The sequence below is a fragment of the Lygodium microphyllum genome, chromosome 3, assembly GCF_053477565.2.
Source record: "Lygodium microphyllum isolate KBCC chromosome 3, Lygodium_microphyllum_v1.1.10, whole genome shotgun sequence".
Taxonomy (NCBI): Eukaryota; Viridiplantae; Streptophyta; class Polypodiopsida; order Schizaeales; family Lygodiaceae; genus Lygodium; species Lygodium microphyllum.
Genome location: NC_141137.1, coordinates 14,152,690 through 14,296,868, shown reverse-complemented (window position 1 = coordinate 14,296,868; position 144,179 = coordinate 14,152,690). Strand labels below are relative to the sequence as shown.

Here is a 144,179-nt window from a genome sequence, read left to right as displayed (position 1 = left end):
GAAAAACAAAAGCAAGAAACTTAAATACTTATTATATTGTGTATACGTATCACATGTATACATATTAAAAAATTAGCCTTTGCATATATAGCTGCTCACATTGTTGAGGTAGTACTAATGTGTCATTCTTGTTTTGGTGAAATTTTGTAGAGTCAATGATTACAAAACCACTTGGATGATGTCTGATTGTGCAATACTCACCATTTGTTACCACTTCTTTAAACCATTCACATCCAGTACATATATAAAGAATCGTCTGAAGTCAAGCTTCAGAATATCTTGGATCAAGCCACAATAATCTTCCATGGTACCATTGCATCCTCGAAGTGAGCAAGGACACCACAATCTTGGGTATTTCTCTTTTCATCTATAGTTGAGTTCGAAGATGTTTACCCTCACACCAAAGTGCATTGAATAATGTGCACTAGTAGTAAAAGATAAAAGATCAAACATGTCAATTATTTATATAAAATAAAACTTATAAAAATAAATTAATTGATAGTATGTCTCACCTTTGATAAGCAACCTTGTGCATATTCCCACTCTTCTTGAGATATATTAATTTCCTCCTCTTTTTCCATTCTCTCAATTTCCTCATGTAACCAATCTATATCAATATGACATGGGAGCGCATTTAGATGATCTAAAATGAGACATTATATCCATATCTAGTGCGAAATTCTTGTCTTTCGCTTTTTCTTCTTGCCCTTGCTTCATTATATAGTGTCACCCATTTGCTCATTACATCACTATTGAGCACACAAAAACTATTTAACTTACGAAGTTCTTATTTTGTTAGCACTTTACTCATTACTTTTCCTTGAGGTACTATAGAGGTCATCCTCAAGTCTTCATCATCTTTCCATAGCTGTGGTTGAGAGGGATCCACTTCAGCAAGATATTCAGAAATATAAACAAGGGATGATTGCACTAACCAACCCTCAGCCGTGCTTCCCTCAGGCCGTGCTTTTTGCCTCACAAAATCTTTCAAGGTTTTCATGAAGCGCTCAAGAAAAAACATCCGCCTTACATGAACTGCCCCACAAAGTGCGATCTCATCAATCAAATGTATGAGTAAATGTAATTGAGTAGTCAAAATGGATCGAGGAAAAATTTCCTCCACCAAACAAACCACCTCAACAAATAATACTCGAGCATCTTGCAATGTGTTTGGATCAATTTCCTTCGAGCTCACGTATCTGTCAGGATGTATTTGAGAATTGTTTATTTTTGTGTAGAAATTCAAAGATATATAATGAAAAAATACAATGTATACACACCTCACAAGCTCTCCCATCTTGTAAATGATATCACATACATCTTTGGATACACAATGGGATATGCTAGTAGGAAGTACGAAGTGAATGTAAACAATATTCATAGATCAAATGATTAGTTGAGGAAAAAGTCATCATACCCCAAAGTTTACACACAGTTACTCCACTAATTACTATATTCATGGTTAGAGATACCCTTACTTGAATCATTTGGTGCCAATCGTGGGACTTCAAACCAGATAGTTGCTCCACACCTCTTTTCTTTTTCTTTATGAAGGCTCCCTTGAGACATCTCATACATCCTGTGGGTGTTCGAAAGCTATATATTTGTACATTCACTATTTTTTCCTTGTTCTTTGACAACATCCAAGGTGTATGGGGTAGCTCAATCTTTCCTCTGGGTCCAATGCGTGGCCAGGCTCGTCAATAGGACTAATGTTACGTAAATCCTCCCTTACATTAAAACTGAATCACGAGCCCCTATCAAGTGATCCCATAATGTAGATACAACATTTTTGAATATGTGCATGGGGTCCAAGAGGTGATTGATCTTGAGTTCAGTCCAGTACGGAAGACAAAAAAATATAGAGAACCTAACAAACAAACAATATATTATGTAAACAATTCATCATGCTAAATACTTTAAATTCAATCAAGAGAAATGCACTTCTTACCGACTCATGCCGAGTGGAGGGTGGCTGTCGACATTAATCCATCTCTCCTTCCAATCTCGAATGGTTAGAGATTGTGGAGTCATTCCATTAGTAGGGAGAACATATTTGGGATGGTCAATAGGAAGAAATCGATGATGATTGTCATAGATAACCTTCTTTAAACGTGCCGACCTAGAGGAAACTAGAGAGGGACCGCAAATAGGACATGTATGATATCCTGATGTGGTTAAACCTTAAAAAAAAGTGAATTAATAAAATGCAATTGATTCAAGTCTTGAATTTCAAATATAGAGTTATATGCATGTACTTGAACACTCTCCGTATCCTAGAAAGTCATGCATGGTCCACAACAACATGGCCTTCAATGTGAAATCTCTAGAGGATGCAGATGCACTTGTATCTTGCACCTCAATACCTTCCCATAACATTTCTAACTCTTCAATCAAAAGCTCTAAGTAAATGTCCATGTTTTTTACCTTGTGCTTTCCAGGAATCAGAAGGGACAACATTACATGTCCCTTTTTAATTTCCATGGATGGAGGAATATTATAGTTCACCAATACCACTGGACATACACTGTATGATGTGCTTTTGATGCCAAATGGATTGATTCCATCCATACCTAAACCAAATCTCAAATTTCTTGGCTCTTCTTTGAAAAGGGGTCACAAATTATCTATATGTTGCCATGCCAGTGTGTCTACAGGGATCTTTCATTTTTCATCACTTGAACCATGACTAGCATGCCATGACATGAGCTTTCTAATAGATTTACACTTGAACATAAGTTTTATACATGGAACAATTCGAAAATGTTGCAAAACCTTACGAGACACATCCATTGACTTCATCTCCACTTCGTATCTTGATTCACTACAAACAGGACACTCATGCGAACTCATGAATCCCACGAAATAAGACACAATCATTGACACATGCATGGATCTTGACATAATCGAGGCCTCCCAAAGATGTCAAGTAATGTCTTGTTTGCTCTCTCTTAGTTGGCAATTTGTTTCCTTTTGGAAGCATTTGTGATAATAACCTACATATATTTTTAAAAGTGAGTTAAAAAACCACCAACATATATTTTTGTCTAATTTCAAAATAGAACAATTAATATTATGATTCATAAGCCAAATTGAATTGATACCTACTTCAATAACGCATCCAAACTGACATTACTCCATCCATAAATTGTTTGCAAGTTAAGTATCTCGAGGGACGCACGAAGAACGGAGTATGTACAACCTTCATACAACGGAGTAGATGATGCTACATATAGTGGATCATCTAGCTTGTAGAGTGACCTTCTCCTTGAACCGGTTGCGAAAATAGATGGTGTACCATGTTGTTCAAAATCTCATCCTCTATGACTTGATGGGGCATTTCATGAGGGCTACTATCATGGTCGTCAGTCTCTACTCTTCTTGAAGACTTTGCCTCCTCGCGTCGACGTTTTGCAACCTTTCGACGCCCGGGAGGGAGCATCTGAGAATGTGGCATCGCATCCTGCACAACCACAAAAGGGAGTTTCATATACGTTGATATATAATTCCCATAACATAGACTAGCAATCTTAGTTGTTAAAAAAAACAATGAATACCGGTGATTTTTCTCGGCCCCATTCTGCATATAAGCTGAGGTGTGACATTGCAATTCAACGTGCTTGAAAAATACACCCTCGACAACGATCACACATGCATCTAATTTTTCGTCGTAGCCATGCATCTCGATTATGAAGACGTAATGTTTCATCCTTACTTGAGGATGTGCTCATTGACTCATTAGCATGCACCGCACTAGGTGATGACGACGACATGATTAAACCTAATTCATGACAACATCAAAATATTTGTCATTCATATGTTTACATAAAAACTTAAAGCTAGCGTATTAATTATTCTAAGATCTCAATTTTAAATACACAAAAATCATCATAAATACATTAAAACTTATGATAAGAATTCACTATCAAAACTTATCTTAAAAACAAAAAATTATGATAAAACCTAAATGTGCATCTATATCCGCGTTTACGTATGCGTCTATATTAACGTCTATTTTCGCGTCTATATTCACGTCTATACTCGCGTCTACCTGAACAATAGATGCGCATATACACGCAAAAATAGACACACATGTCAAAATTCAAACCATACTTAAATCATTTCATTTTAAACTGCGCCTTTCCTTTCCTACGTTTTGTGCGGTTCTGAAGCTTGAGTTTAGTCGACATGCAGTCTCTTCATGCCTCACCTAGTCTCTTCATGCCTCACCTCCTCATGACTCACCTCTTCTTTCATTTCAAACACGCAAGAAGGGAAAAAGGAAAGCCAAGGAGAGGAAGAAAGAGAGAACAAGAGAGAGGAGAACAAGAAGAAGCAATAAGCAAGCAAGCAAGCATCAAGGGAGGGTAACTTACCAAGGAGAGGAAGAAGGAGAAGGAAGAAGTGCCACCACTCGCCACACCAAACACCCAAGGTGAGTCTCTCTCTCTCTCTCTCTCTCTCTCTCTCTCTCTCTCTCTCTGTGTTTCTCTCTTTCTCTCTCTGCTCTGTTTCTGTATTTAGGATTTCTGATTCCATTATGTATTGCATTTTGTAAATCATCAATGGCGATCGTCAAGCTAAAATCAGCCGACTGAGCGCGTCTGATAGCGCGTCTACATTTCATGGTAGACGCAGGTATAGACGCGAAAAAATGTTTCCTCTCATTGCGTCTGAGGGTGCGTCTTAGAGCACGTGTGCCGATGCGTGTGCAGGTCAATCTACACGTGATGATACACGCGCGTGCAGATTGACTTGGAATTTGCGTCTGACAGCGCGTCTATATTGCATCTCAGATGCGAATATAGACGCGCTGAACAAAAGGTTGACTTTGGGAGCGCGTCTGAGAGCGTGTCTAACCTACATTTTAGACACCGTTATACACGCGCCAGCTCTCCCAGCTCTGATAAGAAATAATATATTTTTGCAATGATGAATGTGACCAATCCCATGTTTGTGTTTATCAGTTTTCTTGTTTATGAGAAGCATTAGCACTTAAGTTTTATGCTCAATGTCTAAAGAAAGCTCTTTAAAAATGTAGGTAATATATGATTTTTTGTATGCAAACAAATTTTCTTTTTCCTGTGTTTTTTTTGCAGATGTCGTATCCTGGTTCATCTAGCAATGACCTGGATTTGGATCGCATGAATGATACATTGGCCTCGTTTGGCAGGGGGGTCAATGCATTTTTCGGAGGTTTTCCTAGTAGGGAAGACTTCATGGGAGAGATGACCAGAGACCTTGGCCGCTCTCCCACAGCGGACGAGGTATTCAGTGTCATGTCTGGAACGCCTTTGACGTCTTTGCCTGGTACTACTTCCCAAGCTCCAATTGTAGATACTCCACATGCAGGTACTCCATGTGTAGCACCTCTATGTGCATTAGCTGAAGCACAAGCATCTGCAGAAGCATGTGCATCTAGCGAGACAGAGGGTAGTCGACAGAGAGGGAGGAGGGAGAGTCGAGGGGGAGGACGAGGCTTGTGTGGGGGTTGCCTAGGAGGGAGCGAGCGATCACCCTCACCAATAGATCACATAGAGGAGGTTGTACGCCAGTACTATAGAGTTACAGATGCTGGTGGCTGTTGAGAATCAGCAATCACACTCACTAAACAGCCTCTTTGTATGGAGCTTGAGGGTCAAGGATATACAGGCTAACTTATCCCATATGCACAATGGTGCCTACTGCAATTTCCTACTTTCCTATAAAGCATTGTACTTGCTTCCTTTCTTAATGCAATGATAGTACTCTTTTCTTTTCAGTGAAGTGTCAATGTCATTGTCCACATACACAAGATTGTGTTTATGAGTCCAAGTCTCAATCTTGGAACCTAATTCACTTGTGTAACAAACAGTGTCTTTGTCTTCTCCATCATGAGTCCACACTTCTCATTTCATCCCCCATAGCTTCCGGTTTTGCTATGCTCTAGATCCCGCATTTCTCACATGGCATCAGAGCTCTTTTCTTTTCAGTGAAGTGTCAATGTCATTGTCCACATACACAAGATTGTGTTTATGAATCCAAGTCTCAATCTTGGAACCTAATTCACTTGTGTAACAAACAGTGTCTTTGTCTTCTCCATCATGAGTTCACACTTCTCATTTCATCCCCCATAGCTTCCGGTTTTGCCATGCTCTAGATCCCGCATTTCTCACAGTGGCACCTTTCATGATGATGAAGGAAGGGATGTAATGGCGTACATGAGGAGCATCGTGTGTGCGACGTATAAAGATTATTTCATTGCCTTCAAAAATCAGAAAAGTGACTTGTGGCAGGAGGTGTTGAGGGCAGTCCATAGGAGGTACCCAAATCCTAAGGGTCAGTGATTCTTGGATGATTGGGGACGCACAAAAGTGAGGGATATACTTCACAACAAAAGATCCCACCTCATGACATGCGCCAGGGACTCACTGCGGAGGCATGAGGAGGGTTGTGGAGCCTATAGCCAACCACCTATGTGCCACCGCATAGAGTGGAAGAAAGCCAAGAAGAAAGCAGCAAAGAAAGGAGTAAATCATTCACCCAGTGCCAAGTCCACCTAAGAGTCCCAGATCTCCTACATCCTCTTTTTTCGAATGGACACAGGAAGCACAATAGCAGTCGTCAAGGGCGGCTGCTCAATCCCAATCTCTATCTCCATCTAAGCTTCCAAATGTCCAAGAGGTGGGACATGACACCATCCGTAGCTCTCAGACCAAGGATATGCCCGTGCAACCTAAAGTACCAAGATTAGCCCTAGGGACTTGACATCGCAATCCACCAAGATTAGCCAGCCCACTGGACTAGCCGCTACCACTTTCAATCAGGGATCACAGCAGTCACAGGCCTTGGCCATGACAACGACCCTTGCGGAACGTATCCTTAGCAGTTCACCTGAGGGGGAGGTGTCGCAACCAACATCCTTGACAACTTCAGCACTTCCAAGGCACCTAAAGCCTAGGCTTAAGGAGAAACCTCTCAACGATGTGGCCAAGGAGATGGCGCATTTGACCAATCAACCTAGCAAGGCTGTCCAGCAGGGTGCAATTACGTCCCATGAGGACACACCAGAGAAGGGGAAAGCTGAGGCCCAACCAAGCACATCAACAGCTATCGTAGTTCAGGGTCCTGAGTCGTTAAGTTATGCACCTTCACTGACCAAGAAAAAGAGGAGAAATTAGCGAAAACAATAGCAGTTACAGGTGGTTGTGGACCCCAAGAACATTGAGAGCAAGAGCGCTGAGAGCTACGGAATCAAGCATCGAGTTCATCTACCAATGAGCCCATTGATGTCTCTCCTAATACCGGTGAAACCTCAGACACATCTGTGTGATCTGAAAAATCAAAGCAGCCATTACCATCAATGGTTTCTTTCAAAACACTCAATCCACCGACAACAGAACTCGCATTGACCAATCAAGAGTTGATACAATGCTATCACAACAGGGTGACAAATTTATACCAGTCACATCCAAGGAGAACCATAACGCAATAACAAAGCCTCACGAGAAACATGGAAACCCCGAGAGCATAAGAAATCCTAGCATTTACCAATCTTGCTCATCTAGGCCTGAGCCCCCAGCTATGCTAAAGCCTAGGCAAAATCCTAGAGCCTTGCATGAGATAGCAACCGAGCAAGCCCTCGTTGAACATAGAAGTGTCGCAGAATGCTTAACTGAGTTGGATACTAAACTCAAAGTATTCACACGTGTCTACGTCCTTGCGGACATGGGTGCATTCCCAAGAAGCAACTCGGGAAATAACGCATGAGACTCATCTCTGATGAGGAAGCCGATCAACTACGCTTAACTGTGACATTCAATGACGTGCTTTGCCAACCAAATCTCTTAGAGAAAGAGCAACTAAAGCGACAATCAAAGAGTCGAAGTCACTTTGAAAAACGCTGGTTTGAAAACCGTGTTGCAATGGCCGAACTAGGAGCCCAAATTATGACAGTCTCAGAGGAGCGATTGGCCAATCTCAAAGAGACCCAACCTATGTGGCACCAACTTCCTTTCGAGTGCTAACTGCCATTTGGGGTACGGACTTTGCTGAAACTAGCCAAGAGATCTCTATGTCTGATAAGGTTCTCACTGAGGAGGACTTACACGTTGCCAATAGACTTGGACAGGGTTCCATGCTACTGGATGTTGAAAAATATCTATCATTATTGAGTAAGCTGCCATGAGTACTAGATGTGTGTGCCACACTCCAGTACAATCCTGAGTTCTACATTTGGTTTTTATCCTCATGAAGTGACTTGGATTCATAAATATGTACATAAATAAACAATGAATTTTGTGACTTGTATAGATAATATCAACACACACAAGCAATGATAGTCAAGCGCAGGGAGAAGAGTTGGGTTTGACAAGCTGAGCTCCTCAGGTCCTCCTCTCACCACACATTTAGAAGTCACGTGACCATTTCCGCCTCCCAGATGGAGGGCATGCAACCCTCATTACCGCCATAGGAAGCCTTGACTAACATCTCTGATGGTGTAGACAAGGCTTTGACCCTTTCTATGCACCTTTTCCCTTTCCGGTCTATCCTTCTGAGGATGAGCCCTATCCCACTCCATGACAACCTGTCCACGTAACTTGGCATAAGCCAAGATCTGCTAATGGCTGGAAGAAAAACAAACATCAATAGGGGGTTGTCCCTCTACAACAAACACTACATGCCTCACCTCTCCCCTCCTCATCATATGCGCTTGATAACCCATAGTATAATCCCTTCCATGCTAATAGTTTTATCGTGCCTCAAGGCCTAATCCTTGGTTCACATTTTTCAGGTCCCCCTACGGTAGCCCACATGGACCACCCAGTGCAATTGGCTTGCAAGGACACTATTTGCCGTCGGAGAGAGCATGTAGCACAAGCTCCTCTGCTGGAACCCTACGTACCTACCCTTAAAAGGTATGCAAAGAAATGATGCCCCAAGTGACACCGCCCTGGATGTAGGTCAAAAAATCCCCAGCCCAGGGGAATAGAAGCTCAAGGCAGCTCGAGACAAGCAGGAATTTAATGCAGTGTTCAAAAGCATTCTAGAAATTGTTGCGGCCAGGGACTACACCATTCAAGTCCCGGTCGACATCTCCCCCGCCCAGCCTCACAAGAGCCCCTCACCAGTAGAGTCTCAATCGCCCAACCACCCGGACTCGCCTCGCATCATACAAATAGAGTAGCCCCATGTTGTATGAAAGGCTTATCAAATGCTACCTAGCCATGACTTTTTGTCTCTAAATGGTTAAGCGCTGATGGGTTCCCCAATTGTACAAACTTTTTATATCCGCATTTAATATATTTCATGGCTTTAGCAAAAGAAAAAGAAAATCAAGCACAAGTGATAAGTATCTCAGTCAACACCATGGAATTCAAATTATAAGTGATGTCTCCTTGCGTTGTACTGGTTTATTATAGTCGCGGCATGTGCCATACATGTACTCTCATGAAGTGACAAGTGGATGCAGGATGACGCAGGTCTATGTGTGAAAGTGTTCAATACCCAAGACACCCCAAGACCACTAACCCCACAAAGAGCCGCGACAAAGCCACGCTACCAAAAGCGAAAATCACCCTTGCGAGTGCCCACGTCGCATGGCCCAAAGCATGATCTTAACCACTTCCTCTTTTTGGGTTACACTCTACGCCGGGCACTCACGACAGCTGTTACCTCAATTGTATCCACATCGCACGTTCCAAAGAGGGTTGCAATATCTCCAGTGTATCTCCCCATCTCAAGAACTACTTCTCTAACAATGAGGCTAGGGCACAATCATCACTGTAATATCCATTTCGTGAGCCTTCGAATCTTGACATCTCCCAACCCATTGAAAGACTCATAGCCTCAACATATTGTAATGTTTTTACCTAGCAAGTCCAAAAAGAAGAAGAAGAAGAAGAAAACAAAAAAAAAAAGAACAAGAAAAATAAATGAAAATGAAAATGAAAAAGGAAAAAAGAAAAGAAAAGAATGAAAAAATAAGAAGCATCCACGATCATAGCACAGCACCTAGGGTTCCTCAAATTAGGTACGTCCAGTGACCTTGGTCAGCTGGCTCCATCCCTAGTCCCCTAGCCCTTTAACATCACCCACAATTGTTCAGGGCACATCAAGGGTAGGACATACCTAGGGAGCTTGTCTCGCCTACGGTTAGACCTATCACCCTGATCTATTCGCACGATTCCCTCTTGCACTGTACCTTAATACCATTGTAATCAATCATGGTAAGCACCGTAGAATAGCCATGAAAAGTACACTATCCTCATCATGCACGTCCAATAGCTACCATCTACTGAAAGTGTAGTGCCCCTGAGTTCAAATATGATATGTCGTGTAGTCACAATGCAAAGAATGTCTCATACACCTTCACGTGTACTTTTTCTCAACATAGACAACTTTGCTTCACCCACACCTGTTACGAGAAACCAGCCCGCGGTCTTCTAACTAGGTAATATCTAAGTATGCATGAGCACTCACATACTATATGCACCGAAATATATACATAGTTTGGGTCCTCAAGTGCAAGACAATACTCTCAGCTTACTTAGAGTTTGACCTATCTCCCAAACTAATTGAACTACGTCTTGTGCACGATAAAGAAGACTAGCACTACCCCTAGGGAGAGACCACATATGAGAGGTTTTCAATTGCAGGTATTGAAGACTCCAACGGAGAGGTCACTCACTCTTCATCGACACTCACCTCTGAATTCTTATCCTTTATCATCCTGCAAGCCCACCAAAGAATTGTTGCCCACAGAATCCCAGAACACCAACACCTGTGCAAGCCATGAGTGTAATTCCCAACAAAGAACAACCCTATCACCAACTCCAACAACCCTACCACCAGACACCCATGCCAACAATGTGCCCCCCATGACCTTCCTCCGCACCACCATTAATACTCCTTCACGACAACCACAGATGTCCCTTCCACCTACGTCTTCGGTGCATGCCAAAGCCTGCTACCTACGACGGTGAGTGCCATGGGACTATTACTTGTCTAGGAGGGGGGTAGTCACTAGAACAGAAACGAGGCATAGACACGCATGTTAGACGCGCAAAGTCGGGCGTGTCTATCATAGCGTCTATAAGTGCGTGTAAACGTGCGTGTAAATAGACGCGAATTGTGCGTCTATATATCCACGCAAATAGATGCTAATATAGACGCGCCAGCAGACGCACAATTATTTAACCACCTAAAATTGCAATTCACATAATTAAAAAACCAAAGTTAATAATTATTTAACCACCTAAAATTGATTCTTGAGTATGCACATGTGCGCATGATAAAAACCATAGAATTAGGAAAACACATTGAATCAATAAGCAAATTAAGTATGTTACAGTGAATGATCCATCTCATCTTCAATGAGATCAGCCCTTGCTAAACTATCTACTTCTAGGTCTATGTTACCAAGAGGTAACCAAACAAATAATTCTATCCCACTATTAGATGTGTTGCTATATTGCTCAATAACTTCATCAATATCATTGACAATCACATTATTATCTTCTTCTGCGTTTTCTTGAACATCCTCGCGAGGTTCATCTTGTACTATATCACGCATATCATCCATTATGGTGTCATCATGCACATCATCATTAATTGTTGGATTGTCATTTGCTATCTCCATGTCGGTAATATTACCATATATTGGTTTTTTTCAATTTTGATATAGGGATGACATACCACCATCGGTTATTGTTTACCATTGGATGATACACAACGTGTATTTGAAGAACAAAAGTAAAAAACTTAAGTACTTATTATATTGTGTATATATATCACATGTATACATATAAAAAAATTAGCCTTTGCATATATACCTGCTCGCATTGTTGAGGTAGTACTAATGTGTCATTCTTGTTTTGGTGAAATTTTGTAGTGTCAATGATTACAAAACCACTTGGATGACATCTGATTATGCAATGCTCACCATTTGTTACCACTTCTTTAAACCACTTCACATCCAGTACATATATAAAGAATTGTCTGAAGTCAAGCTTCAGAATATCTTGGATCAAGCCACAATAATCTTCCATGGTACCATTGGCATCCTTGAAGTGAGCAAGGACACCACAATCTTGGGTATTTCTCTTTTCATCTATACATTGAGTTCGAAGATGTTTACCCTCACACCAAAGTGCATTGAATAATGTGCACTAGTAGTAAAAGATAAAAGATCAAACTAGACATGCTGGACCCTCACGAGGTGTTCAAATAACTAGACATGCTAGACCCTCACGAGGTGTCTGTAGCAAAATATACTGGGTAGATGAAAGAGCCCTTAAGCTATGGTACACTTACTTGGGTCTTAAAACAAAGATCAGCATTACTCCTACTCTAGACTTGGATAAAAGTGCCAGTGAAGACTCGAGTGTTTTATGGCTCGAGACTCAATCTATGAATGGAAAAACATCACGTCCACATCTAGGTTCTATCCCACCCTTCAAGTTCAAAAAGGGCATGGGGTTTGGAATTCCTAGCTTTTTTAAAGGCAAGCCAAAACCATTGAATAGTTTGATGGAAGGCCCTCCCTTTTTCTATTTTGAAAATGTTGAGAACATTCCCAATTCAGAGTGGGAGACCATCAAACGGCATTTTAATGGCATAGATCTAGAGTTCACAAACTCTAGATATTTTTTAGCATGCTTTAGGCTGAGGTGGTTATGTTTATAACCTTCCAGTAGATGGAAGAAGGTTGATCCTTCCCCCTGCTCCCATGAAAATCTTTGAGGTTCTTCTAAAAACAAAGAAGTATTGCCCCCCATGTGATCCGAGAGAGAAGCTGAATCGTATAAACACATGGGGTGCCCCTAGCACTATATGTGGATTGATCATAAAAATATTTTCTTCCCACAAAGAAAGCAAGATACCTTCTTATCTTCAACATGAGATTGTCGTAGCATGCAAAATATGGAACTTGGTTTGGGTCAGCCCAGGCCAAGCTGCCCCACTTGAACCCCATGAGATTGAGCTGGTGCTTGGATATGATCATGACCACACTTGAAGCTGCTCTACCCTTTCAGATCGGTATAATGCATTGGGCAACTCATTTTAGGTCAATACTATTGCGTACAATCTTTCACCACTAAAAGAATTATATCTGCAAGGTTTAGCAGTTCTGTCCTTATTCTTGAGCCTTGATGGGAAAGAAGTGGCATTGCACAAATTGGGTATAATTTTGAAGGCTGTTGTTATTGTGGAGATCAATGATAAATGTAAAAACATAATAGCCAACTAGTGGAACAAAACCTTACAAACAGGCGGATTGCAAATGGACGATGATGTTAGAGATCTTACTGATGATAAGTTGGCTGAGATTGTGGATGCAGTGGGAAAGATCGACCTCATAATTGGGGGAAGCCCCTACAACAATCTCTCAACAACAATAGAGTAAGCAGGGTAGGCTTTGGTGGCAAAGAATCCTATCTTTTCTTTAAATTTCCCAAGATTCTGAGTAGTTTAAAACATATCATGCAAGCAAGAGGTTACCTGAATATATGACCAAACCTCTTAACAGCTAGTATTTTTTTTAACAGGGCATGATTGGATGTATATATGACATAATTACACCTGGATCATACGATAGGATATGATATACATGTATAGGATCATACGGACATGATATATTTGTATATACGACATGATATACATGTATAGGGCATATACATGCATAGGACATGATATACATTACCAACTTTACTTCTTTCTGAGTATTACAAATATACATCCAATTATTCAAAGCTAATTACATATATGTGATTTCATGCCCTATATACATCCAATCATGCCCTATACAAATGTGATTGGATAGGGCATGATGATTGGATGTATATATAAATCAAAGGTTGACTTGTGCATTTGCAATATGTCACCGCATAGGTCAATTGATTCCCTAAATTGGTGCGCAGATCGGATGATGTACGCTCGGTAGTGAATACCGGAAGGTCCCCAAGAACAATAGAACTCTACTTTTTGCACAAAATTCAATGTAAAAAGCATGAATGACATGAACAAGAGACCAATTGGGTGCAATCTCCCCCCATGCCTTGTGTGAGCACTCCACAAAGCATGTATTTTATGTATTAATCATCTTCAAGCTCAAATAATAGCCCAAATTACAAAATAGCAAGCTTTTAGCTTTTGAGTTTGCTTTAGCACAAAATAGGAATAAAGCTAATGGGCGGTGCCCAAAGAGTCTGGCATGCCCAATACAATGTCCAAGTACAAATAGCATAATTGTGCACCCATGTGCATACAAAATAATAATAAATATCCAACGCCTCAATAAATAGACGCAACAAAATATAGGCGCCATGCCTAAGGTATGCGCCCATCAAAATATAGGTAATAAATCGAATACTCACTATTCTCTGCCACTACTGCTATCTCTACACATCAACTGAAGCATTCACAATTGTTAGTAAAATAATACAATTAAACCGACAAAAGTGAATACCTAGCAGTCTTCAGCTACATAAATAAATCAACTGGTTAGAAATCAATCCTAACCTTAATTTATTACGAGTGCACACTCTAAACTCATAAACGTTATGAATTTAATATGCATTTTGCGGAATCACCCGCTATGGAATCACCCATGTACACACTAAATTAATGAAACGCCCGAAAAGGATAGGCATTCCCATCAACTTCTCGCACAAAGAATCCACTTTGTGTATGAGCCCCGGTCATCAAAGTTTATGGAATCCACCGTAAATCCTCACGGAATCCACCGTGGCATGGAATCCACCATGAAATATGCCTCCTGGCATCATACCCCCGGGGTGGAATAGCAATTGACCTCAATTGCTATTAGCTCAATGTGGAGCTAACAGAGTGGGGAAAGCATTTAAGTCTCTAGCGTGCATCCATTGGGCTTCCTCTACAGGATGGTTCTTAAATTTAACTAGGAATCTAGAATATCTTCGGCCAGTTCTAGTGGTCAGAAAGTCAGTGTCTATGATAGCTTCAGGTTCAAGTATTTCAGTCTCTTCCTCTAACAAAGGTGGGTTTTCATAAACAGGGTGTACAGGTAATTGGCCTCTAAATGGTCGTAATAAACTAATATGAAATGTGTTGTGAATTTTCCAGTGAGGTGGTAATTCTGCCTTGAATGCATTGTCATTAATTTTATGAATGATCCTAAATAGTCCATAGAATCTAGGGGCTAATTTCACAACTGGGTGTCTATCTACACTTTGTAATCTACGTTTTTCTATTCTCAACCAAACATAGTCATCAACTTTGAAATTCATTGCTTGGCTTTTCTTATTGTCTTGTTTGGTATATGATTGCTGGGCTTTGGCAATCATGGCTTTAACTTCATCAAAAATAGTATTATGCATAGTAGCAATATCATCAGCACTCTGAATTCTATTTGACAAAGATGCAACAGGTGTAGATAATCTATAACCATAAATCACTTCAAACGGTGCTTTCTTTGTAGATGTGTGTGGTGTATTGTTATATGCAAACTGTAATAAATGCAAATGTGTATCCCATATCTGTGGTTTAGAAATAGTATAAGCACGTAAAAGATCTAGAATAGTGCTATTAGTGGCTTCTGTTTGTCCATTAGTTTCAGGATGAAATGCAGATGAGAAATCAATTTTTGTGCCTAGGTTAGCAAACAGAGTAATCCAAAAGTTGTTACAAAATCTAGAATCACGATCTGAAATAATAACTTTTGGTAATCCATGGTTAGTAAAAAAAGTTTTCAAAAACAATTGTGATGCCTGTGATGCTGTTAAAGTTTTCTTACATGGAATGAAATATGCTTGTTTACTAAACCTATCTACTACTGTCCAAATCATATCATGGTTAGATGTAGTATTAGGTAAACCAGTAATAAAATCCATAGAAATTTGTTTCCATGGTCTAGATGGAATAGACAAAGGCATAAGTAATCCATACTGTTTACCATGATGTCTCTTAACTCTTTGACAAATCAAACATTTAGAAACAAAGTTAGATACATCAGTGTCCATATGCGGCCAATAAAAATCTTCAGTTAATGTACGTAAAGTAGATATGATACCTCTATGACCTTGATATGGAGGACAATGAATCTCATTCAAAACAAAAGATCTGAATGGAACTGTAACACATAATCTCTTTTCATAAAACATAAATCCATCATTATAAGATAGTGAATCAATAGGAATCAAGTTATTTTGAACTAATTTATTTCAATCAGCATGAAAAGTAATATCATGATGATAAGTATCTTTCATAGCAATCAAAGAATCAAATGATATAACAGAAATATTATGAATGGCAGGTCTTCTACTTAATGCATCAGCCACTACATTTTCTTTACCGGGTTGATATTGAATGATAGGATGAAAACTCTGAATAAAGGATGCCCATTTGATATGTCGGTCAGATATTTGGGGTTGGCTAAGTAAATGTCTAATACTTTGTTGATCGGTCTTAATCATAAATTCGGGAACCCATTAAGTAGTGTTTCCACTGTCTTAAGGCTTGTACGACAGCTAATAATTCTTTGTCATATGTGGAATATTTCAGTTCAGAGGGTTTTAGCTTACAACTAGAATAGGTTATAAGATGATTGTCATGCATAAGTACGGCTCCTATTCCTGATCCACTAGCATCGGTCACTACTAAAAAGAATGGTCTATTAAAATTAGGCAACTATAAGACAGGGGCATGGGTTAATGCATGTTTCAATAAGTCAAAGGATTTCTGTTGATTATCGGACTAATGATAGACAATACCTTTCTTCAGAAGTTTAGTCAATGGTAAAGCAAGTAATGAAAAATTACGCACAAACTTCTTATAGAAACTAGCAAGACCTAGGAATGATCGTAACTCATGCACATTTTTAGGTACATGCCAATTTAATATTGCATCTATTTTCTTAGGGTCAACTTTAATTCCATCAGATGATACTATAAGACCTAAATACTCAATTTCTGTTTTAAAGAATTCACTCTTTTTCGGATTTGCATATAGTTGATTATCTTTTAATAACTGGAAAACCAATGAAAAATGCTCATAATGTTCTTTCTCATTTTGACTAAACTCCAAAATATCATAAAAGAAGACAATAACACAATACTGATATTTCAAAAATATACGGTTCATCATTCTACTAAATGTAGCAGGTGCATTAGTCAATCCGAAAGGCATCACTAAAAATTCATAATGACCAAATTGTGTCCTAAATGCAGTCTTGAATATGTTAGACTTATCTAGTCTCACCTGATGATAACCAGACTTAAGGTCTATTTTACTAAATATGGCAGATCCTTGCAGTTTATCCATAAGGTCATCGACTCTAGGAATTGGATACCTATTCTTTACAGTGATCTTATTTAAAGCTCGATAGTCAATGCACATATGATAGGTATTATTCTTTTTCTTGACTAACAGAACAGGTGCACCAAATGGAGAACTACTAGGTCTAATCAATCCTCTATTTAGTAATTCCTCAACTTGACTTTGAATTTCTTTTTGCTCTATCTGGTTATGCCTATATGGTGCTTAACAAGGTGGTTGTGTACCATGAATCAAATCTATTTTATGGTCTTCTGGACGTGAAGGAGGTAAACCAGGTGGTAGATCTTCAGCAAAACAGTCTTTAAAATGTGCAAGAAATTCTTTATGCCTAGGGTGCATATGATTGTCTTTTACTTGCAGTTCATTCACCCAAATGAGATAAGATTTACTACTTTTGCGTAATGTACGTTTAGCTTGAGTATGCGAAAGCAGTGGTGGAAAAGCATTAGATGCATGCATACCATACAATGTAATATGTTTTCCTTGAAATTTAATATTAATTGAATGTGTGGAATAATCTATATCTAGGTTATGCTGATGACACCAGGGCATACCTAAAATAATGTCACTCGACTGTAATGGAACAACTAGAAAATTTCTTCTTTCAATGTATTGACCAATTTGAATCTCTAAGTCATGCACTTCATGTGTACCATTATACCTAGTGCCTAAGAATGCTGCTTTGATGCGATAATGCATAGGTACAGTCTCTAACTTCAATTCCTTTACTAACTTTGCTGAAATAAAATCATGAGTACTACCGTCATCATGCAAAATAATCTTTTCCTTTCCATGCACTAAACATTTCATAGTCAATAAAGAATGTGGAGTTGACATACCTGGTAAAGTATTCGAAGGAGTAGTAGTGTCGTCCTCATCTTTCATGAAATCAGGCATATATTCATGTTCTTCATCTTCCATTGCTCCAAGGTAGTTGATATGGACAGGTGGCTTCTTAGAATGGCAATTTGCTGCTAGATGTCCAAGCTGGTGGCATTTATAACATACTATAGGCTTGGCTTTGGTTACATTGTTTGCAATGGCAGGAAGTCTAGGTACATTAGGATTTGGCTGTGGAATAGGCTTAGGGTTTTGATTAGTATTGGATGGTAAAGCATGTGGTTTTGCCCAATTTTTACGGAAAGATGATGAAGTGAAACGACCTTGATTAAATCTTCTAAAATTTGAGTTGAATTGTTTAGATCCATAGTTACCATTGGCTTGGAATTGTTGTGGACGTCTATCTCTACCTCGCAGCTTGTCTTCAGTGTCATGAGCTAGTGAAATTGCGTCTTCAAGAGTAACAGGCTTGAACATATTAACTTCAGCGTAGTAATGCCCAAGGAGTCCAGACATATACTTGCGCTTGTGTGTTGCTTCAGGTACGTCTTCAAGCATGCGTAACTGGAGTAGTGCATTCCAAAAACGCTCTGTGTACTGAGGAATAGGCTCACGATCCCGTTGCTAAAGAAGGTCCCATTGCTTTATGGCTTTCTCATGAAATTGTGGAGGAAGGAAATTTTGCATAAACTTCTTCTTGAAATTCTCCCAGGTAGTGGGACAATCTATACTCTTGCATACCACAGTCCACCAAAGAGATGCTCTATCCACTAAATGATTAGTGACACACTTGATTTTATCTTTTTATGCATAGGTTTCCTCATGAAAGTAGTCATCAAACTGACTAATGAATGCAAGAATAGTTTTTCCCTCTCGAGTGCCAAGTACAAATAGCATAATCATGAGCCCATGCGCATACAAAATAATAATAAATATCCAACGCCTCAATAAATAGGCGCGACAAAATATAGGCGCCATGCCTAAGGTATGCGCCCATCAAAATATAGGTAATAAATCGAATACTCGCTATCCTCCAATGCTTTCCTCCGCCACTACTGCTATCTCTACACATCAACTGAAGCATTCACAATCGTTAGTAAAATAATACAATTAAACCGACAAAAGTGAATACCTAGCAGTCTTCAGCTACATAAATAAATCAACTGGTTAGAAATCAATCCTAACCTTAATTTATTACGAGTGCGCACTCTAAACTCATAAACGTTTATTAATTTAATATGCATTTTGCAGAATCACCTGCTATGGAATCACCCATGTACACATTAAATTAATGAAACGCCCGAAAAGGATAGGCGTCCCCATCAACTTCTCGCAAAAAGAATCCACTTTGTGTATGAGCCTCGGTCATCAAAGTTTACGGAATCCACCATAAATCCTCACAGAATCCACCGTGGCATGGAATCCACCATGAAATATGCCTCCTGGCATCAATCATAAATGAATGCATTGATTCCTTAAATTGTTCGTGCGCGTCTGTAAGCGTGTGTAACAGGAATTATCTGCGCATATACATGCGCCATTACATGCACTGACAGACGTGCCACGCAAGTATAGAAAAATTTAAAAAAATTGTGGCTTTCTTTTCAAACCTGTGCTTTCCTGCGTTTTTTGTGCGTTTTCTATAGTTCGAGCTCGACATCACTACTCATGTCTATCTATCACTTCATGAAGACAATGAGGCAAGGAAATAAGAGTAAAAAGAGGATAGGAGGAAAGAAGAGCCAAAGAGTAAAGAACAAGAGTCAAACAGCAAGGAAGAGAACAAGATTGAAGCAACTTACCAAGGGAAGGGAGAAGGAGGACAAGGAGCTTGCAACCTAGCCGCCGCCACCCGTTGAAACAAGCAAAGAAGGTGAGTTCTTCTTCTCTCTCTCATTCTTCTTTGCTTTCTATGTTTGTTTGTCTCTCTCTTCTCTCTCTTCACATACTGGATCTTGTCATCTGTGGAGGTTTTTTAGCTTTGTTTTTTAAGCAAGTTTGAGAAGAAATGGTGCAACTGTGCGTGTCTGTTAGCGTGTCCAGATGACAGTGTAGACACAGCTATAGATGCAAAAATAGACGCGCTGACAGACGCCCATAGAGACGCGCTGACAGATGCTCACAGAGACGCGCTGACAGACGCTCACAGAGACGCAGGTGTAGACGCGCACAGAGACATAGGTATAGATGCTTTATGTAATATGCTTTATCTACACAGGATAATATGATTTTTCTTGTGTAGATGTGGAATCCCTGATCCTCCAGCACCCCATTCAACAAGGAGCAATTCATGGGGGAGATGACCAATTATCTTGGTTACCCTCCCACTGCAGAGGAAGTTTTCAGTGTGATGTCTGGAACACCTATCACATCTTTGCCTACACAGGGATCAGCTAAGGTACATGGATCGGCCGAAGCACATGCATCTTCAAAAGCACGTGTATCGAGTGAGGTAGAGGGTAGTGCACGTCGAGGGAGGAGGGAGAGTGGTGCGGGAGGATGAGGAGGTCGAGGGCTTTGTGGGGGTTGCTAGGTGGTGGCTCTCGATCACCCTCACCGGAAAATGAGAGAGGTGAGCCTCCACAAATGTATTACTCTATCACTGATGTTGGTGGTATCATGCATGACTTTGAGGGGAGGGAAGTGATAGCCTACTTGAGGAGTGTCATGCATGCCACATACAAAGATTGCATGATTCCCTTCAAGCACCAAAAAAATGTTTTGTGGCAAGAGGTGCTGCGGGCAATACATAAAAGGTACCCTAATCCCGAGAATTCACGATTCACAGATGATTGGGGATGGTCAAAGGTGAGAGACGTGCTTCATAACAAGAGGTCTCACCTTATGACACGTGCCAAGGAGTCATTGCGGAGACAAGAGCAAAGGCGCCCTGGATATGCCCAACTACCCAATTGCCACCGCAAGGAGTGGAAAGAGGCCAAGAAGAGAGCAGCGGAGAAAATGATAAGTCGCCAGCATGCAGAGAGGCGACGTATCCAGATGGCAACCATGGGATCGTCGCATTATGGATCGGGTGGCAGGGAGTCATGGGAGACTGAGTTTGTAAGTATTATTTGATTTCTTTTTTTAAATTAAATTTTGTAATTTATTTCACTTCATTATGTAGTGTGTTTTAATACGTTGTATGTTCAAATTGTTTTATAGTATCATATCGTTGGTAGGATGCCTACTCCTAGAGAAGTAGGCTACCATCGAGGTCATAACCGGGCGTCCACTTGGCAGCATTTCTACGAGGAGGGACTCATCACGGAGGAGCAATATAATCGCGCCATGAGGATTCCACCACTAGAAGAGGTATGTTTTATTTTTTACATGAAAAGTATAGATAACTCTAATTTAGTGTTTGTAATAGTATTTATATACCTTAATCCTTTGTGTAGGTGAACCGTGATGCAGTTAAGGATAGCAAAGGGGGGACTAGCAGTAGCAGTGGCGGCAACGGCAGCAGCATAGGCAGCGGTGGTGGTAGCGATGATGATGCCTCTTCTGAGGAGATATAGAGGAGCCCCATGCATGCATGCCTACCCTTGGCTTGTAATTTTCATTTTTGATATGTATTACTTTTAGCTAGTGCTTGCGACCATGATGTCACAAGCACTAGAACTCATAATGTAAAAACGTTTCATCTATATATATGAAATTTCGTGTGCTACATACATTGTTTTGTTTTAGTATCCAATCTTGGAAATAATCTTTATCTATTTTCCCTAAGCATACAATTTGATGTTGATGGGGGAAAAAAAACCAGACAGCCTCTCTGGTTTTTTTTTTCATACCTCTATTTTGCGCATCTATCAGCGCGTCTAAATTACAAGATAAATGCGCATCTATTCTCGTCAAAAACTTTCAGAGTAAACACAGTTTTGGACACGTAGATACACGCTTGTATAGACGCACAATATGAATATGTCCACTTTTTTATAAATATGATTATATATTTACGTAGCTTGTTTATACGCGCGTCTATAGGCGCGTCTAAGTGTGCATGTAACTCTGATCATAAGCGCGCTTTTAGATGCGATTTTGTAGACGCGAAAATAGACGCGTTAATAAACACTCCTGACTTTTTTTTTTACAATTCAAATATTGCATCTACAAGCGTGTCTATGGAGCCTTTTTGTTGTAGTGAACCGTCAGACGAACAAGGTGGAAAATCTAAAGCAAAAGACAAAGACCAAGGCAAAAGTGAAATGGAAGACGAAGGCGCACCAAAGAAAATATGGAAGCACAAGAAGTGCAGACAAGTCCTAAATAAAGAAAAAAGGCACACAAAAAAAGCGCAAGTCAATAGTTTTGTAAAAGAGCGCAAGCGCATCATGATTTAATTTTAAGAGCACCGGGCTCTCACCCATACAATTTGTAAAGGTAGATGGGCGGTAGGAAGGAAGCTAGGAAGATAGAAGGACAATGGGAAAAAGGGCCTAGGCCACGGCTGGCCATGTAAAAAAGGGGATAACGGGATGACTGCCCAAAAGGGATTTAGGGTTTTGTATATAAAGTTGAAAAGTGAATGAGAAGCTCGTTCTTATGTATGGCCAAAAGTGGGTCTTCTCTTCTTCTTCTTTTTATTCTTCTTCTTGCTTGCTTGAGCTTGTGCTTGAGAGAGGGAGTGTAAGAGTGTGAGGGAGTGAGTGTGTGAGGGTGAGGGACTGCGAAGGAGAAGCTTTCCATCTTCTCCTCTCTTCTTCTCTTCTCTTCTATTCTCTTTTCTTTCTCGCGGCTATGGAGCTTGGAGCGTGGAGCTTGCTTGAAGCTTGCACTTGGATCGTGGAGCTAGTGGAGTGTGCCAGAGAGAAGGTAACTCGATCGGCATGGAGGTAAGCTCACTACACTCGTAGATATGGATGGCGCATCGGCTATGTGAGAGGTAGCCATTAGTGCTCGGCTTGGAACCACTACAACAGAAACGAGGCATAGACGCGCATGTTAGACGCGCAAAGTCGAGCGCGTCTATCATAGCATCTATAAGTGCGTGTAAACGTGCATGTAAATAGACACGAATTGTGCATCTATATATCCGCGCAAATAGATGCTAATATAGATGCGCCAGCAGATGCACAATTATTTAACCACCTAAAATTGCAATTCACATAATTAAAAAACCAAAGTTAAAAATTATTTAACCACCTGAAATTGATTCTTGAGCATGCACATGTGTGCATGATAAAAACCATAGAATTAAGAATACACATTGAATCATTGAATTAAAAAAATAGAGTTAATAATTACTCAAAGTACCATTGGCATCCTCGAAGTGAGCAAGGATACCACAATCTTGGGTATTTCTCTTTTCATCTATACGTTGAGTTCGAAGATGTTTACTGTCACACCAAAGTGCATTGAATAATGTGCACTAGTAGTAAAAGATAAAAGATCAAACTAGACATGCTGGACCCTCATGAGGTGTTCAAATAACTAGACATGCTAGACCCTCACGAGGTGTTTGTAGCAAAATATACTGGGTAGATGAAAGAGCCCTTAAGCTATAGTACACTTACTTGGGCCTTAAAACAAAGATCAGCATTACTCCTACTCTAGACTTGGATAAAAGTGCTAGTGAAGACCCGAGTGTTTTATGGCTCGAGACTCAATCTATGAATGAAAAAACATCACGTCCACATCTAGGTTCTATCCCACCCTTCAAGTTCAAAAAGGACATGGGTTTTGGAATTCCTGGCTTTTTTAAAGGCAAGCCAAAACCATTGAATAGTTTGACGGAAGGCCCTCCCTTTTTCTATTTTGAAAATATTGAGAACGTTCCCAATTCAGAGTGGGAGACCATCAAACAACATTTTAATGGCATAGATCTAGAGTTCACAAACTCTAGATATTTTTCAGCATGCTTTAGGCTGAGGTGGTTATGTTTATAACCTTCTAGTAGATGGAAGAAGGTTGATCCTTCCCCCTGCTCCCATGACAATCTTTGAGGTGCTTCCGAAAACAAAGAAGTATTGGCCCCCATGGGATCCGAGAGAGAAGATGAATTGCATAAACACACGAGATGCCCCTAGCACTATATGTGGATTGATCAGAAAAATATTTTCTTCCCACAAAGAAAACAAGATACCTTCTTATCTTCAACATGAGATTGTCCTGGCATGCATAATATGGAACTTGGTTTGGGTCAGCCCAGGCCAAGCTGCCCCACTTGAACCCCATGAGATTGAGCTGGTGCTTGGATATGATTGTGACCACACTTGAGGATGCTCTACCCTTTCAAATCGGTATGATGCATTGCGCAACTCATTTCAGGTCAATACTATTGCGTACAGTCTTTCACCATTGAAAGAATTATATCCGCAAGGTTTAACAGTTCTGTCCTTATTCTCAAGCCTTGGTGGGAAAGAAGCGGCATTGCATAAATTGGGTATAATTTTGAAGGCTGTTGTTATTGTGGAGATCAATGATAAATGTAAAAACATAATAGCCAGCTAGTGGCACAAAACCTTACAAACAGGCTGATTTCAAATGGAGGATGATGTTAGAGATCTTACTGATGATAAGTCGGCTGAGATTGTGGATGCAGTGGGAAAGATTGACCTCATAATTGGGGCAAGCCCCTGCAACAATATCTTAGGAAACAATACAGTAAGCAGGGTAGGCTTGGGTGGGAAAGAATCCTATATTTTCTTTAAATTTCCCAAGATTTTGAGTAGTTTAAAACATATCATGCAAGCAAGAGGTTACCTGAATATGACCAAACCTCTTAACAGCTAGTATTTTTTTGAATAGGGCATGATTGGATGTATATACGACATAATTACACCTCGATCATACGCTAGGACATGATATACATGTATAGGGCATATACATGCATAGGACATGATATACATTACCAACATTACTTCTTTCTGAGTATTACAAATATACATCCAATCATTCAAAGCTAATTACATATATGTGATTTCATGCCCTATATACATCCAATCATGCCCTATACAAATGTGATTGGATAGGGCATGATGATTGGATGTATATATAAATCAAAGGTTGACTTGTGCATTTGCAATATATATATATATATATGTAGAGAGAGAGAGAGAGAGAGAGAACTGATCAATACACTCACATGTCTCATTTAATGTTGTGCACTTAACCTAGCCATGCATGCCAATTCATAGCATGAGTAGATTGATGTAAATCAGTTGGCTTGTGCATATGCAAGCTATTCCAATCATGTCAAGGTGCACTTATATCTCACATATAATTATAGATAAGGTGGACCACATGTAACCAATGTGCACATGTCCTCTTTTCATCATCTTTAGCCAGTGTGTCCACTTGTTGGTGACTAATACCAACAAGCCAACTACAAATCTCTTATCTATAGAGTGTATAAGTAAATTAACTTGGTTAATTTGATGAGTCCAATTTTTCCTTCCATGGACAATGTGGTTGGCTATATTCTACTTCAAGGTTATAGGAACTTGCAGAAGTCAATGGAGCATCCTAAAAATGACGATACTTTAATTACTATATCAAGTCACTTCATGTACATATCTTTGATTGATTGATGGATAATATGCCTTTCTCTATCTCTTTCGTATACACCTTCATTGCATTATCTTTCTCTAGCTAAAAACCATTCGTGCTTTATCCACCTATTGATACGTAAGTGGGATAATATGCAATTGTAAGTGGGATGGTCTAGTAAGTCACTACATATATATGTGCCAATTGACTTGCCAATGTGTTATCTCTTATCCTCAAGCTTTGTTATATATGTCACCACACAGGTCAATTGATTCCCTAAATGCATACACTGATTCCTTAAATTGTTCCTGCATGTCTGTAAGCGTGTGTAACAGAAATTATCTGCGCATATACACGCGCCATTACACACGCTGACAGATGTGCCACGCAAGTATAGAAAAATTTAAAAAAAGTTGTAGCTTTCTTTTCAAACTTGTGCTTTCCTGTGTTTTTGTGTGTTTTCTGCAGTTCGAGCTCGACATCACTACTCGTGTCTATCTATCACTTCATGAAGACAATGAGGCAAGAAAATAAGAGTAAAAAGAGGATAGGAGGAAAGAAGAGCCAAAGAGTAAAGAACAAGAGCCAAACAGCAAGGAAGAGAACAAGATTGAAGCAACTTACCAAGGGAAGGGAGGAGGACAAGGAGCTTGCAACCTAGCCGCCACCACCCTTTGGAACAAGCAAAGAAGGTGAGTTCTTCTTCTCTCTCTCAATCTTGTTTGCTTTCTCTGTTTGTTTATCTCTCTCTTCTCTCTCTTTACATGCTGGATCTTGTCATCTATGGAGGTTTTTTAGCTTTGTTTTTTAAGCAAGTTTGAGAAGAAATGGTGTGACTGTGCACGTCTGTCAGCGTGTCCAGATGACAGTGTAGACGCAACTATAGACGCGAAAATAGACGCATTGTGATAGACGCCCACAGAGACGCGCTGACAGATGCTCAAAGAAACGCAGGTGTAGACATGCACAGAGATGTAGGTATAGACGCTATATGTAATATGTTTTATCTGCACAGGGTAATATGATTTTTCTTGTGTAGATGTGGAATCCTAGATCCTCTAGCACCCCATTCAACAAGGAGCAATTCATGGGGGAGATGACCAATGATATTGGTCGCCCTCCCACTGCAGATGAGGTTTTTAGTGTGATGTCTGGGACACCTATTACATCTTTGCCTACACACGGATCAGCTGAGGTACATGGATCAGCCGAAGCACGTGCATTTGCAGAAGCATGTGTATCGAGTGAGGTAGAGGGTAGTGCACGTCGAGGGAGGAGGGAGAGTTGTGCTGGAGGATGAGGAGGTCAAGGGCTTTGTGGGGGTTGCCTAGGTGGTGGCTCTCGATCACCCTCACCGGAAAATGAGAGAGATGAGCCTCCACAAATATACTACTCTGTCACTGATGTTAGTGGTATCTTGCATGACTTTGAGGGAAGGGAAGTGATAGCCTACTTGAGGAGTGTCGTGCATGCCACATACAAAGATTGCATGATTCCCTTCAAGCACCAAAAAAATGGTTTGTGGCAAGAGGTGATGCGGGCAGTACATAAAAGTTACCCTAATCTCGAGAATTCACGATTCTTAGATGATTGGGGACGGTCAAAGGTTAGAGACGCGCTTCATAACAAGAGGTCTCACCTTATGACACGCGCCAAGGAATCATTGCGGAGACAAGAGCAAGGGCACCCTAGATATGGCCAACTACCCAATTGCCACTGCAAGGAGTGGAAAGAGGCCAAGAAGAGAGCAGCGGAGAAAATGACAAGTCGCCAGCATGCAGGGGCGTGACGTATCCAGATGGCAACCATGGGATTGTCGCATTATGGATCAGGTGGCAGGGAGTCATGGGAGGCTGAGTTTGTAAGTATTACTTGATTTCTTTTTTTAAATTAAATTTTGTAATTTGTTGCACTTCATTATGTAGTGTGTTTTAATACGTTGTATGTTCAAATTGTTTTGTAGTATCATATCGTTGGTAGGATGCCTACTCGTAGAGAGGTAGGCTACCATCGAGGTCATAACCAGGTGTCCACTTGGCAGCATTTCTACGAGGAGGGACTCATCACGGAGGAGCAACATAATCGTGCCATGAGGATTCCACCACCAGAAGATGTATGTTTTAATTTTTACATGAAAACTATAGATAACTGTAATTTATTGTTTGTAATGGTATTTATATACCTTAATCCTTTGTGTAGGTGAACCTTGATGCAGTTGAGGATAGCGAAGGGGGGACTAGCAGTAGCGGTGGTGCCAACGGCAGCGGCACAAGCAGCGGTGGTGGTAGCGATGATGATGCCTCTTCTGAGAAGATATAGAGGAGCCCCATGCATGCATGCCTCCCCTTGGCTTGTAATTTTTATTTTTGATATGTATTACTTTCAGCTAGTGCTTGCGATCATGACGTCACAAGCACTAGAACTCATAATGTAAAAACGTTTCATCTATATATATGAAATTTTGTGTGCTACATACATTGTTTTGTTTTTAGTATCCAATCTTCAAAATAATATTTCTCTGTTTTCCCTAAGCATACAATTTGATGTTGATGGGGGGAAAAACACGTCTATCAGCGCGTCTAAATTGCAGGATAAATGCGTGTCTATTCTCGTCAAAAACTTTCAAAGTAAACACAGTTTTGGATGCGTAGATACACGCTTGTATAGACACACAATATGAATATGTCCACTTTTTTATAAATATGATTATATATTTACGTAGCGCATTTATACGTGCGTCTATAGGCGCGTCTAAGTGTGCGTGTAACTCTGATCATAAGCGTGCTTTTAGACGCGATTTTGTAGACGTGCAAATAGACATGTTAATAAACGCGCCCGACATTTTTTTTCACAATTCAAATATTGCATCTACAAGCGCGTCTATGAACCCTTTTTGTTGTAGTGGACACTTGAAACAATAAGCGGTCTGTGGGTGTTGGCGGTTGAGCGTGAGCTCCCACAACCTCCTCCACACCCAAAGAGAGCCTCTCCTTTATAGGCTCCAAGAGCTAATTCTCTTCTTGGAGAGAAAGACTTGAGTGTGCCAAGATTGGAAATGTTGATCTTCATGCAAGATGTGGATGTTCCAATCCCTAGTGTGTTGTCAATCTCTCTATCTCTCTCTCTTTCTCTCTACATATTCTTTCTTTTCTCTCATCTATTCTTTCTCTGCACCAGCATAATATTCACCATATATCTTTTAAGTATATAAGAAAGTCAAGTGTGTATCTCAGATCTTATAACAAGTGACACAATATGATAGAATAGAAGAATAATAATAATAGTTGTTCGAAGATTGCACTTGATAAAGCTGTAGCACTTTAAACTCATCGGTGTGGATGCTTACAATTGAGATCTCTCGCCCTTATATAGGCCAAAGTTAGGGTTAGGTTCTCTATGAGTAAGGGTTAAGGTTTGCAACCCGCTTTGCATTTTAGGGCTTCCACCACTTTTTGGATGCCCTACCCACTTTGTGGCCTCTTGGCTAGTCCTTCCTTGATACATGATTCTACCCTTAGACTAATTGGACCTAGCTTAGACTATTATAATTACATGTTCATGTGCACAATAGTTGTGCATGTGCAAATACAATTGTAGAAAAGAATTCAACAATTAGTGTCATCTGTCCAAAAAGTAATACAATTATCTAGAAATACATTAAAGCTGCAAAGAGTAATAATTCTCTAAAAAATACATCTAATACTTGGGCTTTGGTTTTGCTTTGATCTTCTTTTGGCTTTTCCTTCTCTACCCACTTTCATACTCCCTCCATGATTGCCACCTTTTTGACAAATTACCACTTTGTTTCATGTATTGAACCCTTGTCCAAGTGACCTAGTGGCAACATAGCAATTGTTTCATAAGAGCATTCATATCCAAACTCTCTAACCATGCTTTGAGGCATAAGGCTACATTTGTGTTACACTTTCCATCTAAGATTACATCATCATCCATCTTAAACCATCCTTCTCTAAACTCTCCTAAAATTATGAAAGTTCTACTTAGCAAGCATAAAATTCATCCATAATAAACTAGTTATGTCAAAGATGAGACCTTGTAATCGATCCCTCTTTCAGCTACCCCCTAAATTGATTAGGGTATTAAAAAGTGACATCTTTTTTTTTCTCTAAAACTTTAACGTCTATTCCAAAGCAACCTCTGCACTGGAATCACAACTTTTCCATGCCATGATTAATAGGCCATCTTTGTATTCTTATTTCTTGGATTTTGGTTTATGGCAAGGGAATATTTTAGGACAATTGTAACCTCATTGTAACTTCACCCCATAAAGGGATTCTCAAAAGCAAGCACCATATGCCTGTTGATGTGCCAACATTACAAGTTTCATAGGTTTGTTTGTTATGATGTTTGGGGAATTTTGGTGTTCTATCCATTTTCACCACAGTGTAGTTCCTTAGAAATCAGTTATATTGCAGTTCAATACCTCCTTCAATTCAGACAAGCATATCGATCGGCATTGTATTGAATAAAGTATGCTCTAGAAACCTTCATATATCCACTAAGCTCTATGATTGAGCTTGTAATAAACTAATGTGCACTTTTGGATTTCTAAAATATCTTTTTTATTTAAATTCATTTAGAGACCAATCATATATCTTCATATATCCACTAAGCTCTATGATCCAACTTGTTATAAACTAATGTGCGCTTTTGGATTCCTAAATTTCTTTTTTTTTTAAATTCATTGAGAGACCAATCGAATAACAACTTCTCCTCTTTCCCATTTCTCTTCAAGAATGTTTCTTTGTTATCATTAAAAGCCTTTCAACATATCCTTCGATGCAAATCAACAAGTGAAAGAAACATTCGTGTTGACTCCCTATACCCTACATATATATGAGAGGGGTGGTTGCTACATTTCAATTCTTGGATGAGACATTGCTATGTTCCTCCTATAATTAGTTAGTTTTATCCAACATAGAAGGCACTCAAAAATGTCCAAGTAGAGAAGATCCATGAGACCACGAGTAATTAGTATGAAACTAAAACAACATAGTCAGATACGCCTTCCTACGTGCTCATATGTGTATTCTTCAACTTCTATCACATGCAAGTAGACTAGGCGAACGGTGAAGTTATATACCGCTAAAGTAGATTGTATCTAGAACTCAGCCGTTACATTAGCAAAAAAGAAAAGGGATAGGGGTTTAAGGGATTAACACGGGGGGGTTGTGGTTTCAGGATGTCCAAGGAAAGGGTTTAAGGGTTAATACACGGGGGGTGTGGTTCCAAGGAAAAGGGGGCTTGAGGATTTATAAAATATAAAAAAGGGACTTAAGGAAAGGGGCTATGTGACTTTTAAAAGCACAGGGGGGGGGTAAAGAGGAGTAATAATAGGACCTCTAAGCCCACTCTTTATTGTGGAAAAAGGGGCTTATGATCCTTTAAACACGAGGGGGGGAGGGGGGTGAGGTTCCAAAAAACATAAGAAGGGGGCCTTGGGGGTTTTTAGGACACGAGAGTAATAATAATGTCTTTGAAAGACACAACAAGGGGGTGAAAGGCCCTTAAGAGGATTAAAACCGGGGGGGGGGGGGGGGGGGGGGGGGGGGCAGGGGGGTCTCCAAGGAAAAGGGGAAAGGGCTTTAGCATGGGGGTGAAAGGGGGCTAAGATGGCCCTTTAGAAGCTTCCCCCCCAGGAAGCTTCTTAAGCTTCCACGTGGGAGCGGGGAGCACAAACGGCGACTCGGCGGCGTTTTGACAGCAGCAGCTGGGGGCGCGGACTGGGACAACAGAGGCCGACTGGCGTATCGGGCGGCTCCTCCTTGGCACAGGCGGCGATTTGCAGGGTCTCCCCTCAACGGCAGCAATGCCTCAATCTCTCTTTCCCTCCACAATACTCCAGCACCTCCTCTCCTCATATTTTTTTATAGGGGGGGGAGAGAATCCCTCCCCTGTTACCTGTCATCATGCATGGCAAGGGAGCCAAGCAAGCTCCAGCGAGGAGCTTGCTAGCTCCTCCATTCCACCTCACGTGCTCCCACTCGACATGCCGCCGTGAAGGCGAAAAATATTTTCTTTTTTTTTTCTTTTAATATATTACATTCTCTCCCCCTTAGAAGAATCAAGATGTCCTCATCTCGAGATAAACTGGGGATATTGATGGTTGAGAGTGCCTTCATCTACCCAGGTGGCATCCTCTTCGGAATAATCTTTCCACTAGACGAGGCATTCTCTTAAGGTTCTAGATCTTAAATGTCTCTCCCTAACATCTAAGATGCTATCCGGCCTTAGTTTAAGGACTCCTTGACTAGGCATTACAATTTGTTGGTCATCAAGTACATGATAAGGGTTGGGTACATATTTTTTCAATAGGCTAATATGGAATACATTGTGAACTTTTAGGTTCTCAGGGAGTTGCAATCTATAAGCATTAGGTCCTAGGCATTTGAGGATTTTGTACGGCCCACAATACCTTGGACTTAGCTTCTTGCATTCTCCTAGGGATAAAGAACTCTTTTTAGGGCGTACACGAATGAAGACCATGTCTCCTTCTTCGAAGACTCTTTCTTGATGTTTCAAATATGCGTATGCCTTTTGTCTATCCTTGGCTGCTTGTATGTCTTGTCTTATTGACTTTATTTGATCATCCATGTCTTGCAACATCTGTCTTGACGCTTCAACTCTTAGGGTTGGATCAGAAAAGTTTAGGGGCCTTCGACAATCATGAACAATGCCTGGAAAGGAGTCATCAGAATGCTCTATTGGTAAGAAGCATTGTAGGCAAATTCAACTAATAGCAAGTATTGAATCCACCTCTTCGGCTCTCGACAGCAGTATGCCCTAAGCATATCCTCGATGATTTGATTTACTCGCTCTGTTTGGCCATCCGTTTGGGGATGGTAAGCGGTGCTAAAACAGAGTTGAGTCCCAATAGCTTCAAAGATAGCTCTCCAGAAGTGTGATGTGAAGAGAGAATCTCGATCATAGGTGTGCAACCTTGGTAAGCATGTCAACCACAACCATAATGGAATTATATCCTCCTTGGACTTGGAATAGGCCCACAACAAATCCATACTGATGAATTCCCATTTCATTTGGGGAATGTCAAGCGGTTGCAGTTTTCCTCGCATCATGACATGTTCGGCTTTGATACGTTGGCAAGACAAACACTCAGTGACATATTTGAGAACGTCACCTTTAAGCCTCTCCCAATGGTAGCTCTTCCTAACTGCATTAAGAGTTTTAGCATAGCCAGGATGTCCTGTGAAAGGAGAATCATGAGCTTCCCATAATATCTTCTGCTTAAGTGACTGGCTTGCTGGTATACACAGCCTTGTTCTGTAGTAGACAAGTCCATTATCAATGGAAAATTCCTGATACTTAGCTTGCAACTTCTGATTCTGCTCCTTGGTAGATATTTCCTTTATCATTGTTTGGTAGGCCAAATCATGGCATGCTTCCTCTCTAGCTAGTTCAAGTATAGGGTTGTTTGGCATAGATACTTTTGTAGCCAGAGATCTGGCCGTTGATGGATTTTGCAAGATTAGGGAATTTAGGAATGCCTTGCGACTGAGTGCATCGGCAACTACATTCTCCTTCCCTGGTCGGTACTTGATTTCAAAATCATATTCCTCCAATACTTCAATCCACCGACGTTGTCTCATGTTGAGCTCGTTCTGGGTAAAAATCCATTTGAGACTCTTATGATCGGTTACTAGAGTAAACTTGTTACCCAACAGGTAGTGTCTCCAAAGCTTTAGAGCATGGATGACAGCTAGTAATTCCAGATCATGCGTGGCATAATTCTTTTCATGACTCTTCAATTTCCTTGAAGAGTATGCTACTAGATGACCTTCCTGCATAAGTACACACCCCAAGGCAAGAATGCTAGCATCAGTTACTACCTCGAACTCCTTATTGAGGTCAGGAAGTTTTAGAATGGGTGTTGATACCAAACTTTGCTTCTATTTGTCGAAGCTATTTTGTTCGAAAGTTGACCATGTAATGGAAGTCTGCTTCTTTAGTAAGTCTGTAAGAGGTGCTGCAATCAAAGCATAGTTTTTGATGAAGACCCTATACCATCCTGTCAATCCAAGAAAGCTACGTATCTCTTTGATGGATACTGGTATTGGCCATTCAAGCACATCTCTGACCTTGGCTGGGTCTACTGATATTCCTTCTGATGATACTATGAATCCTAGATATTCAATCTGACGCTTGAAGAATGCACACTTCTTCATTTTTTCATATAGCTTATGAGATCTCATTGTCTCAAGGACAATCCGAAGTTGAGGTTCATGATCTTCTTCCTGTTTAGAATAGACTAAAGTGTCATCGAAGAAGACAAGTACGAAATCATCAAGATATGGTCTAATGGCAGGTGCATTTGTAAGCCCGAATGACATAACCAGGAACTCAAAGTGCCCATATCTTGTATTGAAGGCCGTCTTTGGAATATCTTCTTCCTTGATCCTTATCTGATAGTAACCTGACTTGAGATCAATCTTGGAGAAGATCTTTGCACCTTGAATATGCATTCCATTGAGAGTGCAACAAACCTTGTGTGGCTATATATCTTGTGCCAAATCTTGTTAATTCTTACCTTGATGATGGACCATGGTTTAACTACTTTGATATTTCATATGTTGTTCTTAGAATTTTTTGTAAAGAAAAACACCATTCCTCAAATTTTGTAGAGAAAAACAAAAAAATGCCATTTCTCCTGAATAGTCATCCATTAGGATGCATTAATGTCTACCACTTTTGAAATGCCTAATTTAAGGAATACAAGTCTAGTTGAGTATCTTCAATTACTTCTTTGCCCTTATATTGAAATACTGAAAAATAAAATTGTTTGGTAACCAAATTGGTACTAAATACAAACACAATGTCCACTTAATGTTAGTACAATGTAAACATTTTATGTTAATATAATGATAAGAAATACAAAGTTAGTACACATATGAAAAATATAAACTAAATGTGCCTTTACTCATAGTTAAGCGTTCTTTCATTGTTTTGAAATAGAAATATTATAAAAGTAGTGATGACATGATAAGGATGAGGACTACGATTCTTAGGATCACCACATTATCAAAGTTGTGACAATATCAATGATGCAAAAGATATTTACATTCATTAATTTAAACATTTTAATGAGAGAGAGAGAGAGAGAGAGAAGTGTTAATGGGTGAGTGTGGGTATATCTATATACATCTATATAGATGTGTGTGTGTGTGTGTGTGTGTGTGTGTGTGTGTGTGTGTGTGCGCGCGCGCGCGTGTGTGTGCACGAAAATGCATGCATGCATGCACATGTGCACAGTCACAACGCACATGCACATACACAAGATGCATGCATGTGTATGCATGCACATGTGCACACACACACACACACACACACACAATTATGTCTCTTAAGGAAGAAACATACCTTATATACCATTTACAAAACACAATATAGATAATAAATACAACATAAACATTTTTAATCAACAACTAATGGGGAAAGTGGATGTCTCCTCTTACACATTTGCACACTAATGTGATTCACTAGTTCCATTAAATGCTCATATGCAATAGTCACATATTTTGGATAACATGTATGTGCATGTTACATCACTATTCAAAAAATGGAAGGTAGTTATTGTGAATGAAGCCAACCTAATATTTAACATCTAAAAATGGAAGGTAGTTAGAGGATGGCGGATTCCCTACCTACCCCCTAATTCCTTACCTACCCTCTAATTCCCGCCAACGGATCTCCCTTCTTTCCTTCAACGCCGCTTTAATTACTGAGCAGAGTGGAGCAGTTGTTGCTGTACCTCAGGAGGGTCCTAATATCAACAATGGCAGGTCGCGGCAGTCCGTGGCTTATAATGTTAGTATCTCTTCTAATATTTATGATCGCAATGAGAGATCATGCTGGCAATAGTCAGGGCGGGCTGCTCCCGTCTGTGCAAACACGCTCCCTGTAATTTTCTATCGCTCCCTACAGCAGGTGTTCTTAAAAATCTTAAGGAAAAGCCTTCATCATTTTTATTTCTCTGATGTCAATGATTTATACGTCGACATCGTTAATGTGCTACCTGCACAATATTGTAAGTCGAGCTAGTGTACTATACTGCGCCTACTCACAGGATGCACCGCTTAATGTTCCAGGATGCGCCGCTTATTCCAGCTGGAGACGGAGTAGGATGCGCCGCTTGTCTCGAGCTTGTTCCACGAGAGGGATCAGTAGTAGGTGTGGAAGTCCTTGGTGGGGTCGAACCAGAGCTGGTAGATCCACTGCTTCCGCCCACCCACCCCGTTGGAGAATACGTTCGTCTGCAGCACGTACAGCTGCCCCGGCCCGACGAGTTTCCCAGGGACTTAATTGAAGTCCAGCTAGCTACCGTCATCATATTGTGCGCCAGGGCTTTAATGAATTGGTGGAATCTCTCTTTCTTGCATCACCGGAATCAAATCAAATGCTGTTAAGAAATCCACTTAATGCGTGACAAGCAAAACCGTCTTGTCCTTCAGAGCTCCCATGTCACAACCATAATAGAGTAGCAATTTTTTGTGTCAATGCTCTCTATTTTTCTTTATTTTCTCTTTTTTTCATTTTGGTCTTGTAAGGAACCCAAGTGAAGTCTTGATGTGGTCTCCAAATTGATTGCCTAGTGTTACATATCCAAAAATGATGGGATTTATGTCAATTAATGAGAGCATAGGAAGCTCCACTAAGTATCTTCATTGTTACTATGCGAGGCACCTTCATTAAAAAATACAATTGTGTTATATGAAAATTTCACATTAATAAGCTCATCAAAATATAAAATGGCCAACTTGATCCCTCTAATGCTTGTCCTATATCTGTCAAGTAGGAGCTCATGGCTTGTTCACAACACCCAGCCCCGTTGACATAGCCCGCCCAGCCCCGTCGACACGTGAGCTACATTAATATTCAGCTCATCACATTAAGCGCTCAGCCCCGTTGACACATTAGCTACATTAATATTCAGCTCGTCAGTACAGCGCCTACATATTTTAGCGGCCAACCTTAATCAACACTCAGCGGCCCCCCTTTGATAGTGAGGGCACTCTCCTATCTTAATTAGCAATGTGATAGATGTCTTTTTTTTATTTACATTCAATTACAAATGCTAATATTTATATAAAGACATGTTGATTTACAGCTTTATATAACAAGGAGTCTCTCAACATTTGCACACCATGCATTTGTTAGAAATTCCATGTCTAAAAGTATGAAAGAGTATATCTTTGTGGAAACATGACACCCACAATTGTTTAGCATAAAATGAGCCCTGAAGCTTCTTTTTCTTATTTATGTTTTTGCTAAACCAAGTCTTATCCATCTTTGGAAAATTTTGATGCAAAGGTATTCTATAAGGGAGTGTGATTGTTACCTAAAGTGTATTTTCACAAGGCATACTTTGCAAGAATAGGTATTCTACGTAGGATTGCCATGCATTTCTCAGTGTGTCCTTATAGGTGACACTGTTCACTTGAAAGGTTGTGATTTACTAGTTTTTACACTAAAATATAAGAACTTATACTTTCATGACTTAGGCTACAAAAATAACACTAAAATAGGTATTACTTGTTTGAGGAGATGTTTAACTATGCTTGGGAAATGATCATTGCTATTAACCATGCTTGGGAAAGGATAACTGCTATGATGGGCCTTATTTATAGCCCTAGGGACACGATCTTCGTATCCTAGCAGGGTTTTAGAATCTCTCCTTTGCTTGTTTTGAGGAGATGTCTAACCATGCTTGGGAAATGATAACTGTTGTGATGGGCCTTATTAGCCCTAGGGACACGATCTTCCTATCCAAGCTGGGTTTTGTTATCTCTTGTTTGCTTTTTATGCTAGGTTTTCTCGAGCATAAGTTTATTATAGTAAGCTCCAAGTATCACTTGTTTGAGGAGATGTTTAACCATACTAGGGAAATAATAAGTGATGTGATGGGTCTTTTTGGCCCTAGCGACACGATCCTCCTTTCCAAGTAGGGTTTTGTAGTCTCTGTCTCTATAGCCTACTCATGTTTGTAGACTCATTGTTAGCCTGAATTCCCCTTTAATTCACATGAACCAAGTGACACCTTCGCACCACTTCATAATGTACATCTAGCTATACTTTACTGGAAGATCTAGTTTATATATGTGCCCATAATAAATATAGAACTTTGAGATAACAATATCAAGTGAACATACTTTTCTTTCACCCTATGAATATGCTTATAAACCATATAGCACTATCGTATCCTTGCACTATCGTATTCTATAAGGGAGTGTGATTGTTACCTAAAGTGTATTTTCACAAGGCATACTTTGCAAGAATAGGTATTCTACATAAACAATAGATTGTACATGCTTATTTCAATGCTTGACATGATAACTCACTTGGGATAAAAGTCTACTTCCCTTCGAGTAATGCTTTTCTTTTTCCCGTTTGATGTGTAACCTTTCCTATGTGCTTATAGTTCTTGAGAATCTTTATTTTTCTTAAGCCTAAATCACATATTCGATGTGCCTTCATATATTTTATTTTTCTTAAGCCTAAATCACATATTCAATGTGCCTTCATATAGATTGATTATTTTTTATTTATGTCTATGTTTCGGGAAGCCATAATGAATAATCTAAGGAGATGTCAGTGCAATTATAAGTGTAGGCATTCAACCCTTGGTTATCAGAATGTTACTAGACTTACTATGCACATAGTCGCAAGGATATGAATGGGATAATACATTTATCAGTTATGGCTCATCAAGAAGGTAGAAATTCTACTAACAATGATGTTCCTATGAGTGAAGATAACCCTCCTATGGATCAACCATCATCTCACTCTTTGCCTAGACGCAGGCATTTGTGGTGTACATGCAGAACATATTGTGGAGGTGGACATATGGTTCCTCACTCAACATATGCAAGACACATGATAATTGAGGAAAGATTTAAGAGTCTCACTACTAATCTTGGTTTACGTGACTCTCAAGGACTACCACAAGATGACATTCCACTAGAGCATAATGCCATGGGAGATGAGGTCCATAATGACCCATCAGATGAGATTGACAATTTAGACGAAAGGGAGGATAATGAGGTGGAACCACAACATGAAGCGTTCGAAATGGATGATGTTGAACCATCTTTATTTGACAAAATCGTTCAAAGAATAATTCAATTGCAAGCACTTTGGGATGAGCATCAAGCTTCAATTGAGTTTCAAGATAAAATGCTTAAAATTCTTTTTGGTGATATGGTCAATTCTAATCCCCCCCAAGCACATATGGACAATATATATATGCCAAGCTTGGCCAAACTACTAGTGCAAATGCCTAACACATGGGATGGAGACTTGAATGGTATCAATATTCCTACTTGTTGGGAGAAACTTGGTATCATGTTCACATGGCTAGGTATGGTTAACTCCCAACGTTACAGGGTATGCCAAGGAAGTGAGAGCTCTATTCGTGCACCATTGCTTTATCAGCCAAGCAAGGAGGATAACTACATTAGAGACAAATTGAATGCTTGTGTAACACCAGAAAAGGAAGAAGGAAGAAGTTAAAGTGTGATTGTTCACAATGTTGTGAAAAGTGTTCCAAGTGTTCTCTACCGAGAAAAGTTATTCTCTCTTTTGACTATGTCTCCATTAGAGAACAATTGCGTCTACTAACTAGAAGTAAAACTCTATGCCATGAATTGTTGGAAATGTGGAGAAATAAAAACAAATGGTTAATACAGGAGAATATACTTTGTGATTCTACAATAAATGAGTTTTGGGATGGTACAAAATGCAAAAGTGTAAATGATTTTTGGAATCCTGAATCATACTTTGAGCTTCCATTGATATGTAATAACATGCATTGCAAACAAGTCTATACAGCTTGGCCTTCAGCCCAAAGGTCACCATTGCTTGATCATTCATGGGATGATATTGAGAGTGCCTACAAGTTTATCTGCAAATCATGTCGAACTCACATACATGGGTACAAAAGGATTTGTAAGGTACACTTTATTATCATGCTCATCTTTTTAATTAATATAAATGAAATTTGATATAGGTTACTAAAATGTGGTGTGTTTTGTGATAAATAGGGTGATCCATGCAATTTCTCCTTGTCATTACATTGGGATGGATTCCAAGCCTCAAAGACAATGCAGAAGAATTGTGGAGTTGTTGAAATCAAAATTCTCAATGTTGGAAAGAGCTCCTTTATTGGAGATATACCGGTTTTATTTATTCCATTCAGTTGCAAAAAAGTTATTGGAAGCTCTAGTAAACTCTTTCACATATTCATGCAGCCATTGATAGATGAATTAGAAAGTCTATTTGTTGATGGATTTGAAGTAGACTTCAATTATCCAGTCACACAAATTGTTGAGCATGAAAATTCTCTTAGTCGAAGATGCATGGCACGTGCTATGCTAATTATGGTAACTGGAGACCATCCAACTCAGTGCAAGATTGGATCTTTCAAAGATGGTGGTCAATCGTTTTGTCGTAGAGACAAAGAAATAGCCACTTTGGAGGGTGAGGTCTCAGGACGTTATTTGTATGATAAAATAGATTCTAGTTGAGATATAGACCAATTAAAAGATCAACCAATGAAATGCTTAGTTCTTTGACTATGGCAGAGTGAGCCCTCACCCAAGCAGAAAGAGAAGAGATTTTGAAAGATGCGGGACTTTCTGGTAGATCATGCTTGTGGAGACTATATGACTCTATGGCTTTGATTTATCCCTGGACCTTGTATATGATTGCATGCATATTTTGGCTCTAAATTTGTTCTCAAAATATATATGTGCTCTAATAAGGACTGTGGATAACAGGATGAAAGTAAAAATTGATGAGACAACACATCGTGTCACTAAAGTGACACCATACTCTATTCGTTATGGTTGCTGGCCAAGATATCCTAGTAAGTATTGTGAGAGCTACAAGGCTGAGGAAAATCAGAAATTCAATGGTGTTTGCCTTATGTACTATGTGAGATTGAAGGTATTCCGAAGGTATTCTATGACCTGGGATTGATTCTAATAGACATTGCTCATGCTTTTTACAACTACACTCGTGACCATGGTTGGTCTAGAGAAAATATAGACACTTTGAGAGAATTGCTTGGTTCATGGAGAGTAAGCTCTGAGGAGCTCGTAGGATCAAACTCGGCTCCTTTGGAACATGTTGCAGGTATAAATATTTTTTATTTTCTTAGTTTCTTCATTTATATAGCAATTATATTTCACTTTAATCGTATATATTTTCTTGCCTTACTAAATGTAGGTTTTGGAGAATTCTTGGATGACATTATTCGACATGGTAGTCATGATGCTTTCTGGTGTTATATTTATGAGCATATGGTGTCAGTATATGTCAATATCAAAACAAATAACAAAGATAATGAGATTTCCTATGCAAACTACCAAAGATGAAGATTCTTTACATGGATATTTATGCATATTACAAAAGACCAACGTGACAGACTTATGCCGTATCAAAGGATGACAAGAGAACTCCACAAAGCTTTACTACCACCTGATGGATACTTAGTGGATTCTAATAGGTACGATGAATGTCTAGAATGGCATGCATCAGGTCTCATGCATGTATCATGTGTGGAGAAAGCAAAAGCAATATGGAGTTTTTTAGAAAAGGCTAATGATTGTGCATGCAAAAGAGTAGCTCTAACAAAGGGAATAACCATAGGAGCAAAGAAGTTAAGACGCAAGCATGCAACTAATGAAGAAAAGAGATATGTTCATCATAGCTTCAACATAGAGGTGGAAACAGTGAGACAGAATATAAAAAGGTTTTTCTAAAGGGAGAAGTTTATAAAGTGGGAGATAAAGTGGTGGTAAGATGCGATGAAGACTCTAGAGTGGACATAGATGTTGGCCATTGGAAAGCATGCATATCATCATTTTTTTCGTTTGAATGCAATGGTGAAGTGAAACTATTTTTTGGAGCTTATTACTACAGACAATGTATTGTGGTTGAAAGTGGCCATGAAAGTCTAGTTGTGGATACCACTATAGGTATGAGTGTCTTACAAAATGGTTTTGTTCCATTTTCATGGGATTGTATTAGACCAATACAATCATTGTTACACAAATTTATTCCACTTCAACATGGAAACAATATCATCGCATATGAGACAAAAGATTTGAGACCAAGGTCACGTTTGATTAAGATAGGTTGCATCGGTTGCATTCCTCCTTGGCTAGAGGAAAATGATGTTGTCTATATGAAGTCTCATCTAGATGCTTTATGTGAGCCAAACGACCTCAAATGTGCCGTTATAAGAGCAATACACTATGAAATGAAGCAAGTAAAAGTGGGATGACTAACTAATGTACACTTGCAAGAAAATATTTGGAAAGTGAGAATAGAGGATCAAGATTGGAAGGATTGGTGGCTATGTGTATCCACGAAAAAGCAATGGCAAGTACTCAAAACAAAAGCAATTGCAATTGACAATAAAATAAAGATTGTACCTACAATGTGGCGTTCGCATGAGCATGAGGCAACAATGTTCTAACGGTATGTTTATTGAAGTCTTTTAATTTGTATTGCTTAATGTAATTTACATTTTCAAACATTATGATGGTATGTTTATTGAAGTCTTTTGTTTTGTATTGCTTAATGTAATTTACATTTTCAAACATGCATTGCAAACACTTTCTTATTGTTACCATGCCTATGTAGGTTTACCATGTTGACTTCTAATCTAGAGATGATGGCTCTTTTGAAAAAAATGATGAGTGAGGATCCCAAACTACTTGTGCTTGTGGATTCAGTTGTGGAAGAAGTGAAAGGTAACTAACTCTAATAACTAAATTTATACCTAATTTTATTACTAATTCATGTGTTCTAATCCAAGTGCTAAGAAATTAAGTGATTTAATTTGATATAGCACTTCTTTTTAAGAAATATAAGTCTCTGATGTTTCTAAACTTTGGTTTATTATGTGTACATAAAGGTAACAAAATCACAAATGATGGTACAAGAGATAATGGAACAATGAAAGCTAAGGAGGTCATTGGCCCTAATGTCTCTTCAAATCACGATACAGGTATATGTCTTTATTTCTACTAAACTTTGAAAATTAAAATTTGTACATGTATTACATCTTGCTTTATTAGGTGATTCATTTTGAGATTAACTAGCTTTAATTAGTCTCTTTGCCTGATTTAAAATGTTCATAGTTATTCATATTTTTAAACTTTGAGTAATTGTGTGTATATATATAAACATAGATACAACAAAAGGTGGAAAAAGAGGTAATGTAAGAAAGGGAGATCAGGAGGTTACTTGCGATAATGTTTCTTCAAGTCAAGATACAGGTACCAACTTTAAGGATCAAAAACGTGTACAAATTTGGTGACCCAAATTGATACAAAATATCTAATTACTTTCTTTTGTGTTATTGAAAATTTTCATAACCTTGTATTATCGTGAGCTTTGGTTAACTCTGTATATATAGGTAAACAAGTTACTAAAGATGACAGAAGAGACAATGCAAGAAAGGAAGACATTGAGATTGCTTGCCTTAACACTTCTTCAAGCCAAGAATCAGGCATTACCAACTTTCTTATGTTGATAATGAGTCATTTTTTGAAATGGTTATACTAACTAATGATATTTGATCACTTGAGTATCAATAGGAGTGATACGCATACCATCATATGATGATATCTATCGGCCACCCATGTTGAAATTTAGAGAAGAGGGTAGACTTTATGGAAAAAAGCTCTTGGCTGAATACTTTGAAAGTCAACACACTGTCATGCTCGAAAATTATCATCGAGTACATAGGTGGTTTGAATCCTGGAACCCAGATGATCTACGTTATAAAAATGCGGATAAAGAGTATATCACAAAAATCATATCAGAGAATCACCATGAGATTTTACTATTGAAGTTTACTGGATGTGAGTACGTATGGAGAGAGAATGACATATATGACTGGTGGAAGGGTACAAAGCAAGATGAAAGAAAGTATTTGAAGAAAAAAGATTTTTTAAAGAAGGTAAGTTGATTGTTACTTTTTTTTATTGGCTTTCCTAATATTTGAGGTGTAGATTCTTAGTTATTGAACTATTAATCTTGTGACATATAGAGAGAATTATCCGCATCTCTTGAAGTGGATGATATAGATAAGCTTCAAAATGTATCAAATGACATAACATCATCAATGGTAAGATGATATGATTTATAAGTTTGATATCATAAGTGTAGGATTGATTCTTTTTCTCCCATACTCATTTAGGTGTGTCTATTGATGGCAGAGTGAACCATATGTTGCTACTATTGATTCTAATCAACTTGATGTATACATTCCTAGAATGGATGATATTGCGAATGAACAAGATTTGGAAAAGGTATCTTATAATCTTATATGTTTATCATTTTTGTACTTGATTCCATATATTTTGGAGACATTTGATGTACACACATGATCTTATTTTGTTGATGTAGCCTCTTGAAAAAAGTAGCTCCTTTGAAGGACAACAATACAAGCAAACCGATTTATCATTGCAGGTAATGCTTTTAAGCTCATATCTAATAACTTTCTTTGAGAATGTCTCTTATACATATACTTATACATTAACTTTCATTTCCCATAGATGAATATGTTCGTGGAGGAAGAAAAGAGCTTTGAAGAATTTCAATGTTATACATTCGATGAGGTTCTTTGCTTTATATTAAATTTAAGATTAACCATATGATTCATGTTCTTAACAGTATCTTATCCTTTACATGCTTAAAATGTAGGATGTTGAAAATGAAGATGAGACACTTGATATGGAAAATTGTGCCAGCTTTTCAAAGTTATTGTCACATGGTTTAGACAAAATAATGTACTCAACTAAACATCAAGAAACTCTGGAACAAAGTATCCATAGTTCAAGCAATGATAAGGTATGTAACTTTTTTTTCTATATAAATGTTTTTAATGTGATTACTAATTTTAGTTTTGAATGACGTAGGCTAATCCAGATGATGACATCAATGAAACATCTCGAAAAAGTCAAAGAAAGAGGAAGGTATTTGATATATGTTTGTGAGAGAACAATAGCGTCATAGTTTACTGAATAACTAAAGATATGATTTATTACATAACTATTTATTTTACGTGTTGACTAGCCAAGTGAGAAGATGAAGGATATTTTGCAACAAAGGAGCATGAAACGAGGTACCAATATCAACAAAAAAGAACCAAATGTGCTAGATGTAAATGTTTATATTTTTGTTTATGTCATACATGAAAAGCATAATCTAATCTTTTTATTTTATTTTAATTAGGAATTTAAAGATCTCCCAAACCAAGGCATTGAGATTAACATTTCAAATGATGCTTAAAGGGTAGCTTTATAGTTTATATGCAAAAGATTAACAGTTCAAATGTGCATAGCTCATATTATCCTAATCAAGTGGTAGGGGGATCTCCAAATACAATTAATTCAAGTTGCATAAAGATGCTTAATGGGAAACTTTCAAACTTGAGGCCTAGTTCAAGCTATAGATGTGCATTTTAGGCTATGTTTATTGTGTGTACATCTATTGACATTTAGTGGAGAGCTAGAAGTGCATCCTTTTATGACAATAAGGTCATCATAAACTAGATTGACATCCACATGTAGCACATAATAAAGCCACATGATTCTTGTAAAATTTCACTTGCACAATTGATTATCTAAGATAGAGGCATAACATTGTGCCAATTATGATTGAGGGGTTTTGAATAGGTCAACAAAAAAATTTCAATATTTCTATTTATAAAATTTTTTGGTGTAATAATTAAAAAATAAAAAACATATGTTAGAAAGACTAGAAAAAAATCAATATAATATTAATTGATATCTCTCTCTTGAAAAGTGAAGCATGAAAATATATGGAATAGGAATGATAAAAAATCTTAGTACGTTTTGTGATTGTAATTTTAAAATCAGGTACGTGTCAATTTATCCAGTCTTCTTAACTAGACAAAGTACGATAAGTATCCCAAGTGGAAAGGCAACTTATGATCTTAGGATTATTTTGCAAGCAAGGAAACTCTTGGCACTTGATTCGACCTACTTTTTCCTTTCCCTTGTACTTATGTGTGTTATTGAGAAGGAGAATATGGTTGGAGATCCACTCAATTATTCCATTTTCAATATGGTCTTTGAAATCATGAGGTAAATTTCTCCCAAGTATAGTCATTTCATTTATGGTGCATAATTTAAAGCCTCTTGCATTTTACCTAAGTATGACCATCATGTTTGTGATTGTGTGTGAGGCTACCAATTACAATTAACATATCTTAATTTGTATATGTAGTGCTTATGGAAATGTAGGCTTGTCAGTTGGGTACAATTGTCAATTGGCTATGTTGCATGTAGAACAACAAAAGGAAACACTATTACAAAACAATTCCCATCAACACTTAGTGTCACAAAGTGCAATTAATTGCAAGGACGTGTCCTACAATTTTTCGAGTAAATGGAGTGACTTTGGTAAGTTACTTGTTACCTAAATGTATATCATGAACCAAGATTAAAGAATTACAAATTGTTTCATCCTACAAACTTTTCACATTAGTTGGTTTTTCATTGATAGAAAACATAAAAACTCCTTACCTTTTGCATTTTGCAGGTAAAATAGTGTTGAGTATGCTTATGCTAATAGGGCGCCATAGAGGCCTACCTAATAGCATGGATTCTGCATTCCATTACATCAATGATTAATACACCATTTCAATTTATTTTCTTAAATTAATTCATCATATGAAAGGAAAATGGTAGCAAAAGTGACTCTAGCATCTATCTCAACATTTTCACATTCCTTCCTTATAGCTCTCCCAAGAGAACATGTATCTCATCTTGGATATTGGCTTCACAAAGGAGTGTGTGAGATTCCTAGTTAATGTATTTGTGCAACTCTCTTCAAAACATCTAGTAAAGATGTTTGGATCCTCTCTCTCTCTCTCTCTCTCTCTCTCTCTCTCTCTCTCTCTCTCTCTCTCTCTCTCTCTCTCAAAGCCCTAAAAATAAAAATGAGCTCTCCTCCCCCTTCCTTAGGATTTTAGACCTCCTCTCCAACACTCCTTGGATGCCTTTTCCTCTTCTTTGCCAGATTTCAACCTTGTTTTCCTTCGATTTAGGCTTGTTGTTACACAAAACCCTGCTATGGTTTTCTTTCTCTTTCCCCTATTTTTCCTACCTAAATGCCTACAAATGCCTATAAATCACAAGCCAATGCTAATGCTAATCAAACCAAATTATTTGAAGCTCAAAAATCCAAAACACTTACTTGCAATGAAGATCAAATGCCCTTTCTTCCTACCTATTTACCTCAAGTACTATTGCTTTTGCTTTTGGGAGACTTTCTTCCTACCTTAAGCATCTCCATAAATTTATTTCACCGTGCTATTACTTTTGGGAGACTTTTGTGGATCAACAATACTTGGACACATTTGGAAAGCATATTTCTAGACAATAGGGATAATAGAGGCATCACATATATTTCTTCCTATTCCATCATTTATGCTACTATAGATTGGGATAAGGATTCTCTATATGGTTGGTATGATACTTCAAACACCTACTCCCGGGCTAGTCCATATCCCAATGTCTTCCAACTTATAGGAATGATTATGCCTTGGATTATGTAGGGCATGATATAGACTACAATATGATGCTTGTGCATTATACTTGGACCATGTTGGTCATTATCAAGGGACCACGGATCATTCACATGCCACCTCCTCAATAGGATGTTGATGCCGTCTAGGAAATACATGCACAAATTTTAGGTAGCTAACACTCATATTTTATTTCAGTGCATTATTGCATTTGGGAGCCATTGGTAGATTGGCTAGTACTTTGATGCTCTTAGGAATTGTATTCTTCAATGAATGATAATAGAGCCTCATGGCAATTCTAGCATAACTAAATACAACAAAAACATTAATACTCTTTAAGGATGAAATTCAATGTTTCCTTTGGTTCTAATCCACAACATCCAACACATTTTACTAACCTGAATGCTAATTCATGTAGTTTCATTTGAGAATAAAACCCCCAATTCATGTAGTGTGATATGAACATAATGTGGTTGGATGCATCTACATCATCAATACTTTCTCATTTCTCATCCTCTTGCTTGATGATTTGCTTCCATTGTTTGTTCTTGTTCTCTTCTACTTGATTGCCTTTCTTCAACATCAGAATCTCTATAGACTTACATATCCTCAATGTGCAAGTGTGTCCGACACTAGCATGTGCCATCACTTTCCATTACACACCTTGCAGTCTTTTCACTCTCACATGGTATACACCTTTCAAGCACGTCACATGATATTGGAAGATACTTTCAAAAACACATCATAGAAGGTTGTTATACATTACAATATCGGTATGCATACACACACAAAAACACACACACACACACAAGGCATTTCATTGCAATACTGTAAAAAACAAACTAATAGTAACTAAAAAGGTTGCGTTTTTTGGTATTTTGCCACTTTGACTTCATTTTTCCTAGGTTTATTTGGGAATATGTGTTGTACAGATATATAATACAACAAAATCTTTGTTCGTGTATGTTAAGTCAAACCACCTAGGACATTATTCCATTATAGCCCCATATATATATATATATATATATGTACATATATATATATACATATATACATAGAGAGAGAGAAAGAGCATGCACAAAGCTGTTACCCTTAGAAGTTAATCTTAATGTTATAAATACAACTATAATATATTTAAATTCTCATGATTAATTTTAGTTTACCAAGCCTTTCTTGTATACCCATCATAGCTACCCATGTGGTCTAGGAATGGGGCCTGAATGAAAGTTAAACATAGAAATAAAATAAATAAAATACTAAATATTAGTAAAGTAAAAATAAGATTGATCTAGTCACCTTAGTCGAGTATGTGGGCTAGGTATGGGGCTAGCAAGTTTGGCTAGGTGTTGTATACCCAAAGCTAGAAATTTTAGTGTTGTATAAGTTGTAGCAAAGGCACATTCACTTTCTACAAGCTCGAGTACTAGCACAAGAGGCACATGCTATGGTTGCACAATAATCTCTTAATCACTTGCCATTTCTAGAACTGACATATGTTGTAAATGTGATTATAAGAAAATAAGCTCGAATGCTTGCATGGGAATGGAGGGGATAATGGTTGGCATGGAGCATTGTGGAATTGTAATATCTTGTGTTTTTTCCATGCATGTGTCTCTTTGGGTGTGAAGGGGGGGACTCGTGGATGAAATTAAAACAAAGGTTGAATAATCTTTACAAAAGCCTTTCCTTTCTCTCGTCAACTGGAGCCACCTCAAATTGCAATTGAAATATATGTTCCTTGTCGTTTTCATTTTTCTTATCCTCATCACCACCGTGATAGTCATCATCACCTTTGTCCTTACCTTCTCGAAACCATCTGTATCAACTTGAATTGAGAAATAGAGAATTGTGATAAATATCATCTTTATCTTATCCTCATTGTACCTTTAATTCCCTATTACATAAAAGTAGGGAATCACATTCTTATAATTCCTTATGTAGGGATTTTCAAAGGAACGTGGGGAATACTCTATATTCCCTATTATAAGATGTAGGGAATGTAGGGACTTTCAAAGGAATGTAGGGAATGCTCTATATTCCCTATTATAAGATGTAGGGAATGCAATTTCCTAGTTATAGATGGGGAATACGTACTTGTCTACATAGGAAATATTGGAGAATTTCCTATATTTCACCAAATTGCCTATGTGGGGAATGATTGAAAGTTCCTTGTGACGTGGCCGGCATCGACTTGAACCACGCTGACCTGGCAGGCTTCCTTCCCAAGAAGCTGGGGCTCCTTTCTGACCTGGCACTTATCCACCTCAACTCTAACTGCTTCTGCGGGAAGGTGCCCTTGTCTCTATCTTATCTTTGAACTTGACCTCAGTAACAACCGCTTTGTCAGGCGCTTCCCGTCCTGTATCCTCTCCTTGCCCGTCCTCCACTACTTGGACATCCGCTTCAATGAGTTTGAAGGTCCCCTTCCCCCTTCCCTATTCAACCACACGACTCTTGATGCCATTTTCACGAATAGCAATCGTTTCATGGGCACTATCCCTGCCACCATAAGTTACTCTGTCGCATCGGTTATTGTCCTTGCCAACAACGACCTCAAAGGATGCTTGCCATCGATGATTGGCAACGGTGGATCTAACCTCAATGAAGTCATCCTACTAAACAACAATCTAACAGGGTGCATCCCTCCCAGTATTGGCATGCTCACTAACCTCACAGTCTTCGACGTCAGCTTTAATCAATTGACAGGTCCTCTCCCAATAACTATTGGTAACATGGCAAGCCTAGAACAACTGAATACAGCACATAACTTGCTCATTGGCCAAATTCCAAGGGAAATATGTTCTTTGCATGATCTACAAAGCTTCAATGCATCCTTCAATCTCTTTATCGAGGAGTCTCCAAGATGTCTCACTCTCAATTGTCTTGGAATTGCTTTCGGTGATGAGTTCAACTGCATCAACAAAGCCAACTCAACTCAAAGATCTCTGACCGATTGCGCATCTGCTCTCAACCATACAAAAGGATGTGATGAGTTTCATTGTGGCCTTGCACCTAGATAACAATTTTATGAGTTATTTCTTGCCCAAAGTTCTTGGTTTCTTTCCCCATTCGCTTTCCCATGTGCTTCCTTGTCTTCTCAATGAAGATGTGCAAAGGACGCCACACCAACACTTCATCATCACCTAGCTCCTCCATTTGCTCCTCTAACTCTACTGACACATACTTAAAAGACCATTTGCTCATCTGAGCATGCCATCACCAAGCTCTCTAATGGTCTCATCAAACTCCTGTTAAAAATTCCCCTCCAATCTATCAACATCCTCCATTACTACAACCACCACTCTTTGCATACCCATCACCTTTCTCACCTAACCTCACCATTGCATCCTCATTCTCCTTCAATGCATCATAGTCACTACTTTATGTTGTGATTATCCATGATTTATTGAAAAATTGGACATTATATTACATGCTTGTTTCATAACTCACCATACTCTACAAATATCACCATTTCATTCATGGTCATATCTCACTTAATGTGATGCTTAAAGAACAGTGGCTGCTTGGACCCCCCCTAAGCATCTTCCTTCCCCATCCTCTATATAAGGGAGGGCATTGCCTCCCCACCCTCCCTCCTCCTTGGCACTCAGGCCGTCTCCAACCACACACACATGCGCGTGCGTGCATGCGCGTGTGTGTGAAAGAGAGATTCGAAGCCTCATGAATTGCCATCTTGCTACCACCCAGCCACAAGAGAGAGAGAGAGAGAGAGAGAGAGAGAGAGTCTCACGGATTGCCGCCTGCCGCCCAATAGCCACCACTAACGCTATGAACTCAATGTTGGGTTGTTGATCGTCAATTGCCACATAATTTGACCCATAGGTAGCTCTCGAGTTGTGGGAGGACATGACCACTTATTATTGATGTGTTGGCCTCACCTCTCTCAATGTCACCACAAATATTGCCCCTTCGGGTCTCAACAATCCTCCACCTATTGCCTAATGAGTCTACCAGCACAGTGCTCTAATTAATCAACTCGTGTCAGCCAAAAATCAAATCGATCCTCATCCTCCACTACTAAAATCTTCTTTGATTACCTTGATCCAACTTAATGTTAATTGTGTTGAGCTAACAAGGCCACCAAGGTCATTATAAGAGGCTAAATTTATGAGTCATGTCCCCCAAGGGGGCTCCACCACCCTACCACCACTGAATGGCATGTTTATGGTATCACAAGTGATTTGGGACCTCTAGGTCCCTTATTGTACTTGAAGAATTGAATCTAGAAATTAAGTTAAAGGATCAATAGGGTCATAATGATCTAAAGAAATTTATAATTGTAAGATATCTAGGCTGCATTTCACGTTAGAATTGCGAATGGATCATTTGAGTTGAAACAAGCCTAATGGTCTAGCAATCCTAAGGGAAGTAGTAATTTAGGGTAATCCATGTCCTTAAAGTACTTTGTATTATCCATTGTTTGAAACACAACCAACCATAAGTCTATAGGCCCTTTTAGGAAAACCACAGAAGGCTCGAGGTAGATGTTTAACTCCAAGTAAGCCAAATTGACTTTATAATCACCACCTTAAGGGTGTACGACCTAGCTTAGACTATTATAATTACATGTTCATGTGCACAATAGTTGTGCATGTGCAAATACAATTGTAGAAAAGAATTCAACAATTAGTGTCATCTGTCCAAGAAGTAACACAATTATCTAAAAATACATTAAAGCTCCAAAGAGTAATAATTCTCTAAAAAATACATCTAATACTTGAGCTTTGGTTTTGCTTTGATCTTCTTTTGGCTTTTCCTTCTCTACCCACTTTCATACTCCCTCCATAATCGCCACCTTTTTGACAAATTACCACTTTGTTTCATGTGTTGAACCCTTGTCCAAGTGACCTAGTGGCAACATAGCAATTGTTTCATAAGAGCATTCATATCCAAACTCTCTAACCATGCTTTGAGGCATAAGGCTACATTTGTGTTACACTTTCCATCTAAGATTACATCATCATCCATCTTAAACCATCCTTCTCTCAACTCTCCTAAAATTATGAAAGTTCTACTTAGCAAGCATAAATTTCATCCATAATAAGCTAGTTATGTCAAAGATCAGACCTTGTAATCGATCCCTCTTTCAGCTACCCCCTAAATTGATCAGGATATTAAAAAGTGACATCTTTTTCTTGCTCTAAAACTTTAACGTCTATTCCAAAGCAACCTCTGCACTGGAATCACAACTTTTCCATGCCATGATTAATAGTCCATCTCTGTATTCTTATTTCTTGTATTTTAGTTCATGGCAAGGGAATATTTTAGGACAGTTGTAACCTCGTTGTAACTTCACCCCATAAAGGGATTCTCAAAAGCAAGCACGATATGCCTGTTGATGTGCCGACATTACAAGTTTCATAGGTTTGTTTGTTATGATGTTTGGGGAATTTTGGTGTTCTATCCATTTTCGCCACAGTGTAGTTCCTTAGAAATCAGTTATATTGCAGTTCAATACCTCCTTCAATTCAGACAAGCATATCGATCGGCATTGTATTGAATAAAGTATGCTCTAGAAACCTTCATATATCCACTAAGCTCTATGATTGAGCTTGTAATAAACTAATGTGCACTTTTGGATTCCTAAAATATCTTTTTTATTTAAATTCATTGAGACCAATCATATAACATCGACTTCATATATCCACTAAGCTCTATGATCCAACTTGTTATAAACTAATGTGCGCTTTTGGATTCCTAAATTTATTTTTCTTTTAAATTCATTGAGAGACCAATCGTATAACAACTTCTCCTCTTTCCCATTTCTCTTCAAGAATGTTTCTTTGTTATCATTGAAATCCTTTGAACATATCCTTCGATGCAAATCAACAAGTGAAAGAAACATTCGTGTTGACTCCCTATACCCTACATATATATGAGAGCGGTGGTTGCTACATTTCAATTCTTGGATGAGGCATTGCTATGTTCCTCCTATAATTAGTTTTATCCGACGTAGAAGGCACTCAAAAATGTCCAAGTAGAGAAGATCCGTGAGACCACGAGTAATTAGTATGAAACTAAAACAACACAGTCAGATACGCCTTCCTACGTGCTCGTATGTGTATTCTTCAGCTTCTATCACATGCGAGTAGACTGGGCGAACGGTGAAGTTATATACCTCTAAAGTAGATTGTATCTAGAACTCGGCCGTTACGTTAGCAAAAAGTGACAGGAAGTCACTGCCCTATATGATCTGTGCAGCGCTCCGATAGTTAGGTCGACCTTAATCTTTAAAGTATGGTTGTCATGATTACAAGTAGATCTGTCACTCTAAAACGATCGCGGAGTTGCCAGAAAGAGTTGATTGCAGAATGTGAAGATCAAAATGCTTGCAATGCAGGTTTGCACTTCGACTCTTTGATTGTCACTTTAGTTGCTCCTTCTCAAAGAGATTTGGTTGGCAAAGCACGTCATTGAATGTCACAGTTAAGCGTAGTTGATCGGCTTCCTCATCAGAGATGAGTCTCATGCGTTCATGCAAGAGCCTGTCATAGTGCTTGTCAAGATGTTCTTACTCTTTCTAGGATAGGGGAAATGGCAAGTATTCCCCGAGTTGCTTCTTGGGGAATGCATCCATGTCCGCAAGGACGTAGACACATGTGAATACTTTGAGTTTAGCATCCAACTCAATTAAGCATTCTGCGACACTTCTATGTTCAACGAGGGCTTGCCCAGTTGCTATCTCATGCAAGGCTCTAGGAGTTTGCCTAGGCTTTAGCATAGCTAGGGGCTCAGGCCTAGATGAGCAAGATTGATCAACGCTAGAATTTCTTATGCTCTCGAGGTTTCCATGTTTCTCCTGAGGCTTTGTTATTGCATCATGGTTCTCCTTGGACGTGACTGGTATAAATTTGTCACCCTGTTGTGATAGGTGCATTGTATCTACTCTTGATTGGTCATTGTGAGTTCTATTGTCGGTGGATTGAGTGTTGAAAGCAACCATTGATGGTAACAGATGCTTTGATTTTTCAGATCACATGGATGTGTCTGAGGTTTCACCGGTATTAGGAGAGACATCAATGGGTTCATTGGTAGATGGACTCGATGCTTGATTCCTTAGCTCTCAACGCTCTTGCTCTCAATGTTCTTGGGGTCCACAACAACCTGTAACTGCTGTTGTTTTCGCTAATTTCTCCTCTTTTTCTTGGTCAGTGAAGGTGCATAACTTAACGACTCAGGACCCTGAACTAGGATAGCCATTGATGTGCTTGGTTGGGCCTCAGCTTTCCCCTTCTCTGGTGTGTCCTCATGGGACGTAATTACACACCGCTGGACAGCCTTGCTAGGTTGATTGGTCAGATGTGCCATCTCCTTGGCCACATCTTTGAGAGGTTTCTCCTCAAGCCTAGGCTTTAGGTGCCTTGGAAGTGCTGAAGTTGTCAAGGATGCTGGTTGCGACACCTCCCCCTCAGGTGAACTACTAAGGATACGTTCCGCAAGGTTCGTTGTCACGGCCAAGGGCTGTGACTGCTGTGATCCCTGATTGGAAGTGGTAGCGGCTAGTCCAGTGGGCTAGCTAATCTTGGTGGATTGCGATGTCAAGTTCCTAGGGCGATCGGAAGCGGTCGTGTTTTTTTTTTTTCCCTTTGAGCATTCATCTGTGTAGATCGAGCATGAGTCGGCAAAGCATAAGTCAATCTAGTCACATTAGGTTGCACAGGCATATCCTTGGTCCGAGAGCTATAGATGGTGTCATGTCCCACCTCTTGGACATTTGGAAGCTTAGATGGAGACAGAGATTGGGATTGAGCAACAGCCGCCCTTGACGACTGCCATTGTGCTTCCTGTGTCCGTTCGAAAAAAGAGGGTGTAGGAGGTCTGGGACTCTTAGATGGACTTGGCACTGGGTGAATGATTTACTCGAGGCTGTTAGACGATTATGCCATCTGCTTTGTTGAGCAATCAGCCTTCTTACAAGCAATGTTGTGCCTCTGTGCTCACTATCCTCTTGGGAAGTCAAAAGCTCCTTGAGCACTAGTGGCCTTTGTGTATCCTCAACGATTACATCTGATATCTACTTGTCAAGCACGCTAGGTTGAGGATCTACCCTCCGATTAGTCCCGTTTGATTTCTTGATTTCGAACGTGAGGGGCTCGGTCAGTCCAATGCTTTTGACTCGAGACTTTGTTTTTCGTTTAGATCTCCTCCTACGCTTCTTTACTCTTGATACGATCTAGCCTTCAGTCGACAAAAGAGGTTTAGCAGGGGGCCAAATCCATCAATTACATGCGTAATACCCTTGAGCACGTAGCAATGCTTTGGATATCCATCGTGGCGTTTTGCTGGCCCTCCATCGATGCCTTCGTCTATAATGCTTGGGCTTATTTTGGGGTCTTCTACAATATTTGTAAGTCCAAAGCCGGTCCTTAGCATTGTCTCTTGAACTTCTTGTTTCAGGCATGGCCTCACTCACTGGTTCTCGTTGTTTGACCTGTGCTTGTATTAACTATTCCAACAAGTCCTTGCTCTCGTTAGTAGGCTTGATTGTTATGTTAGCACCTTCCTTGCCTTTCCCTCGAGGTTCAATGAGGTCACCCTTACTAAAGGTTGTGACTATCCTCACACCCGGTAGTGTCAGGTGTATCCTCTTTGCTACGTAGTCGGCCCTCACACTTGGTCACCCTTTTGAAGGGTCTTCCTAGGAGGGTTTCCTTCTCATAATTAGCACTATTTGGAGGAACATAAAATAGGATAGGTAAGCTTTCAATTTCAATTATCGCAAGGATTTTGCACTTCCCTATGAGTGCGTGTGGGTGTCCCCCAAGGGCTAAGAGTTGCATTACTCGGTGTGAGCTCTGGTTGGCCTAGTAGGGTCCATGATTCATAGGTCAAGATATTAAAATCTTCTCCTTCATCAATCAGAGCATCGATAGTATGCTCTCTTTTCACGATGAGTTTGACCCTAAGATAAGCAGGTGGTACTATGTCTTTGCCTTCGGGGTCTTGGCTTGTAAATTTTAAGCCTTCTAACAAATTCCCTTGAGTCCTTAACTGCACAACCAGATGTGGATTCTCCACTGATGTCTTGGATCGCCTGTGTAGTGCTATTCAAGGTGCATCTATCATTAGGACGGTCATATCTAGTCATTCTTTCTGTTGTAGCTTGATGTTGTTGCTTTCCACTTTGACCAGATGCAATCCGAATGCAATATGTATGTGTTTTTGCAGTGTGGCCTTTTTTCCCTTGTTGGCTAGATTGCCCCATTGAGGTTCTAGGGTCTTTGTTTGTCTCTGTTCAGGTATGGGCTTTTGGTTGCTCTTTTGCAAGTGAGAATCCATGCTCATGTCGAGCCATTACTACACTAGGGTCCAATTCGGAGGACCTGTCACGGTGTGCATTTTCTCTTCAACCTACTTGGGGGAGGTGTGGAGGGGACAAAGCCCCCTTTGCGGGGGTCCAAGGGGGCAGTCTCCCCTGGCCTGCAGGGTTGTTACGGTAAACACCATGCGCAATTTGGAGGACCATTTATAGCCAAATTTTGAACTACTTGCTCTAAATTTAAGCCAAGTGATCGATCTAATGATATGGTTTCGGCTCTCTATGGTCTCTTAGTCAGTTTCAGGGTCTACAAGTTAAAATTTAAAAAAATCCAAATTTGGCCCAACAGGTCCAAATTGCAAGGGCCGAATGCCCGATTCGACCCGTCCAAGAGGTGAGTAGAAAGGGCCCAATGTAACTGGTCCGAATGTCAAATTTGGCCAGTCCTCCGAGGGCCGAGGGTCGAGTCAGGTGGGCCGAGTCAAGTGGTGAATTTGGCCGGGCCGAATGTCAACATGTCCGAGTGGGATTGGGCTGAGTCGGCAAGGCCGAGGCGGCCGAATGGCCGAGCGGTCCAAGGGCCAATTCTGGGACTCGGCCCAGAATTGCGGTCACTCGGATGGGCCAAACGCGACGCGATTTTTGCTGGACTTCAAAGAATTCGTCGTGCCAAGCAATCGAGGGCTTCCTACCTACTGAGCACCTCAAGATCCAACCTACTCATGTAGGGGAAGATGTAGAATTACCCGGGCTAGGCAAATAACTTTTGGATGGCCAGATCGAAGTGGATCCACACGACGAAGCTTTCTCCCTCTCTCCTGCTCTCCTAAAACCCTGCAATGCAAAATGTGGCCTTTCTTGCCACTCCTGGCCCCTTATCACCCTGCCCAAGCCTGCACTCACCTTATCTTGCTCCGTTCACCAACATTTAAGCCAAAATTTCATTTTTTACCATTGTTGTTCATGTTTCAGCCTGTTTTAAAACAACAGAAAACCGTATTGTTTGCTCCAATGTTTTACTCCTATCCTTCCTAAATGCAAGAAAAAATCGTAAGGGAAATACCTACACTACTCCATCATACTTTCCCAAGTCCAAAACAACAAAAAACTACTTACTAAGGATATCGCATACCTCTTCAAACTCCCTCACTTCCTACCTATCTACCTCAAGCACTAGTTCAGGGAAAACCCTACTTCAATGCTAAATTCGAAGCGCGCAAGCATAAGGCTTGAATCCATTGGTCCCAACAACGGAACCAAAATGTGGGAGATCACGCTCAACCGCCAAGACCCATGGACCGCTTATTGTTTCAAGCGTTCCAAGTGGAGCACTAATGGCTACCTTTCACATAGCCAATGCACCATCCATATCTACGAGTGTAGTGAGCTTACATCCATGGAGATCAAGTTACCTTCTCTCTTGCGCACTCCGGTAGCTCCACCATCCAAGTGCAAGCTTCAAGCAAGCTCCATCCTCAAGCTCCACACTCCAAGCTCCATATCCGCGAGCAAGACAAGAGAAGAGAAGAGAAGAGAAGAAGAAAGGGAAGGATGGAGAGCTTGTCCTCCCCGGTCCCTCACCCTCACACACTCATTCCCTCACACTCTCACACTCACTCCCTCTCTCGAGCATAAGCTCACGTAAGTAAGAAGAAGAAGAAGAAGAAGAAGAGGAGACCCACTTTTGGCAACACACAAGAATGAGCTTCTCATTCACTTTTCAACTTTATGAACAAAACCCTAAATCCCTTTTGGGCGGTCATCCCCTTTTTACATGGTGGGTCGTGGCCTAGGCCCTTTTTTTCATTGTCCTTCTATCTTCCTAGCTTCCTTTCTACTGCCCATCTACCTTTACAAATTTCACGAGTGAGAGCCCAGCGCTCTTTAAATTAAATCATGATGCACTTGCCCTCTTTTACAAAAGTATTGACTTGAGCTTTTTCTTGTGCGTATTTTTCCTTTATTTAGGACTTGTCTGCACTTCTTGTGCTTCCATATTTTCTTTGGTGCGCCTTCATCTTCCGTTTCACTTTTGTCTTGGTCTTTGTCTTCTGCTTTATATTTTCCACCGTGTTCATCTGGCAATTAATAGAGGTAAAGGAAGCATCACTTTGCTCATATGCAAAAGGAGGAGAGAAGGTGATTCGAGTCTCATAAAGTGCTACGGGCAGAAGCGGAAGCTCTACTGAAATCAAGCACCAAGAAGAGAGCCCCACACATATTGTGTAGGAGAGAAGAAGATAAATCAAGAAGATCAAAGGATCCAACTTCCAAGTTGTGCAAGTGCTCGCCGGTTATATACTATGTAAGGATCTATGTAAGTTCAAGCTCACTAACCCTCAAGTTGTGCAAGTGCTATGGAAGCTCTGTTGAAATCAAGCTCCAAGAGGAGATCCCTACACATATAGAAGGAGATACTCAAGAAGGATCAAAAGGTGCCAACTTCCAAGTTATGCAAGTGTTAGCCGGTTATATACTATGCAAAGAACCATCACTACAAGATACATACCTTATACCGACGTTTAATGCGACGAAAATATTCATAAAGAAATTTGCCCCCGTCATCGCAAAAACTATCGGTATCGGCAATGCCATAGAATAGTCAATATCATCGTCATTATCAATGTCACTATTTGCGTCGGTATCAGCATCGCAAAATACGACGCAAATAGCGACGCTGATAACGACGCTTTGCGACGCATGTTACGATGCTGATAGCAACACGTGCAGACGCTAATAGCGACGGTAACATGGAATTTTTTTTTTGTGGCAAGGAAACTTGCAAAGTGTACTTAAATCATAACATTGATACATGAAATAAATACATGATTGCATACTGAAAGCAGCTGATACAATCATGGAAAGATACTACTACTATATAGAAAATGGCTACACAAATCACATGACCAAAAAAGAAAAGTATATGAGCTCCAGGGATCCAAGGGCGCAAAGGAGCATCAAACGGACTCTGCAAAAAAAGAAACAACTACACATCAGTCCACCATACAATAATGTATTTTAATTAAACTTAGTAACTACGAACAAGAAAGATGAGTGACTTATAGGGCCGATACGTCCATACAGTCGATGGATCAATGCAGTGAGGCTGTGTCTCTGTGCATATCGAGTCTCTAGGCTGGTGGGATCGCGGTTTGTAATGGAGTGCTATAAAGAAAATAAAATACAACTGTTAGAAACACGATTGTCAATACAAGGGATATTGTAAAAAAATAAGCAAAAAAAACAAAAGAAAAACTTACAAAGTCCTCCAGATATGTCCTGTGGCCACCACTCCCAAGATGATGGACCACTCTAGCCTCCAGTCATGCCCTCGCCGCCTCGCGCTGCTATCTCCAATATCTTGGAGAATCTGTAGCCTCCTCCTTGATTCGGCACTAGTCATCCGCGTCTAGCCACTTGGGCTTTGAGGCCCCACTCTTAAGTGCATTGCGCATGCGTCCGATCGTCTGTGTGACATGTACGCATGCATGCACTCCATCATCCAGCCCGTGGAAAACCCATCTATTGCGGCTCGTACCAAAAACTCCTCATGCAAGGATGCTACTATGTAGTCCTTGCTCCCCTTTGGTATGTTCTTCCAATGATCCAAGACATTGTGCCAAAAAACTTGTTGGCACAACTCTCTCATACAAGCCATCACCCTCATCATTCATGATGATGGCTCTTGTCCTATCATCTACAAGGTATCCATACCCCTCTGGGGTATGCCTAAGATGTGTCCTCTCCCACCTGCAACCATGCTCCTGGGCATATACAGGAGATCCATGTACATCTGGTGTACCTACAGGGGTAGTATCTCTCAGAGTAGCACCCATAGGGATGCCACTTATGGACAGTTGAGAAAAAGTTGGAGTGACTAGAGTAGACGTCCCCCCACAGGTATGACAAATCCTACGGGTAACGTAACTTCAATAGAATGACGAGACGGAGACACTGCATTGGTACCTCCACAACAACCACCTGAGCCACGCTCTCTCGAATCACCACAAGAGCAAGGAATAAGACCTGTATCTCGAGCCAACCATGGGCTCATTGCATTTAGGTCTCTGCAGCATCCCCTTGAGCCACTCCCTCCATCTAACTAAAGTCTGGAGTGTCGACCTCATCTGCTGGAAACTGAAGCGTCAGAGCGCACTGAAGTAGATCTAATAGAACGGCTTGATGGTGTCCAAGACAGCTCCTAGTCCACCATATCTCTGAATTTCGCCATCCAATCTGAAAACATATGCGTGAAGATTTCCTGTAGCTCCTTGTCACTCATCATATAATGGTATGGATGCTTCCTCTCTAAGCGGATCAAAAGTCTTGACATCCATGGGCATCAATGCATCGATCATTGCCTCCATCTCAGGCTCCAAGACTGTAGGTAAGTCTGGAAGACTGCATGTCTCCTTTGGTATTGACGGTATCGATTGGGTACAACCTTCCAAGTGGTGGATTGGCACATGCACTCTATCCATTACATGCCCAAGGAACTCTTCTAACTGGCCGCAAAGGGTGCAGTGCTCCTTGGGACGAGACATCACCTCCCTAGATAGAAAATTTGCCAACCACACCCAATGTTTTTGTATATAGTATTCAATTAGCTTGCGAATACAATGCATATGCATGATTGATATACATTTTTCTTACTGTTTTCTCAAAATCTGAGATTGCTTAATCAATGAACTCAAATTGAAACTCGTCGAAGCGTCGTATGTGTTCTATAGACAATCAACGTTTTCGTCTAATTGCCAGTTTACATTGAGAGCAAGGACATGGGATATGCTGATTAAGATATGCCTCGCGATCTTGAACATCACAACCTTCATCGTTTTCCATTTGGTCTACGTTATGACAAACAATTTGTTTTTATTATCATTCTTTTTTCTTTCTTAAATTGTTTGAGAAGGGATTTCTTCTCTTGTAACTCAACAAAATTAATGTATGTAAAGTCTCCATCCACCCACAAATTAACGTATGTCGGAGTATTTCCTGTCTCGTGGTATTGCACCGGACCTCTCCACCACTCTCTCTTTGTTTTTTATTCATTCATTCTCTTCTCTCCTTTCATCTCTCTCTCTTTTTCTCTTTCTTTATTATGTTGTATGTTTATTCCCTCTTTCTCATTCCTTCTTCCTTTTTCTCTTCCTCTCCCTCTCTTATTTTCTTTAACAAAACATCTCTCTCTCTTTACCACTACCACTATCACTACCACTACAATAAACAAGAAAAGAAGAGAAAACAACAATAACAACAACAACAACTGCTACTACTACCACTACTACCACTACTATCACTACTACCACTACTACTGCTGCTGCTGCTGCTACTGCTACTGATACTACTACTACTACTACTACAAATAAGAAAAGAAGAAAAAACTACTACTACTACTACTACTACAAACAAGAAAACTAAACAACAATAAACAAGAAAAGAAAAAAAAACTACAACAAAAACAACAACAAACAAGAAAACTACTACTACTACTACAAACCACTACCACTACCACTACCACTACCACTACCACTACCACTACCACTACCACTACCACTACAACCACTACAACCACGACTACGACGACTATGACCATGACTACAACTACCACAACAACAACAAACAAGAAAAGAAGAAATTAAACAACAACTACTACTACTATCACTACCATGACCACTACCACTACTACAACTACCACAATAACAACAAACAAGAAAATAAGAAATTAAACAACAACAACTACCACTACCACTGCCACTACCACTACCACTACCACTATCTACCACTACCACTACCACTACCACTACCACTATGACTATGACTATGACTACCACAACAATAACAAATAAGAAAAAAAGAAAAGAAGAAATAAAAAAATAACAACAATAACAAAAACCTCTCCCTCCCTCTCTCTCTCTCTCCCTCCCTCCCTCCCTCTCCCTCTCTTTCTCTATTATGTTTAATGTTTTCTCCCTCACTCTCTCGTTCCTTCTTTCCTTTTCTCTCTTCCTCTCCCTCTCTCGTTTCCTCTCTTTCTCTCTCAATACACATGATTTTTAATAAAAACAAGCAAAAGAAAAGGAGAAAAAACAAAAACAAAGCAAGAGGGAACAATACACTCACCGCAAAGGCCCGAGGATGGATTTGGCGGCTCCTCTTCACCCTTCGTACACTTCCTCCTCTTCTTCGCAAACGGTGGCAGTGGCGATGGCGGTGAGAAGCTTTCCTTCTCCCTCTTTCTCTCGTTCTCTCCCTCTCCCCCTTCCTCTCAAACGCAAGATGGAGTTCGCTCTCTCTTTCTTTCGTTTGTGCAAAATGATGCACTCGGGTTTCGGCCTGCATTTTTTCATCTGAGTACTGTCGCTATTTGCCTCTCTATTTGCATCGCATTGGCAATGCAAATAGCAACACTACTAATTTACATCAGAAACCGCCATCACTATACTCATGTATCCTTGTAGCGTGTGATCTTGTTCCCAAGATCTACAAGTTAAGAATTGGTTTATATGTAACGAAGGAGCTTGCTGCTTGTCAATAATATAATTCCACAAGGAGGGGGACTGGCCTATCTTCCAGCCCCTAATATATTGTCAATCTCTCTATCTCTCTCTCTTTCTCTCTACATCTTTTTTTCTCTCATTTGTTCTCTCTTTGCGCCAACATAATATGCACCATATATCTTTTAAGTATATAAGAAGGTTGAGTGTGTATCTTGAATCTTATAACAGTAGTATTAGAGCATGTCTCTTTGCTTTTCTCAAAGTACAGGTGATCCTTCCAAAAAGAAGGTAAAGATGGCAATTAATGAAGTCCCTACAAGTGAGCAATGGCATGCTCAATTGACAAAGTATCGTAGCTTCTTGGAGATTCCCAATGTACTCAATTGATTGACAGATTAAGGCAAGGGAAGAAGCTACTTATGAAGAACAGGATTCTCCAAAAGATGGTGATACTGGAGGAAATACCATTGCACCAATTGATGGTGAGGGTGCAAAGCATCCGATTGCTGAGAAACTTCATAGAAGAAAGAAGGACTTTCGGGTCAAGAAGAGTAAACAGACCTCTCCTCAAGTGAGGCAGATAAGGAGGAAGTCATCTCACTAAGCAACTAGCTACTCCCCTAATTACTCAAGTTCCTCCTCCTCCTTCTCCTCATCTTCCAGCTCCTACTCTCTTGGTTCTAAGTCTTGTGCAATCCGCAAATGGACAAAGAGGGACCATAAGAGGAGTAAGCTTAAGAAGACTAAGACTTTCAAGTCTGGGGATAAGGACATAAAGTTTGACTCTTAGTCCAGTAAGAGATCCTGCTAAGGCATTAGCCTTTTTCAAACAATTTGAAGTTGCTTTTTCTTATGGTAATTTCTCAGAAAAGTCCAAGCTTAGGCATGTAGGCATGCACTTGAAAGACACCACTAGCAATTAGTGGTTGAATCTCATTTCGGAGGGAAGGAAACCTATGACTTGGAAAAAGTTCAAGAAGAATTTTTATGCTTAGTTATTGTCTCTTGATTTTGAGAATGATATCAAGAAGGAGTGGGATTGGCTAGGCCAGAAAGAGTAGGAGAAGAACACTAGTTATGTGGACAAGTTTTGGTCTACTCTCCTCAAGGTTATTCCTTTCATGGATATCAACGATGAAGAGAAGAAAAGGAAGTTTGAAGCTGGCCTACTCCCTCAGTTACACAAAACCATGAAGGTATATCCACATGAAACCTTATCTTGCATGATGGAGTCTGCCATCATAGCTGAAAGTTTGCATACACCTAGTACATCTCAGAAGTTGGAGATGAGGTCTTATAGAGCTAGATAAGAGCAGCTCTATGATCAACCAAGAGACATGACTAATCGAAGAAGGCCTACCTCGACCCATGACCAATATTCAAAGCTAGAGGGTAACAAGAAGAAGCCCAAGTATCTCTCACCCTCTGAGATACAAAAGTACAAAGAGGAAGAAAGGTGTTTTTATTGTCGTGAGTTAGGGAATATGAAGCCTGATTTTCCCCACAAAATGAAGGAAGAAAATGTGATTAAAGATCGTCCTCCATTATCCTCAAATTCTATTCCGGGTGTGCAAGATAACACTCATTCAAATGAGAAGAAGAGACAAATCTTAAAGGGTTAGGGGACACTCAACAATCAATGAGTTTTGATACTCTTTGATCCACGGTCCACAAATAATTTTGTGTTAGCAGATACTGCTGAAAGGCTACAAATTCCACTGAATTGATTGGGAATACCAATTGGATCAGGTTCGGCATTTGAAGGACTTTCAACCAATTCTACTCCTATCCAGGGAAAGTTGAATCTTAGAATTGGGTATTACCACGGCCAAGAATCTTTTCTACTTGCACCCATTTGTAACGGTGATGTTATCTTAGATATGCATTGGCATTACAATATTAGCCCTCTTCCCAATTTTGTTAACAAGACCCTTACATTTCAATTCAAGGGTCGGAACATAGTATGCATTTCTAATGCTGGAGATTGGCCTATGCCAATAGTTAGTCATGTTAGCATTTCTAGAGAAATGAAGAAATATATTTCTACGTACATGATTTTTATGAGAGAGTCAAAAGAAACTAATGATTCAAGGGCACTTGATGCCCTTAACAAACACACAATACCAACCACTGCTTCTAAGTCTCAGACTTTAAAAGAACCCCTCTCTTTAATTGATCAAGCCTAACATGATTTTGTTAAACAATATGAAGATTGTTTTGGTGATTCACACCCAGGATAAAGACCTCCTAAGCGCCCGGAAGATCACACAATTGATCTTATTCTAGGAATTTCACCACCCTAACCAACCGCCTTACGGAGTAAGTGCAAGTCAACAAGAGGAGATCCTAAAACAAGTAAACAAACTATTGGAAAAAGGGTTAGTTCAACCTACATCTTCTCCATACTGCTCTCCAGTCTTACTTGTTCAAAAGAAAGACGATTCTTTCTGTATATGCATAGAATATAGGTCTTTGAACAAGATCTCAATCAAGAATCATTTTCCTATCCCAAGGGTAGATGATATCTTGGATAAGTTGTAAGGGGCTAGTATCTTTAGCCGCATTGATCTCAAGAGCGGCTATCACCAGATACAAATAGCACCTGAAGATGTTCATAAGATAGATTTTTGTACGACGTTTGGACTTTAAGAGCTCTTAGTCATGCCATTTGGTTTGACTAATGCACCTGCCACATTCAATTGAATGATGGAGAGAATTTTCATACCTCACTCAAAGTTCATATGTGTCTTTTTTTATGACATTCTTATATTTTCACGGTCTGAAAGATGAGCATAGAAAACATCTATCTTCTTTTTTTTCAAGAGCTTTGCAAGCATAGACTACAGGTCAATGCTAAGAAGAGTAAATTTTTCATTTCAGAAATTCATTACTTGGGCCATATTGTTTCTCACAATGTGGTGAGAATGGATCCTGAGAAGATTCGAGCCATTCTTGAATGGCCTATACTTCTGTACATGAAGCTAGAAGTTTCTTGGGCCTATGTTCATACTAAAGGAGGTTCATACAAGGTTTTGCGTATGTTGTATCTCCTCTACATGACCTTACTAAGAAGCGAATGCCTTTTTGTTGGGGATCAAGGCAACTACAAGCCTTTTAAAGAATTGAGTTTCTTGTGACTCAAGAACCAGTTCTCATAGTTCCGGATCTTGAAAAACCTTTTGAAGTTCACTATGATGCTTCTGGGGATTGCATTGAAGCTGTGCTTAACCAAGAGCATCATGTAGTGGCATTTGAGAGCTAATGCCTCAAGGATCATGAGGTACATGCTCCAATATATGAGAAAGAGCTTATGGCAGTGGTGCATCCTCTTCAAGTATGAAAGCGCTATTTACTTGGTGCAGATTCTGTTATTAAAACAGATCACCAAAGTCTAAGATACTTTCTCACTCTGAAGAAGCTCTTCGAGAAACAAATGCGTTAGGCAAATTTCTTATCTATGTTTCACTTTCAAATCCTTCACACATTTGGAACTAAGAATGTGGTAGTAGATGTTCTATCACGATAACCTCGAGTGAATGCAATCACAACTGTTTACTATAACAAGTTCATGGATTTACCCAAAATATATGCAACTGATTCTGACTTCTCAACCATAATCTATTACACCTTACTCGATTCAAGCTCGTTATTTGTATCATCATTAAGAAATTTTTGTAGCATTACCATTGCAACACAAGGTAATGGATGAAGCACATGCATCTCCATATGCTGGACATAGGGGTATTCTACCCACTACTCAAGCATTGGAAACATATTTCTTTTGACCCACTCTTAGAGTTGACATTGAAAGATATGTCCGCGAGTGCAAGATATGCCAAAAAGTAAAGTATGACATTCATAAATCACATGGTCTACTGAAGCCATTACCTATTCCCAATGAGCCTTGGGAAAGTATAGCCATGGACTTTATCATGGAGCTTCCTTGTATACAAGTAGACAATGATGTAATCTGAACTATCATTGATAGATTCAGTAAGCAAGCACACTTTATACTTATGCGAAAGACAATCAAAGCCGATCATATGGCTAAGCTATTCATTGCTCATATTTTCAAGCATCATGGCATGCCTAAGTCCATTATAAGTGATCAAGATCCCTGCATGACCAACCACTTTTGGCAAGCTCTCTTCAAGAACCTTGGGACTCGGTTAAATTTTTCATCCTCTGATAATCCTCAAATGGATGGGGAGAGTGAAAGTGCTAATTCTACTATTCTGGACCTTTTGAAATCCTATGTCTTTGATAATCAAAGAGAATGGAAAAAGTATTTGCATTTAGTAGAGTTTTCATACAATAAAACAATGCACTCTAGTACTGGTAAGGCACCCTTTGAGATCATCTATGGTAAGCCTCATTTACCACCCATTCTTCTTACGAATGATAAGATCTTTGCACTAGATGAGTTTGCTAGAGACATTGATATAGCTTCAACTCAAGTAAAAGCTGCTATCCAAAGGATACAATAGAAGCATAAACGTGAAGCTGATCAGCATCATAGATCTCAAGTTGGGGCAGTATGTTCTTCTTAAGTTTGAGAAGGCTCGCTTGAAGAAGTAGAAAGGTCAAAAGGGTAAAGTGGTTAAGCCTTCCAATCGATATTATGGCCCTTTCAAGATCAAAAATAATATAAATGATGTGACTTTTTTTTTGGATCTACCAAGTCATTGGAACATTCATAATGCTTTCCATATAAGTTTGCTACATCCCTATATTGGAGAACCTCCAATGGAACCAATCAAGGAAGATTTACCTGACATAGAAGAAACAGAAGAGTTCCTTGTACTTGAAAGAATTTTACACCATCGGGGAAATACTCTAAGGTTAGGTAAGGTATTACAGAAGTATCTAGTTAAGTTAAAGAATTATCCCCCATTGGACGCTCAGTTTATGACAAAGAGAAAACTACAAGACTTTCCAAATCTTCTTAAGGACTATGTATCCCCTCTACAATTGAGGTCAACTATTTAGAAGCCAGAGGGATGTCACTAGATTGATTACTTATTACACATCCTCTATTTAGTAAATTTATGTCAATAAACTAATGACTCACTTTTCTTTAAGTGTTGATGATGATCTAGCATGGCCATGAGACCATTTAGAGACCAATATTCCTAGTGCATCACTTAATGGGGTGATCAAAGCACTGTGATGGGGATATTTGGTACATGAAATACAAGTTATGAAGGGAGAAGGAAGTGTCTGCCAAGTGTAAGAGTGTACACAAGAATCAAGGAGTTATACATAAATGAAGATGAATTGAGTTCTAACAAGAGGAAGTGCATTAGCATTGTGCATATGTATTTATATGTGCATCCGAAGGATGCCTGGGAATGTTTACTTGTGTGTAATGAGCATTGCATTCATTTGGGGTCATCCTCCCTTACAAGTCAAGGTTTAAGGTATTTTATCTCTTAATAAATTAAGGAGAGAAGCAATTCTTTCACTAAAAAAAACGAGAGAAGTAATTCTCTCACTAAGAAAGAGGAGATACGTGATCCTCTAGAAGTGAGAAGAGAAGTGATTTTCTCTTTCTAAGGTCTAAGATGACACAAGCTTTTGTGTGGAAGTCAATCTTACGGTTGAGGTCTGAGGAAATCTAATGAACTCTCCTTATCTATGGCTCAAGGTGGTTGCATGGGCCATAAGTTAAAAATAGATTTTAAAAAGCTACTTTTCTTAAAATAGACATGGTGAATCCATTTTTAAAATATCTCACAATAAAAATCCGATCTCAAAAAACGGCGAGATCTACAACTTCAGTATTGGATGTTTTTCCATCTAAGCAACATATAGAGAGATGTTCCAAAATTGGTGTTGTAGAGTAGGTCTTGGAATAGCCACATCTTGCATGAAGTTCAGCCTTTCCAATCTTGGCACTCAAGTCTCTCTCTCCAAGAAGAGAAGCTCTTGGAGCCTATAAAAGGGAGGGTTTCCTTGGGTGTGGAGGAGGTGAAGGAAGCATCACTTTGCACGAATGCAAGAGGAGCAGAGAAGGCGGTTCGAGTCTCACAAAGTGCTATGGAAGCTCTACTAAAATCAAGCACCAAGAAGAGAACCCTACACATATTGTGTAGGAGACAAGAAGAGAAATCAAGAAGATCAAAGAGCCAACTTTCAAGTTGTGCAAGTGCTCTTCGGTTATATACGGTGCAAGGATTTGTGTAAGTTCAAGCTTGCCAACCCTCGAGTTGTGCAAGTGCTGTGACAGCTCAGCTAAAATCAAGCTCCAAGAGGAGATCCCTACACATATTGTGTAGGAGAGACTCAAGAAGGATCAAAAGGTGCCAACTTCCAAGTTATGCAAGTGTTAGCCAGTTGTATACTGTGCAAAGAACCATAATCTTGTTCCCACTATCTACAAGTTAAGAACTGGTTTATCTATAATGGAGAAGCATGCTCCTTGTCAATAATATAACTCCATAAGGGGGGGGGGGGGGGGGGGGGGGGGGGGGGGAGACTGGCCCATCTTCCAGTCCTTAGTGTGTTGTCAATCTCTCTATCTTTCTCTCTTTCTCTCTACATCTTTCTTTTCTCTCATTTGTTCTCTCTCTGTGCCAGCATAATATTCACCATATATCTTTTAAGTATATAAGAAGGTCGAGCGTGTGTCTTGGATCTTATAACATCACCATTGTTGACAATAAAAATGAGAATGTGTAAATTGAGGAACCAAGGATAGTGAAGCTCTTCACCATCTTTTTCTTTTCTTCTTCTTATTTCAACTCTTGGTAAGGGGTTTGAGTTTGAGATTGTATGTGAGGAAATGTGATTGTTGTGAGAGGCTAAGGGATTGGGCATAGTAAAGCTCTTCTCCTCCTACTCCTTCTTTGCTATCTTCTTCTGTCAACATGGGTCTACTTGGTGTTGAATACAAAGGAAAAAAAGGAGTGTGAAGCTATAATTATGGAATCATCATTGGGTCTCAAGGTAATTTGGTGAGTTTGCCATATCTCAAAGTTATTCTTGTATTCTCTGCTTCCTTAGGTAGGAAGAAAGGATGCATGGTTATTTAGAGTTGGGAGTGTTGAGACAACTATGTGAGGGGGAGTTGGCCAAGGTGAGTTGTAGCTTATAAAATAATAGAATTCTTTCCAATATTCTTTTTGTTGTGTGTTTAGCCTAATATTCTAATTCCATTTCTAGGACAAGGATAGTTCTACTGAGGTTCTCACACTCTTATCATGTGACAAACTAGGAGGCTCAACACTAGAGTGTGGATTGGATTACTTGGGTCATTGATTATCCATGTTTGCAATAGTCTAGCTAAAAGCAAAAGGGAGAATACGAAAAGGAAGAGGAAACACTAGGTTGTGTTTTGCTTTCTTTTACAAGTGTTTGGTTACAGTAAGAGGGTGTAAATCAAGGTGTGAAGCATCTAGCACAACCATAAAATAGCCAATGTAGTGTCCACCATCAATTGCAAGGCAAGCCACCATCATAATTGCAACAAGGCTAAGTATTTCACATCATCTGATTAGACAAGTATGGCCAATCTTGCCCTCATCTTTGCCATACTGCATTAATAGTTCTTTGATTGTACACATGTATTGCATATGTGCTAGCATTCTTGCACATTTCTTTTGTAGCACCACATTGTTGCTATATGGCAATCTTGTGAATTTGGCAACATTGTTCATGTAGCAGCATTTTTTCTTAGCATCTTGTGTAGTAACAAGTATTGCATCATATCATTATTAGTGTAGCATCACCTTGTTTTTTCATGCTTGTCAGAGTTAGGGTTTGCAAGTCATCTCAAGTTGCATCCTTGTTAGGTTACATTGTATCATGTCATTTTTCATACTTGTTAAATTTAGCATTTCTTAATACATCAAGCTAGGTCCTTAGCACAAGTTTTTGAATTCCCAACCTCAATCAGCATGCAGGTAGTCATGTCATTACCTCAACTATCGTGTAGCCAACTTTTGCATGTGGATTGTCCACTTGTGAATTGGAGATGTTGCACTTGTGCATAGAATTGTGGTTGTTATCCCATGTTGATGCACTCATGGACATGCACTTTTAGATGCTCACTTGCTAACTAAGCACAAGCATGTCTAGTACACGAGCACTTGTGCACACCATTTGACACTCAACACATAGATTAGGGAACACAATAAAATAGTGTTTGTAAATAGAAAATAGGCTACTCATGCATATGATATTCATGTGCACTTGAGCATATTGTATTAAGCTCTTTGAATATCACAGATTGCCCTCGTTTGTGGAAAGTCACGTGAAATCCACTCAGTAGTTTCAATTCACACACTCATGTACTTATAAGTTAGTCACTTAGTCATATGAAGTCATAGTTAGTCTTAGGAGTCAGTTAGTCATGGCCAGATGCTTGTTGACACAAGATTAAAAGTAGTTTCTCACATTGGTTGCATGGCATGCATGCACACTCAACGATAAGAACTCACCAACAATCATTCATGACCCCCCATCCATGTAAGCAAACAATACTTGGCTTATTACCACTTACATAGGGGACACTAAGCACTTGTCCACATTGATTAGATTAGAACTCATGCACATCATTCACAAAGCACTTGGGTACACCCTATATAAGTAAGAACTTGTGCATACACTATAGTCATTTGATCACACCTTGATTAGGCTTAAGCCCCCTTGCATATGATCCAAATCTCAATCCTCCACATTAGGAATTAGACACTCAGGTTAGGAGCTAGGCACTTGTGCATATTAATGCTTAGGGTGTACTCATTCACATTCAATTAAAGGTGTGCTTAAGCACTCTTTCACATTGATTCAATGGTATTTAGTCACATATGTCACATAGATGCACTCACCGACACATAGGTACACTCAACCACATTGGTTAAGTTAGCACTCATATACACATTGCTTTATGCATTGTCCAACACAATTCAAAGATATTCGATTACATAGGAATTGGGCACTTATGCACGCCATAATTTGCACTTTGCATAGCACAATTCAAGCACTCATCTACATTGTTGTAACTACCTTACTCTTGCATAAACACTAGTCTTGGACACCACTTGTGCATACATAGGGTAGTTATGCAAGCACATTAGTATGTAGGTGCACACACACACGCGCGCGCGTGCATGCACGCATGCACGCACACAACTTAGCTTCAGTGCAGATTATTGTCACAAGTGTAGTGTCAAGTCACATAGCTAGCATTGCCCCTTTTGCACGTAATTACCCTAGGGCACTTTTGCAAATTGAGGCAACCCACATACATCCTTGACCTTGCACTCTTGCATAGGTTTCTAGGTTAATAAAGTCATGTATTGTGCTTAAGGTCTCAACCACACCAAAGTTAGGGATCCAAAGTGTTAAGTCTTAGGCTAACTTAGGTCAAATTTAAAACATTTGGCATTAGGTGCATAAATCCATTGGCTAAGGTAAACTCACATTTAAAGTTGTGCACCTTCATTGCCTTAGGGTTGGGAAGAGTGTCTAACACTCTTTCTTAGGTATCATAGCTATCCTTACATCTAGGGTACAACTTTCTACCTTAAGGCACTTTAGGGTGCAAGACATGAGACCCTCTACATTGAACAAGGTTGAGACATTGACACGTTCAGTGGAAAAAAATGAGCTATGGAATTCTTGATCACCAAAGCACATTGCTTGAGAAGGAAAACAAAGTATTTTTGAGCACAAAGCACCTTTGTACATCGCACATCATAAGAGCAAGTTTTTTAAAGAAGAATGGAAGTGATTGAACCTACAATGACGAATCCAATACACAATGAAGCCTCCATCTAGATGCAAAGCTACTATGACTTGAATTGGGAAAGTATCAAATTAATTAGAAATACATGAAGAAAGTGTGAAAAGGACCAGAAAATGCACAATTGCTAAAGTCTACATGTAAACCCATGAATCTTTCTTGAACATTACTTCTTCCCATTTGCCATACTCAACCTTCGTATTCTGTACATAGATAGTAGAGATGGAATCACAAGGTCATCTTCGATGGCATTTAGAAGCCATTAGAATGGATTTTGAGAAGAATGCTACTTAGAAGGAGAGGAATGAAAGTAATAATATTTTAAAATAATGGTAAAAATGGAGATGGAACAAAATAAGAAGCTAGAGGCTATGTAGAAGATATTGGAGACAATGTGGCTATGGCTATGTCAGCATAGAAGGAAGGATTGTATGAGAGGATTTGTGCAGTGGAGCCAAGAGAATAACAAATCTACAAGGATTTCTTGAAGAAACATACCAACAAAAATTTTTTTTGACTATACATGAAATAAAAAGAGGTTTTCGAAGAGAAAAGCCCTTATTGGAGAGGGGATAAATTTTCAAATTTCGGGCTATGAAATAGCCACCCAATTGATCAAGTCCACCCATTCTTACAATGACATTTTTGGGACATCAATCTACCCAATTTTCACCTACTTGACTCGCAATATTTAGTTATCTAAGTAGCATATCCTATCACACTATTCTTACATACACAAATAGCTTCCTTAAGTAATCTATTATGTAGGGTTCCTTACACAATTCACTTAAGAAACATGACCCCAATGATCAATAGATTCAAAAAAAGTCTTTCACTCTTGCAAATAAAGATGTTTCATTAACATGAACATTGGCAATCCCATTAGCAACATACTTAGTCAATACCTAAGATTTGGCATTTTCGTCCTTGATTGGATATGCCCTAATGGACCACACATCTCATCCTAGGGGGCTAGTAGGGCGATGAACTAGCAAATAACCCTCCCACACTAGTAGATAACCCTCGTCAAATGCAATACTTGACCCTTTTTCTCCTCTGAGGGAGTTGAATACTAGGGTTGGGATATTTCACCATTGATCTCATACTCTTGACGCTAGGAAGCTTTTAATTAAGTAGCTCATTCCTAGTGATTACATGGTCCACCCCTGGTGGTTTTTCTACTCCAAGGCTAAAGGGGAGGCCTCAAGTACATCACAACCAATCCTACTCCAAGCCAATAGACAAGAAAATCAAAATCCATCATAAATTTAGCATTCTACAAAAATAAATTAGCAACACACTTGCACTTACGACGTGATAACATCATTTTTTTCCAAACAACAATCAATCTTGCTTTATTTCTATTATTATCTCATAATAACTATTCATAACCTAGGCTTTGATAATTTCATTATTTTTCACGTCGATTATTCCATTCAAGGAAGTAAGGTTAGCAGCTTCATGTTGATGTTTGTTGCCACATTTGTATTGATTACAACCCACATGGTGGTAGTACTTGAGTGAAAATGGGTAGCCATGTAGCCTCTTTAGTTGATGGCCTCAAACTCACTTGGCATCAATGTGGAAACAAAGTACTCTAATGGATTCTTGATAGAGCCTTCACAATGTAGCTAAAGAAGAATAACAAAAACTTTGATTCCTTTTCTTCTTATAGACTTGCATGATGAGATTTACACGGAGCATCCTAAGGGCTTTGTAGAACCTGGCAGGGACCACCTAGTGTGCAGATTGAGGAAGAGCCTTTATGGTTACACTGACAATACCTGCACACATATACACTTCAAGTGGTGCAGGTGGTGGGCGCCTATCACTGCCACTTCATTCTTTATTCTTTTAGTGACATTTGAATAAATGAAAGGCCGATCACACATTGTGACTGCTAGAGTTTCCACACACACACACACACACTCTCTCTCTCTCTCTCTCTCTCTCTCTCTCTCTCTCTCTCCATTATAGGTCTTGCTCCCCCTCTGTGCTTCCACTTCAAGCCTCACTTCCTTCACTTACCAATTTAAAAAATCCAAGACAACTTTCATGTTAAAGCGAAGATGCATTTGTGCAAAACTTTGTCTCTGCATCCACAACTACCTTCCTTGATGCAACTTGTGTCTTTTCATCCATATATTTGCAAAGAGAGGCCACTAGAAGATCAAATGCTAGGTGCGAATAAGCTTCAATGTGAAGCTTGAAACCTTCCTAAGAGTCAACGGAATGTTTGTCCACCGATACCTGAGAATTGGAGATGGGGCATTTCTACCCTCTACCTTTGATCAACCACATCGATTTTCCTTGTTCGTGTTGTTGAGCCAAGTAAAGCTATTGATCAAAGCACCATTATCCTCAACTCTCAAGTCTCTCCTCCATGGACACATCTCCCATATCAGTAGTAACAACTTTGTCTAGTGATGAGAGCTCAAGCCACCTCGCATGCAATGATCAAGTTGTATGGAAGTTGGGGACGTGGTCTTTGCCTGTGTGAGATTTAACTCCTAGACTACATTGTTAGCAGCTTCATCAATTGAGTTATGTTTTTCTTTGATATGATGCATACATATTCTTTGTTTTTGTTGCTATCTTTAGGCACTCAATTTGCTTGCCATATTTGGTTTGTGGTTGTTGTGAAGCATCTTGAACTACCTACTCTTCTCAATGTCATGAAATATAAGTACCTTTGTTGGTTGTTCCCTTTATGATGTCTTCTTGTATTCTAAGTGCAGAATTTGTGTTGGGTGACTCTATGTGGCATTCATCAATATCATCAACTGCCTTGGTCTAAGCCCTACTATTGGGAGGGCTATCTTAGAACCAAAGAATTGATTGCATAAGTCCCTGATGCTTTCTTAGGAGTGTCAAACATGGTAGATTAATGTTTTCTTGTGTGTGTGTGTGAGAGAGAGGGGAAGGGGGGGGGAAGAGCATCATGTGGATTGGATAGAACCATTAAGCATTCACACTAAGACCAAAGCTCACGGGTCCATCGCATAGAACCATTACGCTGAAGATCGACACGCCCGGAAACACTGGGTTTGCACCATAAACATTTCTTCATGGCCTTGTGAATGGCATGGGTGGCCTACACGAAGGCTCGCAACTGCAAGTACCGACAATGAATCGGACATTTTGGTTGACAATGCCTCCACCCGAAAATTGGAAAGGAATGTGCAGGTAGGAACATGGGAACCTGGCTGAAGATAGATATCAGTATGGGTCCCGCTTTTACGGGGACGTGTCGGTTACTCCCGGTTGGTTGCCGGTTATGCAACCTTTTTGTTTTTCAAGAATTTAATTGAAAGAAGATACCTTATCTTCATCAAAGCTATTCGCGGGCATGTGGTATAGCGCAGCTCTGTGTGGAGTCGGGGGTCCAGGGTTCGATCCCAGGGATTGATCCTCTGGGTGAGACCATTGCACCTTTTAGGGGTCTTTTAATTTGTGGGCCCCACGGTCACCCATTCACCGGGTAAACCCGTCAAAAACCGTGGGGCCCTTGCTGATATATATCCACAGCCTGGGAACCTCTGCAAGCAGGTCGTCTCGTCTGTGAGAAGATGGGGTCTCACTCGTGTCACCAACCACCTCCACATCAGCAAAACATACTCAACGCACAGACACGAGTGCAGCCAGCAGCCACACACTGCACGGCTTAAACAATGTCAATAGGTAATTCCCTGCCGTTCATCTGGGCGCTTGGTCTACAGTACACAGGACACACTGTCCAATAGTACACATCCATTCACACGTATAGCAGCTTGTAGCTGCCATGCGAATCAACTCGAGGTAAGCAGCTGCCCTCAACACACCAATATTAAATACACGAGAGTACCACCCCACCGATCATCATGAGCTGCTCGACACTCAAAACAATTCGAGCACCACCACACCTCCTCCTCCTCCTCCATGGAGCAACGTCTTCGTGCTATCATTGGTCATTCTCTACATGCGCCTACAAGTAAGCGCTGATATCAGCCTACGTCGAGAGCCATCCAATGGACAAAACAAACATTTGCTCTATTAGCATAGCCACCAATATCAATGTGTACGCAACGCTTATCCACCTATAACGAGTATACCATTTCCCTTGCAACCAACCTTATTGAAATACCAGCTTTGTTTTCTCGCCTTGAATCATCCTCCCTCTTCCCCAAGAAGTTGAACTGCCTGATTCCTATTCACATTGCTCCCTTAGCTCTCTTGCAATCTTCTTCCTCACAACTTTTAGTCCTTTCATCCAGATTTTCTACTTTGTGCTCAAACAATTGATCTTGTTCAAGACACATTCCAAGGTTGTCACTTCTATTTTTTATTTCTTTTCAACTAATGTCCTTCCTAGTCCTTTACCTTACTAAGCATATTCTCCTAGTATTTGAAGAAAGTCCCCCCAAATCCCTTTATCCATGATCAAATCCCCAATAATGACTATTAGCAAACATCTAATCTTTTAAGTTAAGCTAATCATAGCAAACTAGCTCCAGACCTTAACACTGAGACTAGGTTTCAAATCATAAAGGAAAAACAAGGTTACTAAGTCTAATTTTGAGTTCATATGACTAATGACATTTAGGACCCTTCAAAGGCTACCAAAGAATCTACTTTGCATTCTCTTAGATCACAAGTATTCATGCTACAAATGCACTTAAATGGAATCCAATTTTGTACTCATGGCTCATGAACTAGTAAATAATCACTATCTTTACTTATTGACTCTATCATACTAAGACCTTTGATACGTTATTTTATAAGCCCAGGAATTTATTCCCACCAAGGATAACAAGTAAGACACCTATACCTCAGTTATCTTCGTAATGTGGGCATTTGGGGCATGGAATAGTCATGGGAGCCAATTACAAGAATAAGATGTTTAATCTATCCCTTTAAAATTCAAGGTGAAATCTAATATATCATTACCTCCCTTGAGGATAATTAAATACAGGTATGGGTTCTTATTGTGAGACTTAACCAACAACCCCACACATTGGTTAGATATGCCTCCTAAGTTAGATTTTTACTACTTATAGTTTTTAGTTTATTACAATTGGTAGCATGCCTTAAGCTCTTCATCTTATAGCCTAGCAAGTATTTGACTTGCCTATTGAGTGTTTCTTGAATCTAGCTGAAGCTTCTTAGTTGACTTATGTGAAGATCCCTCTACTTAACCACACCTAGCTTGCATCCAAATGATTTGAACATAAGAAGAGGATTCTCTACAATTGGTTGTCTTCTTGAACTATGGTGAATTTCTAGAGAGAATAATGGCATCTCTCTAGTATGTTTGTAGCTCAATGATTTCAAATTACATAGAATTTTACAATGGTTTGGTCATAGGATTCTCTTTGTGTACCCATAAGTTAAAACAACATGTATCTCTTATTGCAAGTATTTTTGCAATGGTTTAATTGTGAAAATCTCACCCGATTTTGCATAACTCCAATTATAAAGTAGCATTCAAAGAGAACTCCAGAAGTAACTTATAAACATTGGGATCAAATACGCCAAGAAACACTTTGTTACAAGCTAGGGACCAGCAAAGAACCATATCCAAACGTAGAATTGCAAGGGCTAGGCTAGAAGCTCTGATTGATTTTCATATATGTGCTTGCAAAATGGCAAAGTGATTCCCTCTCCTTTCACAAAGCGAAGCCCTATCTCCAAACGAGATGCTACAACAACAATCTTTGAATCCACTCTAGTTAGATTATCATTCTCAAGATAACACATCTCAAGGAATTCATTGACCAAGTGATTGACTTAGTCAATCTGGAAACATAAGACCCCAATCTAGGCATAAAGGCATATCAAAGGAAACCCAAGGACAAGTGCACCTAATGCAAGAGCAAGGAAAAGGACACTAAGTCAAGAATTTGAAGAGACAAATGAAAAGATGAGATCGAGAGGCCTAAGAGGAATTGAGAAGTCTTGAGATTTGAGGAGAATGAGCACACATACAAGTCAAGAACTTAACTTAGCAAGAAGAGTCAAATAGTCTGGTTATTGAGAGGCTAACAATTTATGAGTGCATAATAGCAAGCTACTAGATTGAGAAGTCTACAAATCCTAAAACCTAATGAATCAACAACAAAGACAATATTCCCATCCAACTATCCCATTATCAAATGATAGAGCTAGCAACATGAGAGCCATGTCCATCATTGAAGGAAGTAAGCCCGTGGAGTGGAAGTAAGAGCTATGGTGGAAGGAGCAAAAGAGAGAGAGAGAGAGAGAGAGAGAGAGAGAGAGAGAGATATTAAAACTTCAGTAGTCACAATGTGTGTCCGGCCTTCCCTTTATTCAAATATCACTGAAAGAATAAAAACAAAGTGATAGTGATGGGCACCCGACCACCTACACTATACAGCTGTGCAGGTATTATCAGTGTAGTAATACATGGGTGGCTAGGTAGCACAAGTGCATTTACCTCCAAAAACCTCCCACTTAAATGCAAATATTTCCCTAGTGAGGAGAGAACAAGAAAAAAGTGACAAAGTACGAATATACATAAGTACAATAGGATGAGGAAAAATATTGTCTCATCCACCGTGCATCAATTTCCCAGGGAAGGAAAAATACTCTATTGAGAGACTGACTCTTCATGAGCAAATCTATAGGATTTTGGTCAGTTGTTGAGATCTTGACAATGTCAATAGACATGTCCTCAATGACCTCCTGATGAAGTGATAACACACCTCAATGTATTTCGTCTTCGCATATGGAAGATTAGATTATTGGCTAACTGGTTAGCACTCATAGAATCCGAATGCAATGTAGGGACCACATCAGTTATAACAAGGTCAGCCTAACTAGAGAGCCTCCTTGCAAGCCTCAGTGGTGGCTGCAATATACTCGACTTCCGTAGTAGAGAGGGTTGTGCATTTATGCATCTTGAACATCCAAGAAACAGCACCTCCAACAATGATAAAGCCATATCTAGATGTGAACTTCCTACTTTCTGCATATTCTATATAATCAAAGTTAGTGTACCCACGACTCTTGTATCCTGGCCATCATAACATATGCACATAGTTGTTGTGCCCTTCAGGTACCTCATGATACCCTTGATGGCATCCCAATGTCATTTGCCAAGTGTATCCATATAACATGCCACAACTCCCACTACAAATGCTATGTCAAGACAAATGGCTATCATGGCATACATCAAAATGCCCACAACATATGCATAACATCCATACAACTTGCTTACTGCTCCATATATACCTCTTCTTGAAAATTATTATGCAAGAAGGTATTCTTCACATCCATTTGTTGTAAGCTCTAGCCTTTGGTTACTGCCAAAGCACTTGCATGTCTAACATTTGCCATCCTAGCAACTAGACTAAATGTCTTTTCATAATCTATGCCATATGTCTGTGCATAGACTTTTGTAACCAGCATGGCCTTTTATATGTTAATAGAACCATTTGCAGTATGCTTTGTTTGATAGGCCCATGCAATCAATATCTTTAATGCCCTTGGACAATGGTACTAGATCCCAAGTCATTTTGTCATCTAACCTAGCCATCTCCTCATCCATTGTTGTATCCCAATGAGCCTGGCCAACAATCTCCTCAAAACAAGTGGGCTCAACATCATCAACTACCTTTATCATATAAGCATAATGGTGAGTTGCATCACCCTCAAAACCAAACCTCCTAACATTGTATCTTACCTTGCTAGGCATGTGTACCATTGGATCACTCAATGGAACCTTTACATTAACATGTGCTCTCTTTAGCCCTGGTGTCTTTATTGAAGGAATACCAAACTCATCATCCAAACTCTTTGAACCCGTAGAGTCTCCACTAATAACCACATGACTAGTAGATGCATTATTACCATCTAACACTTTCTTCTTCCCTTTGTCATTACATGCCATACTAATAAATATCCTTGAAGATGTGGGACTACTCCTTAGTCTCCCAAACTTACTACTGGATGATATCAGTGATCTAGTAAGAGTCTATGATTCCTTCTTTTCTGTTTGCACATGATTATCACAATCGTCAAGATCATCCAATGCATCTCCACTAAATGCATACCAACTACTCGTCTCATAAAAAGTAACATCCTCACTCACCCAAATCTCACTACTAATAGGGTTATAACAATGATACCCTTTTTGCTTAGTAGAGTATCCAATAAAAATACATTTTTCAGTGTTGGGTCCAACTTCTTCCCTCAATTCATTAGGCACATGAACATATACAATACAACCAAATGCTTTCAAGTGTGATAATCATGTCTCTTGCCTATAAAACATTCTTCAGGATTCATATCATGAATTGTGGCTATAGGAGACTTGTTTATAATGTAGATAGTAGTATAAATAGCTTCAAATAAAAAATGCTTGGGCATATTTTTCTTAGATAACAATGCATGTAAAACTCTTGGAATATGTCTTTTTTTCCTTTTTACAACCCCATTTTGTTGTGGGATATATCTTTATATAGATTATTACTTTATTCCATGAGACCCCAAAAAATATTAAACTCATTAGTGAGATATTCTACCCCTTCATCTAACCTTAAGCACTTAACTTTTAGGTGTATTTCTATTTCAACAATAGCCTTGAAAACTCCATATTCAGGATTTTGGGAATTTCCCATCAATATGGGAAAACCAAATCAAAATGGATTTCATGAATTTTGGGGATTTCATTAATTTAGAAGTTGGTGCAATTAAACATATTACTGCTTATGGTTGTTTCCAAGAGATTGAAAAAAACTCAAAAAGGTGGTGTTAATAAACACCTTAGTTTTAATATCCTTGAAATATTCAAGGAAAATCTTTAGTCAGATGGATTCTTGTAAACTTTCTTTAGCCTTGAATACAACCTTTGGGGGAATTTTTTTTTTTTGGGAGATTTTGTACCTTTCTTCATCCAAGAGAAGACAATGCTATCTATTGTTTCCCATCATTCAGGATCTTTTTTGTTGCACATCCAATATTTATCCCAACAATTAAAATACACCTCTGCATCTGTAGCATTTTGACGACTACAAACTAGTGTCCAATATTGTATACGTACCTTGTTGAAGTTTTTGGAATTTCTATTTGTATCGACCTCACTTTGTGCAACACCAAGCCATATTGGATATACTGGATCTGAAGGTCTAACAAGCACAAAGTCATCTTTCTTAACATCAAGCATTGGTTCAAATGCATGTTTGGGTCATTTACTTAGAGGACCACAATAGTGATCATTCAACTCTTCCAATCCAATGAGGCCATCTGCATTATCTACATCTATATTGGTTACATCACTTTGTGTTCTTGGCCAAAAATCTATGAAAAATAAATCTTCTTTGACATTTGGAGTTTAAAGAGCGTAGATCATATGTTTTCAATAATCAATCACTAGTGTTATAAACTTTGTGAACTCTGCTTCAGGTCCTTGTACATTTTACCACCTTTCCCAATACTTCAAATAATCTTTAAATCCACTTACTACTTCTTGATGATCCTTAACGTACTCAAACATGGGCAGCAACATTGGAACACCCTTTGGAAGAGTGGGCTTTCCTGCAAGGTCTCTCTTCCATAATTCAATGCCACCTTCTCTTGGTAACCAGTCTGGGGACTTTGGATGCATTTTCTATTGCATGACAGGTGTATCTCCTTGCATATAAAACCGAAATTGAAGAGGTTTTAAGTGACCAACAAGTGTATCTTTCGAATCACACAAGTATCCCTCAATGTATCTCTTAAAGTTAGGCACATGTGTCAATAAGAAAGGTGTAGGACTAGGCATGATTGAAAATGTTGCATAAGATGAGGAAAAGTGAAGGTCATGCTCTTCCTTAGCTTCTCTGAAAATTTGCTGAACATTGCATCGATGTCTTCATGTGTATGACCCACAATGAGAAACTCAAGCTGGATCATCTTGAATGTTCCTCGTGCAACAAGCAATGATAGATATGCAAAGAGATAGTGATTTTTGTTTTCTGACCCACAATTATCAAGTTGAAGAAGTAAGTTCTCTGGCAATCATTTGAAATGATGATGGTCATCCTGTGGTGTATTATCTTCCATGCATGATTTATTTTGTGCAACACCTTGATGGTGGTCTAGTGCTTTTTTCGAGTTGAGGGCATTTAGTAGCACAGAGGTTGATCTTGGCATTCCATCTACTTGTAGATCACTATTTGCATGCTTGTGTAGTCGCCCCAGGTTCCTAAAGCACAATGACAATGAGGCAATTGTGAAGTTAGGATCATGAGGCCATAGATCGAGTGAGAAATGTCCATATCTACCTTCTCCATGTCCATGTGTAATCATGCATGTTAAAGAAACTGGTAGTTGAGTAGATCTTTCAGTCTCTTTTGATCGAAGCCTTAATCTAGGGATAGCTGTCTTTTGCTGGTCCATTTTATCATGTATGATGCACAAGTTTTTATCTGGATCTAATGCTGAGGCCAAGCGCCAACTGTAGTATATGTTCCGACAACTTTGTTGTTGTAGCATGTGACATTGGCGCTTCTTTAGAAGCACATTTCGCTCTTGAAGTCATTTTGTTGCTGCAAGTTGCTCTTTGATCTCTGAGTAAATACTACATTTGGAGATATCCATCTTCAAGTGTTTCCCCATGGCATGTCTCATTTAGATGTATTGCATGCACTCTACCAAGTGCAACAATCTCATGATCAACTAGTAAATTCACAGTTTCTCCAAAATCAAATTCGTTATTCATGATACCTGTACAAGTGAGAAAATGGAGATTTTATCATTTGTATGTTGTCACCTCTTAGAAAGAAAAAAATTAGTGATGAAATTGCTAAATACAATGAAGTATCAAATTTCATTGAAAGAAAAAAATTACTTAAATATTAGATAGAATGAGTCCAACTTCCATAATAGAAAGTATTAATGGAAACATCGTACAGAAAGAACGGGATAGATTTGACCATATGGCCAAAAACAAACTTTCTCATGAACTGTGCCGCCCTAAAGTAAATAGGAAAAGTTTCTTCTATTATTTTTAGTTGCCTTGATTTTACTTTATTTTATTAGCTACTCTTTGAGTAAGCAAAAACTTCCTTGTGTGTTCTCATTGGGAAAAGATATAGCAGATGTTCAAAACTTGTACTATATCTATTCAACACGAGAACAATGATTAAAATTATTTATAATGTGTATAGGAAAAGATTTAGCCACCTGGTCAAAAATCTATTGTATGTATTCCATACCATAGCAAATATAAAAATTATTTGTGATCCCCATAGGGGAAAACATAGTCAAATGATTGAAACCTTTGTTGTATGTATTTCACATGACAAAAAGGATAAAAGCTCATTGTGGTCTCCATAGAAAAATATTTAGCCAAATGGTCAAAACTCAAGACAAATACATATAACAAGGATAAAAGTTCATTGTGATCTTTATGGAAAAAGATTTAGCCAGATGGTCAAAACCTCTATTGCAACTATTTTACACGACTTAAGATTAAAACTATTTGTGATATCCACAAGAAAAGATTTAGCCATATGGTCAAAACATGTATTTAACCTAGATGATAGCAAGAATAATAATTTTTTGTGATGTCCATAGAATAAGATTTAGCCAAATGTTCAAAGCCTTTATTGTATGCCAACAAGAATAAATAATTTATGTGAAAGAATATCTTTCAACCAATTGTATGGCCTCATGCAAAGTTTTTGGTTGTTGAGCTCCCACCTCTAATGATAGAGCAAGGTCAAGACCAAAAATATATTTATTCAGCTTAGTAAAATTTGAAATACCTTCAACATGCATTGAGAGATACAAGTAGGTGTTGAAGTAGTCTCTAACAGACATCCCTCTTTAAGCACATGCATAACATTTTCTTTGAAGCCTTTCTTTTTTAAAAGAAAAAACAAAAACATCAATCATTACTTGCTTGAACTCGTCCCAAGTGAGAAAGTCTTGCCCAATCTTGCACTTGTATTGCCACCAAGTATGGGCATAGCCTTCAGCATGAAAAGTCGCAAAATAAAACTTGGCTTCTCCACTTCGAGGATAAAGAGTAAAATACAATTCAAGCTTGTTAATCCATTCCTCCTATTTTGAAGATGGTGTTATCCCCTTTAAAATTAGTAATATTGATCCTTTCCTTATACTCCTTTTCATTGTAAGATGCCTATCCATAAGAATATTGCTTCCATGAATCTTTGTTCCAAGAGTGTTGCCTAAAAAAGTAGATTATCCAAAACCATAAGATGAGGGTTGACCATTTCAAACATGCTCTTTATTTGAGAGATCATGGGCTGATCTTCTCCCATCATCTCTTTCATCTTCATGAATGTGATTGTCAACTACATTTACTATTTGCACATTAGAGGGCTGATGGTAAAAAGACTTGTAGAAGGGGTTGCATCCATGATAATTATCATCCCATCAATTGTTATCTTGTTCCCCTTCATGTCTAAGACTATCTTTTGAGCTATTGAATTGAGGCCTTGTGGTATAAATGCCATGAATTTGTGAAGGGTGGTGGCTACCCCTCACTTTTGATGATTCTCCTCTTTCAAAAGTATACATAACTGGCTAAGAAATTTCTTTATTTGGATGGGATAAATTATCAACAAGAGGGATTACATGTGGATCTTCAATAGTTTAAGGTTCCCTTTGTGGCTTGCTACCAATTTCTTTTATGGCTAAGTTCTTGAAATAAAGATTTGTTGCTTTGCTATAGATTGGTGATACCCTTATTTACTTGTACCATCCCTTGCAACAAACCTTGATTCATATGTTTTAAGCCTTCATTTAATGTCTTCAAATCCTTGGAAATACCTTCATTCATATGTCCCAACTCTTAATATAGTAACAAGTAATCATTCACTGCATATACTTCATTAGTGTCCTTCATTTCTTATTGTGGCTGTAAGCAACTCCAATGCTTAAGTCTTCATCTATTTGCTCAAAATACTTTTGATCCTCTTGGAAGTTTCTGATATCCTCATTCAATGCTTCTGTAATAGGGTCTTTCTTCTTATTCCTGGCCATTAGAAAACAATGCTATAGTTGTAGATAGTTTATCAATAAATCCCCTATTTCTCTCAGAATATAGTACCAATCCCAATACTTAATAGCTCAATGGAAAGCTCATTATATAGGAATATATAGATTTGAAAATATTTCAACTTGGGTTGATGACTTTAGGTGAAACAATGATAAACATTATCATCCTGCATGTTGTCTGGGTGCCGACTCAATGTACCTACTGCTAATAAATCAACAATAACTTGAGCTCCTGATATCGGATCAACAAACTTTTTTATTTAAATCAAAGCTTAGGATCCCCTCTTCAAAAGGAGCTATCAAGTTCTCAATATGGATCAATATAGAACTTTTTGTAATAGGATCTTCAGTGCTGAACAGAAGTTTCATGCACCCTATTTACAACCTGTAAGTGGCCTATTTGACCCCCTATGTGAGAGTAATCCCTGTAAACCCCTGTAGCAACTTGAAGGGGGTTATGGGACACCTGTACGGCTCAAGAATGACCTGTGAAATGATAAGTACCTGCTATGTAGACTAGTGAAATTAACCCAACTTGGTCAACCCTAAAGTCCCTTAGATATGCTAGTTTCAGGTTTACAACTTTCCTTATTTAGAAGGATATCCAAAAATATGTCCTTTTGCAAGATAACTTGCGTAGGGATCTGCCATCCTTGATGTGGGTTTTTACCCTTTCTCCTTGTGAATCAATCACAAGACTAAATGATTTCGTACTTGCTGCGCAAGTCCTGCGTTGAAATAATCTGTTTAAGTTTCTTTAAGCTGACGTATGTCGAACCTAGGGTTTCCTTTTAAGAACCTCAGGGACAATCCCTAGTCCTTTAACGTTACAAATCTATTGACCCTACAATAAGGAAAGTAGTCAAGTGCTTAAGGTATAAACGTTTCTTTGGTCTTTAAATCATTTCCGAGTGTATTTTTCTCTTCATCATGGTATTTCTAAGTTTAGATTGGTTTAGTTATCTTTTGGAAGGTAATATTGATCACCTCGTCACGATTTGTTATCCATGGTCTATACTTGAACAGAGTCGTTAGGATCGACGGCCAGTTGCTTGTACGGGCCCATCCACCAATGTTGAAGCTTGCCAGGAAACTTGCCAAATCTTGAATCATAGGCTAGAACAAGATCATCTTCTTCGAACTCCTTGTACTTTATGAAACTATCATGATAGGCCTTGCGTCGCACTTGAGTGGTTTCCATGCACTGTAGGGCCATCCGTCGTATCTCATCCAAGCATTCCAAGTGCAGGAGATGGCATTGCAAATGGTTGGCTTACCTACTTCACAAATTGACATGCTTTAGAGACTTTATGTACTTTTGCAACCTTGAATGTAGGCAAACCGACCTTTCGGACAACATTCATTTCAACCTTTGCACATTTGCATGTCCAATACTTTTATGCCAATTCAATGTCTGCCACCGCATCTTCACTTTAACATATATAACAATATTTATAGTAGGGATTCATGCATCCAAAGTAATCATGTGGCTAACTTTGCTTTCTTTTTCAATCAACTTGTACTTATTGTTAAAGTCTTCAACAAAATAGCTCTTTGTAATATGCAGCACTTGCTTCTATCATTTGACCAACATATACTAGATTCTTTGTGATGGATGGCACATGTAAAATATTTGACAAACACTTTATTTGACCATCATGCAATGACAATGGAACTTTTCCAATATGTGAAATCGAATGATAGGAATAATCACCTATCTCTATATAACCTAGACTTCGTAAATCTTACATCTCTCAAAACCATTCAGCATGGTTAGTCATATGATCAGATGTACCCATATCAATATATCATACATTATCACATGTCCCCTCTCCTATAATAGCATTTGTTATATGTCACATGATAAACAAACATTCCTTTTTATCTTCATTTAATCTTGAAGACAATGCACAATTTCCATTAATGTTGCCACTACAAATGTCATCCTTTTGATCAAAACAATGGGCTGCAATATGACCTATTCTTCCACAATAATGATAGGTGATACCAAAATTATTAGAACCTTTGTTCTGCCATCCACCTCTTTCTTTGGATCTTTCCTTGTTTCTAGAATTACCATGGCCTCCAAAAATTTGTATGTCATTAAAGTTTTTATTTAACGTGTTTTGTTCATTACCTCCAGTATGACCCATACCATGACCTCTTGAAGAGGATCTACTATGTTCCCTTCCTGAACTTGAGTAAAATTCTTAGACCTATTCACCGGTTCTTTTCGATGATTCACTCTATATGTTAATCTCTTTAATGATCATGAGAGAGACCAACTCATCAAAATCTTAAAGCGGCTTTCTTACATACACAAAAGTAGTAAAAGATTTCTAGGCCTTCTCATTATTAGGGCCACCCAAAGTAGATGAGATCAACATATCATTCTGAGGCATTGCATCAATAGTTGCTAAGGCATCTACAATAATCCTACCTTCAAGGCATACTCATTTACATATATATTCTCTTTTTTCAACTCTTGCATGAGTTGAATCTTTCGTGCATTTGTATTTACTGAAAATATATTTTTAAAGGTTTTCCAAGCTACATGTGAACTTTTTGCATTTCTAATATACCCTAGAGTGTTATCAATGAATATATATAGCCAATACATTACCTTTTTGTCTTTTTCATTCCATTCTTTCCATGGCTTTAGCTCTTCTGCAGTTGCAATATTACTCGGCTATGGTTCCTTTTCTTCACCTAAACAAACTCAAAGAGGCCTTTTCCAATATGAAAGTTTGTCACATAAGAGACAGCTCACTCAAGAACACAAGAAAGTTATTACTCAAGAGCATATTACTCAAAGAGGCCTTTTCCAATATGAAAGTTATTGTGCTGAACAAACATAATACACATAAGAGACAACTCACTCAAGAACACAAGAAAGATGGAGACCAAAATGTTCCCTTACTAGTTTTTCTTTCTTCCTCTAAGAATATAATGTACACAAAGTATAGATAAGATATAATATATAGAAAAGTGGCCTATTAAGTCAAACAATACATAACTAATTATACTAATTGACAGGTACTATAACTATGCTAGATGTAGGTAGGTGTACACCTATCTAACTAGCTGGTGGTTCATCATCAATGTTCACACATATTGAGCTTGCCATATCAACAAAGTTCTCTCGCTACTATGGCCTACAAAATAGTCTACGAGACAATTGGGCTAAACACCATTTTGGTTCACTTATGAATTTGCTGGGAAGACAAGGGGGAGGGGGGATATTACATGGGCTCAAAAGAACATATTTTTAAAATATCATTTTTACACATTTTATGTATATAGAATATTGCCATATTAAAGGGATTATTCATAGATTGAAAAGAAAAGGGGCATGTTTTGTTTTGTAGATAAGGGTATTTTTAAATAGGCCTTGAATACACATGATATAAATGATTTACAGATAGTGAACCCCCCATGGATTGATTAGATTTAGAATTGGAATATCTTACTAGATCTTGGATCGGTTCGCTTGTAGAATTGGAATGTCTTACTAGATATTGCCTCTTGGAAACACATGCCCTCCTTTTTGAAAAGGCCCGACGAAAGCCTTGTTTTCATAAGCATGTGCAACAATGATCCTTTGGTAAAGGTGATCTAGTGCTCTTACACTATATAAAGGGGCCACAAATAGAAACTAAGAGCGAGAAAACATTGAAAATTTCAATGGTAGTCACATCAATAAATACTACATTGTAGGGCACTACCTACATGAATCCCCCATACACTAGCTTGATGTTCATGTTAGCTCAATCAGTGTGGTAGAACATACATGTTATGATGAATTTGAATAGCATGATGAATCCCATCAATTTTCTCAACCAAGCCCTTCATTAAATTCCTCTTATTTTAATGTAGGCTTCCTTTCACTCACTCTTTGGACTCCAAGAATGGGTATGTTTTTCCTCTTGCTCACCTTATAGTTTGGCTAACTTGTTGACAAACAAGTTAGTAATTGATGCTTTCATTGATCAAGGCTGCAATTTTAACATGCTTCCATATGCAATCTAGACGTGACTATGCTAGCCATCTTTGACTTTGACTAACAAAAAGTTGAATCCATATGGTCGCCAACCTTAATCCTTCTTGGTAAAAGGTAAGCTATTGCTTACTATTGAGACTAAGAATGTTCCACTTCTCTTTTATCTTGTTACCCATTACAAGGATGTGGGGAAAGAACTAATTTTATGAATTAGGTTCCATGCAATGTCAACTACATCGATAAACACATCGACTTAAAGCTTCCACACCTTGCACTTTTGGTAAATAGGATCTCTCTAGAAGGCACACATAGACTCCTAGATTCATCCCTTCCCCATTTACCACACCCGTCCAAGATGAAACTTTACTTTCTCAACTACTCCATGACTAGAACCAAAAGAAACTTATAGTGTGTTAGTCTAAGAAATGTACTTTTTCTATGAAACCTTCTCACTTTCAATGGCATCCTCAAGTCTTGTCATAAGCCCCATCACAACCTCTTACAATTTCCCAACCATCACATAGAAACCCAATCAAGTTCCAAAGGCCTCCACTTCAACCAAAATATCTTTCTGATAGGTCTCTTATAGTCTTCTAAAGGCACAAGGTCACTATCAAGGTAGTTGCTATATTTGGGTTTCCAAACGATCTCAATCCTAGTCGATCCTACTTCGTAAAGCTTTGCCTAAAGGAGCTCCAAGATATTCCAACCAAGATAGTCTAAGCCTAAACCTTTTTACAACCTCAAGATAGTGCCTCTATAAAGTAGTCTACTCTCTTTCGAGATCAAATCCGTATAAAGCATAATGCTATATTTTTTAGACGATTAACTTTGACTCATTTGAAATTTGTGTATCCTTTGTGGGTTCTCAGCCTTCTTAATCTATTCACTCTTCTTCCATGTCCACCTCTAATACCCTAGATTTGTAAATTATTGCACCCCCTACTACCCCTCAACCAACCAAGTTAGACTAGGCTCAGTAGGCTAAGCTTAAACATGCTCCTAGGAAACTCATTTAGCATCATTTATAAATTAATCAAAATTCTCCTAATCCCCCTTCTAGTCTGCCACCACTACTCATTTGGCACTCTTTTAGCAACATAGAGATTGAATTGAGTAGGCAGACCCCTCTTCTTGAAACTGAATGTTTGCGCAACTCAATTCCACATTTAATAAAATTTCCATGTTGTTTGCAATGATCGACCTGTGACTTTTTGATGTGTCAACGATTATATGGTTCAAATTGCTTCAAAATGGTAGCCCACGTGGAAAGAGCATGAGCACATCTTTCATAAAAGCATCCTCATCTAGGCTAAATTTTCAAAGACTTCTCGCAAAAGTAATTGCATCGTGCTCGACTTATTTCATCCCTTGCTTCTATCATGAAATGTGATGCCAATTAGAGCTTGTGGCTTTGAATGAGAAAAGTCAAAACTTCTAGCCTATTTACATGGGTAGTAAGGTCATAGACTTGAGCTTTTTTATATTGGAAGTCACTTAATGATCACATCTAAATAGCAATGTACAACCAATACTCCAGATCCTACCTTCCATCATATCCACACCTCTCTCCATTCCATCATTTTGACTCAAAATCTAGATGTGCCATCCAACTTATGGTACCATCCTTTATATTGGCCATTCAATAGTTTGACCTTGATGCTTTTGTGAGCTTCTATGACATGGTTATCCACAACCCTTTCTTCTTAAACTCCTTTACAATGGATATAGGAACCTTCATGCACATAATTATTTGTATTTTTTTAAATGTTCTTTTACTCTTGGATTGCACTAATAAACTTTCTTGCTTTCTTCCTATTACATTTTCAAGCTTGGATCTTGCTAGCTTTTGTTTTCATAGGGGAAAATAAGCCACTCACTTTTTTTGGGTGTGATGAAGGTAAGAAAATTAGGTATATTTTGTTTCTTTTTTATTGTTGATTGAGAAATTATTGTGGTAGGTTTTTCTTACCATTTATGCAATAAAAAATGGGAGTGTTAAAGGTTCCACAAATCAAGGTGGTTGCAACACATATTTTAGTTCAAATCAAGGATCCTCGTAACAAATATAAGATTGTGTTTACCCTCAAATAGCAAGGGGAATTCGATCTTCATACAAGCATGTGGGGTGTTGGATAGCTATCTAGAGAATATCATCCATAGGTATCCAATGGCTCAAGATTTAGTGGCCAAGTGTGGAGTTATAAATATGCCAATGCAATTGGTGGCCCAATTCACTTCAAATCATGTGTGGATTTGATTTGAAATTATTTTCCTAATAGTAGGGCTAGTCTAATAGGTTATTGGGTATGAGACAAGCAAAAAGTTGGCAAAGTCACTTTTACTTTGCAGTTGATGGAATGAGCTTTAGGTATCTGGTAGGGATTTGGAAAGAATGAGAAAGCATTGCAAACACCCTTGGTAGACTAAAGATGGGATAACATGCCCAATGTTAATCAAGAAGTATTGCTCTTTAAGGCCATTCGAAAGGAAGATCTTAGAGCCATTGCACAAGTATTCCACCATATGTTTGCATGCAACAAAGTGAGCACTCTTGCTACATGATTGCCCAAAAGTCTCATGGAGGATATCCTTTCTAGTGAGATTGTTAACTCTGATGAAAAGAATTGTGATTGGAATGATTCGATGAAGTAAGAACAAAGTAAACAAGAGACAAAATGGCTAGGGGGGTTCACTATATATATATTCTCTATATAACGCGTGTTCATGGCCTATTTATAAATATCCTAATCTGTGAATTTTTCTTGAATAAAACACAACCCTTTTCTATTCAATCTGTAAGTAACCCCTTTATATGACACCCTTCTGTATGTAAAAAATGTATAAATTTGGTGTTTTAAAAACCCCTTATTTTGAACTCACGTTATATATACATATATTCATGAGTGGCCCCCCGAGCAAAATGGTTACATTTCACCAAATGAAGCAAGAAATCAAGAGAAAGAAATAAAAAAGATAGTGCACTCACTGTGTTCAAATGACATCAAAAAATGACCACAAAACAACATATTTTTGGATTTTGATCCTAAATTTTACAAGCATCTGTATGTGCATTGAATATTTTTTAAAATTATGCTAGTATATACATTAGAAAAAACATTATCTTTTTTAAAAAATCAACAAATTTTATTTAAAAAATAATTTTCATTTTTAATGCTTATTCCAACATATATATCAACATTGAGATTTGTTTCCTTAAATTATCAAACTTTTTAATCGGTATATTGTTCATCCCTTGTAGTCAAATTAATCTACATTATTTATTTATTCTCTTCGTCACAGACCTCACTCATTGGCACTCTCAAGTTTATCCCACAATAGGAAGCAAGAAAGCAAAACCATGTCTTTCTTCGTGTGGAAGAGAAGCAAGAAGAAACGGAATAAATGTATAAAAATCAAAGGAGGAGAGTTGAGGATATGTTTGGAATGAGTAGAGAAAGGAAAAGTTTCAATAATGAAAATTTTTAATAGGATTAGAATATTTGTTGAAATGTTCATCGCAATGTTTGGTGATACATATGGACAGATATATTAATGCACATTTGAAACATATTTCGATACTAATACCAATGCTATAAAGTCTTTTCCTAGACCCTAAGAAAGTAGCATTGGCTTATCATTTATTGTAGTGTCTTTATGGGTCTCCTAGACGCGTGTTTCTTCCTGATATCTATGACTAACTCTATATTGACTAGGTGCTTTTACATCTCATTTGTACACCCATAAGGTGGTGATTATAAAGTCAATTTGGCTTACTTGGAGTTAAACATCTACCTCGAGCCTTCTGTGGTTTTCCTAAAAGGGCCTATAGACTTATGGTTGGTTTTGTGTTTCAAACAATGGATAATACAAAGTACTTTAAGGACATGGATTATCCTAAATTACTACTTCCCTTAGGATTGCTAGACCATTAGGCTTGTTTCAACTCAAATGATCCATTCGCAATTCTAACGTGAAATGCAGCCTAGATATCTTACAATTATAAATTTCTTTAGATCATTATGACCCTATTGATCCTTTAACTTAATTGCTAGATTCAATTCTTCAAGTACAAGAAGGAGCCTGGAGGTCCCAAATCACTTGTGATACCATGAACGTGCCATTCGATGGTGTTAGGGTGGTGGAGCCCCTTTGGGGGACATGACTCTAAATTTAGCCTCTTGTAATGACCTTGGTGGCCTTGTTAACTCAACACAATTAACATTTAGTTGGTTCAAGGTAATCAAAGAAGATTTTAGTAGTGGAGGATGAGGATCGATTTGATTTTTGGCTGACACGAGTTGATTAGAGCACTGTGCTGGCAGACTCATCAGGCAATAGGTGGAGGATTGGTGAGACCCGAAGGGGCAATATTCATGGTGACATTGAGAGAGGTGAGGCCAACACATCAATAATAAGTGGTCATGGCCTCCCACAACTCAAGAGCTACCTATGGGTCAAATTATGTGGCAATTGACGGTCAACAACCCAAAATTGAGTTCATAGCATTAGTGGTGGCTATTAGGCTGCATGCGGCAATCCATGAGACTTTGACTCTCTCTCTCTCTCTCTCTCTCTCTCTCTCTCTCTCTCTCTCTCTCTCTCTCTCTCTCTCTCTCTCTCTCTCTCTCTCTCTCTCTCTCTCTCTCTCTCTCTCTCTCTCTCTCTCTCTCTCTCTCTCTCTCTCTCTCTCTCTCTCTCTCTCTCTCGTGGCTAGGTGGTAGCAAGATGGCAATTCATGAGGCTTCGAATCTCTCTTTCACACACACACGCACACACGCATATAGAGGATGGGCAAGGAAGATGCTTAGGGGGGGTCCAGGCAGCCACTATTCTTTAAGCATCACATTAAGTGAGATATGACCATGAATGAAATGGTGATATTTGTAGATTATGGTGAGTTATGAAACAAGCATGTAATATAATGTTCAATTTTTCAATAAATCATGGATAATCACAACATAAAGTAGTGACTATGATGCATTGAAGGAGAATGAGGATGCAATGGAGAGGTTAGGTGAGAAAGGTGATGGGTATGCAAAGAGTGGTGGTTGTAGTGATGGAGGATGTTGATAGATTGGAGGGGAATTTTTAACAGGAGTTTGATGAGACCATTAGAGAGCTTGGTGATGGCATGCTCAGATGAACAAGTGGTCTTTTAAGTATGTGTCGGTAGAGTTAGGGGAGCAAATGCAGGAGCTAGGTGATGATGAAGTGTTGGTGTGGCGTCCTTTGCACATCTTCATTGAGAAGACAAGGAAGCACATGGGAAAGCGAATGGGGAAAGAAACCAAGAACCTTGGGTAAGAAATAACTCATAAAATTGTTATCTAGGTCCAAGGCCACAATTAAACTCATCACATCCTTTTGTTTGGTTGAGAGCAGATGCGCAATCGGTCAGAGATCTTTGAGTTGAGTTGGCTTTGTTGATGCAGTTGAACTCATCACCGAAAGCAATTCCAAGACAATTAAGAGTGAGACTTCTTGGAGACTCCTCGATAAAGAGATTGAAGGATGCATTGAAGCTTTGTAGATCAAGCAAAGTACATATTTCCCTTGGAATTTGGCCAATGAGCAAGTTATGTGCTGTATTCAGTTGTTCTAGGCTTGCCATGTTACCAATAGTTATTGGGAGAGGACCTGTCAATTGATTAAAGCTAACGTCGAAGACTGTGAGGTTAGTGAGCATGCCAATACTGGGAGGGATGCACCCTATTAGATTGTTGTTTAGTAGGATGATTTCATTGAGGTTAGATCCAACGTTGCCAATCATCGATGGCAAGCATCCATCGAGGTGGTTGTTGGCAAGGACAATAACCGATGCGACAGAGTAACTTATGGTGGCAGGGATAGTGCCCATGAAACGATTGCTATTCGTGAAAATGGCATCAAGAGTCGTGTGGTTGAATAGGGAAGGGGGAAGGGGACCTTCAAACTCATTGAAGCGAATGTCCAAGTAGTGGAGGACGGGCAGGGAGAGGATACAGGACGGGAAGCGCCCGACAAAGCGGTTACTGAGGTCAAGTTCAAAGAGAAGATAGAGCCTGGCGAAGGACGAGGGCACCTTTCCGCAGAAGCGGTTAGAGTTGAGGTGGATAAGTGCCAAGTCAGAAAGGAGCCCCAGCTTCTCGGGAAGGAAGCCTGCCCGGTCAGCGTGGTTCAAGTCGATGCCGGCCACGGTCAGCATGTGAGGATCGTCAGGGGCTGGGGCACAAAACACGCCCGCGTAGCTGTAGACGTCCGCGCCCTCCCACGTGGAGAGAATATTGGTAGGGTCGGAGAAGATGCAGCGCCTCTATGCTTGCAGCGCCCAATAAGCGACCTGGAGCCTGTAGTTGCCGCCAAAGTTCAGCTTCCCTCCATGGGGCAGCTGGCCATAGCTAGCTGCACTAATGGTAGGATATTCCTGCTGGCGCAGCGCCACCTCCACCTCTACCTCCTGCAGCATAGCATTGACATGACGTTGGCGATGATCAATGTCAATATCATCGTTCAGCTCCAACTCATCCGCCGCCCAGCGCCCTAATAAACTGTTGATCCCGCCGCCCCACGACGATGTAGCTGCTGTACTCGCAGTGGCGACTCTGCTGCTCCTGCCGCTGTAAAACTGCGACAGGTGGCCCCGCTGCAACTCTTGGAGCTCCAAGCTGTCCTGAGCTCCCGTCCCACGTCGTGGAAGCCGGGGGAGAAGGCTGACGTGGAGCAGTACGGTAGGATCAGAACATGCAACAGTAGAATAAGCTGCCAGAAATTAAGCAACTTGGGCGCCATAATATGGCAGCTCGGTACACACACATACTCTCTCTCTCTCTCTCTCTCTCAAAGATCCAATCCCATTATAATGTAAGCTGCTGCCGTTATTTCCGCCATACGCAAACCTGCATTGCAAGCATTTCGATCTTCACATTCTGCAAGCAACTCTTTCTGGCAACTCCGCGATCGTTTTAGAGTGACAGATCTACTTGTAATCATGACAACCAATATACTTTAAAGATTAAGGTCGACCTAACTAGCGGAGCGCTGCACAGATCATACAGGGCAGTGACTTCCTCTCACTTTTTGCTAACGTAACGGCCGAGTTCTAGATACAATCTACTTTAGAGGTATATAGCTTCACCGTTCGCCGAGTCTACTCGCATGTGATAGAAGTTGAAGAATACACATACGAGCACGTAGGAAGGCGTATCTGACTGTGTTGTTTTAGTTTCATACTAATTACTTGTGGTCTCACGGATCTTCTCTACTTGGACATTTTTGAGTGCCTTCTACGTCGGATAAAACTAATTATAGGAGGAACATAGCAATGCCTCATCCAAGAATTGAAATGTAGCAACCACCGCTCTCATATATATGTAGGGTATAGGGAGTCAACACGAATGTTTCTTTCACTTGTTGATTTGCATCGAAGGATATGTTGAAAGGCTTTCAATGATAACAAAGAAACATTCTTGAAGAGAAATGGGAAAGAGGAGAAGTTGCTATACGATTGGTCTCTCAATGAATTTAAAAGAAAAAGAAATTTAGGAATCCAAAAGCGCACATTAGTTTATAACAAGTTGGATCATAGAGCTTAGTGGATATATGAAGATGCTATACGATTGGTCTCTCAATGAATTTTTTAAAAAAAAGATATTTTAGGAATCCAAAAGTGCACATTAGTTTATTGCAAGCTCAATCATAGAGCTTAGTGGATATATGAAGGTTTCTAGAGCATACTTTATTCAATACAATGCTGATCGATATGCTTGTCTGAATTGAAGGAGGAATTGAACTGCAATATAACTGATTTCTAAGTAACTACACTGTGGTGAAAATGGATAGAACACCAAAATTCCCCAAACATCATAACAAACAAACCTATGAAACTTGTAATGTCGGCACATCAACAGGCATATCGTGCTTGCTTTTGAGAATCCCTTTATGGGGTGAAGTTACAACGAGGTTACAATTGTCCTAAAATATTCCCTTGCCATGAACTAAAATCCAAGAAATAAGAATACAGAGATGGCCTATTAATCATGGCATGGAAAAGTTGTGATTCCAGTGCAGAGGTTGCTTTGGAATAGACGATGTTAAAGTTTTAGAGCAAAAAAAAGATGTCACTTTTTAATATCCTGATCAATTTAGGGGGTAGCTGAAAGAGGGATCGATTACAAGGTCTGATCTTTGACATAACTAGTTTATTATGGATGAATTTTATGCTTGCTAAGTAGAACTTTCATAATTTTAGGAGCGTTGAGAGAAGGATGGTTTAAGATGGATGATGATGCAATCTTAGATGGAAAGTGTAACACAAATGTAGCCTTATGCCTCAAAGCATGGTTAGAGAGTTTGGATGTGAATGCTCTTATGAAACAATTGCTATGCTGCCACTAGGTCACTTGGACAAGGGTTCAACACATGAAACAAAGTGGTAATTTGTCAAGTGGCGATCATGGAGGGAGTATGAAAGTGGGTAGAGAAGGAAAAGCCAAAAGAAGATCAAAGCAAAACCAAAGCCCAAGTATTAGATGCATTTTTTAGAGAATTATTACTCTTTGGAGCTTTAATGTATTTTTAGATAATTGTATTACTTCTTGGACAGATGACACTAATTGTTGAATTCTTTTCTACAATTGTATTTGCACATGCACAACTATTGTGCACATGAATATGTAATTATAATAGTCTAAGCTAGGTCCAATTAGTCTAAGGGTAGAATCATGTATCAAGGAAGGACTAGCCAAGAGGCCACAAAGTGGATAGGGCATCCAAAAAGTGGTGGAAACCCTAAAATGCAAAGCGGGGTGCAACCCTAACCCTTACTCATAGAGAACCTAACTTTGGCCTATATAAGGGCAAGAGATCTCAATTGTAAGCATCCACACCGATGAGCTTAAAGTGCTAACGCTTTATCAAGTGCAATCTTTGAACAACTATTATTATTCTTCTTCTATTATATCATCTTGTGTCACTTGTTATAAGATCTGAGATACACACTCGACCTTCTTATATACTTAAAAAATATATGGTGAATATTATGCTGGTGAAGAGAGAGAATAGATGAGAGAAAAGAAAGAATATGTAAAGAGAAAGAGAGAGAGATAGAGAGATTGACAATACACTAGGGATTGGAACATCCACATCTTGCATGAAGATCAACCTTTCCAATCTTGGCACACTCAAGTCTCTCTCTGCAAGAAGAGAAGCTCTTGGAGCCTATAAAGGGAAGGCTCTCTTTGGGTGTGGAGGAGGTTGTGGGAGCTCATGCTCAACCGCCAAGACCCATGGACCGCATATTGTTTCAAGTGTTCCAAGCTGCGCACTAATGGCTACCTCTCACATAGCCGACGCGCCATCCATATCTACGAGTGTAGTGAGCTTACCTCCATACTGATCGAGTTACCTTCTCTCCCGCGCACTCCAGTAGCTCCACGATCCAAATGCAAGCTTCAAGAAAGCTCCATCCTCAAGCTCCACTCTCCAAGCTCCATAGCCGCAAGCAAGAAAAGAGAAGAGAAGAGAAGAGAAGAATGGAAAGCTTCTCCTCCCCGGTCCCTCACCCTCACACACTCACTCCCTCACACTCTTACAGTCCCTCTCTCAAGCACAAGCTCAAGCAAGCAAGAAGAAGAATAAGAAGAAGAAGAAGAGAATACCCACTTCTGGCCACACACAAGAATGAGCTTCTCATTCACTTTTCAACTTTATATACAAAACCCTCAATCCCTTTTGGGCGGTCATCCCCTTATCCTCTTTTTTACATGGCCGGCCGTGGCCTAGGCCCTTTTTCCCATTGTCCTTCTATCTTCCTAGCTTCCTTCCTACCGCCCATCTACCTTTACAAATTGCACGGGTGAGAGCCCGGTGCTCTTTAAATTAAATCATGATGCGCTTGCGCTCTTTTACAAAAGTATTGACTTACGCTTTTTCTTGTGTGCCTTTTTTCTTTATTTAGGACTTGTCTGCACTTCTTGTGCTTCCATATTTTCTTTGGCACGCCTTCGTCTTCCATTTCACTTTTGCCTTGGTCTTTGTCTTCTGCTTTAGATTTTCCACCTTGTTCGTCTAACGGTTAACATTACCCCCCTCCTAGACGAGTGGCAGTCCCATGGCACTCACCGTCGTAGGCAGCAGGCTTTGGCATGCACCGAAGACGTAGGTGGAAGGGACATCTGTGGTTGTCGTGAAGGAGTATTAATGGTGGTGCGGAGGAAGGTCATGGGGGGCACGTTGTTGGCCTGGGTGTCTGGTGGTAGGGTTGTTGGAATTGATGATAAGGTTGTTCTTTGTTGTGGATTACACTCATGGCTGGCACAGGTATTGGTGTTCTGGGGATTCTGTGGGCAACAATTCTTTGGTGGGCTTGCAAGATGATAAAGGATAAGAATTCAGAGGTGAGTGTCGATGAAGAGTGAGCGACCTCTCCGTTGGAGTCTTCAATACCTGCAATTGCAAACCTCTCATATGTGGTTTCTCCCTAGGGGTAGTGCTAGTCTTCTTTATCGTGCACAAGACATAGTTCAATTAGTTTGGGAGACAGGTCAAACTCTAAGTAAGCAGAGAGTATTGTCCTATACTTGAGGACCCAAATTGTGTATATATTTCGGTGCATATATTATGTGAGTGCTCGTGCATACTTAGATATTACCTAATTAGAAGACCGCAGGCTGGTTTCTCGTAGCACGTGTGGGTGAAGCAAAGTTGTCTATGTTGAGAAGAAGTACACGTGAAGATGTATGAGACATTCTTTGCATTGTGACTGCATGACATAGCATATTTGTACTCAGGGACACTACACTTTTAGTAGTAGCTGGTAGCTATTGGACCTATGTGATGAGGATAGTGTACTTTTCATGGCCATTCGTGCAGTGCTTACCACGATTGATTGCAATGGTATTAAGGTAGAGTGAAAGAGGGAATCGTGTTAATGGATCAGGGTGACAGGTCTAACCATAGGCGAGACAAGCTCCCTAGGTATGTCCTGTCCTTGATGTGCCCTGAACAATTGTGGGTGATGTTAAAGGGCTAGGGGACTAGGGATGGAGCCAGCCGACCAAGGTCACTGGACGTACCTAATTTGAGGAACCCTAGGTGTTGTGCTATGATCGTGGGTGCTTCTTATTTTTTTGTTCTTTTCTTTTCTTTTTTCCTTTTTCGTTTTCTTTTTCATTTATTTTTATTGTTCTTTTTTTTTGTTTTCTTCTTCTTCTTCTTCTTCTTCTTCTTCTTTTTGGACTTGTCTGGGTACAAACATTGCAATATGTTGAGGCTATCAGTCTTTGAATGGGTTGGGAGATGTTAAGCTTCGAAGGCTCATGAAATAGATATTACAGTGATGATTGTGCCCTAGCCTCATTGTTAGAGAAGCAATTCTTGAGATGGGGAGATACACTTGAGATATTGCAACCCTCTTTGGAACGTGCCATGTGGATACAATTGAGGTAACAGCTGCCGTGAGTGCTCTGCATAGAGCATAACCCAAAATGAGGAAGTGGTTAAGATCATGCTTTGGGCCATACAACGTGGGCACTTGCACGGGTGATTTTCGCTTTCGACAGCGTGGCTTTGTCGCGGCTCTGTGTGGGGTTGGTGGTCTTGCGGTGTCTTGGGTATTGAACACTTTCACACAAAGACCTGCGTCATCCTGCATCCACTTGTCACTTCATGAGAGTACATGCATGGCACATGCTGTGACTATAATAAACTAGTGCAACACAAGGAGATATCACTTATCTGAATTCCATGGTGTTGACTTAGATACTTATCACTTGTGCTTGATTTTCTTTTTCTTTTGCTAAAGCCGTGAAATATATTAAATGCGGATATAAAAAGTTTATACAATTAGGGAACCTGTCAGCACTTAACCATTTAGAGACAAAACGTCATGGCTAGGTAGCATTTGATATGTCTTTTATACAACATGGGGCTACTCTATTTGTACGAGGCGAGGCGAGTCCAAGTGGTCGAGTGACTGAGGCTCTACTGGTGAGGGGCTCCTATGATGTTCGGCGGGGGAGATGTCGACCGGGACTTGAATGGTGTAGTCCCTGGCCGCAACAATTTCCAGAATGTTTTTGAACACTACATCAAAATCCTGCTTGTCTCGAGCTGCCTCTCCTATTTCGAGCACTTGGTACCCAAGCGTCTGGTGGGGGCCCACACGACCGGTGTTGCCACGCCCCTTGTGCTCCCTTGAGCTTCTATTCCCCTGGGCTGGGGATTTTTTGACCTACGTCCAGGGTGGTGTCGCTTAGGGCCTCGTTTCTTTGCATAACTTTTAAGGGTAGGTACGTAGCGTTCCGACAGAGGAGCTTGTGCTACATGCTCCCTCCGATGGTGGATAGCATCCTTGCAAGCCAACTGCACTGGGTGCTCCATGTGAGCTACCGTAGGGGGACCTAAAAAATGAGAACCAAGGATTAGGCCTTGAGGCAGGATAAAACTATTAGCATGGAAGGGATTATACTATGGGTTATCAAGCGCATATGATGAGGAGGGGAGAGGTGAGGCATGTAGCATTTGTTGTAGAGGGACAGCCCCCTATTGATGTTCGTTTTTCTTCCAGCCATTAGGAGATTTTGGCTCATGCTAAGTTACGTGGACTGGTTGTCATGGAGTGGGACAGGGGTCATCCTCGGAAGGATAGACCGGAAAGGGGAAAGGTGCATAGAAAGGAACAGTGCCCTGTCTACACCATCAGAGATGTTAGTCAAGGCTTCCTATGGCAATAATGAGGGTTGCATGCCCTCCACCTGGGAGGCGGGAATGGTGACGTGACTTCTAAATGTGTGGTGAGAGGAGGACCTGAGGAGCTCAGCTTGTCAAACCCAACTCTTCTCCCTGCACTTGACTATCATTGCTTGTGTGTATTGATATTATCTATACAAGGTCACAAAATTCTTTGTTTATTTATGTACATATTTATGAATCCAAGTCACTTCGTGAGGATAAAAACCAATTGTAGAAATCAGGATTGTACTGGAGTGTGGCACAGGCATCCAGTACTCATGGCAGCTTACTCAATAACGATAGATATTTTGCAACATCGAGTAGCATGGAACCCTGTCCAAGTCTACTGGAAATGTGTAACTCCTCCTCAGTGAGAACCTTATCAGACATAGAGTTCTCTTGGCTAGTTTCAGCAAAGTCCGTACCCCGAATGGCAGTTAGCACTCGAAAGGAAGTTGGTGCCACATAGGTTGGGTCTCTTTGAGACTGTCATTTGGCCAATCACTCCTCTAAGGCTATCATAATTTAGGCTCCTAGTTTGGCCATTGCAACACAGTTTTCAAACCAACGTTTTTCAAAGTGACTTCAACTCTTTGATTGTCGCTTTAGTTGCTCTTTCTCTAAGAGCTCTGATTGGCAAAGCACGTCATTGAATGTCACAGTTAAGCATAGTTCATCGGCTTCCTTGTCAGAGATGAGTCTCATGCATTCATGCAGGAGCCTGTCATAGTGCTCGTCCAGATGTTCTTACTCTTCCCAGGATAGGGGAAATGGCAAGTATTCCCCGAGTTGCTTCTTGGGAAATGCACCCATGTCTGCAAGGACATAGACACGTGTGAATACTTTGAGTTTAGCATCCAACTCAGTTAAGCATTCTGCGACACTTCTATGTTCAATGAGGGCTTGCTCGGTTGCTATCTCATGCAAGGCTCTAGGAGTTTGCCTAGGCTTTAGCATAGCTGGGGGCTCAGGCCTAGATGAGCAAGATTGGTCAATGCTAGGATTTCTTATGCTCTCGGGGTTTCCATGTTTCTCCTGAGGCTTTATTATTGTGTCATGGTTCTCCTTGGATGTGACTAGTATAAATTTGTCACCCTGTTGTGATAGCATTGTATCCACTCTTGATTGGTCAATGCGAGTTCTGTTGTCAGTGGATTGAGTGTTGAAAGCAACCATTGATGGTAACGGCTGCTTTGATTTTTCAGATCACACGGATGTGTGTGAGGTTTCACCGGTATTAGGAGAGACATCAATGGGTTCATTGGTAGATGGACTCGATGCTTGATTCCTTAGCTCTCGAGGCTCCTGCTCTCAATGTTCTTGGGGTCCACAACCACCTGTAATTGCTGTTGTTTTCACTAATTTCTCCTCTTTTTCTTGGTCAATGAAGGTGCATAACTTAATGACTCAGGACCCTGAACTAGGATAGTCGTTGATGTGCTTGGTTGGACCTCAGCTTTCCCCTTCTCTGGTGTGTCCTCATGGGATGTAGTTGCACCCTGCTGGACAGCCTTGCTAGGTTGATTGGTCAGATACGCCATCTCCTTGGCCACATCTTTGAGAGGTTTCTCCTCAAGCCTAAGCTTTATGTGCTTTGGAAGTGTTGAAGTTGTCAAGGATGCTGGTTGCGACACCTCCCCCTCAGGTGAACTGCTAAGGATACATTCCGCAAGGGTCGTTGTCATAGCCAAGGGCTGTGACTGCTGTGATCCCTAATTGGAAGTGGTAGTAGCGACTAGTCCAGTGGGCTAGCTAATCTTCGTGGATTGCGATGTCAAGTCCCTAGGGCGATCGGAAGCGGTCGTGTCTTTTGTTGCCCTTTGAGCATTCACCTGTGTAGATCGACGATCTAGTCACATTAGGTTGCACAGGCATATCCTTGGTCCGAGAGCTATGGATGGTGTCATGTCCCACCTCTTGGAAATTTGGAAGCTTAGATGGAGAGAGAGATTGGGATTGAGCAGCCGCCCTTGATGACTGCCATTGTGCTTCCTGTGTCCGTTCGAAAAAAGAGGGTGTAGGAGATTTGGGACTCTTAGGTGGACTTGGCACTAGGCGAATGATTTACTCGAGGCTGTTAGAGGATTGTGCCATCTGCTTTGTTAAGCAATCAGCCTTCTTACAAGAAGTGTTGTGCCTTTGGTGCTCACTATCCTCTTGGGAAGTCAAAATCTCCTTGAGCACTAGTGACCTTTGCATATCCTCAATGATTACATCTGATATCTACTTGTCAAGCACGCTAGGTTGAGGATCTACCCTCCGATTAGTCCCGTTTGATTTCTTGATTTCGACCGTGAGGGGCTCGGTCAATCCTATGCTTTTGACTTGAGACTTTGTTTTTCATTTAGATCTCCTCCTACGCTTCTTTACTCTTGATACGATCTAGCCTTCACTCGACAAAGGAGGTTTAGCAAGGGATTTTGGCATCCAAATCCATCGGTTACCTGCGTAATACCCTTGAGCACGTAGCAATGCTTTGGATATCCATCGTGGCGTTATGCTGACCCTCTATCGATGCCTTCGTCTATAAGGCTTGGGCTTCTTTTGGGGTCTTCTACAATATTTGTAAGTCCAAAGCCTGTCCTTGGCATTGTCTCTTGACCTTCTTGTTTCAGGCATGGCCTCACTCATTGGTTCTCGTTGTTCGACCTGTGCTTGTATCAACGCTTCCAACAAGTCCTTGCTCTCGTTAGTAGGCTTGATTGTTATGTCAGCACCTTCCTTGCCTTTTCCTCGAGGTTTGATGAGGTCACCCTTACTAAAGGTTGTGACTATCCTCACACCCGGTAGTATCAGGTGTATCCTCTGTGCTACATAGTCGGCCCTCACACTTGGCCGCCCTTTTGAAGGGTCTTCCTAGGAGGGTTTAGGCAAGCTTTTAGTTTCAATTGTCGCAAGGATTTTGCACTTCCCTATGAGTGCTTGTGGGTGTCCCCCAAGGGCTAAGAGTTGCATTACTCGGTGTGAGCTCTGGTTGGCCTAGTAGGGTCCATGATTCATAGATCAAGATATTAAAATCTGCTCCTTCATCAATAAGAGCATCGATAATATGCTCTCTTTTCACGATGAGTTTGACCCTAAGATAAGCAGGTGGTACTATGTCTTTGTCTTTTGGGTCTTGGCTTGTAAATTTAAGCCTTCTAACAAATGCCCTTGAGTTCCTAACTGCACAACCAGATGTGGATTCTCCATTGATGTCTTGGATCGCTTGTGTAGTGCTATTCAAGGTGCATCTATCATTAGGACGGCCATATCTAGTCATTCTTTCTATCGTAGCTTGATGTTGTTGCTTTCCACTTTGACCAAATGTAGTCCAAATGCAACATGTATGTGTTTTTGTAGTGTGGCCTTTTTTCCCTTGTTGGCTAGATTGCCCCATTGAGGTTCTAGGGTCTCTTTTTGTCTCTGTTCGGGTATGGGCTTTTGGTCGCTCTTTTGCAACTGAGAATCCATGCTCATGTCGAGTCATTACTACACTAGGGTCCAATTCGGAGGACCTGTCACGGCGTGCATTTTCTCTTCAACCTACTTGGGGGAGGTGTGGAGGGGACAAAGCCCCCTTTGCGGGGGTCCAAGGGGGTAGTCTCCCCTGGCCTGCAGGGTTGTTACGGTAAACACCATGCGCAATTTGGAGGACCATTTATAGCCAAATTTTGAACTACTTGCTCTAAGTTTAAGTTGAGTGATCGATCTAATGATATGGTTTCGGCTCTATATGGTCTCTTAGCCAGTTTCACGGTCTATAGGTTAAAATTTGAAAAAATCGAAATTCGGTCCAACAGGTCCAAATTGCAAGGGCCGAATGCCCGATTTGACCTGTCCAAGAGCCGAATAGAAAGGGCCGAATGTAACTGGTCCAAATGTCAAATTCGGCCAGTCCAAGTCTAGTTCTCCGAGGGCTGAGTGGTCCAGTGGTCCGAGGGTCGAGTCAGGTGGGCCGAGTCAAGTGGTGAATTCGGCCGGGCCGAATGTCAACTTGTCCGAGTGGGGTTGGGCCGAGTCGGAAAGGCCGAGGGTGGCCGAATGGCCGAGCAGTCCGAGGGCCAATTCTGGGACTCAGCCCACAATCGCGGTCACTCAAATGGGCCAAACACGACGCAATTTTTGTTGGACTTCAAAGAATTCGTCACGCCAAGCAATCGAGGCTTCCTACTATGCTGAGCACCTCCAGATCCAACCTACTCTTGTAAGGAAAGGTGTAGAATTACCCGGGCTAGGCAAATAACTTTTGGATGGCCAGATCGAAGTGGATCCATGCGACGAAGCTTTCTCTCTCTCTCCTGCTCTCCTGAAACCCTGCAATGCAAAGTGTGGCCTTTCTTGCCACTCTTGGACCCTTATCACCCTGCCCGGGCCTAGACTCACCTTAGTCTTGCTCCCTTCACCAACATTTAAGCCAAAATTTCATTTTTTACCCTTCTTTTCCCTATTTCAGCATGTTATACAACAAGAGAAAACCCTATTGTTTGCTCCAATGTTTTGCTCATATCCTTCCTAAATGCAAGAAAAAATCATAAGGAAAATACCTACACTACTCCATCATACTTTCCCAGGTCCAAAACAACAAAAACCTACTTACTAAGGAGATCGAATACCTCTTCAAACTCCCTCGCTTCCTACCTATCTACCTCAAGCACTGGTTCAGGGAAAACCCTACTTCAATGCTCGATTAGAAGCATGCAAGCGCTCAAGGCTTGAATCCGGTGGTCCCTACAACGGAAAAAAATGTGGGAGCTCATGCTCAACCGCCAAGACCCACGGACCGCTTATTGTTTCAAGCATTCCAAGCAGAGCACTAATGGCTACCTCTCACATAGCTGACGTGCCATCCATATCTATGAGTATAGTGAACTTACATCCATGCAGATCGAGTTACCTTCTCTCTTGCGCACTCCGGTAGCTCCACGATCCAAGTGCAAGCTTCAAGCAAGCTCCATCCTCAAGCTCCACACTCCAAGCTCCATAGCCGCGAGCAAGACAAGAGAGGGGAAGAGAAGAGAAGAAGAGATGGGAAGATGGAGTGCTTCTCCTCCCCGGTCCCTCACCCTCACACACTCATTCCCTCAGACTCTCACACTCACTCCCTCTCTCAAGCACAAGCTCACGCAAGTAAGAAGAAGAAGAAGAAGAAGAAGAAGAAGAAGAAGAGGAGGAGACCCACTTTTGGCCACACACAAGAATGAGCTTCTCATTCACTTTTCAACTTTATGAACAAAACCCTAAATCCCTTTTGGGCGGTCATCCCCTTATCCCCTTTTTTACATGGTCGATCGTGGCCTAGGTCCTTTTTCCCATTGTCCTTCTATCTTCTAGCTTCCTTTCTACCGCCCATCTACCTTTACAAATTGCTACAAATTGCACGAGTGAGAGCCCGGCGCTCTTTAAATTAAATCATGATGCGCTTGCCCTCTTTTACAAAAGTATTGACTTGAGCTTTTTCTTGTGCGCCTTTTTCCTTTATTTAGGACTTGTCTGCACTTCTTGTGCTTCCATATTTTCTTTGGCGCGCCTTCATCTTCTGTTTCACTTTTGTCTTGGTCTTTGTCTTCTGCTTTATATTTTCCACCTTGTTCATTTGACGGCTAATAGAGGTGAAGGAAGCATCACTTTGCACATATGCAAGAGGAGGAGAGAAGGTGATTCGAGTCTCACAAAGTGCTGCGGGCGAAAGCGGAAGCTCTACTGAAATCAAGCACTAAGAAGAGAGCCCGACACATATTGTGTAGGAGAGAAGAAGATAAATCAAGAAGATCAAAGGAGCCAACTTCCAAGTTGTGCAAGTGCTCGCCGGTTATATACTGTGTAAGGATCTATGTAAGTTCAAGCTCACTAACCCTCAAGTTGTGCAAGTGCTATGGAAGCTCCACTGAAATCAAGCTCCAAGAGGAGATCCCTACACATATAGAATGAGAGACTCAAGAAGGATCAAAAGATGCCAACTTCCAAGTTATGCAAGTGCTAGCCAATTGTATACTATGCAAAGAACCATCACTACAAGATCCATGCCTTATACCTATGTTTAATGCGATGAAAATATTCATAAAGAAATTTATCCCCGTCATCGCAAAAACTATCGGTATCAGCGATGCCATAGAATAGTCAATATCATCGTCATTATCAGCGTCACTATTTGCGTTGGTATCAGCATCACAAAATACGACGCAAATAGCAACGCCGATAACAACGCTTTGCGATGCATGTTACGATGCTGATAGCAACACGTGCAGATGCTAATAGCGAGGGTAACATGGAATTTTTTTTTTGTGGCAGGGCAACTTACAAAGTGTACTTGAATCATAACATTGATACATGAAATAAATACATGATTTCATAATGAAAGTGACTGATACAATCATGGCAAGATACTACTACTACATAGAAAATGGCTACACAAATCACGTGACCAAAAAAGAAAAATATATGAGCTCCAGGGATCCAAGGGCGAGCTATAGATCCTCACTATCCAAAATCTCATCCCGCCCGCAAAGGAGCATCGAACGGACTCTGCAAAAAAAGATACAACTACACATCAGTCCACCATACAATAATGTATTTTAATTAAACTTAGTAACTACGAACAAGAAAGATGAGTGACTTATAGGGCCAATGCATCCATACAATTGATGGATCAATGCAGTGAGACTGTGTCTCTGTGCATATCGAGTCTCTAGGCTGGTGGGATTGCGGTTTGTAATGGAGTGCTGTAAAGAAAATAAAATACAACTGTTAGAAACACGATTGTCAATACAAGGGATATTGCAAAAAAATAAGCAAGCAGAACAAAAGAAATACTTACAAAGTCCTCCAGATATATCCTGTGGCCACCACTCCCAAGATAATGGGTCACTCCGGTCTCCAGTTGTGCCATCACCACCTCGCGCTCCTATCTCCAATGTCTTGGAGAATCTGTAGCCTCCTCCTTGATTCGGTGCCAGTCGTCCACGTCTAGCCACTTGGGCTTTGAGGCCCCACTCTTAAGTGCATTGCGCATGTGTCCAATCGTCTGTGTGACATGTACGCACGCATGCACTCCATCATCCAGCCCATGGAAAACCCATCTTACGGCTGGTACCAGAAACTCCTCATGCAAGGATGCTACTATGTAGTCCTTGCTCCCCTTCGGTATGTTCTTCTAATGATCCAAGACGTTGTGCTGAAAAACTTGTTGGCACAACTCTCTCATACAAGCCATCACCCTCCTCCCCTCATCGTTCATGATGATGACTCCTATCCTATCATCTACAAGGTATCCATACCCCTCTGGGGTATGCCTAAGATGTGTCCTCTCCCACCTGCAACCATGCTCCTGGGCATATCCAGGAGACCCCTGTACATCTGGTGTACCTATGGGGGTAGTATCTCTTAGAGTAGCACCCAAAGGGATACCACTTACAGACAGTTGAGCAAAAGTTGGGGTAACTAGAGTAGACATCCCCACAGGTGTGACAAATCCTACGGGTAACGCAACTTCAACAGAATGACGAGACGAAGACACTGCATCAGTACCTCCACAACAGCCACCTGAGCCACGCTCTCTCAAACCGCCACGAGAGCGAGGAATAGCACCTGCATCCCGAGCCAACCATGGGCTCACTGCATTTAGGTCTCTGCAGCATCCTCTTGAACCACTCCCTCCATCTAGCTCAAGTCTGGAGTGTCGACCTCATTTGCTGGAAATTGAAGCATCAGAGCGCACTAAAGTAGATCTAATAGACTGGCTTGATGGTGTTCAAGACAGCTCCTAGTCTGCCATATCTCTGATTCTCGCTATCTAATCTAGAAATATATGCGTGAAGATATCCTGTAGCTCCTTGTCGCTCATCATATAATGGTATGGATGCTTCCTTTCTAAGCGGATCAAAAGTCTCGACATCCATGGGCATCATTGCATCGATCATTGCCTCCATCTCAAGCTCCAAGACTGTAGGTAAGTTTGGAAGACTACCTGTCTCCTCTGGTATTGACGGTATAGATTGGGTACAACCTTCCAAGTGGTGGATTGGCATGTGCACTCTATCCATTGCACGCCCAAGAACTCTTCTAACTAGCCGCAAAGGGTGCACTCCTCCTTGGGACGAGACGTCACCTTCCTAGATAGAAAATTTGCCAACCACACCCAATGTTTTTGTATATGGTATTCAATTAGCTTGCGAATACAATGCATATGCATGATTGATATACATTTTTCTTACCGTTTGCTCAAAATCTGAGATCGCCTAATCAATGAACTCAGATTGAAACTCGTCAAAGTGTCGTATGTGTTCTATAGACAATCAACGTTTTCGTTTAATTGCCAGCTTACATTGAGAGCAAGGACATGGGATACGCTAATTCAGATATGCCTCACGATCTTGAACATCACGACCTTCATCGTTTTCCATTTGGTCTACGTTATGACAAACAATTTGTTTTTATTATCATTCTTCTTTTCTTTCTTAAATTATTTGAGAATGGATTTATTCTCTTGTAACTCAACAAAATTAACGTATGTAAAGTCTCCACCCACCCACAAATTAACGTATGTCAGAGTGTTTCCTGTCTCGTGGTATTGCATTGGACCTCGCCACCACTCTCTCTTTGTTTTTTATCCATTCATTCTCTTCTCTCCTTTCATCTCTCTCTCTCTTTCTCTTTCTTTATTATGTTGTATGTTTATTCCCTCTCTCTCATTCCTTCTTCATTTTTCTCTTCCTCTCCCTCTCTTATTTTCTTTAACAAAACATCTCTCTCTCTCTTTACTTCTACCACTACCACTACAAGAAGAAACTACTACTACTACTACCACTACCACTACCACTACCACTACCACTACCACTACCACTACCACTACGACCACTACCACTACCACTACCACTACCACTACCACTACCACTACCACTACCACTACCACTACCACTACCACTACCACTACTACTACAAATAAGAAAAGAAGAAAAAACTACTACTACTACTACTACAAACAAGAAAACTAAACAACAATAAACAAGAAAAGAAAAAAAAACTACAACAAAAACAACAACAAACACGAAAACTACTACTACTACTACTACTATTACCACAACAACAAACCACTACCACTACCACTACCACTACAACCATGACAACGATGACTACGACCATGACTACGACTACCACAACAACAACAAATAAGAAAAGAAGAAATTAAACAACAACTACTACTACTATCACTACCATGACCACTACCACTACTACAACTACCACAATAACAACAAACAAAAAAATAAGAAATTAAACAACAACTACCACTGCCACTGTCACTACCACTACCACTACGACTATGACTACCACAACAACAACAAACAAGAAAAGAAAAAAAAAGAAGAAATAAAACAACAACAATAACAACAAACTCTCCCTCCCTTCCTCCCTCTCCCTCTCTTTCTCTATTACGTTTAATGTTTTCTCCCTCACTCTCTCATTCCTTCTTTCCTTTTCTCTCTTCCTCTCCCTCTCTTGTTTCCTCTCTTTCTCTCTCAATACACATGATTTTCAATAAAAATAAGCAAAAGAAAAGGAGAAAAAACAAAAACAAAGCAAGAGGGAACAATGCACTCACCGCAAAGGCCCAAGGATGGATTCGGCGGCTCCTCTTCGCCCTTTGTACACTTCCTCCTCTTCTTCGCAAACGGTGGCAGCAGCGATGGTCGTGAGAAGCTTTCCTTCTCCCTCTTTCTCTCATTCTCTCCCTCTCCCCTCCCTCTCAAACGCAAGATGGAGTTCGCTCTCTCTTTCTTTCGTTTGCTCAAAATGACACACTCGGGTTTCAGTCTGCATTTTTTTATCTGAGTAATGTCGTTATTTTTCTCTCCATTTGCATCGCATTTGCAATGCAAATAGCAACACTACTAATTTACATTAGAAACCGCCATCACTATACTCCTGTATCCTTGTAGTGCGTGATCTTTTTCCCAAGATCTACAAGTTAAGAACTGGTTTATATGTAACGAAGGAGCTTGCTGCTTGTCAATAATATAATTCCACAAGGGGGGGACAGGCCTATCTTCCAGTCCCTAATGCATTGTCAATCTCTTTATCTCTCTCTCTTTCTCTCTACATCTTTTTTTCTCTCATTTGTTCTCTCTCTACGCCAACATAATATGCACCATATATCTTTTAAGTATATAAGAAGGTTGAGTGTGTATCTCAAATCTTATAACAGTGGTATCAGAGCATGTCTCTTTGCTTTTCTCAAAGTACAGGCGATCCTTGCAAGAAGAAGGTAAAGATGGCAATTAATGAAGTGCCTACAAGTGAGCAATTACATGCTCAATTGACAAAGTATCATAGCTTGTTGGAGATTCCCAATATACGTCAATTGATTGACGGCTTAAGGCAAGGGAAGAAGCTACTTATGAGGGATGGGATTCTCCATAAGATAGTGATACTGGAGGAAATACCATTGCACCAATTGATGGTGAAGGTGCAAAGCATCCAATTGCTGAGAAGCTTCCTAGAAGAAAGAAGGACTTTCGGGTCAAAAAGAGTAAAAAGACCTCACCTCAAGTGAGGCGGATAAGGAGGAAGTCATCTCTCTCAGCAACCAGCTACTCCCCTGATTAGTTAAGTTCCTCCTCCTCCTCCTCATCTTCCAGCTCCTACTCTCTTGGTTCTAAGTCTTGTGGAATCCGCAAACGGACAAAGAGGGACCATAAGAGGAGTAAGCTTAAGAAGACTAAGACTTTCAAGTCTGGGGATAAGGACATAAAGTTTGACTCTTAGTCCAGTAAGAGAGATCCTGCTAAGGCATTAGCCTTTGTCAAACAATTTGAAGTTGCTTTTTCTGATGGTAATTTCTCAGAAAAGTCCAAGCTTAGGCATGTAGGCATGCACTTGAAAGACACCACTAGCAATTAGTGGTTGAATCTCATTTTGGAGGGAAGGAAACCTATGACTTGGAAAAAGTTCAAGAAGAATTTTTATGCTTATTTCTTGCCTCTTGATTTTGAGAATGATATCAAGAAGGAGTGGGATTGGCTAGGCCAAAAAGAGTAGGAGAAGAACACTAGTTATGTGGACAAGTTTTGGTCTACTCTCCTCAAGGTTATTCCTTTCATGGATATCAGTGATGAAGAGAAGAAAATGAAGTTTCAAGCTCACCTACTCCCTCATTTACACAAAACCATGAAGGTATATCCACATGAAACCTTATCTTGCATGATGGAGTCTACCATCATAGCTGAAAGTTTGCATACACCTGGTACATCTCAAAAGTTGGAGATGAGTTCTTATAGAGCTAGACAAGAGCAGCTCTATGATCAACCAAGAGACATGACTAATCAAAGAAGGCCTACCTCTACCCATGACCAATATTCAAAGCTAGAGCATAACAAGAAGAAGCACAAGTATCTCTCACCCTCTGAGATACAAAAGTACAAAGAGGAAGAAAGGTATTTTTATTGTGGTGAGTTAGGGAATATGAAGCCTGATTTTCCCCACAAAATGAAGGAAGAAAATATGATTAAAGATCCTCCTCCACTATCCTCAAATTCTATTCCGAGTGTGCAAGATAACACTCATTCAAATGAGAAGAAAAGACAACTCTTAAAGGGTTGGGGGACACTCAACAATCAATGAGTTTTGATACTCTTTGATCCATGGTCCACAAATAATTTTTAGCAGATACTGTTGAGAGGCTACAAATTCCATTGGATTGATTGGGAACACCAATTGGATCAGGTTCGGCATTTGAAGGACTTACAATCAATTCTACTCCTATCCAGTTAAAGTTGAATGTTAGAATTGGGTATTACCACGGCCAAGAATCTTTTCTACTTGCACCATTTGGTAACTGTGATGTTATCTTAGATATGCATTGGCATTACAACATTAGCCCTCTTCCCAATTTTGTTAAGAAGACCCTTGCATTTCAATTCAAGGGTCGAAACATAGTATGCATTGCTGATGCTGGAGATTGGCATGTGCAAATAGTTAGTCATGTTAGCATTTCTAGAGAAATGAAGAAATCTATTTCTACGTACATGATTTTTGTGAGGGAGTCAAAAGAAACTAATGATTCAAGGGCACTTGGTGCCTCTAACAAACACACAATACCAACTCATGCTTCTAAGTTTCAGACTTTAAAAGAACCCCTCTCTTTAATTGATCAAGCCTGACATGATTTTGTTAAACAATATGAAGATTGTTTTGGTGATTCACACCCAGGACAGTTACCTCCTAAGCACCCGGAAGATCACACAATTGATCTTATTCTAGGAATTTCACCACCCTAACCAACCGCCTTACTGAGTAAGTGCAAGTCAACAAGAGGAGATCCTAAAACAAGTAAACAAACTATTGCAAAAAGGGTTAGTTCAACCTAGCTCTTCTCCATACTGCTCTCCAGTCTTACTTGTTCAAAAGAAAGATGATTCTTTCTATATGTGCATAGAATATAGATCTTTGAACAAGATCACAATCAAGAATCATTTTCCTATCTCAAGGGTAGATGATATCTTGGATAAGTTGCAAGGGGCTAGTATCTTTAGCCGCATTGATCTCAAGAGCGGCTATCACTAGATACAGATAGCACCTGAAGATGTTCATAAGATAGCTTTTCGTACAATGTTTGGACTTTACAAGTTCTTAGTCATGCCATTTGGTTTGACTAATGCACCTAGCACATTCAATTGAATGATGGAGAGAATTTTCAGACCTCACTCAAAGTCCATATGTGTCTTCTTTGATAACATTCTTATATTTTCACGGTCTGAAAGATGAGTATAGAAAACATCTATCTCTTTTTTTTTCAAGAGCTTTGCAAGCATAGACTACAGGTCAATGCTAAGAAGAGTAAATTTTTCCTTTCAGAAATTCATTACTTGGGCTATATTGTTTCTCACAATGTGGTGAGAATGGATCTTGAGAAGATTCGAGCCATTGTTGAATGGCCTACACCTACTTCTGTACATGAAGTTAAAAGTTTCTTGGACCTATGTTCATACTAAAGGAGGTTCATACAAGGTTTTCGTATGTTGCATCTCCTTTACATGATCTTAATAAGAACCGAATGTCTTTTTGTTGGGGATCAAGGCAACTACAAGCCTTTTTAAAGAATTAAGTTTCTTGTGACTCAAGAACCAGTTCTCATAGTTCTGGATCTTGAAAAACCTTTTGAAGTTCACTATGATGCTTCTGGGGATTGCATTGGAGCTGTGCTTAACCAAGAGCATCATGTAGTAGCATTCGAGAGAGCTGACGCCTCAAGGATCATGAGGTACATGCTCCAATATATGAGAAAGAGATTATGGCAGTGGTGCATGCTCTTCAAGTATGAAAACACTATTTACTTGGTGCAGATTCTGTTATTAAAACAGATCATCAAAGTCTAAGATACTTTCTCACTCTGAAGAAGCTCTTAGAGAAACAAATGCGTTAGGCAAATTTCTTATCTATGTTTCACTTTCAAATCCTTCACACATCTAGAACTAAGAATGTGGTAGTAGATGTTCTACCACGACGACCTCGAGTGAATGCAATCACAACTGTTTACCATAACAAGTTCATGGATTTACCCAAAATATATGCAATTGATTCCGACTTCTCAACCATAGTCTATTACACCTTACTCGATTCAAGCTCGTTATTTGTATCATCATTAAGAAATTTGTGTAGCATTACCATTGCAACACAAGGTAATGGATGAAGCACATGCATCTCCATATGCTAGACATAGAGGTATTCTACCCACTACTCAAGCATTGGAAAGATAGTTCTTTTGACCCACTCTTAGAGTCGACATTGAAAGATGTGTCCGCGAGTGCAAGATATGCCAAAAAGTAAAGTATGACATTCATAAATCACATGGTCTACTGAATCCATTACCTATTCCCAATGAGCCTTGGGAAAGTATAGCCATGGACTTTATCATGGAGATTCCTTGTATACAAGTAGACAATGATGCAATCTGAACTATCATTGATAGATTCAGTAAGCAAGCACACTTTATACTTATGTGAAAGACAATCAAAGCCGATCATATGGCTAAGCTATTCATTGCTCATATTTTCAAGCATCATGGCATGCCTAAGTCCATTATAAGTGATCTAGATCCCTGCATGACCAACCTCTTTTGGCAAGCTCTCTTCGAGAACCTTGGGACTCGGTTAAATTCTTCATCCTCTAATAATCCTCAAATGGATGGGGAGAGTGAAAGTGCTAATTCTACTATTCTGGACCTTTTGGAATCCTATGTCTCTAATAATCAAAGAGAATGGAAAAAGTATTTGTATTTAGTAGAGTTTTCATACAATAAAACAGTGCACTCTAGTACTGGTAAGGCACCCTTTGAGATCATCTATGGTAAGCCTCATTTACCACCCATTCTTGTTACGAATGATAAGATCTTTGCACTAGATGAGTTTGCTAGAGACATTGATATAGCTTCAACTCAAGTAAAAGCTTCTATCCAAAGGATACAAGAGAAGCATAAACGCGAAGCTGATAAGCATCGTAGATCTCAAGTTGGGACAATATGTTCTTCTTAAGTTTGAGAAGCCTCGCTTGAAGAAGCAGAAAGGTCAAAAGGGTAAAGTGGTTAAGCTTTCCAATTGATATTCTGGCCCTTTCAAGATCACAAATAAGATAAATGATGTGACTTTTTGTTTGGATCTACCAAGTCATTGGAACATTCATAATGCTTTCCATATAAATTTGCTATATCCCTATATTGGAGAACCTCCAATGGAACCAATCAAGGAAGATTTACCTAACATAGAAGAAATAGAAGAGTTCCTTGTACTTGAAAGAATTTTACACCATCAGGGCAATACTCTAAAGTCAGGTAAGGTATTACCACTACAAGATATAGACCTTATACCGACGTTTAAAGCAACGAAAATACAAACAACAAAATTGCCCCCGTCATCGCAAAAAGCGTCGTTATTGACGATGCCATAGAAACGTCGCTATTGGCGTCGCTATATGCGTCGCTAAATGCATAGCGACGCATATAGCGACGCAACCAGTGAATTTGCGACGTGCATAGCGAGGCCAATAGCGACGCGAGCAGTAAATTTGTGCTGCAAATAGTGACGATAACAGGGGAAAAAAAATTTGTGGCAGGGCAGCAAGCTGCCCTGCCACATATAGCACTGTGTGCTATATGAGAGCCATACAAAATAGTTTCTGCACTACTGCATACAAAGCGCTTGCAAACAAAAAGAATATATACTGAAATCATAAAACTGATACATAAAATAAATACATGATCGCATAAAATGTGATTGGTACAATCATGAAAGGATATCACTAATACATAGAAAATGTCTACATAGATCAGGCGACTAAAAACTAAAGGTGTGTGAGTTCCAAGGATCCAAGGGCGAGCTAGAAATCCTCGTCCCCCGAAAGCTCGTCCCGCCGCAAAGGAGCATCGAACGGATTCTGCAGATAAAGAAACAACATATCAATCCACCATACAATAATGCATTCAAATATCTCATGGTAACTACGGACAAGAAAGATGAGTGACTTACAGGGCCACCACGTCTATACAATCGGTCGATCAAAGCATTGAGACCATGCCTCTCTGCATATCGAGTCTCAAGGCCTTGCGGATCGTGATTTGTAATGGAGTGCTGCAAAGAAAACAAAATGCTAATTGTTAGAAACATGATTGTCAGTACAAAGAATATTTCAAAAAAAAAAAAGCAAAACAAAAGAGAAACTTACAAAGTCCTCCAAATATGTCCTGTGGCCGCCACTCCCAAGATGATGGACCACTCCGGCCTCGAGTCGTGCCCTCGCCGCCTCCCGCTGCTGACTCCAACGTCCTGGCGAATCTGTAGCCTCCTCCCTCAGTCGGCGCCAGTCGTCTGCATCTAACCACTCGGGCTTTGCAGCCCCACTCTTGATTTCCTTGTGTGCGTCGGATCGTCTATGTGACATGTATGCACGCATGCAATCCATCATCCAGCCCGTAGAGAATCTATCTACTGCAGCTAGCACCGGAAACTCCTCGTGCAAGGATGCTACTATGTAGTCCTTGCTCCCCTCTGGTATATTCTTCCAATGATCCAAGACGTTGTGCCGAAAAACTTGTTGGTACAACTCTCTCATACGAGCCATCACCCTCCTCCCCTCATCATTCATGATGATGGCTCCTGACCTACTATCAACCAGGTATCCATAACCCCTAGGAGTCTACCTAAGATGGGTCCTCTCCCATCTCTGTCCATACTCCTAGGCATATCCAGGAGACCCCTCTACATCCGGTGTACCGACGGGGGTAACCTCTCTCGGAGTGGCACTCAAAGGGGTGCCACCAAAGGGGGTGCCACCAAAAGGAGTGCCACCTGCTGACGGCTGTGCAAAAGCCAGAGTAATTGGAGTAGACGTCCCCAGAGGTGTGACAAATCCTGGAGGTGACGTAGCTCTAGCTGAACGACAAGACAGAGACACCACATCCGTGTCTCCACAGCAGCACCCCCTGATCCCGATGCAGTCCCTCCCTCTAGCCCAAGTCGTGAGCGTCGAGATCGTCTGCTCGAAGCTGAAGCATCTGATCGCACTGAAGTAGATCTAGCAGAGCGCCTTGATGAAGAACGAGACAGCTCCTGGTCTGCCATCTCTCTGAATCTCACGAGCTGGTCTAGAGACATTCATGCCATCATGTCTTGAAACTCCTCATCACTCATCCCTCGACTCATCCTGAAAATGTCATCTGCACAGATAAAAAATGGTGTTAGAATAATCAATATAAACTATACAAAGCACAGTAATATAAATCATTTTTGAAAAATCCCTCTTAAAATGCATATCTTATGTACCTTTATGGAAGATCTAAACAACGAATTGAGTAATACAATTCTCCAAGAATGAAGTATTCTATGGTCCCATGTTAATCTCCTGACACAACTTTGCATACACTGAAAGGTCGATAGACATGTCACCACAAAAGAACGAGTCTTCCTCGTTCTCAAAAAATTCTTGGACTATTGTATTTCCATCACTGTTAGCTAACGCGGGCTCCAAGCTTGCGGTGGCCTCCACCCCTTGTAATATCGACCCCTCTATTTGCATATTTTCTTCATCTATTCTCTGAAAATCGCTTTGATCATATACTCTCGCACTTTGAGGAGTTGAAGGTATAACATACCACCATCGAGGTTATCAAGGGTTTGGATAGAAGATTACATATTCACAAACACGTACAAAGTGAGTTCAAACCATTGTGATATAAACCATGTCTTATTACAATTAGCAAGCAAATGACTCTATGCACCTATTCACAATGGGCCGGCAACACGAAGGTGTCATGCAAATCCGTCCATTTTTTTTCGGAATCTATTTCGAGAAATCCAGATGGACCTCGTCGAACTGTTGCTCCAGCTCCTCCAAGTACCACTTTGAACCACTGCACATCGAATAGTATCATGGAGAAGCTATGGTAATCCACTGTAATAATACTTTGCAAGTTTCCAAAATACTCCATCTCATCCACAACCGTGTTCGGATCTATTGCTTGTCGCCAGCTCTCTTGCTCAAACCTTGCCATGACACCACAGTCCATTGTGGAGCGCATTTTGTCAATACGCTCCACGCGAAAATACCGTCCGTGCGACCACGCTGTACTATATATTTTGTACTGTACATTGAAACACTCAAATTAGATGTCGCATATAAAATTTAGATACGACACATTCTAAACCCCTCATCACCTTTGGACTACATCCCCTCGAGAACTCCCACTCCTCCATTGAGACCTCTGTCCCTTCGCTGGATGCTGCGGTCAAGGCTCCATGCAACCATCGTGTTTACATAAACCCCGGTATCTCCTCCATGCCTTCGGGATATCGAATCGGTCGATGATGCATACTGCGTCAGAATTCAGCTCGCACTTCCTCTCGATCTTGCCTTGCAATCTGGTACTTGGCGAGCCACGTCTCCGTGGAGACATGGTGCAACATACAAAAGCGATTCACCTTCTCTTCCATTGAGGCATCCATTCTTTTTTCTACCCCATTTCCAACCACCACATCTCCCGTCAGTCTATCATCGTCCTTCAGCATCCATAGCATTTCATTGTTTGGTTCCACTATTGGTAGCCATTGTGAGATATGCACTAATGCCTCTGACACCAACCAACCTTCTGCCATGCTACCTTTTGGACGAGCTCATTGTCGCACAAAGCCTTTCAGGGTTTTCATGAAGCGCTCCAGGAAGAACATCCATCGCGTATGGACAGGTCCAGCAATCTCCACTTCGTCCACAAGACGCACAAGAAGGTGAACTTGTATCGTGAGCATGCTAGTGGGCAGGTATTTCTCAAAGAGACAGACCGTCTCCACTGCTCCCCACCTTGCGGATTCAATAGAGGACATCTTAATCTCTTTCTGTGAGATCCATTGTACCAAAGTCGACAACTTGTAAATGGCCCCGTGAATTTCTGGAGTAAGGCATCCTGCGATCACGATCGGTAGGACAAACTGCCACAAATGAGAAAGCATTATGAATAATGGCCACTTTTCAAATTGCAAAATGCACCACACTAATTACAATCCATTCTGTTCACAAACCTGACATATCTTATGCCAATCATGGGATTTTAGCCCCGACAATTGGTCATCTTTAGAAAATGCGGACCTGAGAGAACGCATCATACCCGTCGGAGTGCGGATAGACTTGATTACTTACTTCACAATGCACTCTTCTTTGGTGGACAAAACCCAAGGAGCGTGAGGAAGCTGCACTCCCCCTTTAGCACTCGACTGCGACCAAAGTGCCTCCATCTTACCTACCTCCTTCAAATCCATTCGTGACCCTATAGTGTCTCTCTTTCCTGTGATGTGGTCCCATAGCAAGCTGCCCACATTCTTGAAAATATGCATGGGATCCAACAAGTGGTTGACATGTAAGTGGGTCCAATATGGCAACTTGTAGAAAACTGAGAACCATCGCATTCCATTTGGATGTGATTCCGGGTTTGCCATTTTCAGCTCGTACCAACTTGCAGCGTTCATACGTGTTGGAGGTCGTCCAAGAAAACCTTCCCTGATTTCATGATCCTCCGGCAAGAAAGCGGCGTGTCCTTGATATACCATCTTCTTCATGGTTCTTGACCTTCGGGAGTCTAACTGTGGCCCACACAATGGACATGCATGATAACCTGAGGTAACCAGACCTATAAGGCGAGCCACGACCTAGTGAATACTTGATTGAATAAAATAAAATATAGATATTACCAGCGAGAACGGAGGTCTGCTCACCTGAGCACTCTCCCAATCCCGGAAAGTCATGCATCGTCCACATGAGAATGGCTCGAATGTTGGCTCATCGCCGACCATCGCGCCTGCTCATATCTTGCACAGTGATCCCCTCCTCCCACAAAATCTTAAGCTCATCGACTAATGGACGAAGATACACGTCCATATTTTTTACTTTGTAGCAGCCCGGGATGAGCAAGCTAAGGATGAGATGTCCTTTCTTCGTAGAAATCCATGGAGGGATGTTGTAGTTGACAAGCACTATAGGCCACACATTGTAAGAAGTCAAGCGCAGACCGAATGGGTTCACACCATCCATGGCAAGACCGAGCCGAAGATTCCTTGGCTCTCGTGCAAAGCCTGGGAAGGTAGAGTCAATGTGGCTCCATGTGCGCGAATCCGCTGATATTCGTTGAACTCCATCCGTGGACCTATTCTGCACATGCCACATTGTCAAGCTTGCCATGCCAGATGTGCGAGACATGTGGTTTATGCGGGAGATGAGCGAAAAGTGTCTGAGAACTTTTTGAGGGATGGTTCGCCCTTGCAAGTCCTGTCGATACCTATGAGCACCACACTTTGGACATGTCTCCATAGTCTCGTATTCATCTCGAAACAGTATGCAGTCGTTGATACATGCATGGATGTTATTGTAGTCCATGCCAAGCTTCCGTAAAACATATCGTGCATCATCACGAGACTCAGGCATGGTATTTGCAGGTGGTAATATATGATATTTCAATAACCTGAAAAAAATCATAAAACACCTTGAAAAAGCACAAATTTTTACAATAATACTGTAAAAAAAAAATCAATGAAGCCTATGTGCAAGGTACCTGAATAACTCAGTCACACTCGTATCACTCCAACCGTATTTTGCTTGCACACTTAAGAGTGCAAGCAATCCGAGATACTCGGCACCCATCATATAATGGTATGGATGCTTCCTCTCTAAGCGGGTCAGATGTCTCAACATCCATGGGAATCAATGCATCGATCATTGCCTCCATCTCGGGCTCCAAGATTGTAGGTAGGTCGGGAAAGTTGTATGTCTCCTCTGGCATTGACGGTATAGATGGGCCTTGCGAGTGGTGGATTGGCTCCTGCAATCCATCCATTGCACGTCCACGAACTCTTCTAATTGGCCGCAAAGGGTGCACTCCCCCTTGGGTCGAGACATCACCCCCCTGGATAGAAAATTTGCCAACAAGCCCCAATCTTATTGTGTATGGTTTTCAATTAGCTTGCGAGTACAATGCATGATTAATATTAAATTCAATTTACCATTTGTTGAAAATCCCCAAACTCCTGATCAATGATCTCAAATTGAAACTTGCCAAATCGTCGTACGTGTTCTATAGACAATCGGCGTTTTCGTCTAATTGCCAACTTGCATTGAGAGCAAGGACATGGGACATGCTGATTAAGATACGTCTCGCGGTCTTGAACAATAAGACCTTCTTCATTTTCCATCTTATCTACATTACAACAAACGAGGCTTAAATGGATAGCTTTATGGAGATGTATATCAAGTTGCAAGTTGACCATAAATCTTGCATTGTACATAGTAGTTGAGAGATGTTTTGATGTTATATCTCGGCCTTGTATCATGCTCAAGGATTTGTTTGTCCCGGTAGATAATTATTCGTTATTGTAAAAAACTACACTAGAGGGCTTTGAGTATAAGTAATCCATTTATGAGCATCATTGAGGATGTCTTAGTCTAATAATAAATCAGTCTCAACAAAAAGCATCTTAGAAATGTGGTTTTTTTGTTCTAGGATCGCGTATTAAAATTAATGCCATCTATGAAATTTATCAACTATAGTAATAAAATTTATTTCAATCAATTCTACTCATAGTCATAAGACCTGAGAGAAAATATCCTATACTCAATTTAAGGGATTCTTCTTCTATAACAATACTTTTGGGTTCATTTTGATGAAGTACCGTAATGACCATTAGCTAGGGTATCATTTTCTTTTAGTCCTTCCGTTGACTAGTTGGCATGATTTCTAATTTGTTATCCTATAAAGTTAATACAAAAATAATGAATTATGCATATCACAATTAGATCCCCTACTTGGACATTATGAAGGACATGACCAATTTTAAGCCATCTTAACGAGTCACCAATGTACGTGGCCCATGGCAAAGCACATTGCATACCATTATCGATAAGTCTATTATCTTAAATTTCCTTCCTCTCCCTCTCCCTCTCTTTCTCTCCCTCTCCCTCTCTTTCTCTCCCTCTCTTTCTCTCTTTCTCTCTCATTTCCTCTCCTAAACAAGCAAAAAAGAAAGTGATTCAAACATTAAACAAGCAAGAGGGAGAGTGAGAGAGAGAATGCACTCTCCCTCCCTCTCCCTCTCCCTCTCTTTCTCTTTCTCTCCCTCTCTCATTTCCTTCCCCTCCCTCTCCCTCTCCCTCTCTTTCTCTCCCTCTCTATCTCTCTTTCTCTCTCATTTCCTAAACAAGCAAAAAATAAAGTGATTTAAACATTAAACAAGCAAAAGGGAGAGGGAGAGAGACAATGCACTCTCCCTCTCTTTCTCTTTCTCTCCCTCTCTCATTTCCTTCCCATCCCTCTCCCTCTCCCTTTCTTTCTCTCCCTCTCTTTCTCTCTCTCTCTTTCTCTCTCAATTCCTCTCCTAAACAAGCAAAAAATAAAGTGATTTAAACATTAAACAAGCAAAAGGGAGAGGGAGAGACAAAATGCACTCTCCCTCCCTCTCCCTCTCTTTCTCTTTCTCTCCCTCTCTCATCTCCTCCCCCTCCCTCTCCCTCTCTTTCTCTTTCTCTTTCTCTTTCTCTTTCTCTTTCTCTCTCTCCCTCTCCCTCTCTTTCTCTCTTACTCTCTCGTTTCCTCTCCTAAACAAGCAAAAAAGAAAGTGATTTAAACATTAAACAAGCAAAAGGGAGAGGGAGAGAGAGAATTCACTCTCCCTCTCCCTCCCTCTCCCTCTCTTTCTCTTTCTCTCCCTCTCTCATTTCCTCCCCCTCCCTCTCCCTCTCCCTCTCTTTCTTTTTCTCTCCCTCTCTCTCCCTCTCCCTCTCTTTCTCTCTCATTTCCTCTCCTAAACAAGCAAAAGAGAGTGATTGAAACCTTAAACAAGCAAAAGAAAGAGAGAGGGAGACTCACCAATGAGATATGGCGAGTGTGGGGTGGCTCCTCTTTGCGATGAAGGCTCCTCCTCTCCTTTGCGAACAACGGCAGTGGCGGCGGCAAGTCTTCTTCCTCTCCTTCTCTCACGACGGTCGCTCTCTCCCTCGCTCTCGCTCTCAAAACTCACAATGGAAAAAACGCGAAATGAAAACCGCGCTCGGTTTCGGTCGTTTTTTTTCCCTGTGGAGCGTCGCTATTTGCATCGCTATGCGACACAAATAGCGACGCAAATAGCGACGCCAATAGCGACGCCGCTATCCGCCATCGCTAATGGGCGTCACTACTAGCTCAAATCCTTGTAGTGTATGGAAGTATCTAGTTAAGTTTAAGAATTATCCCCCATTAGACGCTCAGTTTATGAAAGAGAGAGAACTACAAGACTTTCCAGATCTTCTTAAGGACTATGTATCCCCTCTACAGTTGAGGTCAACTATTTAGAAGCCAGAGGGATGTCACTAGATTAATTACTTATTACACATCCTCTATTTAGAAAATTTATGTCAATAAACTAATGACTCACTTTTCTTTAAGTGTTGATGATGATCTAGCATAGCCATGAGACCATTTAGAGACCAATATTCCTAGTGCATCACTTAATGGGGTGATCAAAGCACTGTGACGGGGATATCTAGTACATGAAATACAAGTTATGAAGGGGGAAGGAAGTCTCTACCAAGTGTAAGAGTGTACACAAGAATCAAGGAGTTACACATAAATGAAGATGGATTGAGTTCTAACAAGAGGAAGTGCATTAGCATTGTGTATATGTATTTATGTGTGCATCTTAAGGATGTCTGGGAATGTTTACTTGTGTGTAATGAGCATTGCATTCATTTGGGGTCATCCTCTCCCTTACAAGTCAAGGTTTAAGGTACTTTATCTCTTAATGAATTAAGGAGAGAAGTAATTCTTTCACTAAAAAAAACGAGAGAAGTAATTCTCTCGCTAAGAAAGAGGAGATACGTGATCCTCTAGAAGTGAGAACAGAAGTGATTTTCTCTTTCTAAGGTCTAAGATGACACAAGCTTTTGTGTGGAAGTCAATCTTACGGTTGAGGCCCAAGGCAATCTAATGAACTCTCATTATTTATGGCTCAAGGTGGTTGCATGGGCCATAAGTTAAAAATAGATTTTAAAAATCTACTTTTCTTAAAATAGACATGGTGAATCCATTTTTAAAATATCTCACAATAAAAATCCGATCTCAAAAAACGGCCTTATGCGGGTTGTCAAAAACGGTGAGATCTACAACTTTTGTATTGGATATTTTTCCATCCAAGCAACACATAGAGAGATATTCCAAAATTGGTGTTGTAGAGTAGATCTTGGAATAGCCACATCTTGCATGAAGTTCAACCTTTCCAATCTTGGCACTCAAGTCTCTGTCTCCAAGAAGAGAAACTCTTGGAGCCTATAAAAGGGAGGGTTTCCTTGGGTGTGGAGAAGGTGAAGGAAGCATCACTTTGCACGAATGCAAGAGGAGGAGAGAAGGCGGTTCGAGTCTCACAAAGTGCTGCGGAAGCTCTACTAAAATCAAGCACCAAGAAGAGAACCCTACACATATTGTGTAGGAGAGAAGAAGAGAAATCAAGAAGATCAAAGAGCCAACTTTCAAGTTGTGCAAGTGCTCTTCGATTATATACCGTGCAAGGATTTGTGTAAGTTCAAGCTTGCCAACCCTTGAGTTGTGCAAGTGCTGCGAAAGCTTAGCTGAAATCAAGCTCCAAGGGGAGATCCCTACACATATTGTGTAGGAGAGACTCAAGAAGGATCAAAAGGTGCCAACTTCCAAGTTATGCAAGTGTTAGCCAGTTGTATACTGTGCAAAGAACCATAATCTTGTTCCCAAGATCTACAAGTTAAGAACTGGTTTATCTATAATGGAGAAGCTTGCTCCTTGTCAATAATATAACTCCGTAAGGGGGAGGGGGGGAGACTGGCCCATCTTCCAGTCCTTAGTGTGTTGTCAATCTCTCTATCTTTCTCTCTTTCTCTCTACATCTTTCTTTTCTCTCATTTGTTCTCTCTCTGTGCCAACATAATATTCACCATATATCTTTTAAGTATATAAGAAGGTCGAGTGTGTGTCTTGGATCTTATAACATCACCATTGTTGACAATAAAAATGAGAATGTGTAAATTGAGGAACCAAGGATAGTGAAGCTCTTCACCATCTTTTTCTTTTCTTCTTCTTATTTCAACTCTTGGTAAGGGGTTTGAGTTTGAGATTGTATGTGAGGAAATGTGATTGTTGTGAGAGGCTAAGGGATTGGGCATAGTAAAGCTCTTCTCCTCCTACTCCTTCTTTGCTATCTTCTTCTGTCAACATGGGTCTACTTGGTGTTGAATACAAAGGAAAAAAAGGAGTGTGAAGCTATAATTATGGAATCATCATTGGGTCTCAAGGTAATTTGGTGAGTTTGCTATATCTCAAAGTTATTCTTGTATTCTCTGCTTCCTTAGGTAGGAAGAAAGGATGCATGGTTATTTAGAGTTGGGAGTGTTGAGACAACTATGTGAGGGGGAGTTGGCCAAGGTGAGTTGTAGCTTATAAATAATAGAATTCTTTCCAATATTCTTTTTGTTGTGTGTTTAGCCTAATATTCTAATTCCATTTCTAGGACAATGATAGTTCTATTGAGGTTCTCGCACTCTTATCATGTGACAAACTAGGAGGCTCAACACTAGAGTGTGGATTGGATTACTTGGGTCATTGATTATCCATGTTTGCAATAGTCTAGCTAAAAGCAAAAGGGAGAATATGAAAAGGAAGAGGAAACACTAGGTTGTGTTTTGCTTTCTTTTACAAGTGTTTGGTTATAGTAAGTGGGTGTAAATCAAGGTGTGAAGCATCTAGCACAACCATAAAGTCGCCAATGTAGTATCCACCATCAATTGCAAGGCAAGCCACCATCATCATTGCAACAAGGCTAAGTGTTTCACATCATCTGATTAGACAAGTATGGCCAATCTTGCCCTCATCTTTTCCATACTGCATTAATAGTTCTTTGATTGTACACATGTATTGCATATGTGGTAGCATTCTTGCACATTTCTTTTGTAGAACCACATTGTTGCTATATGGCAATCTTGTGAATTTGGCAACATTGTTCATGTAGCAGCATTTTTGCTTAGCATCTTGTGTAGTAACAAGTATTGCATCACATCATTATTGGTGTAGCATCACCTTGTTTTTTCATGCTTGTCAGAGTTAGGGTTTGCAAGTCATCTCAAGTTGCATCCTTGTTAGGTTACATTGTATCATGTCATTTCTCATACTTGTTAAATTTAGCATTTCTTAGTACATCAAGCTAGGTCCTTAGCACAAGTTTTTGAATTCCCAACCTCAATCAGCATGCAGGTAGTCGTGTCATTACCTCAACTATCGTGTAGCCAACTTTTGCATGTGGATTGTCCACTTGTGAATTGGAGTTGTTGCACTTGTGCATAGAATTGTGGTTATTATCCCATGTTGATGCACTCATGGACATGCACTTTTAGATGCTCACTTACTAACTAAGCACAAGCATGTCTAGTACACGAGCACTTGTGCACACCATTTGACACTCAACACAGATTAGGGAACACAATAAAATAGTGTTTGTAAATAGAAAATAGGCTACTCATGCATATGATATTGTGCACTTGAGCATATTGTATTAAGCTCTTTGAATATCACAGATTGCCCTCGTTTGTGGAAAGTCACGTCAAATCCACTCAATAGTTTCAATTCACACACTCATGTACTTATAAGTTAGTCACTTAGTCATATGAAGTCATAGTTAGTCTTACGAGTCAGTTAGTCATGGCCAGATGCTTGTTGGCACAAGATTAAAAGTAGTTTCTCACATTGGTTGCATGGCATGCATGCATACTCAACGATAAGAACTCACCAACAATCATTCATGACCCCCCATCCATGTAAGCAAACAATACTTGGCTTATTACCACTTACATAGGGGACACTAAGCACTTGTCCACATTGATTAGATTAGAACTCATGCACATCATTCACAAAGCACTTGGGTACACCCTATATAAGTAAGAACTTGTGCATACACTATAGGCATTTGATCACACCTTGATTAGGCTTAAGCCCCCTTGCATATGATCCAAATCTCAATCCTCCACATTAGGAATTAGACACTCAGGTTAGGAGTTAGGCACTTGTGCATATTAATGCTTAGGTATTAAGCACTCTTTCACATTGATTCAATGGTATTTAGTCACATATGTCACATAGGTGCACTCGCCCACACATAGGTACACTCAACCACATTGGTTAAGTTAGCACTCATATACACATGGCTTTATGCATTCTCCAACACAATTCAAAGATATTCGATTACATAGGAATTGGGCACTTATGCACGCCATAATTTGCACTTTGCATAGCACAATTCAAGCACTCATCTACATTGTTGTAAGTACCTTACTCTTGCATAAACACTAGTCTTGGACACAACTTGTGCATACATAGGGTAGTTATGCAAGAACATTAGTATGTAGGTGCACACACAAGCGCACGCGCGTTGTAGCGTGTCCACTAGAATCATCCAGGACACGTCTTAGTAGTCCATCGGAAAGGATGTCTAGAAAGCTCCGCCTGGCATTCCCATGGAATGTTACAAGACTTGCGATCTAGGTCTTCCCGCGTCTGCCACGTAGCGGAAGTATCTTGGCCATTCTCACTTAGGATCGACCTGAATTAGGGTTTTCCTGATTTGGTCATTAGCTAACAGCAACTAGCGTCAGACCCGAGCGAACTACTTTACGCAGAAACGCCAGGTCCGAAGCAGATTCACGCTGTACTTGGTTCAAGGAGAATGGGAAACGAGAGGGATGCAAGGCTCAACCTCTCTGCCATAAGGCATAGTCCCATTCCGTTCCCCTAAAATAGCGTAAATCGGGTAAGACGTAACTCTAGGTCATTGCTCTCATTTATTCGTTTTGATGATGATGATCATCCCGCTGTTCTTCGAGATTTTTGAGAAAAGTTCCCGGCTAACCGGGACCACCCAACCGTAGGACGGACCCATGGCCCATCCTCCGCACTTTCCTCAGTTTGTTTTAGTTATGTAATTATCTAACACATTAATTTGACATATAACAATCAGCTTCTTTAATTACTCCTATTAAGCACTGGTTCCTTCAAGTAATCTTATCACGTGACATAGAAAAACAATATCAGCCAAATTCTTTATTATCATTTCATCATTTTATCTTTGAAATACAAGGAATTCCGCCCGTAGGCTTGTCCATAATCCGCCCGAAGGCTATCCAGTAATCCGCCAGGGATCACTATTCCAAGCTTCTGCCCGTAGACTAGTATGCGGGCCTCGAGATCCAATCCCGAGTCACACTAGCCTCTTGTGCAGGACCCGGAAGGCGAGGGATTTACGGCCAGAGCCCCCCCTGGCACCCAAGCATCCTCCTGCTCCAAGTAGAACTCAACGGAGAGACCTCTCGCGGCGGGTTCGGTCCACGTTCCCGGCACGGTCAACAACCCCCTTGGTTAGGGTCAGGCAGGCAGTCGGGGGTAACTGAAGCTGCCACTCCCTTCAGGCCTTCGACCTAAAGCTTTAGATAACTTTTCATCCTTTAGTTCCTTGAGCAAACAATGCAAACAGTGCTTTCTAAACTGTTACAAGCACAATCAATTCCAGTGATCGTTTATTTGGCCAATTTCTAAGGAGTGAATCCTTCTCTCCGAATGCATCCAAGATTCGATCCGGGATCAATTGTGACTTGGCAAGATCCCCAAGGGTTTGTTTGTTCACCCTATTGTCCTTGGGTTAGGGCCATACCCTGTTAACCCAACTTAACCAATACCTTAGGTTTTATTAACAGTAAATCCTGGCGACCATGTCGCTCCAATTTATTGATTGATCATTTGCTTTCAAGCGAATACCTAACTTCCCTTTACTTGGCAATTTTTCCCAAGAAAGGTGATATAACAAGATGACTACTCATCCTCTTTCAAGAACTTGCCAACCTCATTCCAAGAAATGGCAAAACTCTCTTGTGAACAAACCACAAGTCTATGCGACGTTGTAACTTATTGCACAAGTGTTGCATCTATTCCATGGGATCATTTCACCCATTGAATGGCGTTTTTTTGGTCACGGAATTATCTCCAGACGAGAAGCAAGGTTTAGGGTGTCTTCTTACCCAACCCATTCCTAATCACACTAGGCCAACAAGGTCCTAGGAATTCCAACTTAATCCGAGTTTCATCATTTGAACGAGTGATCCTTAGGGTAGAAACCTTAGATTGTTTTATGCATGAGCGTCCCATTGTGCCCTACATTCCGTGAATGTGGGTAGGACCTTTGGTTTAAAGGTTCGTCTTGGTAACAGGTGTGTGAAACTAGGTCAAGTCCTTAATGTGCTAAACCCTAGCTAGCACTTGCAGTATATTGTATCGATTTAACCATCCTAAATGAGTCCTTTATGGTTTAGGTGTTTTGGGTAAACCCATTTACTTGTCTTACGACAAGGGCGAACCATTCCTAAAGATATTGTCTTGATCTAAGAGGGGGAAAACTAGTTGCATTACGTCATAACTCACGTAAGCACGCGATTCATTTCCTCTAGATTCACAATCCCTAACTACTCTTGTTAAGACCAAACACCTGCTAAAATTCACATAACTTCCATTGATCCCTACTAGGACCTGGATTCATGATTCATGCTATTAAGCTTTTAGGGTTTTATGTTAAAATGAACCGTGCAGCCTTTCCCTAACCACATTTCTGAAAGAAATATTCGTACACTGAATGAATGAAATTCTTACGTGCAATGAGTGTGCAACATGCAATCCTTTCCTAACTACACGTAGTTAAATGAGATTTATGCCAATTGAAGCTAGAGTTAACCTATTTAATGCAGCCCTTAGAATTATTCCCATGCTTTGTTATTTCCTACGAGTGATAACGACTTCCTTAATGAATCATTACTAAGAAAATTTATCTAAAAATGTGACATGCCATTAATCTTTCCATGCCTAGTAAAAAAAGTGTACCTCAATAATTTCAACCTTCTAATGAGGCAACAGTTGACCTAGGCTCGTCACTTTTGAATGCACAAAAGGAAACTTATTGGTAAGGTCCTAAAAATGCATAGACACCTTATGTTCTTTTCATTCATCCCATTGAACATACCAATGACCAATTTTCATATTTTGAGCTAATCCTAGTAAATTGTTCAAATAGCCAATTCATTTTCCAATTGCAGTTAACTTGACTAGGTGAATTTGAACATGCATGAGTACTTCCTAATCCATGAAGTTATCGTGACTAATTCAATACTTTTGTGTGGAATCCAAATAGATAAAACCTGGATATGTGGACTCCGGGAAATATCCACGTATATACTAGGAGAAGATCCTCCCGCAGGCGTGCCTTGTGGCTTTTTAGGGACCATCATAGGCATGATTTTGGCTTGTGGTTTGCCTTCGCGGTCTACCAATTTACTCACCTTGGTATGCAGTCTTATGATCTTTGCCTTTCTCCATCATACATAGGAGATTCCTTCGCGGGACTTGAGATGAACGGTGCTTGCGGAAAAAAGGGCTTTATGAGCTTCTTTGGGAAGAATCCGGGGTGGCTAGGAATGGGTTTACGGATGGCTTGTGGGCTTTGAAGCCTATTTGCGGAAAGGCCCTTACGATGGGTCTTGCGGGAAGGGAGCTTTATAAGTTTCTTCTTCTTTTCTTCAAAATTCCGAGGCTAGGAATTGGCTTGTGGGTGATCGGTGGGAAGGGTTTATAGGCTTCCCCTTCGAAGCCCGGGGAGGAAAAGATGATTGGTGGAAAATCTAGTGGGAAGGGCCTTTGTCGCCTCCTTTTCTTCAAAGCCCGGGATGGGCCTATTGTGTGATCTGGTAGGAAGGGGTGTTATGGAAGCCCCTTAGAAGCTTCCAAATAAGAAGCTTCTAGCTTCTGATCACGGACAATAGCGTGGTATTACCACGTGGGTTGAAATGGCATCGAATGGCCGGATGGAAAAGGGTGGACTTTGACTTGGCATGGTGGTGGCGTATCAAGCCACGGGCGAAGTTGGCAGCTTTCGGCAATGGTAGCGGTGGGCTCTGTCACAGGCGGCAGTGTACGTCTGAGCTGGCAGCTCCCTTTCCTCCTCATGGTGTAGCACGACAACTCGTTGCTCTAGTCCTCCTTCCTCCACACACGTCTACAATGGCAGCTTCGAGCCTCCCACAGTCTGGCGTAGTCTTTCCCTTCTTCAAAACCTCCTTCACGGCAGCCTCCTTTACGGCAGCCTCTTCACGGGCCCCTCCTTCGCGGCAGCCTCCCTTTACGGCAGCCTCCTCACGGCCCCTCCTTCGTGGCAGCCTCCTCGCGGCCCCTCCTTTGTGGCAACCTGCCTCCCTGGCTATCCCATACCACTTAAATAGGTGAGGGGGAGGGGGTCCTCCCTCCCCCACGCGGCATCATGCATGCCTACATTTCCTTACGAGCTCCAGCTAGATGCTAAGTCATAGCAGCTCCCCTCTCTCTCCTCCAACACGATCGTTGGGCTGGATTTTTTTTTAAAAAATGCCATAAATCCAAAATTTCATCTTGATTTCTTTCCAAGAGGGGGTTCACACAAGCATAAGCGGGTTTCCTTGACTTTGGTCTTGTTCATGCCAATGGAGATTGTACAATTTCACTGTCCAAATATTCAATGCCGTCATTCCCTTGCATGAGTATCATACGGGTTGGAAATATTTACAACGGAAATATTACATTCTCTCCCCCTTGGAGGAATCGAGATGTCCTCATCTCGAGATAAACTGGGGGATATTGATGGTTGAGAGTGCTTTCATCCATCCAAGTGGCATCCTCCTCGGGATAAACTTTCCATTGGGCGAGGCATTCTCTCAAGGTTCTGGATCTTAGTTGTCTCTCCCTAACATCTAAGATCCTGTCATGCCTTAGTTCAAGGACTCCTTGACTAGGCATTGCAACTTGTTGGTCATCGAGTACATGGTTAGGATTAGGTACATACTTCTTCAATAGGCTGATATGGAATATATTATGAACCTTTAGGTTTTCAAGGAGTTGCAATCTATCAGCAATAGGTCCTAGGCACTTAAGGATCTTGTATGGTCAAGAATACCTTGGACTTAGCTTCTTGCAATCTCCTAAGGATAGGGAACTCTTTTTAGGGCGCACACGAATGAAGACCATGTCTCCTTCTTCGAAGACTCTTACTTGATGTTTCAAATCTATGTATGCCTTTTCTCTATCCTTGGCCGCTTGTATGTCTTGACTTATTGACTTTATTTTATCATTCATGTCTTTCAACATCTGTCTTGATGCTTCAACTCTTAGGTTTGGATCAGAAAAGTTTAGGGGACTTCGACAATCATGACCATACAATGCCTGGAAAGGGGTCATCTGAATACCTTGTTGGTAAGAAGTATTGTAGGCAAATTCAACTGAAGGCAAGTCTTGAATCCACCTTTTTGGCTCACGACAGTAGTGTGCCCTAAGCATGTCCTTGATTACTTGATTTATTTGCTCCGTTTGGTCATCAATTTGGGGATGGTAAGCTGTATTAAAACAGAGTTGAGTCCCAATAGCTTCAAAGATAGCTCTCCAGAAGTGTGATGTGAAGAGAGAATCATGATCACTAATGATTCTTCTGGGTAACCCATGTAGCTTGAATATCTCCTTGATAAACAACCTTGCAATGTCTGAGGCTTTATAGTTTGTCTTTACCAGAATAAGGTATGCAACCTTAGTCAACATGTCAACCACAACCATGATGGAGTGGTATCCTCCCTAAACTTGGGGTAGGCCAATCAACAAAGTCCATACTGATGAATTCCCATTTCATTTGGGGAACGTCAAGTGGTTGCAACTTCCCTGGCATTTTGACATGTTTGTCTTTGATACGTTGACAAGACAAACACTCAGTAAAATATTTGAGAATGTCACCATTAAGCCTCTCCCAATGGTAGCTTTTCCTAACTGCAATGAGAGACTTGGCATAGCCAGGATGTCCTGAGAAAGGGGAATCATGAGCTTCCCACAATATCTTCTACTTAAGTGACTGGCTTGCTGGTATACATACTCTCGTCCTATAGTAGACAAGTCCACTATTGACAGAGAATTCATGATACTTAGCCTCTAGCTTTTGTTCCTGGTCCTCGATAGAGATTTCCCTTAGCATCCTTTGATAGGCTAGATCATGGCATCCTTCCTCTCTAGCTAGCTCAAGTATGGGGTTGTTCGGCATGGACACCTTTGTGGCTAGAGATCTAGTTATTGATGGATTTTGCAAGATTAGAGAATTAAGGAATGCCTTGCGACTGAGTGCATCAGCAACTACATACTCCTTTCCAGTTCGGTACTTGATCTTAAGGTCACACTCCTCCAGCACTTCAATCCACTGACATTGCCTCATGTTGAGCTTGTTCTAGGTAAAGTTCCACTTGAGACTTTTTATGATCAGTCACTAGTGTAAACTTGTTACCCAGCAGGTAGTGTCTCCAAAGCTTGACAACTAAAAGTTCAAGATCATGGGTAGCATAATTCTTTTTATGGCTCTTCAGTTTCTTGAAGATTAGGCTATAGGATGACTTTTCTACATAAGCATGCTAGTATCAGTTACTACCTCTACTCCTTACTGTGGTCTAGAAGTTTTAGGATCGGTGCTGATACCAAACTTTGCTTCAACCTATCAAAGCTAGTTTGTTCGGCAGTTGACCATGCAATGGACGTTTGCTTATTCAATAATTCTGTCAAAGGTGCTGCAATCAAAGCATAATTTTTTATGAAGACCCTATACCATCTTGTCGATCCAAGAAAGCTGCATATTTCTTTGACAGTTGTTGGTATTTGGCCATCCTAGAACATTTCTGACTTAGGCCGGTTCCACTGAGATTCCTTCTGCTGATATGATGAATCCCAAATAACCAATCTGACGTTTGAGGAATGCACATTTCGTCATCTTAGCATACAGCTTGTGTGATCTCCTTGTCTCAAGGAAAATCCGAAGTTGGGGTTCATGATCTCCTTCCTGTTTGGAACAGACCAGAGTGTCATTAAAGAAGACGAGCACGAAGTTATCAAGATATGGTCTAAAGATATCCTGCATTAACCTATTGAATGTGGCAGGCACATTCGTAAGCCCTAATGACATAACTAGAACTCAAACTGTCCATATCTAGTGTTGAAGGTCGTCTTTGGGATATCTTCTTCCTTGATTCTTATCTAATAGTAACCAGATCTTGGAGAAGATCTTGGCACCTTGAAGACTATCAAGAAGCTCATCTATTCTAGGAATATGATATTTGTTCTTGACTGTTGATTGATTCAACCCTCTATAATCAATACATAGTCGAAGTGTTCCATCTTTCTTTTTCTAGAACAGTACAGATGCTTCTCATGGTGAACTACTAGGACGGATGTAGCCCTCTGATCTAGCACTTGCTTGAGTTGTTCCTTCAGTTCAATTGCTTCCGGTATAGACATTCTATAGGGTCTCTTCTCAATTGGCGCCGCTCCTATTACTAGCTTGATCTCATGATCTACTTCTCTTTGAAGCGGGAGTTCTGTTAACTCTTCAGGAACTACGTCCGCATATTCCTTTAGCTAAGTGACCAAATCACTTTACTTCTTTATCAATATTCATAGTCAAGACAATCGTTGATTTAAAAAAAAGTTTTATTCCATTCATATCAGCATAGCCCTTTCGAGGTACAATTATTTCTTGGGGCGATGGAACAAGTTGATACATTAATTCGAGGAGAATAAGATGTTGTTGCATTCAGCTACAGGAACTGAGTAGTAGTATGGACTTGGGTCATCGATTTTCAGGAATTGATAGTTCATTGGAAGATTAGGGTATCTTTTCCTTCGATATCCATTCTTCTCATGACGCCCCAAAACCTTGATTCGGTCGGCAGGGATTCTTTGAATCACTTCCCCGTACACATACTTATTCTAGTTAACCCTTCGACCCTCGACCTGTAGGGTCGCGTTTGCGTGAGCCTCAACAAAGACGAACAGCTTCACGATCTTTAAATCCTCCATCCACTTGATTCTCTTCAAGTTAATTTGGAGGTACGCAGGTCGATAGGCAGTTATGTAATAGATCCCTGAAACACCCATCCATCTCCGTTCCACGTACACAGGCGATGGATTGTAAATGTGGTCTAGGATGTTCATCATCTCAACCCTTTGTCGATAATCCGTGGAATGCATCGCGGTCATAAACATGACTCAGAATACTAAGAACCTGTTCCATGCTTCATAATTCTACAAGACAGCATTGAAGTAAGGAAATGTTTGGAACAGTAACTTTTGCTTTACTTCTTCTTATTAAAATTTCTTAAAAACAAGTCCTTTGTTGGTTTGCTCTGATACCAACTGTAGCGTGTCCACTAGCATCATCCAGGACACGTCTTAGCAGTCCATCGGAAAGGATGTCTAGAAAGCTCCGCCCGGCATTCCCATGGAATGTTACGGGACTTGCGATCTAGGTCTTCCCGCGTCTGCCACGTAGTGGAAGTATCCTAGCCGTTCCCACTTAGGATCGACCTAAATTAGGGTTTTCCTGATTTGGTCATTAGCTAACAGCAACTAGCGTCAGACCCGAGCGAACTACTTTACGCAGAAACACCAGGTCCGAAGCAGATTCACGCTGTACTTGGTTCAAGGAGAATGGGAAACGAGAGGGATGCAAGGCTCAACCTCTCTGCCATAAGGCATAGTCCCATTCCGTTCCCCTAAAATAGCATAAATCGGGTAAGATGTAACTCTAGGTCATTGCTCTCATTTATTCATTTTGATGATGATGATCATCCCGCTGTTCTTCGAGATTTTTTAGAAAAGCTCCCGGCTAACCGGGACCACCCAACCGTAGGACGGACCCATGGCCCATCCTCCGCACTTTCCTTAGTTTGTTTTAGTTATGTAATTATCTAACACATTAATTTGACATATAACAATCAGCTTCTTTAATTACTCCTGTTAAGCACTGGTTCCTTCACGTAATCTTATCACGTGACATAGAAAAACAATATTATCCAAATTCTTTATTATCATTTCATCATTTTATCTTTGAAATACAAGGAGTTCCACCCGTAGGCTTGTCCATAATCCGCCCGAAGGCTATCCAGTAATCCGCCAGGGATCACTATTCCAAGCTTCTGCCCGTAGACTAGTATACGGGCCTCGAGATCCAATCCCGAATCACGCTAGCCTCTTGTGCAGGACCCGGAAGGTGAGGGATTTACGACCAGAGCCCCCCCGGGCACCCAAGCATCCTCCTGCTCCAAGTAGAACTCAACAGAGAGACCTCTCGCGGCGGGTTCGGTCCACGTTCCCGGCGCGGTCAACAACCCCCTTGGTTAGGGTCAGGCAGGCAGTCGGGGGTAACTGAAGCTGCCACTCCCTTCAGGCCTTCGACCTGAAGCTTTAGATATCTTTTCATCCTTTAGTTCCTTGAGCAAACAATGCAAACAGTGCTTTCTAAACTGTTACAAGCACAATCAATTCCAGTGATCGTTTATTTGGCCAATTTCTAAGGAGTGAATCCTTCTCTCCGAATGCATCCAGTATTCGATCCGGGATCAATTGTGACTTGGCAAGATCCCCAAGGGTTTGTTTGTTCACCCTATTGTCCTTGGGTTAGGGCCATACCCTGTTAACCCAACTTAACCAATACCTTAGGTTTTATTAATAGTAAATCCTGGCGACCATGTCGCTCCAATTTATTGATTGATCATTTGCTTCCAAGCGAATACCTAACTTCACTTTACTTGGCAATTTTTCCCAAGAAAGGTGATATAACAAGATGACTACTCATCCTCTTTCAAGAACTTGCCAACCTCATTCCAAGAAATGGCAAAACTCTCTTGTGAACAAACCACAAGTCTATGCGACGTTGTAACTTATTGCACAAGTGTTGCATCTATTCCATGGGATCATTTCACCCATTGAATGGCATTTTTTTGGTCACGGAATTATCTCCAGACGAGAAGCAGGGTTTAGGGTGTCTTCTTACCCAACCCATTCCTAATCACACTAGGCCAACAAGGTCCTAGGAATTCCAACTTAATCCGAGTTTCATCATTTGAACAAGTGATCCTTAGGGAAACCTTAGATTGTTTTATGCATGAGCGTCCAATTGTGCCCTACATTCCGTGAATGTGGGTAGGACCTTTGGTTTAAAGGTTCGTCTTGGTAACAGGTGCGTGAAACTAGGTCAAGTCCTTAATGTGCTAAACCCTAGCTAGCACTTGGAGTATATTGTATCGATTTAACCATCCTAAATGAGTCCTTTGTGGTTTAGGTGTTTTGGGTAAACCCATTTACTTGTCTTATGACAAGGACGAACCATTCCTAAAGATATTGTCTTGATCTAAGAGGGGAAAAACTAGTTGCATTACGTCATAACTCACGTAAGCACGCGATTCATTTCCTCTAGATTCACAATCCCTAACTACTCTTGTTAAGACCAAGCACCTGCTAAAATTCACATAACTTCCATTGATCCCTACTAGGACCTGGATTCACGATTCATGCTATTAAGATTTTAGGGTTTTATGTTAAAATGAACCGTGCAGCCTTTCCCTAACTACATTTCTGAAAAGAAATATTCGTACACTGAATGAATGAAATTCTTACGTGCGATGAGTGTGCAACATGCAATCCTTTCCTAACTACACGTAGTTAAATGAGATTTATGCCAATTGAAGCTAGAGTTAACCTATTTAATGCAGCCCTTAGAATTATTCCCATGCTTTGTTATTTCCTACGAGTGATAACGACTTCCTTAATGAATCATTACCAAGAAGATTTATCTAAAAATGTGACATGCCATTAATCTTTCCATGCCTAGTAAAAAAAGTATACCTCAATAATTTCAACCTTGTAATGAGGCAACAGTTGACCTAGGCTCGTCACTTTTGAATGCACAAAAGGAAACTTATTGGTAAGGTCCTAAAAATGCATAGACACCTTATGTTCTTTTCATTCATCCCATTGAACATACCAATGACCAATTTTCATATTTTGAGCTAATCCTAGTAAATTGTTCAAATAGCCAATTCATTTTCCAATTGCAGTTAACTTGACTAGGTGAATTTGAACATGCATGAGTACTTCCTAATCCATGAAGTTATCGTGACTAATTCAATACTTTTGTGTGGAATCCAAATAGATAAAACCTGGATATGTGGACTCCGGGAAATATCCACGTATATACTAGGAGAAGATCCTCCCGCAGGCGTGCCTTGTGGCTTTTTAGGGACCATCGTAGGCATGATTTTGGCTTGTCGTTTGCCTTCGCGGTCTACCAATTTACTCACCTTGGTATGCAGCCTTATGATCTTTGCCTTTCTCCATCATACATAGGAGATTCCTTCGCGGGACTTGAGATGAACGGTGCTTGCGGAAAAAAGGGCTTTATGAGCTTCTTTGGGAAGAACCCGGGGTGGCTAGGAATGGGTTTACGGATGGCTTGTGGGCTTTGAAGCCTATTTGCGGAAAGGCCCTTACGATGGGTCTTGCGAGAAGGGAGCTTTATAAGTTTCTTCTTCTTTTCTTCAAAATTCCGAGGCTAGGAATTGGCTTGTGGGTGATCGGTGGGAAGGGTTTATAGGCTTCCCCTTCGAAGCCCAGGGAGGAAAAGATGATTGGTGGAAAATCTAGTGGGAAGGGCCTTTGTCGCCTCCTTTTCTTCAAAGCCCGGGATGGGCCTATTGTGTGATCTAGTAGGAAGGGGTGTTATGGAAGCCCCTTAGAAGCTTCCAAATAAGAAGCTTCTAGCTTCTGATCACGGACAATAGCGTGGTATTACCACGTGCGTTGAAATGGCATCGAATGGCCGGATGGAAAAGGGTGGACTTTGACTTGGCATGGTGGTGGCGTATCAAGCCACAAGCGAAGTTGGTAGCTTTCGACAATGGTAGCGGTGGGCTCTGTCACAGGCGGCGGCGTACGTCTGAGCTGGCGGCTCCCTTTCCTCCTCACGGTGTAGCACGACAACTCGTTGCTCTAGTCCTCCTTCCTCCACACACGTCTACAATGGCAGCTTCGAGCCTCCCACAGTCTGGCGTAGTCTCTCCCTTCTTCAACACCTCCTTCACGGCAGCCTCCTTTACGGCAGCCTCTTCACGGGCCCCTCCTTCGCGGCAGCCTCTCTTTACAGCAGCCTCCTCACAGCCCCTCCTTTGCGGCAGCCTCCTCACGGCCCCTCCTTCACGGCAACCTGCCTCCCTAGCTATCCCATACCACTTAAATAGGTGAGGGGGAGGGGGTCCTCCCTCCCCCACGCGACATCATGCATGCCTACATTCTCTTACGAGCTCCAGCTAGATGCTAAGTCATAGCACCTCCCCTCTCTCTCCTCCAGCACGATCGTTGGCTGGATTTTTTTTTTTAAATGCCATAAATCTAAAATTTCATCTTGATTTCTTTCCAAGAGGGGGTTCACACAAGCATAAGCGGGTTTCCTTGACTTTGGTCTTGTTCATGCCAATGGAGATTGTACAATTTCACTGTCCAAATATTCAATGCCGTCATTCCCTTGCATGAGTATCATACGGGTTGGAAATATTTACAACGGAAATATTACACGCGTGCATGCATGCACACATGCACACAACTTAGCTTCAGTGTAGATTATTGTCACAAGTGTAGTGTCATGTCACATAGCTAGCATTGCCCCTTTTGCACATAATTACCCTATGGCACTTTTGCAAATTGAGGCAACCCACATACATCCTTGACCTTGCACTCTTGCATAGGTTTCTAGGTTAATAAAGTCATGTATTGTGCTTAAGGTCAACCACACCAAAGTTAGGGATCCAAAGTGTTAAGTCTTAGGCTAAGTTAGGTCAAATTTAAAACATTTGTCCTTAGGTGCATAAATCCATTGGCTAAGGTAAACTCACATTTAAAGTTTTGCACCTTCATTGCCTTAGGGTTGGGAAGAGTGTCTAACACTCTTTCTTAGGTATCATAGCTATCCTTACATCTAGGGTACAACTTTCTACCTTAAGGCACTTTAGGGTGCAAGACATGAGACTGTTGAGAGTAGAAAAAGACTGAATTTTTGACTGATTTTTGTTGTTTTTGAGGATTGAATGATTGATTTTTGGTGGATTTAGAGTGATGTATGATTGTTAATGGAAGTATTTGAGAGTGTTTTGGATGATATTGATTATGTTTTGGAAGTTCATGATGATTCTCAGTGGAGATATGAGGTTCTGTGATCTTCTGATAGGTTTTGATTGGTTCTGTATACCTTCTGTATAACTTCTGTTTTGTTCTGATTGTCTTCTGTATGAAGCATGGATTGACGATTGATGAAGATTGAGATCTTTTGAAAGCTTATTGAATAGTTTTTTAGAGTTTGGAATGGTTTGAGTATGAGTTATGGGGTTTTGATGACCTTCTGTAACCTTTTGTAGATCTTCTGTAGAGCCTCTATCTCAGTACTGTAACTGTACTGTAGCTGTTCTGGTGTTGTACTGTGACTGTTCTGTAGACCTTCTGTAAGTGTTCTATAGAATGTACGTGTGACTTTGGGAAAGTTTTCTAACCTTTGGAAATGATGAATCTAAGTTTAAAAGAGCTAAAACAAGTGGAAGAAACAACTGCTGAAGACTGAAGAGAAGACTAAGTGACAGTGACAATAGTGAGCTGTGAAAAGACACTGTAGTGGCTCTGGTGACTCTTCATATCAAACATACCTCTTGGGAGGTGAATCCACGACCTAAAAAGGATTATTGAGGGTTATTATGAGAGCATTTTAGTGAGGATATGATGTACTATGGATGGAGAGAGAGAGAGAGAGAGAGAGTCGGAGACAGTCAAATCTATTGAAACAGTGTAACTGTATATGAGAGATTGAGGAAGAGAATTATGAAGATATTGAAGATGAATAATGTGTGATTGATTTCCATTCAAAGATGGTGTATTCCATTGTTTTCTTTGTTCTATTGATGGATTTTGTGAAGATGTTGGAGAATATGGTTGATTCTATCAAATCCGTGGGAGAAATCTACTATGATGCTGCGTGAAGAATTGTTGTTTTCTTTGTTTTGATGATCAGAAGAATGAAATAAAATCTTGTTGATGTTAAAAGATATATTTTCTTGCAAGAGAATTCCTTTTTCCTTGGTGTTCCTCTTGGGGCTCCATGTTTGTGGTGCGCAACCGGGGAAACCTTGCCATCAACAAGCACCAGAAGAGGCTGAAAATGAAGGAAATGGCATTGCCAAGAAGAGAAGAATTCAATGGATGTTTGTAAAGTTTCTTCTTTCACTGAAGAGTTGGAATTTCTCATAATCAAAGCCACTTTCCACAAGAAGTTCATCCCACAATGGTGGAAGCATATCACCATCATGATGCATGCTCTATGTGGTGGGCTATTTCCTCTTCATGTTGAAGCAGCAGAAACTTGCATCTTGGTGGCAAACTGTTTGGGAAAAAACTGAAGAGCAGAAATAGAGAGAATGACTATCCATGGAAGATTTGACATTCATTGAGAAGTTTCCAGACATCATCAAATGGGAGATTGTGAAGAAGATTCAGGAGTCTTGGTCTGTAGAGGTTCACGAAGACAAGAAGGAAAAAAGTTGGAATTTGTTCGTGGATGCTCAACAGCAAGATACATGGGATGCTTGGTGCACTGATAATCTTCTGTTTGTTCAATTAGCAACCCACTGGAAGTTGGTAGACAGAGTGTTTTTCACAACATACACTATTGAAACCCTCAGAAGTTGGCATTATTATAATGACCCAACAACGATCCTAAGAAGAATGAGTTTTGATACTTTTAGAACAAAATATATTCCCCTCTGTAGTGATTTGAAAGCTGAATTCAGATATGTTGAAAAGAAGGAAATAAAGGAGATGTTGGCCAAAGAATCTATCAAAGACTAAAGCCCTCTCGGATACTATCCTGTTGAGTCCAGACCAATTGGTTGAAGCCAACCCCCTGATGAATGATGCAATAAAGAGGCAAGCGTTAGAACGAGTCCAGAGCTACATGAGAAGAGAGAATGCAAAAATCAAAGCTGAGAATGAGCTCGCAGCAGAAGCTTCCTTTGACGCCCTAAAAGCACTCTTTACAGAAGTCCCCATGGCGACTCAAGGTCCCCTTCCTAGTCAGATTCGTCCTGGAAATATTGATGATATGTAGTCCCGTTGCCATTTTTTAAGGGAGAGTACAATGAAGACCCTGATCTTCATGTAGCAGAGTTTATGGTAGCATGTGTGGCTAACAATGCCAGAACCCCTGAGCATTGGTTAGCAATATTCCCCGTCACTTTCAAGGGCGCAG

General features: G+C 40.3%; 1 pseudogene; it reads right to left on the bottom strand.

Annotated features, from left to right (window-relative positions):
- Positions 1 to 95,095: 95,095 nt before the first annotated feature.
- Positions 95,096 to 96,741, bottom strand: LOC148038072 (uncharacterized; annotated as a pseudogene).
- Positions 96,742 to 144,179: the final 47,438 nt, after the last annotated feature.